The sequence below is a fragment of the Leopardus geoffroyi genome, chromosome C1 (genome assembly GCF_018350155.1).
Source record: "Leopardus geoffroyi isolate Oge1 chromosome C1, O.geoffroyi_Oge1_pat1.0, whole genome shotgun sequence".
NCBI lineage: Eukaryota > Metazoa > Chordata > Mammalia > Carnivora > Felidae > Leopardus > Leopardus geoffroyi.
Window position 1 is genome coordinate 165,370,773 of NC_059328.1, and position 144,179 is coordinate 165,514,951.

General features: G+C 40.3%; 2 long non-coding RNA genes across 3 annotated transcripts; both read right to left on the reverse strand.

Moving 5' to 3' along the window:
* Positions 1–14,604: 14,604 nt before the first annotated feature.
* LOC123599125 lies at positions 14,605–40,137 on the reverse strand. 2 transcript variants are annotated; one of them, XR_006712987.1, is made up of 4 exons: positions 36,071–40,137; positions 26,997–27,806; positions 20,514–24,032; positions 14,605–15,507 (listed from the first exon to the last, which is right to left on the reverse strand). It is a non-coding gene; the product is annotated as an uncharacterized LOC123599125 (long non-coding RNA). The 2 variants fall into 2 exon arrangements; XR_006712988.1 differs by lacking the exon at positions 36,071–40,137 and having other exon boundaries at positions 26,997–29,144.
* A 9,189-nt stretch (positions 40,138–49,326) lies between these two features.
* On the reverse strand, positions 49,327–109,474 carry LOC123599126. Its single transcript, XR_006712989.1, has 10 exons — positions 109,119–109,474; positions 106,028–106,118; positions 105,276–105,354; positions 103,840–103,973; positions 81,949–82,055; positions 79,797–79,914; positions 78,352–78,498; positions 76,919–77,030; positions 53,680–53,811; positions 49,327–50,896 (listed from the first exon to the last, which is right to left on the reverse strand). It is a non-coding gene; the product is annotated as an uncharacterized LOC123599126 (long non-coding RNA).
* Positions 109,475–144,179: the final 34,705 nt, after the last annotated feature.

Sequence of the window (144,179 nt, forward strand, 5' to 3'; positions counted from 1 at the left end):
GATTTCCATTCCACTTTCTCTGCTTAATAAAATAAGATGTCACATGTCAAGCTACATTGTAGTGAATTATTTCAACAACCCAAAGCCTTTCAAATCCACTTGAAAACCTGCCACAAAGCCAAGATCTGTCACAAAGCATTAGAATTAGTTACCCCTGGAAAACCCTCCTACCATAGGACAAGTGGGTAGGCAGCATGCAAGAAGAAAGCCTTGAAGTATTTCTAAGCTTTGCACACCAAAGAACTCTTTGGTCCAGTAGACATGAAGGTTCTATGGTCCTTTGAATTACTCCATGCCTAGATTTAAATTCTTCTGTTCTTTTGACCAGATCAAAACAATCTTATCATGGGCCAAATTCGTGCTTTTCCAAGCTGTAGACTTCTGTGTCACGTTCCACAAAATACATGGCAAAGAACCTCCATTATTTGCAGGCATTTCATATAATAGAAATCTGCATTCTATTAAAGCTCTCTGCTTGATAATTAACAAGACAAGTAATAAGCCACAAGTCTATATTTTGCAAGTCTGTCTTGCTCTAGGTTTGTCTCCTTATAGCCAGGAGCCGGGGGCACATTCAAGTGAACCACCTCCTAAGTTGGGCAAGTGGCAGCATCTCCAACTCTGATCAGTTACAGACGTAGTTCGCACATCCCAAACCAACGTGGTTAGAGAAGAAACTACCTTGGGGAGAGTCTATAGATAATACATGTAATGAATGAACCTAAGGTACCCCATCTGTAAGTGCTTAGGCATTCTCCATTTAATGGTAGAGTTTCAATGCCTTACTCTAAAACACTCTTAAAGGAGGATTTTTTTATGGCAAATATGTGTGGAATGTCTTGCAGAACCACAGGATTTCATTTCCCAGTGTTGATGTGTATGGAAATAAAAATGAACCCAGAGAAACACAGAGATACCATGTGAAGCCTTTTCCTTAAACTGTTTCTTCAATCACTGGGGAGCAGGAGCCCTAACCATCACACAAGAAGGTATTCTCTTTCATGATTCCAACAGAGAAATTCAGTCTTTAAAAGGATCACAGTTTGGATCTGATTCAAGGAAGTATCCTTAGGTCCTCAGCTCTTTTGAGGTTCACCAATCTCTGACCATGCTGGGGTCATTCAGACCATGCTTGCTCTCATAAAGCCATGTTTTGACAGCAGCACATGTCTCTGCCAGCCCCCAGCCATCCTTAGAGAAGCTACTTGGACTTTTACCTCCAAGCCCAGACCCATTAAGCTTCCAAACAGTCTCCCAAGGGTCAATAGATAGACTTCAGGATGTCTGTGAACTTGGGTGAGAAAAAAATTATCTTCACTAAATTCAGTATTTCCTTAGGTTGTGAATGTAGACAACAATCCAGAGCAGAATTAGCACGTACAGGACTTACAGAAATCAGATATATTTTCATATCTCCATTATTGTTGATGTACCTATCTCAAAATACCATCTACATTCATCACTACATCAAAATTCTGGTGGTTATCAGACACATTGCTAGATTTTATTATCTGTTAATAAAGCATATACAGATGGTCCCCAACTTAACAACGGTTCAACTCACATTTTTTCAACTCCATGACAGTGTGTAAAAGATATGCATTCATTAGAAACCAAACTTCAAACTTAGAATTTTGATCTTTTCCAGGACTACCAATATGCAATAAGATACTCTCTTGTGATTCTGGGCAGCAGCAGCCCCAGCTCCCAGTCAGCCCCACCATTGTGGGGGGATAAACAACTGACACACCCTAAAACCACTCTGTACCTGTACAACCATTCTGTTTTTCATTTTCAGTAGAGTATTAAATCAACTACATGAGATAGTCAATACTTTATTATAAAATAGGCTTTGCGTTAGAGAATTCTGCCCAACTGTAGGCTAACATAAGTGTTCTGAGCACATTTAAGGTAGGCTAGGCTAAACTATGATGTTTGGTAGGTTAGGTGTATTAAGAGCATTTTTTACATAGATATTTTCCATTTATAAAGGATTTATCTGGAGGTAACCTCATCATAAGTAGAGGAAGATTTGTTATTTCCTCTACTTAAAAATTACTATATCATAATTTTTAGAATACTTTGATAACTATGTTTCAATATAACTGGTTTTCCTTGTAATTCTAGACATTTTATTTTATGAATTAAAAGTATTTTTCTGAGAAAGGGTTTTTTGGCTTCATCAGACAAACTTCCAAAGGGGTTCATGGCACACACACACACAGAAGATGAAAAATTCCAACCCTAGCACAACCTTGGAATTCTCATCTGATCATTACACATGATCCCATTCCACAAAGTGGTTTCTATCTGGTCCTAACAAGTTCTACAGTTCTAGGAGTCCACTGATTCTATTTTTCCTGCTTGACTCTCTGCCTTAGAAACTTGGTTCATTTTCTATTCCTTCTAGGACATGGTTCTCTGATCTGCTCATTCATTAATTCAATAAATATTTATTGAGGGCCTACTATGTATCAGGTACTGTGTGATGTGGTAGAGATACAGTACAGAACATGGGAGAGAAGTTCCCTATGCCAATAGAGTTTACATTCTAGTGGGAGGATGGATAAACAAGTAAATAGATAGATACATGAATGGATGAATGGATGGATGGATGGATAGAGAGATAGAAGATAAAGGGAGGGAAGCAGTTAGGCAGGAAGATATGCAGAAAATTAAAAAAATTTGATATCATAGAAAATGACTGGTTAACGACTATAGTTGGTGGTCATGCATGACCTCTCTGAGAATAGATGGTAGAAGGGCCAGGCATTTGATGTTTAGGGAAGAAAACCATCAAAGTACTTGAGTGATCAGGGAAGGCCAGGGTAGTTAGAACAACACAGTTCTGAGGCAGAGAGTGGTCATAGAGAAGGTCAGAGTGGAAAGAAGGATTTATTTCATGAAGGGCATCCTAAATTGGGTAAGAACGTAGAACTTTACAAAAGTCCTGGTCTTCAAGTGTTTAAGTAGGGTTTTAAGCAGGAGATTGTCATGATCTGATTTCTGTTTTTAAAAAACTGTTTTGGCTGCTGTGTAGTGTGTAAGCTGTAGGAACACAAGAATGAAATCAGTGAGTAAATTAGGAGGTTGGTGTGGTAAACTTGAGGGATTAGGTGATGGTAGAGATGGAGAGGGAGAGATGAAATTGAGATATGTATCAGGCTGGGTCACAGCAAGAAGCAGTGCCAAAATCAAGATAATTTGAGGGAAGTTTAATAAGTGACAATTCACAAATGTGTGGATTGAGTATAAAGAAACCACAAGGGATAGTGTAATAGCTTGTGGCTGCTAACCCAAAGGCTCAAAAGGAGTGGGAAGGAAGGCTACTGGAACCCAGAAGGAGGAAATATGCAAAGATGGGTGCCTCAAGAGAAGCTCTGACCTTTGGGCAGGGGGCACAGTCACGTTATGCTAGTAAGACCTAAGTGGGGGCATAGCCTAGGTCTGGCTGTGGCCCCACTTTTGAAGGCCCTTGAGGAAATAAATATATTTACCTCACCCTCCAACCTCCTGTCAGGATTCATTGTTGACCAGAGGGAAATATTGGTCCATACAGAGTAAATGAGGATGCATGGTTCCTGCCTGCCCCGCTGCTCAGAATGCCAGGTCTCTTGCACCCATCAATTGTGTTTATCTCCATAATTAGCCAAATTATTTGCTAATATTCTTTTCCCCACAAGGCAGTGAGCTTCTTGAGGATGTCCATGTGTATCTGCTGGTCCCAGCAGAGTGGCTGTTTTATGAAACATTATGGTTAGTGAATGGATGAATGGCTCCTTCGGGTTCCTATGTTCCTACACCTATGGAACACTGTTACTCCATGTTGGATTTCCCTGACACCAACTGCTGTACAAGTACTAGTACCTCCATGTCACAAGTTGTGTGGACACACTGGCTCTCCTCCCAGATGGGGCCATCACAGGGTTCCCGTCCCACTTCTTGTCCATCTCAATGTCCCACTCTCTCCCCAATTACTCCCCATGTACCTACTTAAGGCTGTCAGTCTGCTCTGAGACAATTGCCTGAATCTTTATAGTTTTTGTCCAAAAAGTTCTCACTTCTCAGTAATAACAGATATATGGCTTCCCCTTTGAGTTTTTCTGTATCAAATTAGCACTCTTATTGTTGAGTGTTGGAACCTTGGTGAATATGCACATACATATGTATCATATATCTCCAAGCCAAGGAGACCTGGCCTGTTGCTGTTCAGTGTTTAAGGATGCCAGTGTTTCATGCTGATCTGTCTCACTGTATAAATGTTATGCTCAGATTTCCTTTGATGATATAAACTGAGCCTCTGCTTTAGCTGATGAAAATAAAATGCCAAATACCCAAGTATAAATGACTTATTTCTGGAAAAAAAGAAAAAACTACTTCATACTTATCAATCCCCATATCTTGCCTGTCCAGTACAGTAGCATGCACAACTTTTCAGCTCTGCCTTCAAAATGTGATAAATCTTCCCTCTGGGGCAGAGTGCATCTCTGTATTTATCCAGAGAAGACTTTAACTCTTGTCTACATGTTAAAAACAAAACAAAACAAAACAAAAAAAAAAACAACAGTAGGTTGGGAGAAGGAGGAGGGAAAAGGTAACAGATTGTGAAGGATTGATTACTAAAGCAAAAAAATCAATCTTCAGACTTTGATGATTTAACCAACCACAAAAGCATAGAAATGTATGAGAAGCCCTGATTGATTTTTAACTCCGTAATCCTTCCCACCCCATCTATTATCCTGTATGGATCATATTAGCCATCATTATGACTAAGACAAGATAGGACACTGACATCCGCCTGACATGATATAACTGTAAATGGAATCGGCTTATACACAAAGGCTTTTACCTGGTTATTAATAGTGTTCTCTGTGGGTGATGGACTGGACTGATATTAAAACCTCCATCGGCTGTGTGGAGCCGTTGCAATTTGATTTCGGTCCAAGAAGCAGCTCCTCAAGGTAGTTATAGCACAGTGCCCTGACAAACTGCTTGAGTATCATTCCTGGGTACTCACCCTTTTAAGAGGCTCATAAAATAGTGGGGGCTGATGACATCTTTTTGGCACTGAGGATTCCAAGCTAGTACTTGCTAAGCTGAAAGATACCAAGCATGTGCACAAATGCCTTGACGACATCCCTTATCTTCACCACCATCAACGCGAATGTGAAGCAGAGCAAGATTTAGGGCATAAAGCTTTTCGGGTGACATGCGTTATAGTAAAACACAGATGAACACATACCAAAACATTAAGGTCACTTGGTGACTTTTGCTTGTTTCACTTACCTTCAATGAATCAATGAAAAATATTTAGTTCTTAAGCAAACATTTACCTTCTCAGCTCCATGAGACTTCCAACCACTATTTCATTTCTCACCAAACCAAGGGGTAAATTAGAAATATTAGGGGACCTGCCCAACATTACACAGTGATTCAGAAGCAGTCTTAATTAGAAAGCCTAGATTTTTCCTTTTGTAATTCAACAAAGTATCTCCTTTTGATCAGAGAATATTTACTAAGCCCCTACCACATACCAAGCATTTTCTAGTGAGTGGAGGAAAAGCACTGAAAAGTGGATGAAATGTCTGTTCTCATGAAGCTTACAGTCCCTACAACCTCAGAACACTGTTGGAAGACATATATATTATGCAACCAAGGATCTGTGGACTGAAAGAACATAGCAGATTGCCCTCAAACTACTCTGCCCTTGAAGTCAAATATGGCAGTCAAATTCTGGATAACATTCTAAAGAGACAGGTGGACGGGTCGGGGGGTGGGGGTGGGGAGAGGACACCTTGTATTTAAAATTATTAGCTCCTTTCTTTTAGAAACTAGAAGATCTCTTCTCATTGATAATGAGGTTGGATGTGAAAACTCCAGTGTTTGGAAGTTACATTTTGGGGATCAACTGTGAGAATGAAGTGAGATCTTAGATAGATAATTGATAGAATTTAAAATAGTGCCTGACATACAAGATTTCAATAAATATAGTCATGAGGATGAGCGTGCTGATGATTCTACATTCAAGTCACATGACAACACATGATAATGACTCCCTCACTAAATGGGACAGAGGCAGAAATGGCATAGGCATATTCTTATGCTATGTTATGAGCTCTCCAGGTGCTATGACATTCCCACCAGTGAGTGGCATTTTCTTGAACATGCAAGTTGCTCCTTCTGGACCAGCATTACTGCAGCTCATTCTAAGCCAGACTGCTCCTCTCCTCTGCAACCCCTGACAACCAGTCAGATTCAGGACCTTGATGTCATTCTCAGAGTGAGTCTGGGAAGCCCTACAACACCTGAATCAAGTGAATCACCTCACAGCTACCAGAGGTGGGGGGAAATACTCTGTCTAAAGGCAAACTAGGTTCATCCCTGAAGCAATGCACATCCATAGTCAGTGGGCACCATAGGGACTGGTAGTTTTTAATCCACTTAAGGCATGGAGGTATGAGGGGAGTGCCTAAATATTATCCAACTGCTCATTGTTACCCATAGGCTGTAGCCAGAACTCTGTTATTCAATAGTTGATACAAGGAAATTTCCACAGTCCCGCTGAGATGTTATGCTGATGGAAACATAGCATTCATTTCTATCTAGACTCCCAAAGACAGCCACCATCACCCATATAATATTACAAGCTCTTCCAGCCTGAAGCCCAGGTTTTTCTAGAAAAACAGTCAATCTCTCTGTTTCCCGTTATACTCTTTCAAAGAAATCTGTACTTTTCCTTCATAGCTCTCATCCCAGTTCATCATATATGTGGGGGATGATTTCTGTCTCCCACTAAGTTCCCCAAAGACTTCTGTTCATGAATGTAAGGACCTCAGGACCTCACACAGTGCCAGGCACACAGTAGTCACTCAAAGAGTAATTGTGGAGTGAAAGAATGAATAAATGAAGTGATTTTGATTCACCAGAGTCAAAGGACAAGCTATATATTTGCTTGTTTTTACGAAGCCACCCTCACATGTTACTAAAAGCACATCCTTATTATCTCTCCCTGAGACCTTCTGCTGTGCAAACGCCATTAATGCAGACACTGACACTCAGATTAATGAAGGGAAGCAATTTATTGAACTGATATTTGGTGTAGATGTCATTAACAGCGCTCCTTTGGAGCAACTGCATCAGATTAGACACAGTCTCCCCCAAAGAGCATGAAGAAATCATTTAACTGCTTTTCTGCAGCTATTTATGAAGCCAACCTCCATGAATTGCTCAGGTGATTCTGCGACAACTGTGACCCTCCTATGATTGCTCTTCATTGATGCTGTTTTTGTCTCTTCTGAGAAATATGTCCTGTAATAAATCATGCTGTTGTGGCTTTCGTTTTTGTTGTTGTCATTCCTTCTTCCCCCTCCCCCACATTAAAGTCACTAGAAAAGTTCCAATAATGAGACAAAGTCAGTAGATCTTCAAATAACTGTATCAAGAGAGTGCATCTGAAAGGTGGTCTCGGAAACTAAGAATAGGGCCTGTTGGATTTGGGTGGTTTTACAAATCCACCAGGAATACGTATCCTTTCACAGATTCTTAGAGTTAGAAAGTCAAAATATTCGGTAGGCTACAAGGCAAGATTTGGGAAAGATCACACGTATCCAATATATTCTCAGGCCCCACACACAGGTGGTCTTTATCCCATTCCCTCCTAACACCAGCCTCGTTTTTCCAGGTTTTCTTCCTGAACTCCACTAATAAAACATCTATAGGCCCAGTTCCCTGCCCCTCCACCCATTCTAGAATTCATTTTTCCCACTCCCCCTCACAATTGTCCACTACCCTTCCATACAACAGCCCTGACTCATGAACAGCCTTCCAGACTCCAGTGACTACATTACTAGGTGGCCCATTCCTTTTTAACACTTTCAACTGTTAGAAACCTCTGCGTGTAGTGTGGAAATTCTCCTTCTAATAACTTTGGCCTGTTAGTTATAAGTTTGCCCTTTAGAGCTACACACACACACACACACACACACACACAAACTAATCATTCTTGTATCTTCATCTAGAGTTGGACAGACTTGGACATGCAAATTGCTCCTTCTGGACTAGCGTTACCTCTGCCAGTGCTACACCAGGTGCTCCTCTCCTCTGTACCCTCAACAACCAGTCAGACTCAGGACCTTTGATGTCATTCTCATGGTGAGTCCAGGAAGGTCTAGAACACCTAAATTAGGTAGGCTACCTCACAGACACCAGAGTTAGAGAAAAAAAATACTCTGTCCAGAGGCAGCCCCAGTTCATCCCTGAAGCAATGCATACCCGTGATCAATGGGTGCCATTGGGACCAATGGTTTTTAATCCACCTAATGCCTGGGGGTGGGAGGGGAGTACCTAAATATTACCCAACTGCCCAGAGACACCGAGTCTCAACCTCATTTACAGTGATCTATTGTTATTCATACAGTGGTCATCATGGTTATCCATAAGCATCTAACTGTAAGCACCTATTTTTCAGTCACCTTTCCATAAGTCAGTTTTCATAAGCTCAGTCAGTTAAGTGTCTGACTTCAGCTCAGGTCATTATCTCACAGTTCCTAAGTTCGAGCCCTGCATCGGGCTCTGTGCTGACAGCTCAGAACCTGGAGCCTGCTTCAGATTGTGTGTCTTCCTCTCTCTCTCTGTCCCTCCCCCACTCACGCTCTCTCTCTCTCCCTCAAAAATTAATAAAAAAAAGGTTTTTTAAAATGTTATAAATAAATAAAAGTGAGGATTTCAGAAATAGAGCTCCATGGTTTCAACAAGATAGTCAAAGCATATTGTAAAATTAGAAAGAAAAAATTAGGGGCACCTGGCTGGCACAGTCAGTAGAGCATGTGACTCTTGATGTCAGGATCATAAGTTGTAGACCCATGTTGGGTGTGTAACCTACTTAAAAAAAAATTTTTTTTTAAGGACAGGAAAATTAAAAAGGAACAGCAGCTATTCCAGGATTTATAGAGGAATAGGTCATTTGGCAGATCCAATCCTTTGTCCAGACTCAAGTATGCTTCACAGATGCAGGTGGATAATGTTTTCAGCCATCAGTCTTAAAAAACTGGCTGGCGGGAGAAGCCAAGATGGCAGAACAGCATGGAAGTTTTTGCGTGTCTCGCATCCATGAAATACAGCCAGACCAACACTAAACCATCCACACACCTAGAAAACTGATTGGAAGATTAACACAACAATCTGCACAACCTGAACCACAGAATTCAGCAGGTACACAGCGCGGAGAGGTGTATTTGGGGAGCAAGAAGCCACGGAAGGTAGGGAACCGCTTTGCGGGCAGAGAGAGGATGGAGACTGGGGAGGGGGAGAGAATACGAGAACAGCACCCCTCCCCAAGAGCAACTGGAGAGAAAGTGGAAAACTGGAAACAGCAGCCACAGGGACTAAACTAAAAAGGGAGAAAGGAGAAAGGAGAGGGTTTAAATTCCACTAAGACTGTAAACAAGGGGAACACAAAGGCTGCAACTCCACAGCTCATTACCTGGCGGTGCTCTGGTGGGAAGGGCAAATCCCCAGGAACAGAGTGGGGTCCGGGAGGTTCTCAAGCCACATGGGGAAAAGCGGTTCCACTGCTGGAAGGACATTTGGTAGAGACTGTTGAAGCCACCTGGTCCCAGCAGACCCCAGAAAACGGCCGCATTCACTGGTGCTGGAACAAGGTCGGTAGGGGTGAAGCCTGCTGCCAGATGTGTGTTGTGATTTTCCATAATCCCTGAAACGCTGCTGCTACACTATCTCGCGAACTTTTTCTGGGGCGGGCTGGCACCTGGCCACAGTCTCTGGGCATTGGCAGCAGCAGGGTCCAGCAAGCGTTCCTGGGTGCAGCCAACATTTGGCCATTACTCACTCGGCCATTGCTCGGTGAGACCCTCCACAGAGGGGCGGAACGGGTCAAAGCCGCAGTCCTTCAGAAGTAAGGGGCCGGGGAAAACAGCCGCATCTGAGACAAAACTCGGGACAGAGGTTCTGCCTGGGGCCTGCTCACGGAGAGTGAAAAAGCGGGGAGTGGACGAAAACTGAAGACAGAGGACAGGTGTGCGATTGCTGACAGGGAAGAGCAGAGTGGGTAGCTGGATGGCGCCATTTTCACCATTACCGCGCATGCGCATACGCACCTACGAGCTCTGCAACAATCCACCCCAGTAGGCTAGCAGCGCCATCTAGTGGAGAGCAGAGCTGTTACACTGAGCCCCACCCAACTGGGCCAACTTCGCTCTTCAAGAGCACAAGTCTCACCTCCGGCTTAGTTTATGGACTATAAAGCGCTATGGAGACTGATTTCTAGGGGAAAACAAAGTAATTTTAGTCCTACTTCAATCTGTTAGCAGGTCCATCTCTTCAATTTTCTTTCTATTTTTTTTCTTTTTTTTCTCTTTTACACTTCTTTTTTCTTAAATACAGAAAGCAAAAATTCATTTTTATTTTCAATTTTTATTAAAAATATTTAAATTTAATTTTTATTACTATATTTTTTACTTTTGTGCAAATTTTTTCAAATTTATTTTACTTCCATCATTTTATTTTAGTCCACTTCAATGTATTCACCTTTTCAAATTTTCAAACGATTTCCTTTTTTTCTTTCTTTTTCTTCTTTTCTCTTTTTTGTTTCTTTTCTTTTTCTTGAATGCAGAAAGAGAAAAACTTCATTTTTATTTTCAATTTCTATTATAAATATTTTTCTTTAATTTTTTTACTATATTTTTTGCTTTTATGTAAATTTTTTCAAATTCTATTTTACTTCCATCATTTTATTTTAGTCTACTACAGTGTATTCACTTTTTCAAATTTTCAAACGATTTCCTTTTTTTGTTTTTTTATCTTTTTTCTCTTTTTAGTTTTTCTTTTTCTTGAATACAGAAAAAGAAAAAAATCATATTTATTTTCAATTTTTATTAAAAATATTTTTCTTTAATTTTTTCTACTATTTTCTTTACTTTTGTGTATATTTTTTCAAATTCTATTTTACTCATTGATAGTAATACCATAATAGTAGGAGACTTCAACACCCCATTCACAGCATGGACAGATCATCTAATCAAAAAATCAACAAGGAAACAATGGCTTTGAATGACACACTGGACCAGATGGACTTAACAGATATATTCAGAACATTTCATCCTAAAGCAGCAGAATATACATTCTTCTCCAGTGCACATGGAACATTCTCCAGAATAGACCATATACTGGGACACAAATCAGCCCTAAGTACGTAGAAAAAGATCAAGATCATACCATGCATATTTTCAGACCACAATGCTATGAAACTTGAAATCAACCACAAGAAAAAATTTGGAAAGGTAACAAATACTTGGAGACTGAAGAACATCCTACTAAAGAATGAATGGGCTAACCAAGAAGTTAAAGAGGAAATGAAAAAGTATATGGAAGTCAATGAAAATGATAACACCACAACCCAAAACATCTGGGATGCAGCAAAGGCGGTCATAAGAGGAAAGTATATAGCAATCCAGTCCTTCCTAAAGAAGGAAGAAAGATCTCAGATACACAACCTAACCTGACGCCTTAAGGAGCTAGAAAAAGAACAGCAAATAAAACCCAAAACCAGCAGAAGACAGGAAATAATAAAGATTAGAGCAGAAATTAATGCTATCGAAACCAAAAAAAAAAAAAAAACCAGAACAGATCAATGAAACCAGAAACTGGTTCTTTGCAAGAATTAACAAAATTGATAAACCACTAGCCAGTTTGATCAAAAAGAAAAAGGAAAGGACCCAAATAAATAAAATCAAGAATGAAAGAGGAGAGATCACAACCAACACAGCAGAAATAAAAACAATAATAAGAGAATATTATGAGCAATTATATGCCAATAAAATGGGCAATCTGGAAGAAATGGACAAATTCCTAGAAACATGTACACTACCAAAACTGAAACAGGAAGAAATAGAAAATTTGAACAGACCCATAACCAGTAAGGAAATTGAATTAGTAATCAAAAATCTGCCAAAAAACAAGAGTCCAGGGCCAGATGGCTTTCCAGGGGAATTCTACAAAACTTTTAAGGAAGAGTTAACGCCTATTCTCTTGAAGCTGTTCCAAAAAATAGAAATGGAAGGAAAACTTCCAAACTGTATGAAGCCAGCATTACCTTGATTCCAAAACCAGACAGAGACCCCACTAAAAAGGAGAACTATAGACCAATTTCCCTGATGAACATGGATGCAAAAATCCTCAACAAGATATTAGCCAACTGGATCCAACAATACATTAAAGAAATTATTCACCACGACCAAGTGGTATTTATACCTGGGATGCAGGGCTGGTTCAATATCCACAAAACAATTAATATGATTCATCACATCAATAAAAGAAAGGACAAAAACCATATGATCCTCTTAATAGATGCAGAGAAAGCATTTGACAAAATACAGCATCCTTTCTTGATAAAAACCGGCAAGAAAGTAGGGATAGAAGGAGCATACCTCGAGACCATAAAAGCCATATATGTATGACCCAATGCTAATATCATCCTCAATGGGGAAAAACTGACAGCGTTCCCCCTAAGGTTAGGAACAAGACAGGGATGTCCACTCTCGCCACTGTTATTCAACATAGTATTGGAAGTCTTAGCCTCTGCAGTCAGACAACACAAAGAAATAAAAGGCATCCAAATCGGCCAGGAGGAGGTCAAACTTCCACTCTTCGCAGATGACATGATACTCTATATGGAAAACCCAAAAGATTCCACCAAAAAACTTCTTGAATTGATTCATGAATTCAGCAAAGTTGCAGGATATAAAATCAACGCACAGAAATCAGTTTCATTCCTATACACCAACAATGAAGCAATAGAAAGAGAAAGCAAGGAATCGATCCCATTTACAGTTGCACCAAAAACCATAAAATACCTAGGAATAAATCTAGCCAAAGAGGTAAAAAGTCTATATGCTGAAAACTATAGAAAGCTTATGAAAGAAATTGAAGAAGACACAAAAAAATGGAAAAAGATTCCATGCTCCTGGATAGGAAGAACAAATATTGTTAAAATGTCAATACTACCCAAAGCAATCTACATATTCAATGCAATACCTGTCAAACTAACACCAGCATTCTTCACAGAGCTAGAACAAATAATTCTAAAATTTGTATGGAACCAGAAAAGACCCTGAATAGCCAAAGCAATCTTGAAAAAGAAAACCAAAGCAGGAGGCATCACAATCCCAGACTTCAAGTTATACTACAAAGCTGTAATCATCAACACAGTATGGTACTGGCACAAGAACAGACACTCAGATCAATGGAACAGAATACAGAGCCAAGAAATGGACCCACAAACGTATGGCCAACTAATCTTTGACAAAGCAGGAAAGAGTATCCAATGGAATAAAGACAGTCTCTTCAGCAAGTGGTGCTGGGAAAACTGGACAGTGATATGCAGAAGAATGAAGCTGGACCATTTCTTACGCCATACACAAAAATAAACTCAAAATGGAAGAAAGGCCTCAATGTAAGACAGGAAGCCATCAAAATCCTCGAGGAGAAAGCAGGCAAAAACCTCTTTGATCTTGGCTGCAGCAACTTCTTATTCAACACATCTCCGGAGGCAAGGGAAACAAAAGCAAAAATGAACTACTGGGACTTAAGCAAAATAGAAAGCTTCTGCATAGCGAAGGAAACAATCAGCAAAACTAAAAGGCAACCAACAGAATGCGAGAAGATATTTGCAAATGACATATCAGATAAAGGGTTAGTATCCAAAATCTATAAAGAACTGATCAAGCTCAACACCCAAAAAACAAATCATCCAGTGAAGAAATGGGCAAAAGACATGAATAGACACTTCTCCAAAGAAGACATCCAGATGGCCAACCAACACATGAAAAACTGCTCAACATCACTCATCATTAGGGAAATACAAATCAAAACCACAATGAGATACCATCTCACACCTGTCAGAATGGCTAACATTAACAACTCAGGCAACAATAGATGTTAGCAAGGATGCGAAGAAAGAGGATCTCTTTTGCATTGTTGTAGGGAATGCAAGCTGGTGCAGCCACTCTGGAAAACAGTATGGAGGTTCCTCAAAAAGCTAAAAATAGAACTACCCTATGACCCAGCAATTGCACTACTAGGCATTTATCCACAGGATACAGGTGTGCTGTTTCGCAGGGACACATGCACCCCCATATTTATAGCAGCACTATCAACAGTAGCCAAAGTATGGAAAGAGCCCAAATGGCCATCGATGGATGAATGTATAAAGAAGATGTAGTATATATGCACAATGGAGTATTAGTCGGCAATCAAAAAGAATGAAATCTTGCCATTTGCAACTACATGAATGGAACTGGAGGTATTATGCTCAGTGAAATTAGTCAGTCAGAGAAAGACAAAATCATATGACTTCACTCATATGAGAACTTTAAGACACAGAACAGATGAACATAAGGGAAGGGAAACAAAAATAATATAAAAACAGGGAGGGGGACAAAACAGAAGAGACTCATAAATATGGAGAACAAACTGAGGCTTGCTGGAGGGGTTGTGGGAGGGGGGATGGGATAAATGGTTAAGGGGCATTAAGAAATCTACTCCTGAAATCATTGTTTCACTATATGCTAACTAATTTGGATGTAAATTTTAAAAAAGAAAAAATAAAATTAAAAAAAAAAGAAAACCTGGCTGGCTCTACCTAAGTATATGATCACATTGTATACTTTGTATGCACATATTGACACAAAAATATAAATATGCAAATAGATAAAATATACCTAAACATAATTTCTCAAATATCCCATTGGAATTGTACTCTTCTTTATTTTTCATTATTATGTAGCATATGCTAAGTATAGGGCAGAATTCTAAGATGGCGGCAATGATCCTTACCTTCTGATATTCCAGAACCCTGTGTATGTCCCTCCCCTTGAGTGTGAGCTGGATCAAGTGCCTTGCTTTCAACAAACAAAAGAAATAGGATGTCACTTCTGAGATTAGGTTTTAAAAGATTGCAGCTTCCATCTTGCTCACTCTTTCTTGCTTGCTCTCTCTTATAGAAACCAGCTGCCATGTTGTGAGCTGCCCTATGGAGAGGCCCATGGGACAAGGAACTCAGAAAGGGCCTCCGGCCAACAGCCAGCAAGGAACTGAGGCCCTCACCTGTGAGGAACTGAATCTTACCAACACCCACGTGAGCGAGCTTGGAGGCAGATCCTTTTGCACTTGAGACTTGAGGTACCTGTACCACACCTTTACTACAGCCTGGGAGAGTCCCTAAAACAGGACCCAGCTAAGGCAAGCCCGCATTCCTGACCCATTGAAACTGTGAAATAATAACTATTTTTGTTGTAAACCACCACATTTTTGGTTGACTTGTTACTCAAAGCAAAACAAAACAAAAGCAAACAAACAAATAAAACATCGGGCTGGTTGGTATTTCTCTGCCTGAAAGCACCATGACCCCACCATTCTTGCAGCCTCCCTCTTTTTGAACTTGAATATATCACTTTGGCCTTCTTGGCCTTTGCTGCTTGGCATTTGATTCTCCTGAAATACAAATAATAATAATTAAATTAGCATTTTAAACTCTGTACTCCAGTTGATCTTCAAAGACCTTGCTTTGCATCTGAGTTCAGTCTTCTGCTTTTACAGACATCTTTTCCTGAAGTTTAAGAATTAATACTGGCACAATGTGGCAAATAGGAAAGAAAGGATATCCTTAACAATTAAACTTCCAACTGGAAATCAATACAATGGCATGAAGCACACATGAATAAAAATATGATCGAAAAATATCCCTTTTCTTTCTAAAAGTCATAAAGCAAGATTAATGGTCAATTTAAAACCAAAATCAACCCCCAGATGAAATATCTTCTCCTAAAATCACCATCACATGTCAACTGAGCACGTCTCTTCACCCTGTTATTTTTCATTGTTGGCATCCTCCGGGTTTCCAGCCAGAAGCAGGAAACACTAAATGTCTTCCAGGAAGCCTGCACTGGTGAGATTTGCCCCAGGTTTGGCAGCACCAAGGAGTGAACAGAATCATCACATCACCTTGTTTATCACATGGTGGTTTATTGCTGACCAAAGCGTGACACCAGGCTCTCTTTCACCAAGGGAACCCTGAAACCACACCGGCAACCTTGGCCTCCAGGAAGAATCGCCAAGTCAGAGCACCTTGGCCACAAAGCAGATGCCTAGAAATGGGTGTTTTTCCACTCCCACATAGAAGGATCTAGCCTAAATGCCACATAGGAACTATCTGTTAACTTTATCCAGAGCAGAAAAGGCATCAAGACAGGAGCTGCATGCTATCAACAATAGCCAAATTATGGAAAGAGCCCATGTTCATCAACTGATGAATGGATAAAGAAGATGTGGTTTATATATACAATGGAATACTACTTGGCAATGAGAAAGAATGAAATCTTGCCATTTGCAACAATGTGGATGGAACTGGAGGGTATTACGCTAAGTGAAATAAGTCAGTCAGAGAAAGACAGATATCATATGTTTTCACTCATGTAGAATTTGAGAAATTTAACAGAAGACCATAGGAGAAGGGAAGGGGAAAAAATAGTTACAAACAGAGAGGGAGGCAAACCATAAGAGACTCTTAAATACAGAGAACAAACCGAGGGTTGATTGTACGGGGAGAGGGGAAAATGGGTGATGGGCATTGAGGAGAGCACGTGTTGGGATGAGCACTGGGTGTTGTATGAAAGCAATGGATCATGGGAATCTACTCCCGAAACCAAGAGCACACTGTACACACTGCATGCTAGCTAACTTCACAATAAATTATATTTTTTTTAAAAAAAGAGAGAATATTGGCAAAGAACAGATACTGTGACTTAATAGCATTTGTCCATCTCTTACTCTATGGTTATTTGAAATTTCCAACTGAAATTATAAGGGATTGGAATAAATGAATACACAAAACAGTGAGTTTGCTGCTTTACTGATTTACTTTCAGCTGTTCTTCAATTAAGACCACCTTCTTGATTGTATGTTTTCATTTGCCCAAAATAGATATTTTAATTAAAAAAGACTTGATGCAAACCTGTGAGTCACCTAGTAAAAATAAATCAGTAAAATTAACAAGGTTTTACCTAGTATAAGAAATATGAGCAGAGTAGATACAAATAGGTATTTTGTTTGTTTGATGTAATATTTTAGCCATTGCACCAGTAGAAATATTCCAGTGTATCTCTGCCCATTATTTAGTATAGGTATCATTAAATCAAAAGGAAGGTAAGAGTGAGAGAAATAAAATTAGCGATTCCAATAATAGGTCTGTTGCCAGATATGCTTTCTCAGCCCAATTAAGACAAATCAAGAGTTCAATTTTTATCTCTTCTCTTAATTAAGGAATTGGGAATACATGTAAGACAGGGTGAAGTGTTCTTTTTTTCATTTTGTCCCTTCTTTCCTGGTCTTCTTCATCCTCTCCTTGAAAGGAAGTTCCCTTTGAAAGGAGCCAAGAAAAAGAGACTTTGAGAATACGTTGGTACATCAAAGTTAGGCTCCAAGAGAAGAAGATCAGCATTAGCAGGGGGGAAAGTTTGTCTTGTAGATGTGACACCCTGGAGACTTTAAAAGATAGAAGGACAGGACCTCAAAAACACTGATAGAAACCCTCCAAGATGAACTCAGCACCCAGGCAGGAAAAGACAGAGGGTTAGAAATAGGTCAATGGGATTGTGAGGAGAAGGGAAAGAGGATCCATAAAAAGGAGACGCATCCTCTTCTAAGATGGAGCTAGATGGACTGACAGGATGAGGAGAAAAATGTTTCTTGACAATTCTTAAACTCTTTGTGTGAGAAGATCAGTGGAAAGGAGGATTCTCTTTCAGATGATATCCATGTATGGCCCACCACAGATAGGATAGATATAAAAATGGTTCTTTGATTCAACAAATATTTATTGCATATCTACTATGTGCCAGACACTGTTCAAGGTACTGGGATATAACTGCAAACAAAATGGGTTGGGGGAGGGGGAATCCTTGCCCTTGGGGAGCTTACAGTCCAATGGAAGAAACAGAGGGACAAACTAAATAAATAAAATATAGGGACGCCTGGGTGGCTCGGTCAGTTAAGTGTTTGACTTTGGTTCAGGTCATGATCTCATGGTTCATGTCAGCTGTGCTGACAGCTCAAAGCCTGGAGCCTGCTTCGGATTCTGTGTCTTCCTCTCTCCCTGCCCCTCCCCTGCTTGCACTCTGTCTCTCTCTCAAAAGTAAATAAACATTTTTTTTAATTTAAATAAATAAAATATAAAAATATATAGTACATATGAGATAAAGATAAAGACCCTGAATAACCAAAGCAGCCTTGAGAAAGAAGAAAGCTTCAGGCATCATGCTCCCTTATTTCAAATCCTATTACAGAGCTATATTAATTAAAACATTATGATATTGGCATAACAGACACTTAGATCAATGGAGCAGTATAGAGAGCCCAGAAATAAACTCATGCATACATGGTTGTCAATTAATTTATAACAAAGGAGCCAAGAATACACAATGGGGAAATACAGTCTCTTCAATAAATGGTGTTGAGAAAACTGGACGGCCATAGACAAAAGAATGAAACCAATTACTATCTTATAACATACGCACAAAAGAGTTAACTCAAAATGGATTAAAGACTTGAATGTAAGACCTGAAACCATAAACTCCCAGAAAAAAAACATAGGCAGAAGCTCCTTGACATAGGTCTTGAAGATGATTTTTTTAATCTGACACCAAAAGTAGAAGCAACAAAAGCAAGAGTAAATAGTGAGACTACATCAAACAAAAAAGCTTCTGCACAGCAAAAGAAACCACCAACAAAATAAAAAGGCAACCTATTAAATGGGAGAAATGATCTCCAAGTCATATATCTGGTAAGGGGTTAATATCCAAAATATCTAAAGAACTCACACATCTCAATAGCAAAAAACAAACAATGCAATTTAAAAATGAGCAAAAGGGGTGCCTGGGTAGTTCAGTCAGTTAAGCATCCGACTTCAGCTCAGGTCATGATCTCGTGGTTTGTGAGCTTGAGCCCTGCACCGTGCTCTGTGATGACAGCTCAGAGCCTAGAGCCTGCTTGGGATTCTTTGTTTCCCTCTCTCTCTCCTTCTCCCCTGCATGTGCTCTCTCTCTCTCTGTCTCTCAAAAATAAATATATGTTAAAAAAAATTTTTTTAAATGAGCATAAGATCTGATTACACATTTTTCCAAAGGAGACATACAGAAGGCCAACAGACACATGAAAAGATGCTCAACATCGTCAGTCATCAGGGAAATAATAATAAGATGTCACCATAATAAGATGTCACCTCACACCAGTTAGAATCAAAAAGACAAGCGATAACAAGTGTTGGCAAGAATGCGGAAAAAAGGGAACCTTTGTGTACTGTTGGTGAGAATGTAAATTGGCATAGTCACAATGGTAAACAGTATGGAAGTTCCTCAAAATATTAAAAATACAACTACCATGTGATCCAGCAATTCCACTTCTGGGCATTTATCTGGAGAAAATGAAAACACTAACTTGAAAAGATATACACAGCCCCATGTTCACTGCAGCATTATTTACAATAGCCAAGATATGTAACAACCTAAGTGGCCATCAAAGGATGAATGGATAAGGAAAATTTAATGTGTATCTATCTATAGACATATATGTCTATCTACACACATGTATGTATATATAGTATATATGTATATATGTGTGTATATATACATATGGGTATATATGTTATGTGTGTGTGTATATATATGCACACACAATGAAATATTATTCAGCCATTAAAAAAGAATGAAATCTTGCCATTTGTGACAACATGCATGGATCTTAAGGGCATTATGCTAAGTTAAATAAGTCAGACAAAGACCAATACTGTATGATCTCCACTAGATGTGGGATATAAAAAAATAAAAATAAATAAACTCATAGAAAAAACAAATTGGTGGTTGTCAGAGATGGGAGGTAAGAGAAATCAGTGAAGGAGATCAAAAGGTTAAAATATTTTTTTATTTTTAATTAAATATATGTTTATGTACAAATACACATAATGAGATATATTTATTAATATTTATATATTGATATATAAATATCTATATCATTAAATAAGGATGAAAGTGTCGAGGAGAGAAGGAAAGCCATGGGGGATACAGAAGCTAGGGAAATTACACATTGAGTGACTTCAGTAGACTACTAGCACTTAGGCAAGAGGAAGAAAGTTAATGGAGTTATGAGAGTATATTTCTCCTTGAATAAGTGGAAAGATAAATGAACAAATAAACAAACAAGTAAAGGAACACTGCCCTGGAACTTATTCCCCAAAGCTTCACATCAGGAGCTGCTAGGGCGGTTTCTTTTCTTTTGCACAAATGACCAAAGTTCAGTTGTGTTCCACGCCTTTGCCTCAGCCGATCTGTTCGGTTCATCCTTCCCCTGCTAACTCCCCACAGAAACCCACCCCTACTACTGTCCCCAGGCTAGGTGTTATTTCCTCCCTGAAGCTTTCCCCAGTAAGAATAATGCCTCACACTCACCTCTCACAAGGGCTTCCCACACATGAAGCTCCAGAATGCTTCTGAGAGGTGGGCATCATCATCACCATGCTACGTGGGAGGAAACGAAGGCACAGAGAACATGGGTGACTTGTCCAAGGCTGAACACCTAGAACTGGGACTGACACACAGGTATCTGGAACCCAAGCTGTAGGCTTGAAAGAGCGAGGAGCCGTGAGAAGAGCACAGGTTCATCAAATCTTTATGTCTCCCCCACTTGACTGGAGCAAGTTGCTCCACTAGTCCAAGCCTTAGTTTTCTCACTCACAAAATAGGATAAGGAGACAAAAAGAACAGTTTGGTCATGGGTGTGGACTGTGAGGACTAGTCCCAATGTCTGGAACCTAGGAGACACTCAACTGTTAGTTACCTCCTGCCTTCTATTCCCTCCTCCCCACCCTGCGACGACGGCTGTAACTATCTGCCAGCTCACATGGACCTTCTCTCCTCCACACTTAGACAGAAATCATGACCTCTACCATACAACCTGGTCCCTTATTCAAATTGTAATTGGGATTCTTTATGCCACAAGGCACCAAAGCCCAGGTCAAAAGCAGTTAATAATGAAAGGGCATTTATCAATGCTAATAACTGAAAAGAGCAGAGATAGGCAGCCAGATAGGATTTTGTCAGCAGGACTCTGGCTCCACCCCCCGTGATTTTCCTCTGGCTTTGCATGGGTCCGTGCACAGGCCTCCTTCTCGGGCCGGCCCCCATCACGACAGCAAAATTTACCCCAGCTGTTCCAGCTTTCATATCTTCATGCTGCCCTGGCCATGAAGAGAAGATCTGAGCTGTACCATCTTAGAAAATGTCCTGGAGTCCCAGCTCAGGTCGTAGGCCTGCCCCTGAGCCAACCACTGTGGTGGCCAGGGAGATGGACCAAGCCCACAGTTTTAGCTTGGCTGTGTGCTCGACCCCAGCCCTGATCCAGACATAGACTCACCACCCAGAAACCGGTTGGATCATCAGTGGAAACCAGGGTTGTGAGACCAAAAAGTATTTTAATAGATATAATGTTAGTCTTCTATTGGACCCAGTTCCATGTCCTGACACTGACGTGAGCAATGCTGAGAGCAAATAGCCCTGCCAGTCCATAGGACCCAGCTCTTTGGAGGGTTTCTGTGGCCCAAACCTTAGGTCCAGGTCTCACTTGGGCTATTTTCTTGAAGTATTGCACCTCTATCCCATAGCTAAAATTGCTGTGCTCACAGGAGTCCCGAATACATAAAATTGCATGGGATTGGATTCTGCCCTTAAATTGATTTTATATCCTTTGAAAGCTTTATGGTGTATCATGTGTATGCGTGTGTGTGTGTGTGTGTGCATGTGCGTAAAACTGTTGATCAGGTCACTGAGGGATAGTTTTGTAAAGAGTCACCCATCTGGCTTTTCATAGGAATAAAATTCACATTATGACAACGACTTTCAACAAAGGTTAAGCATGCAAACTTTGGTTTAAAAAAACAATTTGTCCATAACTCAACTGCTTTTATCTTTAAGCCTTTGAAGTGGAAGGTTACAAAAAAAAAAATCAAATATTTCATCCTTGACATCTTCAGGGAAGGTGTGTGTAAATAGGAAACACACATAAAACCCCTGAACATAAAGAAACAACAAATGATTTGCATAATTACAACTGCAGAAATGTATATAGGAGATAAAACAGATTAAGGATATTGCCCTTGGAAGCTACTTCCCATCAATAAGGCCTGGATAGATTTATATTTCTCGTTTTTCCCTGATCCACAGGTTAAATTTGCCATCTTCTGATTCCTTGTCACATTTCACATATCAGGCAAACACCTCTGGGGTGCCTCTGGGGAATTCACAACCTTCAGAGAGTTGTTGATAGTGATCACTTTCTTCTGAAGTCTTTGTTGATCCAAGAATACATATTTTGTTGTGTAAGTCTTCATAAATCAGTCTTTCCGCCCGTTTATCATCCTTGTGGCTTTTCTCTGAACACTCTCCAGTGTGTCTCCAACTTGCTAATAATGAGGTTCCCAGATCACAGTGCACCATTCCAAGCTCAGTCTCTCATTGTGCAGAGACTGACTTTGCCTCCTTGCTTCCTGACCCACTGTTTCCACTTACAAAGTTCTTATGCTGCCAGATCATATATGAAGCCATGATTCATGCACCCTCCATTACAATGCCTGGGGGAGCCCAAGCACTTCCCTAAATAGGTCAATGCCTGACATGTAATAAGTGCTCAGAAAGGGTCCTTGAGTAAGTGAACAAATGGACGCATGGGCTCCCCAGTTGTGTCTTCACTGTATCAAAACCTTTATTGTAAAAAGAGCAATGGAATGTGTGTGTCTGTGGCAAAAGTGGGAGACAAGAGAGCAGAAGAAATACACAAGAAATCCTTTGCTATTTGGCCTTTGTTACTCAAACATTTCTACCAATTTGATTGGATTGAGATCTAGTTCCAGTCTCATTTAGCAAAAGGCAAACTGAAGTTCAGAAAACTAAGGCATGTCATCACAATGGCTGAACAGTTGAATTGCAGTTGGGAACATACCTGGAATCAGAATTCTAGTGCCTGGTGTAGCCTCCCAGACCAAAGCAGTTTTAAACTACTATTGGTAAAATCTTTGCAGGACCGACTTCTTTAGCTAAAACAATGGAGTCATGGATTTCTAACTGGTTTTGTTGAGAGAAGTCTTGCCCTTTCTATCCCTAATAACAGGATCCAAGAGAATGGAAAAGTGGCAGACAAGAGCTAACCTGGTTTCTTGCTTTCTCCAACCTGATGGCTCTAGTGGCAGTGCGGGTGACAAGAGTAGTAGAAGTAGCTGCTACCATGACTGAGTACCTGCTGTATACCACACAGTCCTCTTGACCCTTCACAGATATGTTATTTCAAGTAAACCTTTAAACAGCCAATTAAAATAGGCATCATTAGATCAATGTTACTGTAAGGAAACTGAGTCTCACAAGGTTTAAGTGCTTCAGGATCTCACAGCAGAGCTAGTGTGCCAATTCAGCTCTGTGAGACTACTCCACATTGTTCTGCCCTAGAATACATCCTTTCCTTGGTTTCAATACAGCACCATCCCTGATAATCCCCCTACTTTCTGTTTCCTACAAACTTTTCATCCAGGACCCTCAGTCAAAACTGAGAAATGCAGGCAGGGCGGGTGGGTGGGAGTGTGATGGGGGGGGGGGGAACTGTTTCTTTTAGTTTCACTCAGAAAAGTTTAGAATTTTCAGAGACCTTTTCTCTAGGAAATTAAGGAAAACAACAAACCATCAAGCATGTCACTTACTAATAGGACTAGCCAAGTGTAAGGACAAATACAAAGGCATTAAAATGTACTGGTGTAGTGACTGCTTGGTCACAGATAGCCATGGTGGCCCAGAGGCACTTCCCCCCTTCTCCAACCCATCTCTCCACCTTGTTCAGTTTCTTCCGTTTTGTACGTATATTCGTGGCCTCTTGTTGGAACTGATCATAGCAGGTCAATACAGCAGCACATAGTACTGTGATGAACACTGCAGTGAAATGCACAGAAAAACAAATACCCCAAATCACTCTTCTTTCTAAAGCTAATCCAAAAAAAAAGCAAGACCAGATAATCTTTTCTATTGGTTAATTCATTTCCCCAAATTATCTATACCACACTCTGTCATTATGTCACAATTCCAAATCAACAAATACTTGGATTGAAAAATTTTAAAGAAGTCAGACTTCAAGCTGTATTACAAAGCTGTAATCATCAAGACAGTATGGTACTGGCACAAAAACAGACACTCAAATCAATGGAACAGAATAGAGAGCCCAGAAATGGACACACAAATGTATGGCCAACTAATCTTTGACAAAGCAGGAAAGAATATCCAATGGAATAAAGACAGTCTCTTCAGCAAGTGGTACTGGGAAAACTGGACAGCAACATGCAGAAAAATGAACCTGGACCACTTTCGTACACGATACACAAAAATAAACTCAAAATGGATGAAAGACCTAACTGTAAAACAGGAAGCCATCAAAAAAACCCTTGAGGAGAAAGCAGGAAAAAACCTCTTTGGCATTAGCCGCAGCAACTTCTTACTCAACACGTATCTGGAGGCAAGGGAAACAAAAGCAAAAATGAACTATTGCGACTTCAGCAAAATAAAAACTTCTGCACAGCAAAGGAAACAATCAGCAAAACTAAAAGGCAAACGACAGAATGAGAGAAGATATTTGCAAACAACATATCAGATAAAGAGCTAGTATCCAAAATCTATAAAGAACTTATCAAACTCAACGCCCAAAAAACAAATCATCCAGTGAAGAAATGGGCAAAAGACATGAATAGACACTTCTCCAAAGAAGACATCCAGATGGCCATCCAACACATGAAAAAATGCTCAACATCACTCATCATCAGGGAAATACAAATCAAAACCACAATGAGATACCACCTGACACCTGTCAGAATGGCTAACATTAACAACTCAGGAAGCAACAGATGTTGGCAAGGATGCAGAGAAAGGGGAACCCTTTTGCACCGCTGGTGGGAATGCAAACCAGGGCAGCCAGCTTGCATTCCCTCCAAACAGTATGGAGGGTCCTCAAAAAATTAAAATAGAACTACCTTACAACCCAGCAATTGCACTACTAGGTTTTTATCTAAAGGATACAAAAATGCTGATTCGAAGGGGCACATGCACCCCAATGTTTATAGCAGCACTATCAACAATAGCCAAAGTATGGGAAGAGCCCAAATGTCCATCGATGGATGAATGGGTAAAGAAGATGTGGTATATATACAATGGAGTATTACTCGGCAATCAAAAAGAATGAAATCTTGCCACTTGCAACTATGTGGATGGAACTAGAGGGTATTATGCTAAGCAAAATTAGTCAGAGAAAGACAAATATCATATGACTTGACTCATATGAGGAATTTGAGATACAAAACAGATGAACATAAAGGAAGGGAAGCAAAAATAATATAAAAACAAGGATGGGGACAAAACATAAGAGACTCTTAAATATGAAGAACAAACAGAGGGTTTACTGGAGGGGTTGTGGGAGAGGGGGTGGGCTAAATGGGTAGGGGCATTAAGGAATCCACTTCTGAAATCATTGTTGCACTACACGCTAACTAACTTGGATGGAAATTTTTAAAAATTTAAATTTAAAAAATAAAATAAATTTAATGTAATTATCAATATGGTATATGTGAAAATTATTAAGAAAGTAAATTCTGAGTTCTCATCACAAGGAAAAATCCATTTTTTTCTTTTTCTTTTTTTATATCTTGCTAATGTAATCATTACACAACATATGTAAGTCAAGTCATTATGCTATACATGCTAAACTTTTACAGTGCTGTATATCAATTATATCTCAGTAAAACTCAAGGAAATAAACGAAAAAATTAAAAAAATTTTTTTAAGTAAATTCTTCAGAGAAGTCTACATGCCATGCAAGAGACATTGTAATTTCATAGAAATAGCACTGGAGAAGAAGTGAGATATGGTAGATATGTGGCTTCTAGTTTGTTTGCAGGAACTATAAAATAATCATTTTTGAAAGCCCCCTGGGATATATAAAGCATTCTACAGTACTCATGAAATGCTGGTTGAATTTGTTTAACCGACCTTGGATAGACCTCTCCATATTTCCAAGCTTTAGTTTCTACATTTATAAAACAGAAACTAATAATAGCTTCCTTGTATCACATGACTATCATGGGCTCCCAACAGGATAATATATATGAAAGCATTTTTTAAACAACAAAGCATCACACAAAACTAAGCTATGAAGAAAGGGGAATGAACTATGATGGTTCTGCCAATAACGTGGGCATTGCGCCAAATAGCAAGTTGGAAAGTTAGCAGTACTTTTTGCTATTCATCCAGATGTTAGGCACATTCTAACTATAAAAAAACTGAAGCGATCACTGGCAAACATTCAGGAGGTCAGAGGACTGCTAGAAGGAGCAACGTGAGTGTTCTCTGGCCCTCCTGGGCCCCAATGTGGGCAGGAAAAATTCCGCGTAGAGCTATTTCTCCTCTAAGAGAAACCGCAACTCTCTTGCATCTCTAAAGGGAAAATGGTGCCGATTCTAAATATTTTTGCTCTGGGGCCAAGCTGAATGAATGTACACAAGAGCTAAGTCTTTGTTTTTTCACTGGGGAATAAGCCCTTTAGATCTCGCACTTTAACCCCACTTCTACAGCAATCAAACCAAGCCAGAAATTTGCACTTGCAAATAGTTTTGAAAGATCTGACTAAGCCATTTTTAGATGTTTTTCCAGTCTCCATGTGCCTTTCCCTCCCACAGAGCACAATTAAAAAGGCACCTTTAAAAGGCTATTAAAAAACATTGATTGGCTTAACTGTGCTAATGTCATGGCTTTAAAATAAAATTCTACTAAGTCCTTAAAATATTGCAGACAAGTACTTTACAGCAAAAACTCAGGACAACCATCCTGAGGCTTCTGTTACTCACAGATACTTACCTAATTACTTTGGTTCAGTTCATCTTTCTTGTCATCCTTCGTCTTTGAATTTTTTAATCTTCTGATAGTTCTCATGAAATCACTGCCTTTATGCACACTAGGAGCCGGCACTTGGCAGCCACACTTCCCCAAGACATCATAGCGAATTAGAAAGAACAAATCAGACACCTGTGTGCTTTCACTTTGTTGCCATTGATACTTAAGAAGGGGATAGTGTGGTCTCCTTACATTTGATTGCTAACACCACAGAGTACCCTTCCCGGAGTTGTCTCAAGATTTATTGTAGATCCTGATCGGCCCATGTGATCTCATCCCTGTTTATATAATGAATCACCCTCGTCCCAGGAGAAACTCAGAAACATAACACTAACGTACAGAATTCTTCTCTCTGCTTATATATTTCAATCCTTGCTGTTTTCATGCTCCAGGCCAGCAGACTTCCTCTCATAGCCATAATGTCTGAGCCCATCTCGAGAAAGGATTCCTCAGGTATAGGTCTCATTTAAGGGTATAGTGAACACAACATCACAGTTTGCATTGATCTACACCAGGTAGTGGCTCAGTGTCCTGATAACATTCTTACATACCCCACCTGGCCGTAGAAGGCAGTTGAAGAAGAGCAAATGGTTCCCCACACATGAAGGTATTTGTAAACTATTCTTTGTTTGAGAAATGTTGGGTGTCTGCTGCTGCTGCTGCTACTGATGATGATGACGACGACGATGACGATGATGATTAATCGAATTTTGTTGTTACTAAAGTAGGATTTGCTCAGGAACCAGGTGGACTCCAACCAGACCCTGCGGAAACCTGAAAGCACAAGAAGCTATCTTGTGAGCTATGTGCCTGACTTATGTGCAAACTGCTATGAGGCAGCTTTATGAGTTATGAGTACCGATTCAGCTAAGAGATGCAACAATGAATGAGTTATCATGGTTAGCAATTTCTCCACTGCTCGAAGTCTGGGATTCACAGTCTTGGGTAAGAAACCTCCAGGACATGCCTTCCCCTGAAGCAAACTTCAAGATTAACGAAGGCCCTCACCATCCCCCATCCAGATGATCTGTCCTTCCATCTCTGCCTCATTAATTTCCCCATTTCCCCCAAGTGCTGACATACCTCCACACCATCTCGGGCCCAACTCTGTCAGTCAGTTTGTGGAATATGTATAAGTATCATTCAGTTTACTCTATCCTCAATTCTCCCCCCTCCTGAGATAACTCCCTGTTGTTTATTAGGCCCACAGGTAGACTAATTAAATATTCCTTCTCTCTACAGGACGGGGGAAAACACGTTTGCTGCTATTCTACAGATAATAGTTTTTTTTCCAATTTTTCTAAATGTTGAATGGACCAATGTGGGAAGAAAAGAGTGCGGGACAGGCCGAGCACCTTGTTAAGTCAAGATGCAAGATTTAGAGAATAAGACCTTCTGCCCAGACGTCTCTTCTCTCTTCCACTCAACTCCACAGAACTGTGATGGCTAAAGGAGAAAGAGAAAGCTCCAAGCTGGCCAGCTCATTGTCAGAGCTCTCCAAGACTGCCTAGGACTCTGCAAACTCATCCCACTATGCACTGAGTACCCCTGCTTGACTACCCTTGGATCTTTCCTCCTCCAATCACTCCTGCTCATCCTTCAAGACCAAGCACTGGGGTCATCTGCAAGAATGTCAGCTGCTATAACACCATCCACACTTCCTAGGAACATTTAGGAATTCAGTTTGTAATACCTGGTTCATATCCTTACTCATATTCATTCATGGATCACTAGTTTGTTAGCAGGGACTATAAAATAACCATTTTTGAAAGCCCCACCTGGAATAAAGTACTCATGAAGTACTGGTAGAATTTATTGAATCAAACTTAGGTAGACCTCCACATGTTTCCAAGCTGAGATCTCATGTATGCCAATATTTGGTGCCTTTCAAACAAATATTCTTAAATATTTGTTTTTCATTTATTCATTGGGGTCAAGAAAAACTATCTTCATAAAAACAATAATCTTTATGTTCCAAAAAAAGGAAAGTGCTTGGAATGCAACATAATATTTAGACTTATTTGAGTCAGTCAGAGAAGGACAGATATCATGTGTTTTCACTCATATGTGGATCTTGAGAAACTTAACAGAAGACCATGGGGGAAGGGAAGAGGAAATAAATAATTACAAACAGAGAGGGAGGGAGGCAAACCACAAGAGACTCTTAAATACAGAGAACAAACTGAGGGTGGATGGGGGAGTGGGGGAGAGGGGGAGAGGGGAAATGAGTGATAGGCATTGAGGAGGGCACTTGCTGGGATGAGCACTGGGTGTTGTATGTAAGCCAATTTGACAATAAATTATATTAAAATATTTAGACTTATCTGGAATTGTCTTTCATTGTACTTTCTTATTATCATGTGTAACTGGATAGTATTGGTGTATTAGTTTTCTGTTGCTGCCATAACAACTTACCACAAAGTCAGTGGCTTAAACAACATAAATTTATTTATTATCTTATAGTTCTATAGTTCAGATATCCAACACAAATCCCACAGGATTAACATCAAGGTATTGGCAGGACTATATTCCTTTCTAGGGAGCTCTTAGGGAAAATGCATTTCCTTGCCTTTTCTGGCATCTAGAAGCTGCTTACCTTCCTTGGCTCATGGTCCCCTTCCTCCATCTTCAAAGCCAGCAATGGTGGGCCAAGACTTTCTCACATTGCTACTTCTGGTTTTCTACAGCAGGGAAAGTTTCTCTGATTTTAAGGACTCATGTGATTAGACTGGGCCTAATAATCCAAGACATTCTCCCCATCTCAAGGTACTTAACTTTAATCACATCAGTAAAGTCTCTTTTTCCATGTAAGGTAACATATTCACAGGTTTCATAGATTACAGTAAGGGCATCTTTGGAACCATTACTCTGTCTACCACAATTAGTTTCTTCCCCCCCACAGCCCCTCACTTGGGGTAGATAAAACCGACATGGATAAAAGTATCAAGAAGCCATGATAGGATTGAGAGCTATTTTAGCTGCCTCCTCACTGTCCTCCTGCCCCAGCCTTGATCCCTCCCTCATGCTGTTGCCAGATGACTCTTCCAAAGTGCAGCTCCAGTGTTGCTTATTTCCTGTTCAAAATCCTCCAGTGACCTATATTACTTTCCAAAGTAAGTATAAAATATTCTCTGAAATGTAAGGATGATGATAAGAAAGGGATCAAGGTACTTCTTATGAATTATCACACTTAATCTTTACAATATCCCATAAAGGTTGCTACTTTTAATGCCCCCAGTTTATAGAAGAGCTTCCAGAAGACAAAATAAGTGTGGAGAGGTTGACTAAGTTTCTCCACCCACAACACCTACCTTATACTTTACTCAGATGTCAACAAACTTGGCCCATAGGTCAAATCTGGCCTGCTGGCTGTTTCTGTACAACATGCAAGCTCACAATTGTTTTTACAGATGAATGTTTATAATCTATTTGATGACAGGGAACACTAACTTTGGACCCCAATTAAATGAGATGTTATCCTCCCCAAAAGAGAAATTTCATTCTTTTCATTAGTAGGCCTGTATTACAAAAAAAAAAAAAAAAAAAAAAAAAAATGTATTCAGATATTATTATCATCATTATTAGCAGCAGTAGCAACAGCATTGGTGTTTGTATTTCATCAATAAAAAAAAAAAAAAAACCTGTGGAGGGGCATGAGGGTGGCTCAGTAGGTTAAGCATCCAACTCTTGATTTCAGCTCAGGTCATGATCTCATGGTTCATGAGTTTGAGCCTCACATTGGCTCTGCACTGACAGTGTGGAGCCAGCTTAGAATTCTCTCTCCCTCTCTCTCTCTCTCTGCCCCTACCCCACTCATGTTCTCTCATTCTCTCTGTCTCCAAATAAATAAACTTAAATTTTGTTTAATTAAAAAAATTTTTTAATCTGGAAATTTGCTTTTTTATTATATAAGCACCAATATAATGCCCTCAGTTCTGCCTCTTGGTCTGCAAATCCTAAAATATTTACTATCTGACTCTTCACAGAGTTTGCCAACTCCTACTCTAGCCAATTGTTTCTCAAATATGAGTAAAATATGGACCCTTTTTTAAAATTCCAGTATACTGAACATACAGTGTTAATTAGTTTCAGGTGTACAATATCACTATATTGTACTATATTCAACAATTCCATACATCCATCACCCAGTGCTCATCATGATAAGTGCACTCTTAATGAACATGGGCCCCATTTAATATATTCTTTCAGGTGTCCAGTGTTGAATTAAATCATTTCATTACAATGTTATCAAATGTGAACAAAAACTTAGTAAGAAATAAAAATAAAAAACCTCCTTATGCTCATAGATTTTACTTTTTTAAATTAAGTTTTTTAATGTTTTGTGTGTGTGTGTGTGAGAGAGAGAGTGTATGAGTGGGAGAGGTGCAGAGAGAGAGAGAGAGAGAGAGAGAGAGAGAGAGACAGAGGATCTGAAGCAGGTTCCGCACTGACAGCTGCAAGCCCAATACAGGGCTCAAACTCACAAACCATGAGATCATGACCTGAGCTGAAGTTGGATGCTCGACCCACTGAGCAACCCAGGCACCCCATTCTCTTAGCTTTTAAACCACTACAAACCAAAAATTATTTATGAATTAAATACAAATAATCTTACAAAACCAATAAAATTCAAATAACATCAATTTTGTGTGTTCAATCATGATGTTCTAATTAAACTCACACCACCATGAATATGGTATACACTGCTCAGTGCAGATTATATATAAGGTGGCCACATTGCTGGTCAAATACATGCTTATGTTCATTATTTTAGGGCTATTACTGCAATTAAACTAAAGTTATATTAATGCATAAAGAGAACTCACAGCTGCCCTAACAACACCTTCATGGCCCCTTAGAAGTTCACAGACCCCTAACTGAGAAACACTTCACTAACCAACATGAACTGTTTGATGTCCCCCTAAACATGCTCCATGCAGCAATTTTTGCCTCTGTTCATACTATTCCCTTTTCATGGCTCCAACCACCTACAAGGCTCCCAAATCCCTATTCCCATTTCCAAAGTGATTATTCTCAAGTCAGAGAATATGGCAGACACTGGAGACACCAAACAACTCCAGACAACTTCTAGAAAACTGTGCCCTCCAGGAAAGCTGTTGTATAATGGCAAACATATCCAATCAGAGCCCACTTCTTAGGCAGGATAAATGTCAGATGATTGAGAAGGAAGCAGGTTCCCAAGACTAGGGAAAGTCCTGCTGAACTCTCGTGACATTACCACTGGGATATGAAGCAACTGTATAAGTGCCCAGAGGGTTCCTGGAGCTGCTCAGCACTCCCACATAGCCTTATGATTAATTTCTCACCCATGATGTTTGCTGATGTGCATCTCTTCTTTAGACCTTTAAGAGCCAAACTAATGTCAAGGTTCTTGGCCTGTTAGCCTAACTCTTTCTGAAAAATTCTTCAGAATATTTTCATGCCCTATTCCTTTTTTTCCTCAGCCCCCATACATCATTTAAAGAGATTGTTAATGGCAAGAGACAATGGTTACCGAGAACAACGAAGGCTAGGAAAATGGAACAGGGCTCTCACAAGAACTTACTGCATAAACTTAGTCATTCATTGGGCATATATTTTTGCCTATCTTCCCATCAAGAATATAATTGTCATAAAGAACAATTTTGCTAAAGGATGTATATATATAGCATTACTCTTTCTCTACAGATTTGGAATTGGCTTGAGCCAAAGTAACAAGGCAGTATAAACTTAAATGAGATTCATAACTGGACGAGCAACTAACCCTCCCTGTAGCAGTACCTATCAAATGTTACTTTGTGCAGAAGAGAGATATAAGTTGTAAAACAGAATTATCAAGGGAAAATAATCAACTGCCCCAGAATAAAGGTAAGTTAAAAAGGCAAGAAAGTGACATTTTTATGTCTTTGGTATTAACATAGAATAGATTCTCTCATTTAATAGTATTTTTGAGTACCCAATAAATATTCTATGATGAATTACAGGAAACACAAAACTTGGTTCTACAACTTAAGAAGCTAAGAAAAATAGATGTAAAAAAGAAACAATATCTTTTGGCCCCTGTGCCAGGTGCTTTTACAGATACTATATTATTTCTTTCTTTCAAGAGTTGGAGATACATATTATTACCCATTTTTTATCAGAAGAGACAGAGGCTTGGGGAAAGGTAAAGTGAGTTGCCCAAGGTCCTGCATCTTGTCAGAACCATAATGCAAAATTGGGTCTCTCATATAGATCTAAAGCTCTCACACGTGCATTAAGATACATTCTCCACTAGCGGCCCCTGGGCGGCTCAGTGGGGGTCATGATCTCACAGTTCTTGAGTTCAAGCCCTGCCTCGAGCTCTGTGCTAACAGCTCAGAGCCTAGAGCCTGCTTCGGATTCTGTCTCCCTCTCTCTCTGGTACTCTCCCTCTCCCTCTCGCTCTCTCTCTAACATAAATAAACATTTAAAAAAACCTTTTTAAAAGATACATTCTCCACTAAGAAATATGACAACCATGGAAATAATTACAAAATTTTAAAGTTTCATAATAGGACACATACACAATGCTATGGATATTGAAAGGAGTAGAGAATAGAATGTTTCTCCAAGTTCCATGGATATTAACAGGCAATAGCAGTATTTTTGCTATTATCAAAAAATCAGAAGATAACAAATATTGGCAAGGATGTAAAAAAATGAACCCTATGCGCTGTTGGTGGGAATGTAAATTGGGGCAGCCATTGTGGAAAACAGTATGAAGTTTCCTCAAAAAATTAAAAATAGAAATGCCATATCATCCTATAACCCTACTATGAGGTTTTTACCCAAAGAAAACAAAAACGCTAATTTGAAAAGATAAGTGTTAGCATTATTTGCTATAGCCAAGATATGAAAGCAACCTAAGCGTCCACGGATAAATGAAGGGATAAAGAAGATGTGATATACATGTATAGTGGAGTATTACTACTTAGCCATAAAAAAGAAATGAAGTCTTGTCATTTGTAACAACATGGGTGGACCTAGATGTCAATTAAAATAAGTCAGAAAGAAGAAGACAACTACCATATGATTCCACTTATATGTGGATTCTAAAAAACAACTGAACAAACAAACAAACAGGGATAGATTCATACATACAGAGAACAAACTGGTGGTTGCCAGAAGGCAGGAGGATGGTAGGATAGGCAAAATAGGTGAAGGGGATCAAGGGGTACAAACTTCCAGTTACAAATAAATACGTCACAAAAATGAAAAGTACAGCATGGAGAATATAATCAATAATATTATAATAACACTGTATGGTGACAATGGTAACTATACTTATCGTGGTGAGTATTTTGTAATTACATAATTGTGAAATCACTATATTGAACACCTGAAACCGATATAATAACATGTATCAACCACACTTCAATAAAAAATGCAAAAAAATAAAAGAAATACTTCTAATTAAGTACTTAGTAAGTAAGCTAAGTACTTAAGATCTGCAATAAAATATATATTTAAAAGAACATCACAAGATGCTATCATGAACATAAAGGTTAAAATACAAAAATACTCACGTTGTGTGTTCTCAGCTCCCTCTCAACCCACCCAGTTAAGAGTTCACTCTTTGTAAACCACTCAATGGTGAATATTTATTTGTATTTTCTTTTAACATTTACATTCAATTTAAAGGCACTTATGTTCAAAGTCACTGGATCTTTGTGGTCTCTATTTTCAGTTCTCCTTTTTATATTTTTTTAAGTTTATTTATTTATTTTGAGAGAGAGAGAGAGAGAAAATGAGCAGGGGAGGGGTAGAGAGAGAGAGGGAGAGACAGAGAATCCCAAGCAGGCCCCACTCTGTCAGCACAGAGCCCTATGTGGGGCTTGAACCCAAGAACCGTGAGATCATGACCTTAGCCGAAATCAAGAGTCGGATGGTTAACTGACTGAGCCACCCAGGCACTCTGAGTTCTCCTTTTTAAAACTAAACCTTTTTGTCCCTGAATGATCACATCCCAGCATCTCCAGAGCCCGCTCTCCAGCCGATCTTGGACATGCCAGTCTGGCATGACATACCAGCTATCCACGGCCTACTGTAGAAAAAGAGCCCTTAACAAGGTTTTCTATTTCCAACAAGAGACTTCTGGATTCTGAGCTCAATATAGAGTTTCCACTACTGAGACAGCATTAATTAGTTTATTACCTATGACCTGAGAGATGGTGACATTATATGGATATAATTTATCACAGCAGAAAGCTGAGGGCATTTCATTTGAAATCAGACCATGTTCTCCATGTGTAAGGCTGAGAACGGTTTGCCTTCCCATCCTATCCACTCTTATCACACAACCAGAAACAACATCCACCTATCAAGATGAATGCATGCCTCTCCACACCCGTCTGGTGGTTGTGCACGAACAGGAAACTGCATAGACAAATGACTCTGCCCACCCCACCTCCCGGGAAGACATCAAAACCTTTTCACTGGTCTTGATCTCAGTCATGTGAGGTATTTGATCTCATTTTCTGGAGGGGAATGATAAGCTCTAAGAATGGAATAAAATCGGCCGCAGGTCACAAATTGATGCTGAACACTAAGCAGCAATGACAACACACATCATTGGGAGGTAATGGGGTAGAAGCAAGGAAATGTTGACACTCGCCAACTAAGACCATGAACTAATGGCAGGACACTGGGTTACTGCAAATTTGGTACACATTGCTATCTAAAGATATTATATTATAGCAAGAATACCTGAGCAAGGAATAGAGCTACAGAACCACTAACCACTTTTTCATCTCAACACAGGAGATAAGGGTTACCTAATCTTTTACTTTCACATAATGAGCATACCATGAATGTTTGTTAAGTGAATGACTGATGCTACTGGGGAGCAGTTCCACTGAGGCAGGTATCCCTCATTCTCCCACGTGTGTACCACCTCCTAGGTTCCAAAAGCACTTGCAGATACATTATTCTATGTCTTCCCAATAATCTTGCAGTATGGTGTGAAATTATGATTCAGAAAGGTAAAATGACTCACCCAAGATCACACAGAGGCTTACTTGGAACATAGGTCCTCTAGTCCAGAGACCATAAATTTTCTCCTTGAAGAAGCCTGAAGATGAGAAGCCTTTTTTTTCTTCTCTTTATCCAGCCCCTCTCATTTCTGTGGGATTAATGGCCACTGGGAACAATCCAGATGGTTAGTAATAATAACTACCATTTAAAGAGTTTAGCAAGTGTTACCTTTGTGCTTCAGATTCCTCATCTTCAAGGTGGGATATTAACAGTACCTGGTTTTGAGGATTAAATGAAATAATGCATTTAGATAAGTGGCTGTCACATAGCTAGTATTAGTGATACCCCCTGCCTTCCTTCTAATTTTGCACCCAAAGCCAGCCTGCCCCCGAGAGATGTTTCCCTGGCTCCCTCTTCATGCAATACAAATGCAGTGTCTTCAGGGTTTCTCAGTTCTGTTGGGAACCAGGGTCATCATAAGCCTTAGTTTAGAGACTGAAATGCTTCCTGCCTTTTGATTACCAAGAAAAAGACTTTTATTATTTTTCCTATGTGTACTCATGTTTCAAAAGTTTTCATCTATCATCAGGGTTAATTAAATAATAGTCTATATGGCCTCCTTATTAGGAAATAGACTATTTCTTTAGGTTTTCTAAGCACTGAAAATGGTTCAGTCTCCCATTACTCTCTAAGGACCACAGATTGAGAATCTCTGTACTAATGCAACTCCTCATTTCCAGGCTAAGAAATAGAGGACCCAAGATGTTGGGGGACTTGTTCAAGGTCACTTAGCCGGTTAAATCAAATCTGAGCCAGGAACTGAATCTTTTGACTCAACTGAGAGCGTTGACAGCTTTCTACTCTAAATCCATATATCTAGTTAGGTCCTTTCTTCCCACTGAAACCATTACTCCAGGGCTTTTTGCAATCTGGATTTTGTAAAGTCAACGCCAGCCTTCATCAAAATTGCAAAGGGATCCATTTTCACCACCTCCAGTGCAGAGTAAATGTTTCATAACCAGGAAGCAGTCAAAAGACCCAGTGTTGGAATTGTAGACGCTAACTTGGTTATTTCAAGATATACATCTTGATTTTCCATTTGCTATGGTTTGGGGTCTGTTATGGCCTTCAAGTCATTGCCTACAATGCCTATGTCCCAGGAACTAGGTACCCTTTTGTGCTATGCAATTTAGTGGTTCTCCCTACTACTACCTGGTAACCACTCTCTAAACTTCTATGGTTTTTAATCATCCATTTCTTCTTTGTTTAATACAGTTCAAGACTGGCTGTCTAAAACACAAGCCACCCACCAGTTGTTTTTATTGGCAAAATTAATGAACAGATTCCTATTCCATCATTCCAGTCATTAAGGAAATGTTGACTAGAACTGGACTGAAGATGGCCATTATGGATATGGAAATCTACTTAATCTTCCCATTGGCTGACACTGAACCAATGACATAATATTAAGCTACAATGCAGGTCTCTAAAAATTGGCTTTGCAGTCATCCAGAAAAAGACAAAACTCTAAAGCCATTTTAGCTGTGCTAAGAAAAAAAGAAAACAACTTTAAATTGAGAACAAATTTTACCAAAGTGGGTATTCTAGTCCCTGATTACAAGAGCTATATATCTCTCCCCCAAAGAAGTCACACATCTGAAAGGAAATATTTAATGGAAATTTAGACCACACTTTGCTGTAATAGCACATACTTCTCAGCATCCCCAGCTGCATTCTCCAGCATCAACCATCACCAGGGAATTTTCAGGCAGCTTGTAGTTTTCCATGTTTATCAGCCAAGGCCGACTTTAAATACACAACCTCGTCTCTAGTATGGGTTGTAGTATGTGACTCTCCCCAGAGGGCCAGGCTATGACATTTAATGAATAGATTATAATGAGAAATAAATATTCTAAAGTGTTTTGCATCTGGGACAGACTCTGATTCCAGTATTGTTCTTGCTTAGTTATTTTCTCTAACAAGAAACTGAAAAGCTGTAGCTGTATCTGGTGAGCACGAAGACACAGTTGATCTTATAGTGCGGTACAATTTGGTAAAAGAGCCATTTCCTTTTCATCACGAGTTTCTGCTAACGCGAACAAGAACCCAGTGGAATCCAGACCTGAGCACATGGCATTTCTGGCCATGATACAAAGGTCTGCAACATCCTCCTAAATATTTGATGACCCCTGGGATATTGCAGCGTAGCGCTGCTGTGGGAACAGCTGAAGCTGCTAACGTGCACAGCTGTTTTTGTCTTCCCACGCTGCTTGGGAGGAAGGCTGCAGGAGGTTATAGAAACGGAGGTAGAGTGCTGTGTGATAAAATGAGGAGTGCTTGCCAAGGCCCACGCAGCAACGCCGGGCTAAGATCTAAATCTCTGAACTCCTCTCCTGGCAGACTACCTATCTGTACCTGCCACCTCCAGCCCCTTCTCTCCCCTTCCTCGCCATGCTGAAAGCTCCCATGTCACGTGCCAGGCAGGCTGCCGAAGAAATCACCAACCTCTTAGAGAAAGGCCCATTTCAGTTACTCTGGGGCTCCGTCCCTCTGGGGTGGAAGAACAGGATGGTAATGACGGTAGAAATGGTAGCACTAACTCTACCACCAGGACCAGTTACGCCATGAAAATAGCCTCAGATAAGTGTTTTCAGGTGGTTGGGAAGGGACTGGTGGCTTCCGATAAAGAACAACCTGCAGATGCTGTGGTAATAAGAAACTTGGTTCAGTTCCCAATTTCTATAAAAATAGTATCTTCCCATATCACAAGCATGGCCATTTCAAAGATGGCTCAGGGCTGAGGGGTCCTCTGTAATTTCCATAAGCCTCCTGCCACGTGACCCCAACAAATAGTATTAGTGTGTGCTTGCTTTGCAAGTGCAGCCTCAAGACACACAGGGCATCAGCTGATCCTATAGGAAGCTCTGTGACTGGGATAAACTTATAGAGTCGTCCCAGTGGAGGTGAGGGGGCCAGACCTTTGAACCCTCTCTAGCCACCCATCGTTGAATGTGAGCTTCCCTCACCCTCCCCACCTCCAGAGTTGGGGACTAACCTCAGTAAGGAAACTGCCTTCAGTCAAGGGCAATTCCTGTTGAGGGACTTGTCTGTGATGGGTCAGGGGTCAAAAGTCTGGACAGCAGGGTGAAGGGCAGTGTTTGTTCTCAGGGGTGATTTGGGCAGTGCACCCAGAGCTAAAAGAAAACAGTGTTATTTAATTCATTTTTTATTGATGATTTTAAAGCTGAGAATATGAGAACATAGAGCAATTATAGTAGACATGTAAATGGGACCACACTGGAGACCTATGTTAGGTGACATCTATGTAAGCATCCACGTTTTGCTAATGCAAAATACGCTCCTCTGGTTTCCTATGGTGAGTGATCTAGACTTTGTCTCCCCTGATATATCTCAGAGCCAGAAATTACATTAGCTAAGGCACGTTCTGAATGGTATTGAAAGGACATGATCCCCATAGAAAGGCAGATAGTGATTAGGGGTAACCAGTGATGGATTACCCCTGACACTGTTTAGGCAAAATGTCACCTGTCACCATTATGGGCCAAGAGTATATAATAAGACTGCTTATCACAGCAGACTACTGGTAGCATCTCTGGGCACGTCCTCACAGCTACAGACACCATGGATTTGGCATATTTAATGTTCAAAGGCAGCACGCTAACAACAGCTAAGCATTGCTTTGGAGCATGTAGCTGCATGTTTGGGAAGTTACACTAGTTGGAATGATGCGTTAGATTTTTGAGCTGGCCACGCATCATTCAGTAAAGCCAGGGAAGCTCTGAGGTGCAGAGTTAGCTCTTGAGATTTTTTTTAATTGCACCAGAGAAAAAAAGAAGCAGGAAGCGGAGGGGGAAGGAGAAAAGAGAAGAAAAAGAAAAAAAAGAGGAGGGAGCAGAGAACAGGGGAGGAGGTGATAAAGATGATCCCAGAGTGCCTAGTTCTAGTAAAAAGGTGCTAGGTCTCACTAAGGCTTATATATCTAGAAATCTGACACACAGGTTTTTATTATGAGCTTGTTCATATATATATGTATATATAAAAAATATATATATGTATATATAAAATATATATATATATACATACACACACAGTGGATAATATATCCTACTCATATACATACACATAAATATAATTTATTAAATATTATTTATCTATAATATTTACGAAATATATATTGTTTATGATATAATTTTATCTATCATAAAATATAAATTATACATTTAAATATATAACAAATTATTATATATTTATACATAAAATCTCATAATGGGAATTAAGACAATAATCTAAAAAAATGTGACACCTGACCTCTAGGATCTAAACTGTTATAATCGGGGCACCCGGTGGCTCAGTAGGTTGAGCATCTGACTTCGGCTTGGGTCATAATCTCACGATTCATGAGTTTGAGCCCCACATCTGGCTGGCTGCTGTCAGCCTGTCCATGTGGAGCCCACTTCAGATCCTCTATCCCCCTCTCTCTGCCCCTCCTCCAGTTGCGCTCTCTCAAAAAATAAACATTAAGATATATATATAGATATATATATATAATAAAATATTGTTATTAAACTTTGTTTTCAAGATTTCGTGAGGTTTTAGTGACATCTTTCAAGATCAGACCATGACCAGCTATACTACCTTCCATGGCTGTTAGAGAAATGTTGTTTCCTAGTTATAATGAACAACTTCTAAATGATATTAACTCATAAGTACACTACTAAGCTACTAAAAATGCTGTCTGATTGACTATGACAGATTAACTTGCTTTAGGAGGACATGTCTTGTGGCCAAACCACTTGGAAAAAAAACGTTTAAAATTTAAAAACCAGAGGCTTCTGACTCTGGCCTCTACCACTGACTCACACGATATAAATATAAAGGAGACTCTGGCCCATCTCCAATGTACACTCCAAGCAGCCCAGATAGAAAATTAGAATTTCAGACCCTGAATTAAAATAGATTCTATATTCACAAAGGCCTTGTGATTGTCCCAGGTGCTAGTGAAAAGTTGGGGGGGGGGGGCAGGAGGGGGTGTGAACTAAAAAAGAATAAAATCTTGCAAACATTGTATTTTATAGTAATAAAATTCCTATCTTTAAATATAGCCAAAAGATATTTCAAGACTCTAAAAATGCAGAACCAAGAACAGACTGATAAACTGAATATTGATTAACTGATTACTTGAAGGTAGACACCCAGGCAGGTAAAGAAAACGATGGACAGGTGTTCCCACGAGCAAACTTCTCAAAATGCACAGCTGTAGTACAAGTCCACAGAGCCTCAGTCTTCCCTGGTCTACTTGACTAACACTTTTCTGATTCTACAGCTTATCTCATTTTCCCAAGAAGAGAACTATTTATGAAGAGTCATGGCCCTTTCTTTGGCTGGATGGAAATGCTGCTCTCAAACCACCAGCATAACCTGGAACAAGACCACTCCATTGCCTCCGATGGGACCCTGGGGACTCTTGTACACACACATATTTATCTTCTCCTCTCTGTGCGTGTGAAATTCCACAGGAAGGAAAGCCCATGCTCTCCCAGTCACTGGGCTCCCTCAGCCTGCATCTTCCAGGGGTGATGACAACATCACCTCATCTAAGGCACTCCTCCCCACCAAGTGGGCGGCTGTCTCTCAAACCCTGGGGCTCTGCACCTTCTTCCTCTACTCTCTCCCCTCACCAACTCCACACTCTCTGACCCCCTTCCTTCTATTCGCTGGTCTTCAATCTCTCCATGACCCTGAACAATAATCCCATTACATCCCTGAACTCTATCCAGGACGTTCATCTCCATCCACCTTTTTAATGGCATTGTTAATGATTTGAGGGGAGTAAATCACAGTCAAGATAATGGCTGCAAAAAATTAATAGACATGATTTTTATGATATAATATACTAGTGTACTAATCGTGAGAACAGTTAATTGAAAAGCACTAAATATTTTATTATCCATTCAGCATTCTGTCTCCTTTTACCATTCAGCATTCTGTTTATTCTTTCCCCCATTCTGAACTTTTTACCTATTATTCTTTCATAATTCCCCATAAAGGAAAACTGCAGAGTAAGATAAAGAGGATTCTAATCACTGCATCTAATTACAGAGATGAGTAAATCACAGTTTAACATGTCATAGTCTTAAGAAAAAGGGAAAAGGCACGATTCAAGGAGAAGCTCATGCCTTAAAGCTTGGGGAGAAAATCTCAGACAACCTAAAAATTGCTGAACTACTTGTGAAAATGGGGTCCTTTTTCTTTCTAATTCTTGAGCAAGAAGTACCAGTAGTTCTTTTCAAATGACAATATTTTTCAATTGACTGAAGTGCTCGTTGTTGGGCTTTGGGGCTGTTGGCCACACACAGGTGGATGGGCAGTGCTGGGGCGACATTCATCTTCACAGCCCCAGCCCGGGTGGCACTGAGGAGTTCCATAGGAACCCAGGACTCCACTTCTCCCACCACACATCACGTGAGGACTCTACTCCCCGTAGGTCCGCAGAAGATGCTCAATTATTGTGTATTTACTTTCTTCGGCCTTAAGAAAAATACAGGACTAACAAACCGGAACATTCAGCTTTCCACCATCTACTTGCCGAAGTGGCCCCCTCACGGCGAAGTCAGATATTTTCACATCTAATAAATCCTAAAACTGTGTTCAGTACTCAGACCCACTGGTTAGTTTACGTAACTGCTCAATTTCGTGTGGTTTCTTGGGTTGAGAAGAGGATAAAAACCACAATACCATATAAATTCTGAAAACATAACAACCCTCTACCCCACTTACTATTATCATCTTCATCTCAAAGGAAGTAGGAGAGCAAAGGTTATGAGCTGTGTTCACTCATCCAGAGCTGGCCCTGAACACGTTTGTCCAACAGACCAAGTCTCTCTTTTATTCTCCCCCACCCACCCCCACTCCAGACCCTTTGATTCCTGAGTCTTCATTCCTCAGGCCTTACCACCACCATTGTCCTCTGCCTCCTACCCCCACTCTCTCTCAGCTGCCTCACCTCCCCAGCCCCACAGCTCACCCCTACAAGATGAAAAGCCTTCAGTATTAACTTAGCCAGGATTTTTATGTTTTTTTCAGAGGACTGTTAAAGGCTAGGGAGAAAATTATACTTAGAATTGCAAGTCTCTAGAAACATAATCTTTGATCATTAGCCCCCAAACCTAGAGGACTTGCAAAATTATCTGGAGAACTTGTTAAAAATACAGATTCTTGGATGTGTTCCACAGAACACTGGAGATTCTAGAGGGCAGAGGGCAGTCGAGTAATCTGCCCTAGCAATTTTTTTTTTTTTTCTGAGAGAGAGAAAGAAACAGAGAGAGCAAGGGAGGACCAGATAGAGAGGGAGAGAGAATCCCAAGCCGACTCTATGCTGTAAAAGCAGAGTCTAGTGTGGGGCTTGAACCCACAAACCATGAGATCATGACCTGAGCTGAAATCAAGAGTTGGATGCTCAAACAATGGAGCCATCCAGGCACCCCTGCCCAGCCCACGGATGACAGCAGCTTGTCTGCTGGGGATCATCAAATGATCTACTAACTAAGCTCCTTCTCCAAAACTGGGCCTGCTTTTGACAAGTTAAAATGGGAGCTTGAGAGGATTAATTACTAGAAAAGGCGAAAGCCATGATATTTACAAAAACGGAAGAAAAGAATCAGTTACATTCACCACAATTTTATTTTGCTAAACAGGATGCTAGCTTCAATTCAATCAGCTGAATCTGCAAGATGACATATTTGATCAGCTAATTGTATCCAGTAAGAAAATGGCATCGGCTACTTTTAACTGCTTCATTCCATTAGGCAATTGTAAAAGGCAGGATTTATAGGTGCATATAAAGGTCTTTCCTTTCCTTCCCTTGAAATGAGAATGAACCCTGGCCGTCCCTTAAACCCAGTCTGACATGTGTTGTTTTTTTCTTTCCCCCACATCAGGTCACAGATTTTACTTATTTTTTATATATAATTTATTGTCAAATTGGTTTCCATACAACACCCAGTGCTCATCCCAACAGGTGCCCTCCTCAATGCCCATCACCCACTTTCCCCACCAGACCGATGTTGAGCAATGATTGCTTCCATTTTCCCTGTATTAAGTAGAGCCCTCATGTTAACACCAAGTAGCTGAAGGACACTCTGCAAAGTACACTCCCAACCCAGCCAGGGGAAGATTCTCTCTTCACATTCTCTTCACAGTCCCTTTAGAATCCTGACTTAGAGAAGGGCACTCTGAGTTCAAGTTCCAACTCAGCAACTCTACAACCTTGAGCATCATACTCACCCTTAGGGGGCCTCTCATGGCATCTGTACAATGGGCATCCAAGTATCCAGGTCCCTGCCTATCCACAAGGAGATGTTAGGCCCCTCCCTCTCTCCAGGTCTCTTTCAGAATTTATCTTAATTTCATCTCGACCCTGTCATTTGCCCCCAGTTAGAACGATTTGATGCAGATGAGGGCTCAGTTCAAATCTGATTATTTTCAAACCACTAGTAAATTTCTGTTTCAATAATAGACAGTTATAATGCAATTAGCCACATTATTATGATAGATTAAGATTATGTTTATCTGAACCATGACAACTGTTGTTGGTTGAGGAAATAATGTCAGTGGACTTCTACATAGACCAAGGTGGTTGTAAAACCTTGTATAACCCTTTAGGAGGGTACAGAAGAGAGGATTCAGGAGTTAGCTGAGTAGATGTACCACATATCCTCAAGGACCCTTCCAACCACAGAATCGATGAAGTTATTGCTAATTCTAAATGTTACTTACTATTACAAGTATTATTATTTTTATTGTTTATTTATTTTGAAAGAGAGACAGAGACAGAGACAGAGACAGAGACAAAGCAGGGGAGGGGAAGAGAGAGAGGAAGAAAGAGAATCCCAAGCAGGCTCGATGACTTGGGGCTTGATCTCACCAACCATGAGATCCTGATCTAAGCCAAAATCAAGAGTTGTATGTTAACTGACTGAGACACCCAGGCACCTCTATTACAAGTATTATTAATATTAATTTACTTTTCTTTACTCAAGGTGCATCTTTGAAAATTACAGTCTGGTAAATCACATCATATTTCATGTTCAGTTGTTGTGACTCTGCTACTTTAAAGGAACATATACTCAATCACTTTGAGAGGTGAGAAACATTTATTGGTGTGAATAACCTCCTTTTGCCTATCTTGACATCCTAGATTTTTTTGGACCCATTTGATTCTTTTTCAAGAAGCACATCCTAGAATTTATTAATAGAGATTTTATACTTCTACAAGAGCATAAAATTATGAATTATGGAGGTTGAAGAAATGAGCTTTTTTTTTTTTTGGAGTACTGTGACTCAGCCCATGGAATTTACTTAATAATCATAAATAAAACAATAGATTCTCTTTCCATCCTCAGTGCATCATTTCTAAGGTGTCATTTCTTGTGACCCATCACAAAAAAATATAGGTTCAAACAGCATTGCTATTATCATGAAAGTCCTGGATCTATAACCTCATACAACTCTGCCTGAATTGTAGTCAGTGGTCATAGACAGTGTAAACCATAAGGTCACTGAGAAGGTGTAGAATGTCCTTAACACTACAATGACATAATTGGGCTCCATGTACACAAAGAACACAGCCATACACGGCCAGATATCATGCATAGCTTGGTGACCCCTTTTTTCTGTTTGCCTCTCCAGGTCCCACTGTCCTCACAACTCTGGGTAACCTGTGTGAACTGGATCAATGAGCTTCCTTGCTCTCAGGCTTCTAGGTGGGTTCGGCCAATGGGAATATCAGCAGGTCAGAGGGAAGGGGAGAATGATATAAAGGTATTTATTTTATTGACTGCTTCCCAGCATGGTGGCTTTGGGTGGGCTGCCTGCCTCAGTTGAAGGCCCCAGGCCCTGCCAAGTAGCCCTCTCCCCATGATGCACACTCTGTCTCCCTCCCAGTTCTGGTTACCACTTTTCCCCTTCCTCCACCAAGGCATAGTGGTGGCATAGGGTTATGCCTGGGATTAACCCAGCAGTTCTGCACTATGCTTTATTGTTTTTTACAAAACCTACCCCCACACTTAAATAGTCCATTTATTAATCTCTTCTCAGTTATCCATCTTGAATACGCCATCTGTTTCTTGCCAAAGACCTGAATAATTTGCTCCTTACATCACAATTTACATCTTGGACCAATTTCCAAGATATATCAGGGTATGCCTTTCTGTAACACCAGGGTCTATAGCCAGTAGCTCAGGTCCTAGTAACAGATCCAGGCCTCTGACCACAGTGGGATATGTCAGACCGAGAAAGGGTCAGAGTCACTGCCCGGCATGTACATTGCAAGAGACAGCAAAGTCTGGGAGCCGCAAAAATGGAGCTGAGCTAAGAGGGATGACATCTTGCAAAGTGAAGCTGAAGCCTTGTCCGGCCCAGGCCGAGAGGCACAAAGAACTACCAGCACAAGTGCCAAGTGGTGTAATCTGGGACAAGGCAGGGGAGGCAATCAGCTTCCAGCTGAATGACAGGCATTCAGTGTGGGGTCGGGAGTGGAGGTGGTTAGCAGGGGGCGAGTTTTTGATGATTCAAACTTGAGAGACAATATGGAGAGAACTTGAGTTCAGAGGCAGAAATCCACTCAGGAAATAAAATGCTGGGAAGAAAATATATATCAATGATGAAGAGGCACACATGTCAGGACTCAGCCACAGAAAAGCTGAGCCATCCGCTCAGAATGAGACCAGATGCAAAAGCCGACCACACCAGATCAATGAGCACATGTCCTCAGACTCCTTAAAACCATCTGCCTGGAGTCAGGGATGGAACTAAAATATTGGACAGACTGATCTGGGAAGGTGGGGAAGGTGGAGGATGGGAATTAAATAGACCCAGTTGCCAGGATGAAAGGGATTCTTGAGGGGGATAAATGAAGGGTACTAAACACCATCCTTACTTAATCCTGCCTCAGGGATTTCACTGGGGGGGGGGGGGAGGGAATGGCCTCTCCTACCAAAAAGTAGGGGTTTAAGAAGAACAGTGGTGGGGCGCCTGGGTGGCGCAGTCGGTTAAGCGTCCGACTTCAGCCAGGTCACGATCTCGCGGTCCGTGAGTTCGAGCCCCGCGTCGGGCTCTGGGCTGATGGCTCAGAGCCTGGAGCCTGTTTCCGATTCTGTGTCTCCCTCTCTCTCTGCCCCTCCCCCGTTCATGCTCTGTCTCTCTCTGTCCCAAAAATAAATAAACGTTGAAAAAAAAAATTAAAAAAAAAAGAACAGTGGTTTCTGTATATCCAGCACTTACTGAAGACTTACTATGGTGCTAGGAACTGGGCTTTACACACATCGTCTCATCATATCCACACAACAACCCTACAAGGTAGATACTACTATTACTTCCATTTTATGGATGGGGAAACTGAGGCTTACAGAGGATAAATCATTTTCCTAAAGTCATACAGGAAGTTAGTGGTAGAACTGGAATTCAAACCCGCGCTGCGGTCACCCGCCAACTACTAAGACAGTCTCCGTAGCAGCATAAAAGAGTCCATTAAGGCTGTGCATATCAGTCATCAGTGGAGTGTACACAAGTAGGTGGCATGTGGTGTGTGTATTTATCTAGACAAATAGCTGCATAGCTGTAAGCCCTTAGGGAGTTATGTTCTTCTGCAGAGCACTCTCATATGTTATTGTTAGGACAATAATTTCATCGTTTCCAGACTGCAGTGTTATCTTTCTCCAGGAGACAAGGTTTGTGTGCCTTCTCACCAGTGTGATCAGACCTGGCAATGTGACCCTCAAAGTCACTGATTCTGTAAGGGGGAATCTAACTACCCCCTGTTATAATACAAGTCACCTTTGGGGCTCCCAAGCAAGGTGAACAGTGGAGGAGAAGGTGGGAGGAAAGGACATCTGTCCTTTCAAAAGAGTTCAAAAGCATTCAAATTGCTTTCCAGCTGCATCATTCTTTTGTAAATGCATCTTACTCAGAACTTCAATATGTGAAGTTCATAAAAACAGTACTTCTCTGGTCTAGGTTTTAGAAGCAGGCCCAGGACACTGCCAGCTCAACCTTCCTCAATTACTCTGAAGTTCTAAATTGAAAACACTGATGGGGCACCTGGGTGGGCTCAGTTGGTTAAGTGTCTGACTTTGGCTCAGGTCACGATCTCACAGTCTGTGGGTTTAAGCCCTGCCTCAGGCTCTGTGCTGACAGCTCAGAGCCTGGAGCCTGCTTCTGATTCTGTGTCTTTCTCTCTGCCCCTTCCCAGCTCGTGCTGTCTCTCTCTGTCTCTCAAAAATAAATAAACATTAAAAATATTTGAAAGAAAGAAAGAAAGAGAAAAAGAAAGAAAGAAAGAAGGAGAAAAAGAAAGAAAGACAGACACTGATCTTTTGGCAGTTTCTTACAAGGCTCCATATAGTCTCACTATATATGATCCAGTGATTGCATTCCTAGATATTTACCCGAATGAGATAAAAACTATGTCCCCACCAAAACCTGCATGCAGATATTAATTGTAGTTTTATTGATTGCCAACAATCAAAAGCAACCAAGATGTTCTGTCAGTAGGTGAAAAGTAAATAAACTGCAGTGCATCTGTACAAGTAGATATTATTCAGTGATGAAATGAGCTGTCAAGTCACGAAAAGACATGGAGGAAACTTAGATGTATATTATGCAATGAAAGAAGCCAGTCTGAAGAGGCTACATACTATGACTCCAACTGTATGACACTCTGAAAAAGGCCCAGCTATTCTACAAAGTAAAAGGATCAGTGGCTGTCAAGAGCTGGAGGACAGGGGGACAGAAGGAACAGATGAAACAGATGAAACAATTTTTGGGGCAGTGAAACTATTCTGTATGATACTGAAATGGCTGATATAGGACATTATACATTTGGCAAAACCTCTAAACTACACAACATAAAGTGAAGCCTAATGTAAGCTATGCACTTTAGTTAATGTATCAGTTGTAAGAAATGGGCCACACTGGCACATTGGCCACACACTGGCAAATTGGCCACACATTGGCAAGATGCCAATACTAAGGGAAAATCAGAGGAGAGGGAATATATGGGAACTCTCTGTACTTTCTCTTCAATTTTTCTGTAAACCTAAAACTGGGCTAAAGAAATATACAGCTTGGGGCGCCTGGGTGGCTCAGTCGGTTAAGCGTCCGACTTCGGCTTAGGTCATGATCTTATGGTTCTTGGGTTCAAGCCCTGCGTCGGGCTCTGTGCTGACGGCTCAGAGCCTGGAGCCTGCTGCAGATTCTGTGTCTCTCTTTCTCTCTACCCCTCCCCTGCTCTCTCTCTCTGTCTCTCTCTCTCTCTCTCTCAAAAATAAATAAACATTAAAAAAAATTTTTTTAAGAAATATATAACATTAATTTAGGAAAGGAACGCTAATCTCAACAAATACTGAGTGTTCAACAGGCTTAATAAATACTTACTGAGTAAAGTCACTGATTCAGCATGACATTTGGTTCATTTGGACACAGGGGCATCTCTCTGAGAACAGATTGGTGCTTTTCGTTCATAGGGATGCTGGCACACTCAGCCAGGTTCCATGTGTGTGGTAGGCAGAATAATGGCCCATCACAGATGTCCATACCCTTATCCCCTGGGTCCATGGACATGTTATCCTACTTGGCATAAAGAACTTTGCAGATGTGATTAAAGTTAAGGGCCTTGAGATGAGATTATCCTGAATTATTCAAGTGGGCTCAATGTGATCACAAGTCCCCAAAAGCAGAAGACCTGTCCCTAGTCAGTGAGAGGGAGTATGATCACAGAAGATGAGCTGAGAGATGCAACACTGTGACTGAAAATGAAGGGGGGTGGGGGTGGGCGCACCTGGGCATCTCAGTTGGTTGAACCTTCGACTTCAGCTCAGATTGTGGACTCACGGTTCATGGGTTCCAGCCCCGTATTGGGCTCCCTGCTGTCAAAGCCCGCGTGGGATCCTCTGTCTCCTCTCTCTCTCTGCCCTTCCCCCACTTGCAAAAATAAATAAACATTAAAAATTAATTTAAAGAAAATGAAGGAGAGGGCCACAAGTCCAGGAATGTGGGCAGTCTCTAAGAGCTGGGAAAGTCAAGGAAAGAGTATTCCCCAGAGTCTCCAGAAAGGAACACATTAAGTAAGTCACAAGTACCAGAGATTGGAATGGAGAAGTGGAAAAGTCAAGAGAAGTGGGGTAAATAGGTGGGAGAGGCAGTTTATAATCTATCAACCAATGCAGTTTCCCATTTAAAAAAAAAAAAAAAGCACTAACATTAGATAATACAGTGATGTAGCCGTGGGCCCTGCCATTGCAAACTCCAAAGCCTGCCTATCCTTGATGTTTGCGAAAATACCTCTGCTCCTAGTAATTCACCGGCCTCTGCACTTCAAGATGCTTTCTGTTTAAAATTCAGTGATAAAGCAAAGAGCTTTGCAGCAGAACTAGATCAATACCCTGTATCTCTAGAAGACAGAAAAGGTAAACCTCCACCGTTCAGAGTTCTGATTGCCTTTTAACCCTTCAGTCCTGTTGTGTGCACCACCAAAACTGCCCTGGGTGATTCACCTGCAAAGGATGCCACACAGCCTAGTGAAAGGTGATTCTAATGGGAAACGCTGAGATTTCTCTTTCCTAAGAGCTTTGCAAAACACTACACCAATTTTTTTCTTTCCTAGAAAATGTGCAAATTGTTCTAAAATATAATCACTAGACAGGTTCCTGTGAACACACACAAAAATAATGCACCCTTTTAAAAGTAGCACCAACAGGCTTCCTGCTCCATGGTGGGGGATGGGAGGATGTGAGACCTCAGTGGAACAAGGCATTCACTTGTACATATCCGTTTGTGAGGATTAGCACAGAGCACTGAAAACAAGATAAAGACATTACCCAATCAAAAAGGTATTTGACAACACATAAGGTCTTATTTTAGTATACAAATAAGCACTCTGCTTGATAGCAACTTGGTGTATGTGTAGTATGGTTTTGAGCTTTGTGAGATAAAACTATAAAGTAATAAGAGATCAAGTTTTAACAAAAATGCCAGGACTTAAACATTCTTAATACACATATCTCCCTCGAAGCAGAATCGTTGAAAGCTACTTAATTTCCATGATACTGAGGATCTGCATTCTGAACTCGGGCATATCCTTTTGATATAACCTCATTGGTTGCAGATGTTGGTACCTCGAGCGATGGATTTTGATTGCACAAAGAATCCAAAGTCACTTGAAGCCTGGTTTGATTAGCAATGTAGGTTATCGATAAGGATCACACATTATGGATCAAAAACAAGGCTTCAAGGGGCACCTAGGTGGCTGAGTCGATTAAGTGTCCAACTATTGATTTCATCTCAGGCCGTGAGCTCATGGTTTGTGAAATGGAGTCCCACGTTTGGGGCTCTGTACTGACAGTGTGGAGCCTGCTTGGGATTCTCTCTCTCCCCCTTTCTCTCTGCCCCTCCTCCACTCAAGCACATGTTCTCTCTCTCTCTCAAGATAAACATTTTTAAAAAAAGACTATTAAAATTGCAGAGGACTCCAGAGAACTTTTGTTTATGTGAGTTCTAGCCATTGATGTTTACCATATTAGAAATTAAAACTGAGAAATGTCTAAAATGTTTGTTGATTCGTCTCAGAATGGTAATAAACCCACTACATGTTAATATAAATAACATGCTTTTATATAAAAATGACTACATTTTCAGAGCAAAACAAAATGTAGTAAGAATAATGGCATGGTTTTGCATCTTTGCAAATCCCTTCAATACCTGAGCTAATAGAAAACTACCAGATTTTCATACCTCCTCCCACATTTAATCTGCTGTGTGTCACATGTTGTGCGTTCTGGAAAGCACTCTGAGAAAATGAAAGTGAGAAAGACAGGTAATATCCTAATGTTACGATGAAAGTAGTTCTGATCTGACAGACTCCCTGGAAAGGTCTCAGGACCTCCAGGTTTCCCAGATCACGTGGGAAAACTACTACTTTAAAGTCACACCTGGAGTGTGACCATAAACTCAACAGTGTGTACACGCATGTGTGTGTACAAACTAAAGCGAAAGCAAATACAGAATGAGATGTCAGTAGCTTCTTCACATTGCCCTGATGTTCCTATTTCTCCCTCTTCATGTCTCTAACTTCACTTCTAACTTCACAAGGTGCCCTAACGGGGCCTTGTGCTCATTTGCTCAGCACCTCAGCTAAAACCTGTCATCTCCCATACTCCTCAGTTGTGCTCTGTGCCCTGAGTGTCCTCGTCTGTCAACTAACCGGGCACGTTAGTCGGCCACAAGGAGGCCGCCGAGACCATCAGCTGCAGGTCTGTTGCTTAAGGAAGCCACTTAGTGCCTAAATGGGGTGAGGGCAGCCCAGGCTTTTTCATTGTTATTGTCCCTGATAACCCAATACCATTTTACTCATTATTTATTCCAAACACACAGACTGTGCTCATCCCAAAGTGACCATTGATATTACTCAGTTAGCAGATCAGCCATGGCAGACTGAGCCATCCCGCAACGAAACACCAGGGAAAGGGGTTGGGTGGTGGAGGGGTGTGCATCCAGTCTCCAGAACTCCAAAAGCTGCAGACCAGCTCTCTCAGATAGCCCAGCGGGCATTTTTCAGAACTTTTGTCGACATGGTGGAAAGGTTTTGAAAATGAACATGTGTTGGACCAAACATTTCAGGAGAACATTAGAGTTTTCAAAAAACACCTTCATCTCGGCACACATAAATTTAGTTCCCTCTGTGTTCTAGGCGCTGTTCTAAGTATTTGGTGTCTTAGTAGAAAGAGCACTCAACTGAGATTCCAGATATCTGGGGTCTGGTCCCCAGGTTATATCTAACTAGCTGTGTGTCCCCAGACAAATCACCTAATCTCTCTAATATCAAGATTGCACATAGGCAAAAATGAGGGCATTAAAACAAGTGAATTTGGGATGCCTGAGTAGCTCAGTCAGTTAAGCATCCGACTTGATTTTGGCTTAAGTCATGATTTCACAGTTGGTAAGATCGAGTCATAGAGCCTGCTTCTGATTCTGTGTCTCCCTCTCTCTCTGCCCCTCCCCCACTTGCGCTCTCTCTCTCTCTCTCTCTCTCAAAATAAATAAATAAACATTAAAAAAAAGTGAACTCAGGGGCGCCTGGGTGGCGCAGTCGGTTAAGCGTCCGACTTCAGCCAGGTCGCGATCTCGCGGTCCGTGAGTTCGAGCCCCGCGTCAGGCTCTGGGCTGATGGCTCAGAGCCTGGAGCGTGTTTCCGATTCTGTGTCTCCCTCTCTCTCTGCCCCTCCCCCGTTCATGCTCTGTCTCTCTCTGTCCCAAAAATAAATAAACGTTGAAAAAAATAAAAAAATAAAAAAAAATAAAAAATAAAAAAAAGTGAACTCTAATGATCTTTCCATTCTAAATCTCTATGATCTTAAAGCGTGGTGGTAACCTTCTTAAGCAAAAGAAAAGACATTTTTTGATGTGTGCAGAAGGAAGACTGCAGGGCCCATTTCTCCTATACGGGGGACTAAGAAGGCCCAGGACTCCTTCAAGTGGTGTGTATGCCCACCCTGGGAATGGAGGTGTGGACAGACAATGCAGACATCATATAGAACTGCTTCCCAGGCCTCAGGAACTGGGGACCATGAGCATTCCCCACCTCCACCAAGTATGGCTGCTTTCCAGGGACTCTGCCCTTTGCGGTTCAGGATCTCATTATTCCCAGTGCTCCAGACGGAACACATGAAGCTCCCGTGATGCTGAGCATATGGCCTGGCTCAAGAAGTGCTCCCTGCACAGAGAAATAGGACATGTCACAGAGACAAAAACACCTGGTTGCAGCCATGATTCTCGATGGAATTATCTTTATCCTTGAAACATGTGAGCACAGCTAATGTTAAGCCTTCAGCTAAACATGAAAATGGTAGTAGCCTAGACCATGTTCCCCTGAATGACACTTCCCTCCCCCCCCCGCCGCCCTCAGCTCTGCCACATGCTCACATGAAATATCAAATTGCTTGCAGCTCATATTGAATAATGAATATGCCCGCCTCAGCCTATCACCAAGCCTTCAGCAGTCCGCCTGGGGAACTAGGGGAGATGTTAGAGGTTTGCAGGCCAAGCACAAAATTGAAGACAAGCTTGAATTAATAATTTGCTTATTTCTATATATGTGCTTCAAAATAAAGTGCAAATCGAATAAGGTAATAACAGGGCTTGGGAGGGGAAAAAAAGAAAGCTTCCTTTTGCAAACTGCTGACACTTCAATTTCATTATCTCTCACCACCCTGAATGTGATTTGCAAATGTGCTCTCCCTATGTCATCATGTGGAAATGTCTTCAGGAAGAGCCAAAAACGAATGGAAAACAATTCCATGGAGCTTTGGGGAAAAAAAGAAATTAAACCTCTCGTTTTAAGCTGATTTTCTTTAGAGCACCATTTTCTAAAATCATGTTCCGTGGACCTCTGCATCTGAATCACCTGAGCATTCTTTGGAGATCCCAGGGAAGTTTTATATATTGTGTATTCCAGGTTACTTCAGCTTTTTCCCACATTGACAATCATGTTCTTGCCAATCACAGCTGCATACATACATCAGGAGCCATGTTTCTTGAACTATCATTTTCAGGCACATTTGCCCCTGTATGTTGGTGCCTAAAATTGTAGGTCCATTTACCTTTGTGTTTTTAAGCATTGTCTCCCTCACATCATAACCAGGCACTTGTAGAAGAATGAAAATAATGTATGTTTGAATCCAGTCCCAGGACCTTACCCTATCTAGTTCATCGGGGTCTTTTTCTGCAGTCTAACGATATTAGAGGGAGTAAAAGAAGTAGGAAGATGTGTACACACAACCAGAGACAAATTTAGATTAAAAATATTGAAAGACTCACACCCCAAACAAATCCCAAAGGAGGAACAAGCTGAAGACATTCCCTATTTCCCAGTTTCCTTGAAACAGAGTCTTCCGTGAACAGCGTAGAGCAGCTCTAAGGAATCCTCTCTCTTGCATGGTGGACAGTGCCTCACAAAGATCACCAGTGTAAGATCAAGAAATTGCTCTTGTCCAACACACTTCCCCTTAGTAAAAGCGTTTCCTTCCTTCCTCCGCTCCCGTCATGGCCCCTTCTCTGCCACTCCTCTGGAAGCCTTCCTGATTCCTTAAGATTGGGTTTGGTTTCCTTCCTACACGTTTCCATAGAACTTACCACTCTGGACTAAAACTGCCTAATCATTTTTCTATAATTTCACTAAAATATAACTCCTGTAATGTAGGACCTCCGACCTGTTGGGGTTTGCATCCCCAGTACTCTGTTCATTACCTGGAACAGATTACTGGTTGAATGAATGAGTGAACAAATCAGCACACTTAGACCAGCCTAACAATTCATTGTTATCCAGAGAAAGGAAAGGAAGGCAAGCAGAGGAAATGAAGATTGTGGATCTAGAGACTAATGATGGTGTATTATGTCTCCCATATCTGGATTACTGGTTTGCACCCAAATTTGGTAGGTGACTTATAAAAACTGATATCAATAAATTCTCATTTGGCCATGGGTATTAACACCCCTCCAAGGGGCCAATATCCACAGCCAGAGGAAATGAAGAATCACTGTTGTCCATTTTAATTGTCAATATCCTCCAAGACATAAATATTGGTTGGACAGTAGAGGCTAGCAATCATCTTTCCCCTAGAAGCATCCTCAGCACCTCTTGGCAACTGCAATCCATGAAAACCCAAACAAAAAAAATGTGCCTGGGGATGTTCATTTTATATCACCTTTGTCTTTCATTAAGAGGCCCGGATGAAGACAAAAATGAGGAAAATACCTAGCAAGATCGATGATAACCACCTTCCTCTTTTGCAGGCTGACCCCTATATCTAAAAATTAGAAATTGATAGAGATAAGACTTTGTAATATAATCTTAAAGATGCTTTAAGAAGTAGAAGGAAAAAACAACACAAAATGCCATATGGATCATGAGACATTACAAGCTATTGGTCGAGCCAATATCAAGTTCACTTAGTTCACTGTATTCACCCTGCTATTCAACCTAGGAACACTGGACACATTCTTGTCTAATGATTAACGTGTCCTTCTCTAACACCACTCCATCTAATCGACCACCAGGAACTACTAATTCTACCTTCTAAATATCTCTATTTCCATTGCCAGTACCTTATTCCATGATTATCTATTGTCCACATTCTATATTACTTAGGTTAAATAATGCTTGCTACTTTAGCAAACAAGCTCAAAATCTGGGTGATTGAACACAATAAAAATGTATTTCTCCAACCAGCAAAGTTCAATGAGAGTTGGTGCTGGGCCTCCTGTTGCAAACTGTTGTCCAGGGACCCAGACTCTTGCTATCCTATGGCTCCACCATCTTCTAGGACTTTTGACTCCTCTACTGGGTCTTCTGCTTTTGGCTAGCAGATCGGGGAAGAGAGAGAGCATAAAGAGTTGCCAAGCATTGAAAGGGCAAACATCTCATCCATTTTCATTCCTTGTTCAAGACGCAGCCATGGGGCCTTACCAAATTGTGAAAGAGCTGGAGAAGTAACCTAATTCTGGGCCATGGAGAGAAAAAAACAAACTAACAAACAAACTTGTTTATTGGCTAACATTGGCATTCTCTACCCATAGATCTCCTCACATCTGTCCTTGTCCTAACCACCCCCGCTCTAAGCCAGTCTTCATGCTGCAGAAAGAATAGAAAAAATTCTGATCCAGCTTAGAACCTTTCAATAGTCACCATTGCTCTTGGGATAAACACCAAAATCCTTCTTATGATGTATCAGTCGGCATGTGATCAAACAAGAAGAATCACCATAATAAAGAAAGAGATTCATCACAGGGTGTAGACACTACACAATTGTGGGAGCTGATGGAGCGGTCTGTGTTAACCATTGCCTCTGCTTCCAGTTCTGAGCCAGCAGTTATCATAGATCAACCAGACTGGTGATCAGAAGGTCAGCCAGATGTGGACAAGAGCAAGGACACATTGGAAATGTTGAGGATGAACTGGGATCTCAGGACAACTGGAAACTGTGAGGACAAACTGGAACCCATATGTCACTCACCAACCCCAACCTCAACTTTAGCCATGGAGCTGAACACACACTTGGCCGGGGCTTGAGGAAGCTGAAGGAAGAGATCTGGCGGGGGCTGCCCCACACCAGTGGGGTGAGCTGGCAGATCTCAACGCACAACCTGCCATAGCACATGGAGGCCTGCACCAACCTTCAGAACACGAAAAGTGTGGCTTATGCTTCACTTCCGCCCTCCAAGTCTGCTACATGTCTCTTATGACCTACACTAAGCCAGAGCGATACAAGGAAAGGATTTCTGGGAAACATGATACAGCTTAGGTATGCTGACATGGTTCAAAGTCACCACACGTGACCTGTAAGTCCTGGCATGATCTAGCCCCTACCTACTTCTCCATCCTCGTCTGAGTGAATTTCTCCCTTTTTCATTCCTTAAAGGTCACTCCCCCAGAAAGATCCCTTGACCAAGATCTTCTTTAAAAACACTCAGTGCCCTCTTAATTGCTTGCTCAGACTCTAACTTTACCATTAGAGTACAAGCTCCAAGAGGACAGGGACCATGTGTACAGTATGCACTACTATATCCTGGCCCCAAGCAGATGCCTACTACACAGAAGGCACTTGATAAAGACCTCACAAAGGAAAATCACTTGGTGTATCAACGGACCTCTCATTAGATACAATGCCAAGTAGGCCACATAGTATTGATACTTAGTCACTTTATTTTCAAAGAATCTCTAACGTAGGAAAAACAGCCACTTGAATGAGAATTCATTCCAAAATCTGACATCCATTTTCATTGTACCTCACCTAAATCTTTAACGCCTTTAAAACTACCCAATGCAGTTCCTATATAAGAGATATAGGCCACTAAATTATTATATATTAGCATCAAGGAAGATAAGTAATTCTCTCTTTTGGAGATTTATTAGAAATAGTACACAGCTAACATTTCTGCATTATATTAGAACCACCTGCCCAAAAGCAGGGAGATGGCTTCTATGACCCTTTAGGGAAATTCCCGTTCAATGAGCCTATCAAAGTTATTTTACTAGCACAGCTGTGTAAGATTAATCATCTTTGTGAATTCTTAATTGCTGTGGTCAGACAACCCCCAGAGAGTAATCATACACCGTGGCAGAATTCACTCTCCTTTTTCATTCTTCCGTGATGAAGGAGAAAGAAAGAAGAAGCAGTAGCTCACTACCATTTGCTCATTAATTCATTCAAGAAATAATTATGGGTGTCTCCTGCAGGCTAAGGGCTAGGGATACGAAGATGGCTAAAGGAACTCAGAGTCTAGTGGGGAGAAAGGCAAGTAAACAGGCGAGGCTGCTCTCTCTTTAGAGGTATTCAAAGCTGACAGCTCCTATTTTAAAAGAAATAGGTGACCAACATATCATAGCAAGTACTCAGGAGATATAAGCTATGCGTCAGGCGCTGACATGCGCACTTTACTGACACAATGATTCCCAGTAACAACTCTGTAAGGTAGGTACTTTTATTATTCCCCATTTTCACAGATGAGAAGACTGAGCCACAGAGAGACTAAGTAACTTGCCTAGGGCCACACAGCCGGTCTCCAGAGCCCACTGATTTACCACAGTGCCACCCTGCCTCAACCTATCTTCCTACTCCCTTCCCTAATCCCACCATGACTATCAGACCTAACGATTACAAATTAAGTTATCAGAAGTTCAATGATTCATTTTTAAAGTATAATGAATTATTAGTGTTTCGATAAACATGGCATTTAAAATCTATAGCGGGGTCAAATTTGTAAACTCTTCCACTTGTGAATCGAAATACCAACACGGTCTCAAAAGATGAATACAGATTATTCCCTGGGAGGAATAATCTGACCACGTCCCATCCCTGTCTGCATCTCTGCTTCTCCCTTCATTTTGCAGGGGAAAAGGAACAAAGGGCTGTCCAACAACTACACGTTAAAATAGTTTCTACTCTTCTCCTTCAGTCCTGGGACTTCCTCTGGCAGAGTCTGCTGAGAAACAGACTGGCGTCAGCACCGTCCTCAGTGGAAGAGGGAACAAAGCATAGACAAAAAATGTTCTTTTCATCCTATCAGGAGATGTAAAGAGCCATGAAAAAATCATTTCTTGTTTGATTTCACATTGCAATGGATCAGAATCAGCATCTAGAATCCTCTCATGGTGGTTCCATTGCACTATCTAGTATATTCCCTCACCTGTCCAGCTCCATTGGTCCACACTGAATGCTATGGAAATGCTATGACATTTCCATGTCCCATTGGGGCAGCAGGAAAGACTTCACAGAAGATGCTGGCCTTGAAGAACATGACATGGTAAATCCACTGGAGAATCCAAGTCGTTTCCTATGACTGAAGGATAGAGTAGTGGGTAAAACAGAGGGTGAGAGTGAGGTGGGGCATTCCTAGAGATGGGCATAAAGACATAACCAGGGGCTAGAACACTGAGGGTGTATAGACTTGACTCCGGAGGCTACGGAGAACTGCTGGAGAAGACCAACCAGGGAAGACTCCTCTGTCAGTAGCAGTACAGAGGACAGATATAAAGCCCTTTTCCTAGAATTTGTGTGGTGACCTCGCATCAGGGAAATAGCCCTGCCTACTTAGTAGAGGTTCCACATTGCCCCTAATAATAATAGATCGAAATAAAAGATAAGAAGGGTCTTTTTTGTGTTTTCCTTTTCTTTAGCAATGATCATAGACTATATAGGAGCCTAAGGTTCAAATGTTAACAGCAAAACGCAGTGGAATTCACAACTTCCAAAAGAGACTGTCTGGGGAAAGATTAATGGGAATTTGAGATCTGGCCATGAGAAATTAAGATTCTTTCTCAACTTTTTTATAAAGGAATAGATGATAGTCTTGAAAAGGGGCCCGACTGATGACAAGAATGTATCAGAAATGCTCAAACGACCTATATTGGGGATTGACTTTAAGATTGGGTAGGGGGACACAGAAATTTACAGGACTGTACAGGCCTGTCCTCTCTTCACGGTGGCATGAACACAGATACCATGGGAGTACAGTGCATGGATCAACAGCAGCTTATGATCCTTTGTCTCATAACATTTGATCAGAGGAAAAGTTTTTATGATACTTTCCAGTACATAGTAGTTAAATTGAACAAATATTATGACCACAATAAAACACATTCTCATCACTGGAACATAAATCAGTAATTGCTACATTGTGAGGGAGTTTCCCCCACAAGTGCAGGGATGCTGCTAGCATCGATGAAGGGAGACGTTGAAAGGTAAAACCACAGCATCAAGTATCATCTAAAATCAAAACACCACAAAATTAAAACCTGTTTCCTCCAAGGCTTTAATGCAGCTTTCCAAGCTTTTACAAAAAGCGTTCTCCTCTCCAGCCGATCACGAAAAAGCCACCTACATAAAACCTACTAATAAGGACTCCAATGGAGAGACTTGTCATAAAATCAGGAATGCTTTGGAGCTCAGCGGAGATTCACTCCTGCCACACACAGCTTGGCAGCAACAACGCCACTCAATCCCAGCACACATGTTTTCAATTACAAACTGGAGATTTCTATCAGAGTCAAAATTAATTGTTTTATACCGCTGGTGTGGGAGAAACCCTTTGAGGAGAGAAAATGTCTACGGCTCACGTGCTTGGACTTCTCGGGAAGATGCACCCCCACACATACCATGTCCAATTCAGGGATGGGAAAGTGTTGAGACTCTGGTAAAGTGAAATCTGTTGTGCAACTTTGGTTTGAATTCCTTGAGTTATCATCATACCTTCCTGAAACAGTGAAATCAAAGTTGCATCTCATGACAATCTAACAAGTACTTCTTGTTTATAGACTCTTTGGAGCATGGCAAGTTCTGGACATTTGGGACAACATCGAATGTTCACATTCTGCCCTTTCTAGGGCTTAAGGCTGTCCAAATAAAACAGCTCTGAAGGCAGTTTGGGGAGCTTCTAAGGAAAATGGGCTTGGGGAGTGATGCTTTTTCTAGATTTGGAGCCATATAGGGTTATGAATTTATAAGGTTGTTACCTCCCTTTTAAAAAAGATCTCATTTTTGTGGAATGACCCAAGATTGAGCAGTTTTGGAGAAGAATTTTTTTTTTATTTTTTTGTAGTGTTTGTTTATTTTTGAGACAGAGAGAGACAGAGCATGCATGGGGGAGGGTCAGAGAGAGAGGGAGACACAGAATCCGAAGCAGGCTCCAGGCTCTGAGCTGTCAGCACAGAGCCCGATGCGAGGCTTGAACTCACAGACCATGAGATCATGACCTGAGCCGAAGTTGGACGCTTAACCGACTGAGCCACACAGGCGCCCCTGGAGAAGAATTTTTTTAATTCAAGGGAAACAATTCCCCCCAAAACATGAAAAGTGGTAATTCACTCTGTAAATTTCTTTTTCTTTTTTTAAGCTAGAAAATACTGAACACTTACCATGTGCTAGCCATTGTCCTAAGAGATCACTCAATCCTTATAGAGCCCAGTAAGGTGTTCTTATTTTATAAGTGAAGAGGTTAAGGCTTAAGCATTTTAATTAAGTTGCTTGATACAACACAGCTAATGAGGCATGGTGGTAGGATTTGAACTCAACACTGTCTGGAAGTTTATTGCTCTGACATGGTGCTGCCTCATCAGAGATAACAATAGAAGACACACTGGTGTGGGACCTCCATTTTCTCTCTATTGATGCATCAGGGAACAAAATTGCCTCATTACACCTAGCAATATCCATAACCATCATGCCTCTACTTTTTACTGATCACTTCAGTTATGTAAGGTACGTATTTCTAAGGGAGAAGTCACGTTATTGCTTTTGCAATAAATATGTATAAATAAATAGATGTGCAAATGAGATTGCTTTGTCTTTCATCGTACCATCTAAAACCTGACGCACAGATCACACCTGGGAACTTCAGACAACCAATGTGTTTTCTGGTGCTCCAGACAACCACCGTATTTATTACATATACCAGGAAGGGCACTGACTTTACTTTCTTACCTCAGCTTTTATAAATCTATCTTTCTTCATAAAAGCAAACAAGGCATCGTTTCTGATACACACTGCAGAAATATTAATCAATTTTCAAGTTTGAAATAAGGAGCAATGAATTCAGCCTCATCCAAGTTAAGGGAGTAGGTGCAAGGAAACAGAGTTGAGGTGTTCTCCTGAGATTGCTAACAATTCACCTTCAACACCAGTGCAAAGGAAACTGTACCTTTTCCAACACCCATTTTCTGGCTCTACCCAATTGCAATAGTTTCCCACCCAACACAGAGTTAACCATATATAATACATTTTCATTGCCCCAGTTAATGCAGAAAAAAAGCTAGAAAATTCTCAGGGCAACCTGCAAGAGGAACTCAAATCAACCTTGTAAAGAGTGCCTGTCTCTGGTTCTGTACTAATTGCCATGTAAATTAACAAAAAGCACAGCCCCAACCAGCAAGGAAAATGTTTTCTTCACAGACCATCAGCAAAGTCACCCCAGAAGCCTAAATAACATCATGCCTGTTTCTTTAGACAATAAAATGCCAAAGTTTTTCTTTTGCTGTCAGCAAATGATGAATACATGTGGTACCGATTATTTAATACCACTAGACCACCAGGGAAGAAGATTTAGGTGAACTGCGGCAGAACTATGCCATTTATTTTTATTACCATGCATTAAAAATTACGTTTACAGATAATTGTTTTTCTCCTTCCAATAAAGCAAGATAAAAAAAATCCAGAAGAATATTTAATAATACTGGACCACCAGGGAGGAATTTTAAAAGTTGATTTTTTATTGAAAAATTAGATTTGCTTTTTTAAAATTTCCAATTATTTTTAAGTGCAATTTGTGAAGAAATTATTTTAAACCAGGGCAGTATGAATTTTCTGCTGGGGGAGTGTCTCACAGATTAAGTTACTCTTTTACAAGGGTAATTTACCTAATCAAATCACCCCTCAGAACCATCCGTTTTAAAATACTTGTGTAACTGACTGAACGTTTTACAATTCTGTTCTGCCACACATTCTCATGGTTTCTATTAGAGTCAGTGTTTCCAAAATCCCCAGATAAAATAAACTCTTGATTTTTTTTCCCCAGTAGCATTGTACTAGATTGGGAAAAACTTCTATTTACCAGTTTCTTCTGAAAGGAAAATGAGAAGTAAAAGGAGAAGCAGTAGCAGCAGCAAACTGAGAGAAGAAAAGGACAAAATGGAGGGGGAAAGAAAAAATCAAAAGGAAATTAAGTCAGGCTTCACACAATAGTTGCAATGATAATCTCTCTACACTTCAACTGGCATTTTTACAGTTAGGACAGGAAGTAATTGTTTCTCTCTCCCTCTCCCTCCTCATCCTTCTCCTCCCCCCTCCCTCCCATCTCGTCTCCCTGCCCCCCTCTTTCCCCAGAGTGCAGAACCCTACAATTAGAGGGGACTTTAGCGGCCTTCTGAGCTCATCTTCCATCAATATGAGAATGTCCTCCATGCATCCCTCACAGATGCCAGCCTATCATGTCAAAGCATTAGCTGATTTGCTTAAAAGGCAGGTCATTCTGTTGCCAGTGGACACCCCCGAAAGCGAGAGAAGTTCCCAGTCTCTCTGTCACTCTCACTTTGGGTCCTAGGCTGCTCTTTAAAGCAATGAAAATTGAAAGTAATTCTTGAGACAGTACTGCACACCAATCGGCCAGCCCTGCAGACTAGGCACTGCTCTGTCTTTTTACTAACTGTGTGTAACAAAAGCAGTCCCTGTGTTCTGGGTGAAATCAGTCAGAGAGGAAAAGGGACACACACACACACACACGCATGCACGCACACCCCTACCTCACGTCTGGTTTTCCAAAAGGAAAGCTGCTTCCCAATTGTTCTCAGGATAGAAGAGACCAGGGCCAGACCCGGGCAAAATTGTAAAATCATTCAAGGACGTCTTTGGCTCCTTCCAGCCCTACCCCAATTTGTAGGTTAAGATGTTAATTCCCTCATGGTATAGTTTGCCAAAATATCCTAATTGTATTAAATAAGTTTGTCAAAGAGTAGTTCAAATCACCCCATTTCTTGTGGAGTTTGTGCCTCGAATTACACAGAGCCTGTTCACATGATAATTTTCAGGATGGGTCTCGGTGACTCAGGTTTGTTACAGAATTACCAACATGCCCGCATGTAAACCAGCAAACTCTATTCTGTGCCCAAAGCTGTGTCTGTCTTGAGAGGCCAAGAATGTTGACCTGCGAGGTAGGACAACTTCTGATCACACAGTGATTTCTCTTGGTAACCATGCCACCTTAGTATAATTTCCTTTGATTTTAGGGATAACTTTGCTCCAATGGAAGTTAGCTTGCTGTGCTCTGTTCCTTCCAAACCAGAGAAAGTACAGGCTGGCTGGAGATGGATCTGGTCAGGGCTGATCAGAGTCGAACTTGTTCTGGGGCACCTGGCTGGCTCAGTCAGTTGAACATCCAGACTCTTGATTTCGGCTCAGGTCATGATCCCAGGGTCATGGGATCCAGCCCCATGTTGGGCTGCACAGTGAGCATGGAGCCTACTAAAGATTCTCTCTCTTTCTCTCTCTCTCTCTCTCTCTCTCTCTCTCTCTCTCCCCCTCTCTCTCCCTCTGCCCTCTCTCCTGCTCTCTCTCTACCCACCCCCCTCTCTCCCTCTGCCCTCTCCCCTGCTCTCTCTCTCTCTTAAATTAAAAAAAAAAAATTTGAACTTGTTCAAACAGTGTGTAGGCCCCAGTCAGTGGGAGCAGCATGTATGTGACCATGGTAAGGTTGTGGAAGACTTTTGGTCATGGCCCCCTCACACTGGGCCCTGACAACAAGCACTTCTGACTTCAGAGTACTTAATCTTCTCTGCTGCCATAAAGCCAAAAATAATGTACCTCTTTATTATTTCTCCCTATCGAGGAAATCACTTGCCCTTCTATTCCACTAGTCTATTCTTCTGGAACATAAGCCTTCAGATATCACTTCTCTGGTTCCCACATGCAGAGACACAGGAGCTCTGTGGCCCTCCAAGCAAAGGTTCAGAGAAGGAGTAGGGGGGTCAAATGCAAACCTGATCTTGTCATGTCATTCTTTTGCTTAACACACTTCTGTGGCTCCCTACTGCCCACCGGGACACCTGCAGACTCCTGCCATTGGCTTACAAGGCCAATCTGTTTGACCCTTTGCCCTCTCCTGCCTCAGTGCCTCACAAAATGAATCCCTCAGGTACTTGGATTTCCAAGGACTTAATGACCTACAAACTTCTGCATGTGCAGTTTCCTTGCCAGGCCTCTGCTAAGATTTTCTCCCCATCTTGATCAGCAGAAGCAACATAAAAATCCTCACAAAGGTAGAGCTCTAAGAAGGAAGTGGATAACTATTGGAAGCAGCATTTTATGTCTGGGACAAAAGTTCCCAGATTTTTGTGTTTGTAGGATTTCATTATCAGAAGAAAGCAAAGAAGGAAGAAGAGGCGGAGGAGGAGGAGAAGGAGGAGGAGGAGGGAGAAGAGGTGGGAGAGGAAGAGAAGAAGAAGAAGAAGAAGAAGAAGAAGAAGAAGAAGAAGAAGGGGAGGGGGAGGAAGAGGAGGAGGAGAAAGAGGAGGAAGAGGAGGAGGGGGAGGGGGAAGAGGGGGAGGAGGAGGAGAAAAGGGGGAGGAAGAGAAGAAAAAGGAGAAGAAGAAGGCGAGAAAGGGGAAGGGGAAGTGGAAGGGGAGGATGAGAAGGAGAGGAGAGGAGGAAGAAGACAACAAGACAAAACCAAGGCAGGATGAGGGTTTCATACTGGCAATGTCATGCATGTATAGAAGACAGGGAAGTCCCTGTGACTGCTCAGAGACTTCCTGTGACTGCTCAAAGACAGTATTTGCCTTCTTGGCTACCTTACTATGGCCTTGTAGACTTCAGGAGATGAAGGCAATTTGCAGAGAACAAATACCCTAGAGACCAGAGGAGTGTGTTGCTGGTCAGATACAGCTCATCCTTGCTTACTTCCTGGGGAGATCTGAAGCTGCTGAGTGGCCTCCCCCAGCAGGTTGGGGGGTACCCAAAGAAGGTATCCCATCAATTGACAAAGATATTCTGGATCTGCTGGTGTGTTGCTGGATGTCTGGTTCTCAGGTCCCCATCTGAATGTATGGCCCAAACACTTCCTTATAATCAGCCCGACACTGTTTCCATCTAGCATGCAAAAACCTAACATACGAGAACACAGCCACTAAACTGGAAATCAACTACAAATGAACTGATACAGCAATAAAGCTACTACAACAATAACAAAAACCAATGTGCTTCACATTTGAATGGTGCCTCCCAAGTTAAAAGACTTTCACAAATATCATCTCACTTGAAGACGGAACCTTGCCTCACAGCCCTGCTATGAAGTAGATGATCTTCTCCCCACGTCGCAGATGAGAAAACTGAGGTTTGGAAGTGTAAATGACTGCCTGAGGGCCACACAACTCACAAACAGAGTCAGTGCTGGGCGTCAATGTCCTCACATCAGCTCCTATGCTCTTTCTGCTAGATTCTGCTGATTTTCACCAGGAATGAAATCAACAGCAAAGCAATCAAGTAGATTGATTTAATTCTCTGATTCAAACACAACTCAAACTCAGTTCAACGAATGTTTGCTCAGCTTTAACTCTGTGCCTACACATGGCAACACCCCAAACATCTCTTAAAAAGCATAAGACCCCTGGGCACCTGGATGGCTTAGTCAGTTAAGCGTCTGACTTCAGCTCAGGTCATGATCCCATGGTTTGTGTATTCGAGCCCCGCATCAGGCTCTGTGCTGACAGCTCAGAACCTGGAGCCGGCTTCAGGTTCTGTGCCTCCTTCTCTGTCTGCCCCTCCCCAGCTCATGCTCTGTCTCTCTCTGTCTCTCAAAAATGAACAAATGTAAAAAAAAAAAAAAAAAAAAAAAAAAAATATATATATATATATATATATATATATATATAAAATCATGAGACCCCCCCCACAGCATTCAATTGTCCAGACTCCTATTTTATTAAAACAAAATTATTATGCAAAATAGTTCCAAAAACTGAGGCTATTTTAATGCTTAGCGTTAACAAATTAATGTGCTGAACATACATACACACAATTACAACAACTGGATATAGATAAGATTTGGACAAAATCTTAGTAGGTCAAAGTGAGACCTTCCTGGCCCTTGGGACAGACTCTACCTATGCCAGGAAATGCCTAATTTGCTAGAGAATCCAAACATTGTTAGACTCTAAAATGGATTTTAAACAAAGAGATAGGACTTCAGAGAACTTTTATTAAATTCCCAAATTGCCTAAGATTCACAATTAATAAATGCCAATGGGCATCAAAGAGCACTAGGTTAGGAGTCTAGTGACATAGGTCCTGGACCCAAATGTCCCGCGGTAGCCAGGAAACCATGATGAAGCCCCTAACCTCCCACGGCTCAGTTCTCTTGTCTGTCCATCCATTGCTGGACTGTGCTATGGGAGATGTTTATAGCTTCATGTTCTATGATTTGAGTGCCCATCCCTGGAGAAGCTCCTTCCTGGTCCATGAACTAAAACTAATGATTGCTTCAAGCAAGCAAGACCATGAAACTGTGTGAGAAAAAAGAGAATGTGCAACTCCAAAACAAACAAGCCCTGACTTCAGAGACCAAGCTACACCAAATAATGGGAAGCGGCAGTAACTCGTGGGCTCACTGCACCCAAAAGGGCATTTCCTTTTACATGATACGTGGGATATGTGAAAATGGTGAATTTTCATAAACACCCACGCACAGAAATTTCCAAAGCAAACATTCTTTGGAAATAAAAACTGCAGTCCTAGATGTCATCATCTTGCCTGGGCTGTGAGTCACTCAGGTGACCAGGCCCCCACAGGGGGCTTAAGAAATCTTAATTTACCCAAAGATGCTAATCAAGCCTAGAGGCTTAAGAGTCATGAGCTTGTTGATGTGCTGTGTTTGTTTTAAATCAGACCGCCTACTTGGTGTGAGGCTGATCTCTGTTATTAAATCCCCTTTTGTTCTGCGTGTACACCCATCAATCTTATTTTACAAATCAAATAGAGAAGGGATAGCATGTTTATAATTAATCCCTGTAAGCTGTTTCCAAATATCTAGTCAGTTGCCCTATACAAGTGCACCCATAAATATCCTTTAGTTATAAAGTGAAGCTTATCTTAATGGTATTTATAATCTCTTTTGCAGTAAAACAATGGCCTGTAATCTCTTCTGGTTTTAATATAATTTAGACTATGGAATTTGCTTCGAGTTAGAGTATTATACAGATTATCTTGATTGTATCCAAGACTGGATAGTCTTATCTAAAATAAGGAAAAGAATCATTTTTTTTTAAGTTTTTTTTTTTAACATTTATTTATTTTTGAGAGACAGAGCGTGAGCAGAAGGGCAGAGAGAGATGGAGACACAGAATCTGAAGTAGGCTCCAGGCTCCGAGCTGTCAGCACAGAGCCCGACGTGGGGCTCGAACTCACGAACCACGAGATCATGACCTGAGCTGATGTCAGACACTTAACCGACTGAGCCACCCGGGCACCCTAAAAAGAATCACTTATAACCAATGCCAGCTAACTTGAAAAACTCCAAACTCATAAATATATCATCATTTGTGTTACTAGTTTGGAAATCAGTCAAAGAAATCAGTCAGACTGTCCCCCAGTATTTATCTTCTCCTTCTCCCTTTTAGAGGTAGATGCCCTATTAGGTTCTGGCCAGGCACACACCCAACCAGATAGACACTATATCTCTCAGCCTCCTTTGCAGCTATGTGTAGTCACGTGACTAAGTTCTTACAAACAGGACATGAGCAGAAGGGATGTGTGCAACTTCCAGCTCTTGGCATTTTAAGAAGTCTGAATATGCACCCTTCTCTCTCCTCTTCCCATTGCTAGGATGTGGACATGATGCCAGCTTCAACCAGGCAGACATGAGCAACACTTTGGGAACAGAAGTAACAGGAGAGTAGAGTCTCAATCCCCAGATGATACTGGACCCCTGCCTTCCCGTAGGCTATTGTATGAAATAGAGATTGGCATCTATCATCTATTTTGACTGAACATTGCATTTTGTTACAGCAGTTTAGTAAATACTCAAATGCAGAAATACTAATTTAACCTTTTACTGTATAGCCCCTTTCTACAGAAAATTGTACTCTCCCATGTATTTTTCTTACTATGTGGAAATTCAAAAAAGTAAACATTTAAATCTATATTATATGTACAGAGTGCAGCAAAGTGAGGGTTCTGAGGTCAGGGCCCAGAATTCAAATATTGACCACTTTCTAAGCTTTATGTAATTTTGGGAAAATTACTCACCCTTTCTAACATCAGATTGGTCATCTATAAACATGTCAGTGATAATGCCTACGTCATAAAGTTGTAGTAAGAATTGAGTGATAATGCACATTGAAAACATGGTAAGTTCTCAGTAGGTGTTAGTTCTTATGATAATGATAATGTTGTTGCTATGTTTAAGTAACCGATTTAAGAAGCCATATAGGAAAAAAAGTATTGTGGAATATAGCTTCAATTTGTCCAGACTCAGATAAGCCAAACCAAAACTGATGATGCAAAATAGAAAACAAACAAACAAAAACAAAAAGTTGTTTTTTTTTACTCATTGCCTTCCTCCTCTTTTCCCCCAATGAAGCACCTCTTCCCCAGAGTTATTGCTTGTTTCTAACCTGTCAGCCAAGCAAAAATGGATATGTTCCCATCAAACCACAAGTTCGCCTAGGTATTTTTATTTAGAGTCTTTGTTCAGGAAACCCCAAGCAATATATTCTAGGTAAGAGAGGTAACTGGTGGGGCCTCTTACTAAATTTATATTGAAACTTATATTGTCATTGGTGCTTCTTTCTGCCCTGCTATTCAGTTATCATGCATTGTCCTCAAACCCTCCAGCCCTCTTGGACACTTGGCTTGAGGCACAGAAACACATATTAGCTGTTCAGGAGCTCAACACGTAAGGAGTGGAAAGTGTTGAAGAGGACAGAGAGAGAAGTGGTATAATGACCAAACACGGGCTATCCCAGCCCTGGGGCATCAGGAAGTTTGGGGGTGGGAGAGGCAAGAGGAAAGAGACAATGCTGGGAACAAGGGAAAACTGGTCATTATAAGATCCATAACACTCAATTTTAGGTGGGTTGTTGATGACAGTGGTAAAAATGAGGGAAGATACATGCTGTAGAGTATCAGAGTGAATGTTAACATAGATACCAATGACAGACCCTAGAGTAATGAAAGCAGAGGAGAAAATCCAGATTGCAGAGTTTTACAAATCATAAAGTGTAAAAAATGAGGCATTAATTAATAAGAGTGATGATGATGATGATGATGAAGTAGATCACTGAGGCAGACATCTTTGACAATAAGTGCCCTGTCCCACTCCTCCCTGGGTCAGCCGGCTGGCTGGGAGCAATGGTGCTCTCTGAGTCCTACATTATCGCTCCCCTCTGACCATAGTTGATTAAATAAATGGAAACTTCTAATCCAAGATAGGCCCATCAGATCCCTTCTCTAGGATATATTATTCATTTACTCAATATTTGCTTTCCACTTCTGGCTATGATAGAACAGACTTGTATCTAACCAACCCTCTCACCAAGAACAGCCAAACAAGTTAAAATACCAAACCATGGGGCACCTGGGTGGCCCAATCAGTTGAGCCTCTGACTCTTGATTTCTTCTAGTCAGGTCCTGATCCCATGGTCCATGGGATCTAGCCCTGCATCAGGCTCCACGCTAACAGTGCAGATCCTGCTTGGGATTCTCTTTCTTCCTCTCTCTCTGCCCCTCCCCTGCTTGTATGTGCTTGCTCCCACTCTCTCTCTCTGTCTCAAAAAATTAAGACATAAAATAAAATAAAATAAAATAAAATAAAATAAAATAAAATAATTAAACCAAAAAAATTAAAGTAAAATAGCCACAAAGGTAGCAAGACCTGAGATCTAAGATCCTAGAGAGCAGGAAAAGAAAGCACGCACACATTAGCCTGACATTCAATAACACTTTTCTCCTTGAGACATTTTAAATAGTGGCCAAGAGACTGGAAAGCTGAGAAGAGCTTTCTGCTTTCAGTTTTCTGCTACACACACACACACACACCAGAGTTCCGGGCCCACCAAGAATAAGGGTCCTGGAAACACCCCTAAACTTTCCACTGGAATCACTGAAGGACGACACCCTAAGAATAAGAGCTTACTAGTACTGGGGGAGATCATCAAGAGCACATGCCCACCACATGTCCCCTGAGCTGGATCTGGGCATTCAGAGGCTCCTCACCCCCTACCCTGGTCCTTGGAATGTACCCACTGCTGCCTTCCCCATTCTCAGAAGCTTCCCCAAGGATACAGCCTTGAGACAGTGATGTGGTGTTGAGACCATCTGGATAGTCTACATGACAGAACCCAGTTAAGGCTTCGGCATAAACTTTTCAGATTGGGCAGAGAAGTGTGGAGATGCACTCCTCTTGCAGCCACCGAGATGAGCCTCATAAGTTCTCTTCTTATTTGAACCTGCCACCTACCAGTCTGGAGTGGTCTGCTTCTTTCTTCCCCCTCTCTCTGCCCTCAGCATAAGGGAGCTGGTTTCAGATTATACTCAGGAAGCTTCCGAGGAGGTTGTGAACCAATAACTAGAAACAGTCTCTGTAAAGACTGAAACACAAATTTGAATTACCTCAATCTCAAATTGGATTAAGGTAATTAGCCTCTATCCTGTTAGTTTTGTCCAAGCATCAGCATCGAAAGTATATCCTCTCTGGGGGATGATAATATCCAGGACTCCAAATGATCTCTTCAATTTTTCATATGCCATGTTCAGCACTCAATAGGAGACCATTTAGTCAACCCAAGAGATGAAAATATCGAAGACAACAGAAAATATAGGAGACAACAGATGAAAATATAGGAGACAACATCAGGAGATCCAGATATTGGAGTTAAGATTTACTCACCAGTTCACATGTCATAAACTGTGCTAGGCAATGAGAATATACTGATGAGCAAAACAGTTATGACTCCTGCCTTCATGAAGCATTAGTCTACTGGAACAGATCAATAATTATCCCTCATTTGAAGAGGAGAAATAGGGACGCCGGGGTAGCTCAGTCAGTTAAGCATCTAGACTTCGGCTCAGGTCATGATCTCACAGTTCCTGAGTTTCAGCTCCACGTTGGGCTCTGTGCCGACAGCTCAGAGCCTGGAGCCTGCTTCGGATTCTTTGTCTCCCTCTTTTTCCCTCCCCCCTCCTCCACTCACGCTCTCTCTCTCTCTCTCTCAAAAATAAATAAACATTAAAAAATTTTTTTTGAAGGGAAGAAATGAAAAGTCAGTGAGAGTCCATTTGATGGTCTTAGGCCTGAAATCATGAGATCATCACAAGTGGTGGCCAGACTCTGTGCATGCATAAATTTTGAAGGAGAAAAACCTGAGAGTCTTGCTAAGAAAGCTTGTCCACCACAGAAGAGAATAGCATAAAAGGAAAGCATAGATGCAAAAATATTTAGGCCCAAATAGAGAACCAGAAAGATCGAGAGTGGCTTCCTGATGGCTTTCTAGTTCCCAAAAAGCCCAGCTATGTTTCCCATAACTGGGTTCCATGAGATTAATGCTATACCATTTTAATCAGCACTACTTTGACTTAACTTTCCTTAAGTGGATTTCTGTTCCTTGCAAACAGGATATCTAACAAAGACAGGAGCTGTTTATGTGACCTCGGGACTATTATGCTAACTGCTATGCTGCAAAAAAGGGAAGAGAAATCAGTTAAATGTGTTGGATTAGGTTGTTACGAATTTCATCTGGTTATCCTAGAAAACTGCATAGGTATGATCGTATTTACCCAGCATAGTCATATGATGAGAATGTAAAACAATGAGAAGGAATAGCAGGTACCAAGCAGTTGTGACTGAGCCCCAACATAAAACTCCAAATAAGTCAAGTTACCTTCCGGACAATTGAAAATCTAAATGCAGTATTTAAACAAGTTTTATGATGTTGCATTCACAATATATGTGCCCAGCATTTTTAGCCGTGTAGTTGTTCTTTTTCTTTTTTTTTTTTCTTTTTTTAAATATTTATTTTTGAGAGAGAGACAGACAGAGCATGAGGAGGGGTGGGCAGAAAGAGACAGAGACACAGAATCCGAAGAAGACTCCAGGCTCTGAGCTCTCAGCACAGAGCCTGACGCAGGGCTCGAACTCATGAAGCATGAGATCATGACCTGAGCCAAAGTCGGTCACTTAACTAACTGAACCACCCAGGTGCCCAAAATTGCTCTTTTTCTAAAAGCATTTTATTTTGTCTTATCTGTGCAAATTCTTGTCTTTTGCTTCTCTTCCTTCCATTATGGATCCAGGTAGAATGCCCTTCTATCCAAATTGCACATATTCAAAGCAGTCCAGAAAGAGAGTGCAGTGCAGAGGCAGACAGAGCAAGGGTACATGAAGGAACAGAATCCATTGGTGAGATGTGCAGGAAGGTGGAATAGTACTTGGAGTTCAACAGAACAAAACCAAAAACTAATTTAAAAATAATAACTAGAGAACACTAGGCATATTTAAATTCCAAGAGCCAGAACTTCAGTACTCTTTTGAGACTTTGACCAAATATCCTCTGGCGATGGTAATTATGTTTTCTCTTCACTTTTGGCTTGTTTGCAAGTAGGTTAGATGATGTTCACTTACAGGTTCATGTTATTTACGTTTATTTATGGGTTCATCTGTACATCTGCACATATATCCACAAACACCTACAGTATATGAATTTCAATCAAGTGCTTAAAAACAGAAATGTCGTCTGTTGGTGAATTCAGCATAGCACAGCTTAGAATTTCACCCATAGAAATGTCAGGTCCTTCTTTCCTCATCCAAATCCACAAAAACGAAACAAAAGAACCAAGCCTCACTAAGTAAAATGAGCTAAAATTAGCAAGCAGCAAAGATGATGCCAGTTGCCCCGGGCAACAAATGGTTGATGGATGGAATAATTAAGATCGACAGTAAACTAATCTCTGTTCCTTTATTGAAAACGAAGTCCCCTGAATCAATTAGCCTTGTCATGGATACCTTTTATAAAACAGCTATGACATCCCAACCACTTCTCTTTGTTTACGGATTTGCCCATCCTTCAATAAGTGCAAAAACTAATTTCAAAAGCACCAAGAGATAATAATGAAAGATTCCGATACATTAGGCACTGCACAAACAAACATAGCCACAGCGCTTGAAAACTATAAATATCACAGACAAACTAGGCCCAGAAGACTTCATGGACATTCTCAAAGGCACGATACTGTCAAAGTTTTGCCGCTAAGAAGCTTAAAGCCATTCTTTTGCAGACCATGCATGTACCTGTTAGAATGCAGATCCATTGGCCAACCCACGTAATAGGTTTGGGAGGGCAAGAGGTGTCAAAAGGAGACTTCTAGCACTCATGCAATCACTTTGGGGTCAAGAAACAAGAAAGACATGAAGCTGAAAGGATGGTGTTGGGGTTGGGGGCGGGAGCTGGGTGGTGGTCGTGGTAACAGTCTACACCAAATAGATCAACATACAGCTACTACAATCATTACCCTAAAGTTAGGGGATAAATCAAAATTATCAGAGATGGCCAGAAAGAACTACACTCTGGCTTCTAGTGTTTCTGTGACCTGAATTTAAGCAATGGCTGCTACAGTCCCTTGAGAAGCTGAGGGACTCTGCAGTTAATCAAAGGGTTAGAGGCAGAGGATTATGACTTAAGCATAAAACCCTTCTTGAGTTATTTTTATAGAAAATTCTGCTCATTTTATTTGTCTTCTCTCCTGCTTCTTTTTCAGAACAGCAAAAGAAAGTCAGTTAATATTTCTTTGATGATGTGGGCTCATGTAGTGCTTTGAAAGCAGTACTTCTGAATATCCTGGTTGGATACATTTGAGAAATACTGTTTTAAACAGAGTTTAAGGGATTTCTTAGTTGCAGAACATTTCAAAAACATTTAATGTGAGTCTATGAGTTGAGAATAGAGTTGAAAGTGACATAGTACATAGTGTTTCTAAAACTTTTGAGGCACAGAATCCTTTTATCAAAAATATGTCATGGAACTATTTATTCCTCAAAATACACTTCTAGAATTTCTATTTGAGAACATAAATGTAAATATGAAAGGCTCATGAGAATAGGCAGAATAGATATAACCTAAGGTTATATCTTGTAAAACACCCATTAAAAACATATATGCCACTGTTACTTTAATAAAGAAAGGAAATAGATTGGAGCTATCCCATAAAGAAATTTTCCTTTTCTCCCTATAATAGTCAAATATCAAAAACCAAATCTTGGCAAAAAAAATAAAGAAAATGAAATGAAATGAAATAAAAGCTTGGCAACTTAGGCTATCTAATTACCTGATTACTTTTTAAAATAAGATTTTATTATAACAATAATAACAGTGGCAAATTTTTAAATTTTTTTAATGTTTATTTTTGACAGAGAAAGAGAGACAGAGCATGAATGGGGGAGGGGCAGAGAGATAGGGAGACAGAGAATCCAAAGCAGGCTCCAGGCTCCAAGCTGTCAGCACAGGGCCAGATGCAGGGCTCCCACTCACAGACTGTGAGATCATGACCTGAGCTGAAGTTGGACACCCAACTGACTAAGTCACCCAGGCGCCCCTACAATATTCATCTTTAACTTATCATAGTCTACCTTCCACCATTATGCAACTTCTTTTTTTAGGTTTATTTATTTATTTTTGAGAGAGAGAGAAAAAGAGAGCAGGGGAGGGGCAGAGAGAGAAGGAGAGGGAGAATCCGAAGCAGACCCCACACTGTCAGCACAGAGACTGATGCGGGGCTCGAACTCAGGAACGGCAAGATCATGACCTAGGCCAAAGTCGGGACACCTAACCGACTGAGCCACCCATGTGCCCCGTCGCTGGCAAATGTTTATATGTAGATATATGTGCTGTATGTGTGTGTGCTGCAATTTTTTACAGAATTTTATCACTTTGCTCTAAAATGAAAACGTGAAAGTTTTCACATCAAAGCTAAAACCAAGTGGTTCTGACTTGCCCCCCAAAAGTTAACATCTATCACAAATACACTAACCCAGGGCATATGTAAAACATCATTATTTTCGAGGTGAACATAGACACAGTAATCACAAGAGATGGATAAAGAGGGCTGGGGCCATTTTACCTTCCAACAGAGAATAATAAAAGAGAGTAATAATAGATTTTGCCTCAGTGTAAAATTAAAACCTTTAAATCCATCACTGATGGGAGTAGGGTGTTACACTTTATTTTTTAAATAAACACTTATTTTATGCAGATTTAAAAAGTGATATATGCTTACTATGGAAAGCCTGGAAATCACTGGATATTATTAATAGACACAAGACTGAAATAGATGCCCAAGCTTGCCACCAACCATGGGCATTTTGGTGTATGTCTAACACCCATTGTTTCACAGGGTTTAGATCATACTTGTATATTTGACATCATGCTTGTTTCCTTCATTTATTAATGATCTGTGGCATTTTCCCATGCCTTCAAAACATGTTTGAAATGGCTGGCTGTGGTCTCCCAAGACTTTAACATGCCCATTACAAAGAGTGTTAGGCGACAGGGGGCTCTGTTTTCCTCCTCTCCTAAGACCTTACCTTGGAGAAACCTTCCTGGCTAGACAGCCAGGATCCTGCTGTTGGTGGACAGACGAGCTTTGAAAGCCAGGCCACTGAATATTCACTACACACAACAAGCATTTTCTTTTACACAGTCAATTCCAAGGCCCAAAGCTGCATTTTCCTCTCAAATGCAAATGTAAAATGTACCCGTAGGCCTAAAACACTATTTGCTTTTGCCACCTCACCAAATGCAGGAATCATCTGTGCGACGGCCCAAGACAGACATGGCTGAAGTTCCCTTATGAGCTCTGTGCTGTTACAGACCCTCCATGTTGCAGGAAGCACAGCCCGAGAAATCTGTGAATCACGGGGAAGAGTTTTACTACCCATAAGTGATATGTGTCTCTGGTGGTTTAAAGTCCCTCTTTGTAAATAAATACATCCAGTGGTGAAAAGAAAACAAGTCTGCTTATATTTTTCCTGCGATTATGGGTCCTATCAGAAGTGATACAAAAATTCTGTTATCAGTATAGGCGGGGGTAGGGAAGCTTCCACCAACCACTCGAAATGCCACCAATTAACTAGAACGGACCGTCTCTTGCAGAGAGAGGGCGGTTCAAGCTGACTAGGCTCTCCTCCTGCCTGGTGGGCTGCGGCTGGAGAACTCCAAACACCTTTTCCTGGGGTCAGGAAGAGCCATCAGTAGGAAATAACTTTGAATCACTACTCGTGTGGGCTGGATATGAACCAGCCCCCTTCGAAAGGCCGATCTGGACAGAACAGCACTAAACTCCGGGCCCTGCCAGCCTCCCACAGCCAGGCTGCTGACACTTTTATTTGCTGGCATTTACAATGTTGCAGCAGCTCAACGCTGCTAATGTGGCTGCTTCCAACACAGCACTTAGGCAGGACTTCTGAGAGGAAAGCAAAAGGATGCTTCTCTAGAGTAAAAGGCCTCCACCAGGCCTGTTCACACAAAGGGGAACTGCATTGACTTAAAAGCAAAAGCTTGGGACTGGTTAGTGTTTTCTGCTTCACAAACAATGTGATTACTTGTCTCACACACACACACACACACACACACACCCATTAAGGTATTTATCGTTATTTTTTCCTTCTACTTGTAATGAAGAAAAGCAATCTGCCATTTAAAACCACAGCTGCCTCTGAAGGAAAATGGCCGTGTTCAAGGAAGAATGAGCATCTGCTAACGCTGGAGACGGCCCAGTCATTGGAATGAGCACACAGAGGGTGTTGATCCAGTCTGGAAGTCCGCCTGAGGCAGAGGAGAGCTTACGTTTGCTGCAAGAGACAGAGGGAAGAAGGGGGCATTTCCAGCCGCCATGGCACAGAGAAATGCAGAGGTGTGGACCGTGGAAAAGCAAAGGCACAGGGGAGGAAGGGAAGGGCTGGCAAGAGAGCCAAAGGCCAGAGCTCTCTGCTGGAGAGTGCACTGGGGAGAGATCCTGATGGCGGGAGGGAGGAGAGCACTTTTTCCAAAAGGGATGCCTCATTTCTCTGCTGTGAGGTAACCATGCGACCTGTCAAACTTCACTGCAGACTCTGCTAAATGCAACAGCCTTGTTTATGTAGTCGATCAGGAGGGCTAAGACTTACTGAGACCTACTATGTCTTAGACTCTCTGTACTTCCCAAGTACAAATGAATTGAATCCTTACCAAGGTATCGCGAGGTACATGCTGTGATTATCACGATCCTTCCCACTTAGCAGTTGAGGAAATTCAGGCGGAGAGAAGTTAACAGGCCAGTAAATGGCGGGGGTGGGATTTGCTGTTGCTCTTCTTTTATCAACGCCAAAGGTTTATCTGTAAAGAACAAAGTATGAAAAGTCATATTTAAATGTCCTCTGAAACCCAAAACACCCACATCGGTTTCTCTGCTATGTATGTTAAAGTGCTTGCCATCACAATACTTTTCATTATTTTTAATTTTTTCATAAAATATGTATTTGTTCTCACATAACAAAAAGAAGAGCTCAAAGAAGACTTTTTGTGTTGATATCATTTAGCATTCTGAATTTGCAAAGTAAAACTGTCACAGACCAAAACCTTTTCTTTTTTCTCCAGCTGAATTAGAACTGTCTAACCAGGAATGCACATGACTCTGATACCCTCAAACACAATTTTAATTTTGTGTATGCCTATGTCTGTATGTTCGTGCATGTAAGCTTGCATCACAATACTCTTTAAATTTTTATTTTATGTTCAGATGAGGGAAAAAATCCAGTTCTGATGCATTGTTAACAGTACAAAGAAACACATTATAATTTAAATGCAGATGTTGGGGCACCTGGGTGGCTCAGTCGGTTGAGTGTCCAACTCTTGACTTTGTCTCAGGTCATGATCCCAGGGTCGTGGGATCAAGCCCCACATTGGGCTCCGCACTGAATGTGGAACCTGCTTAAGAGCCTCTCTCTCTCTCCCTTTGCCCCTCTTCCTTGCTCGTGCACTCTCCCTATCTCTCACTCTCAAATAAATAAATAAATGCAGAAATGTTCATTTTTTAAAAAGATACACAGGGTTCAACTATAACACGGAGGATTTTTTTTCTGTGTTTAATACCTTCATTTGACTGATAACAGGAACCCCTTTCCATACCTCTCTACTGTCAACAATATTCGGTTTGGGATAGACTAGAGCCACACACAAATACATTCAGGAAATTGGATCAAGCATGATTTCCTCCCACATAACACAAGAATGCCTTGAATTCCTCAAACGAAGGGAAACCTTTTGATACACTTTTTTTTTTTTTAATCTGGTGTCAAATGCTGAATGTGATACATTTCTAGAGCCAATCTTTATTCTATCCTTGAAAGGACGATCAACCCAAGGAAGATCAGGGAGGATGAGTTTCTTCTTGCATTCCTCTGATCTCATCATCAGCACAGCATGGCAAAGGTAGGATTTTAGCTTAGATGATGGAGCTGCAGGACCACATGCTTAACCACTGCACCATCGTAAATTAAGGGACAAAAAGGAAATTGGGGCTGGAGGTGATAAGCCCTGAGAAACAGTCAAAATGCCTGAGACAAGGGCATTGAGCCAGTCTTCCACAGATCTTTCTGAGTAGGATGGTCGGAGCTGATGTCTGAGTTACATACCCTTCCTTTTATGTTGATTCATTGATTCCACATATATACAATGAAGCTCCTACAAGGTGCTAAGCAATGCATTTCATATGAAGAAAACTATGAACAAGGTAGGTCTGGCTCTTGCTCCCTAGAGTTGACAAGTTAAAGGAGAAAAAAGAAAGATGGTTAGTCCATGGCAATCAATATCATATAAACCTGCTATGATAAGGGCAGAATATATAGGAGGGGCTCCTAACCCAGACTTGGAAGGCCTGGCAAGACTTCTTGGGGAAAAAAAAAATCTAAACTGAGTCCCCAAAACCTGATCAGTTATTCAGGAAGAGGACAAAGAGAAATCCAAGCAAAAGAATCAGCATGTGCAAAAGCCCACAAGCAAGGTAGGCCATAGTTTGGTACAGCTGGAACCATTCAGGAGAAAAGTGAAAAGAAATATATTTGGACATTTAAACTGGATCTCGACTGTACATGCCACATAAAGAAGCTACACTTTATCACAAAGCCAATGAAAATGATTATCATGTTTTAGGCAAAAGAAGGATATGATTTAGTCATTCAAAAATATTTATTGAGCACCTACTATGTGCCTGGCATTGCTCTGGATGCTCAAAATAAATTGGTGAATAAATCAAAGATCTAGGCTTGGGAGTGCAGGGCTGGCTAAGTCAGTAGGGTGTGACTGTTGATCTTAGGGTCATGAGTTCAAACCTCACGTTGGGCATGCGGCCTACTGAAAAACAAAACAAAACAAAAGACCCAGGCTTTACATGGCAGAGTGGAGGGGGGGAAAAGGCAAACAATTAATACTGAACATAAAAAATAAATTATGCAGAATGTTAGAAGGAGATAGAACAAATAGAACAATTAAAAATTTAAAAACGAAGCCATGCAGGCTAAGGTGGATTGACCATGGGGGAGGAGGAAGAGAGCATGGCCAGATGCAATTTCATAGTCAAGGATAGGCCTAATACCAGTGATAGCTAGCAAAGACTTGAAGCATCTTATTGCTGGTCACTCTGCAACTCACAATCGACCCATGCAAACAGAGTATTACTAATTCAGAATAAAACTTAGGAGTTTTTCATGTTTGCTCGATGTCAACAGTCTTGCTTACCCAACTTAGAGTCACAGTCCCATTTTAATTTAGAAACATAAAATTACTTTAGACTCCAGAGTCTAGAAATTAACTAAAAACCAGAAGTAAACTGAAATTTAGCCCAAACCTCAAGTATTTTCATAAGCTACTAATATCCTACGTACCCCTTGGGTATCTTTACTTAAAACTTTCTATACCCTTTAAGCCTTATGTCCATCGTTTTTTAACGTAAAGCAGATTAAAAATACTTGATATACATCTATTCTTCCTGTGGCCACCCCAAAGACTTGCTTCCCACTGGAAGATAAAAGCAACCATATTTGGTCAATTTGGTTTCTGTCCTCTCTTTTTTTCTTTTCTGAGTTTATAATTGTCAGGAACAGCTGTGTGCATTGCCAATGCCTTCCCCAAAACTAACAGGGCTCTAACATACAAAACATCTATTCTGCTTCTAAATTTGTTTTTAATTATATTACAAGATGGAAAAAGAAATGCCTTAGCTGTTAACACTGGCTCAGTGGGGCCAACAGTAGACATAGAGCAGACACAAGGAAATACTTCAAAAAAATTTTTTTTTAGTTTGCCATGATTTAATAGCAGATATTCCTGGCTTTGAGTGAACTCTGCAATATCCCAGTGCGACAGGATAAATGATCGTCTACCACTATTAATTTTCGGTCATAATGTCTGAAATGCCGCTTCAAAAATAAATGCAGTATTTTCACTTTATTTGGTCAGGTAAATACTAAACTATTTTGTCATAATAACTTTACAACACTGTGTTTCACCTTGTCTTGCCTTGACTGCTGAAGGTAATAGGGACCGTTTTATTATGTCCATAAATTGAGTCAATTGACTTATCCTTATATCCTGTTTCCTGAACTTAACGAGAGATTCTGCATCATTAGGAAAACACACCATCCTGCAGCAGGATCAAAAGCAAAGGAAGCCTGATAATAAGTCATTTTGATTTCAGGGAATGTTCGCCAGGCAAACTTTCAATATTCTGGCAGAAGTAAAACAAATAACTGACTTTGCAAAGCATGGTTTGCTCAGAGCGGTACTTACGCTGGAGACATCCCAGAGGGGTCCACATAAAGGGAGAAAAAAATCACTCTCTCTGAATATGAAGTGGCACTTGTAATGAATCTGTAGATTTAGGTGGTTCAACATATCTATCAAAGAGCACAAATCAAAATACTGTTTTTACCAGGAAACTTTTTAAAAGATTTTTACAGCCCTAGTTTTTAAAATTCAGACTCACAATAACAATCATATTCTTGGATTAGATCTTACTGTGAGAAATAAATGGTGAAGCCAAGGTATTCCTTCTGGCTTGTGAACACTGAAAGCTGTAGAATTTGTTGTTGTTGTTGTTGTTGTTGCTTCACAGGGCCTAAGACATAGCTCAGTAAACCGTTGTATTGTGGCACTGTATTAACCAAGACAATGGCAGAGGTGATAAGGTCCTCCATACTGTGTTCATTGGAGGATCAGGACCCAACCCACAAATACTAATGGTAGAAATGACTAGCAATCGTGAGTTTAATAATTAATATCATAGACTGAATATCTGCACTGTGCTAAGCCCTATCATAGATTACTTGCTTTGATTTTCACAACATTTCTAGGAGCTAAGTTCTATCATCATTACCATCTTATAGATGAGTAAATATAATGTGCTCAAGTTCACACAGCTGTTAGGTGGCATCTGCTTCCAAAGCCCGAGCTTTTGGAATCCAGGGTCCAAATCTTATAGGCTAACATCCAGAGAAGGCTCCCCTGCCAGCAGATAACCAGAGGAGCCTGGTAAGAAAAAGGCAAACACCCCACAAGTGCAGAAGAGTCAAAGACAATGGGCAAGGTTGAGCTGAGCAGGCAGGTTTCTTGTCTAATAATTTAGCTTCTTAGAGCCTGTACCCTCAGTAGATATATATTTGGACCTACTACTCCTCTGAGCCTCTCCCACCTGCTGAGATCACAAGGGAACTCTTCTGCAAGAGCCAATGGACTTATTCCTCATTACTTGATAGAATTCCCAGATTCTCCCTCAGATCCCTAGACCAAAGAATTTGAATATCTCCAGCTTCATAATAACAAACACAACCAGAGTAACTACTCTCTGAAGTATTGCCCCAAATGCTTATATGTTGAAGACCCAATTCAAGGTCACTGAGACTGGGTAACCTTCAGGCAGTCCCACCAGACAACAGGTCAGGAGCTACAATATAGAAACCACTTCAAGCTATAGTTACATAAGCCAAGTAATTTAGAGAACTGAGCAATTACAAGTGAATTTCATTCATATTGTAAACCATCAAGGTATATAAGTATTCCCACTCTCCACTATACAGAAGTAAAAGTAAGATTCATTTAGCATTCTGTTGGAGTCATTAAAAAAAAGAATTATAAACCTGGATATGCCTGTAAGGAGCTCAAATATAAATTATTAGGTAATGTCCAAGAAGGACAGTGGAACGATCTGACCTCTGCCAACTCTCCAGCTTCATCTTATTCCACTCCTCCTCGCTCACTGCTCTTCAGCCACATGGAACTACTTTCCATTTTTACTTCAGGGCATACATGCTTTGTTTTTCTGTCTGGAGTGGTCTTCCCACTCACACTCATCACCTAGATAATTCTTGTTATCTTTTGAGGTGTAAATAACAGAAACTCGAACTCAGCTGGTTCACATAATGAGAAACACTTCAAAAAATCTAAAGCTAGGGGTGCTCCACAGTTGATTTATTGAGCTCAGAAAGCTAAGAACCAAGATTCTTTCCAACTTCTTGCTCTGCCTTTGGTAAGTGGGATTTGTCCTCAAGTAAGCTTCACTCAAGGTCACCAGACATGACAACATTCAGAGGAAGAAAGGGTTGCCTCTGGGCTCTAACTTAACACATACCTAAACTTAACACATACCTAACTTAACACATACCTAAACTAATCAATGGCAAAACAATCATTATTAACTCAGATCAATCAAGACCTATATTCTGGGGCCATCTTCCCTGAAGAACATGGCTGGATAGAGGAAGTTGGATACATAAAAATTAAAATGGAGGATGGTAGTCCTTTAAGGAAAGAAGAGGAAACAGAAATTGGATATTTGGTAAACAATCTATAAGGTGTGCTACAAACAACCCATTGGGTTTGTTACAGATGTCACTTTCTCAAGGAAAGACTTCCCTGAAACCCACTCCATACCCAGACACAGACCTCCCCACTATATGCTATCAAAGAACACTCTGCTTTTTATCATAGAGTTTATCACAATTATAATCAAATAATTATGTGTGTCAGTGTATACTTAATGTCTTGCTATCCCACTATACTCTCTTGTTTATTGCTCTAACTGCAGCACCTAGCATGATACCCAGCAGAGTCGTTTGGCCAAAATAGGGTTTCCTTCCACCATTAGAGCTGTACTGCTATCAAGACTCCCCTTCATCCCTTTCCTTCCAGACCTACAATTTTCAGTAGGTCAACTCCATGGACTCTAAGATGTTGACAGCAGTCAACCAGACTAGGAGTTTGTCTGCCTCCATGCCTCAGTGCCAGCAGCACTGTTGGCCGGTGACATGCCCTGCTCCATCTCCCTTATTCATAAAGGCAGCCTATGTCAGCCCCTGCCAAGAGAGCAGATGGCCAGGCTGTGTCCAGCTTAATCTCCTAAGGAGGTATATTTCCTCTTGCAGCTTACAACCTCCAAGAACAAGTACCCTATGAGACAGCAATCTGGCACTGGCTCATCAAAATTTCTCCAAACCAGTTTCTCAGGTGACATCAGAGTCAGATGCATACACTGTGTTTTATTCCCTTTCAGATAACAACTGAGATACAAACACTGAGTTCTTTACAGGTAGAAACACTTCGGAAAATTATTTAATCTTTCTGCATATCGTTTTGCTCATCTTTAAAATTGGAGTAAATCATCACTCTCCCATGATGATTATAAAATGTAACAGATAATAGATTTCATCAGTCTTATTGCAGTGACAGCTACCAGAGGGGAGGTGGGGGGGGGGGGAATGGGTGAAATAGGTGACGGAGATTAAGGAGTACACTTGTTGTGATGGGCACTGGGTGATGTATGGAATTGTTGAATCACTATATTGTACACCGGAAACTAACATAACACTGTATGTTAACTGTACTGGAATTACGATTTTTTTAATTAAAAAATTAAAAGTTAAAAAAAAACTGTATAAGGCCACCCACCAATGGAAAATAGGGACAGGTGGTGTTATGGGCCTCTGTTCACCAGAGATAAAACGACAACTTTGATTCTGCCTAGACTGGTTGGCCAGGCCTGGACAGTACTTCCTAAGAAGCTAAAGAAGCCTCCTGCATTTAGAGTGATTTGAGAAACTTCACCTTTAGAAATTAAATTAAGAGGGGCATCTGAGTGGCTCAGTCAGTTAAGCATCTGGCTTCAGCTCAAGCCATGATCTCACAGTTCATGAGTTTGAGCCCCGCATCAGGCTCTGTGCTGACACCTCAGAGCCTGGAGCCTCCTTCAGATTCTCCATCTCTCTCTGCCCCTCCCCTGTCATGTTCTGTCTCTCTCTCTCAAAAATAAATAAACAGGGGCGCCTGGGTGGCGCAGTCGGTTAAGCGTCCGACTTCAGCCAGGTCACGATCTCGCGGTCCGTGAGTTCGAGCCCCGCGTCGGGCTCTGGGCTGATGGCTCAGAGCCTGGAGCCTGTTTCCGATTCTGTGTCTCCCTCTCTCTCTGCCCCTCCCCCGTTCATGCTCTGTCTCTCTCTGTCCCAAAAATAAAAAAAATAAAAAAAAGTTGGAAAAAAAATAAATAAACATATATTTTTAAAAAAAGAAATTAAATTAAGAGTAAGTAATTTTAGAAATTAAAACTAACGGGGGCCTGGGTGTTTCAGTCTGTTGAGTCCGACTCTTGGTTTCATCTCAGGTCATGATCTCACAGTTTCGTGGGTTCAAGCCCTGCTTTGGGCTCTGTACTGGCAGCACGAAGCCTGCTTGGGATTTTCTGTCTCCTCTCTCTCTGCCCCTCCCCCACTCGCACTGTCTCTGTCTCTCTCAAAATAAATTAATTTTTTTTTAAGAAAAGAAATTAAAACTGAGAGTAAGAGTCCAAAAGTCCTTCTAGTTACAGTACTCTAAAGGAACAGTATCTATCCTAGGAACCATGACGATGAGAACTCAGCAACTTTTTTCTGAAAGCTTACACCTTCCTCTTGTTATCCCACACCTTTCTCATTAAGGGTACTGGATGCTTAAACTCAAAGTCAGCTGGGAGTCAGTAGGTTGAGAACACCATATCTCACTCTATAGCTATCTTCTGGAGAAAAGAACAGCAGGGTGAAATGTGGCTGCTGGTTGCTTTTACAGAGGAAAGCAGCCTGCATCCCAGGGCCTGCACCAAGGAGGGTGGGAAAAAAAGACATCTCAAGGCCAGAGGAGTGTGTATCCCCTCTGAGGGCTTTCAAGACCATTGCTCCCCACTGTCAATACATCCTTCCAGGCAATGTCTTCTCTTGCCCTCAATGGATGTGGTGATACCATACTGTCTCAGGTCAATCTTAAACTGTGCTGGATGAAGAACGGACATTCCTTTTGCAAATGGACTGCTCCTCTCTGCCCATGGATCCTTCATCCCTGTGCCCTACAGACATGCAGTCAACACTGTAAGAGATCACATTCTATGAATGCAGTGATTCCAACCTGAAGAGTTCAAGAAAAGGCATGGTTGGAAGATGTGTTGTTCCACATTTATGCCATAAATTTAAGAATGACAAATTTTAAACTACAAGAAAATAACTGCCTTTTCCACATACTCTGGGTAAGACTTACATTTGTAGTTATCAAGGAAGCACAGGACAATCTGAGATCATTGGAAGCCAGTATTCAAGGGTGGCAAGGTAGATGATGTCATATCATGAGTAGCGATATAACCAGCATTAAAATAAATGGTATTAGTTACTGCCGCAACAATAAGATGTATACTATTTCAATGACAAAAAGCCATGTCATTGTAATAACAGTATTTCTACTTTTTTATTGCATGGGAAATATGAAATCAGCCAGGAATAATGCAATTAACAATAAAGAACATAAAGAGATGCTTAGACATGTACACTGATTAGACAATACACAAATATGTAAGTATCTCTTCTATACTATACCCATTATCTAAATCTCCATGAACAAATCACTTAACTTCACATAGGCTGTGGATTTTGCAACACATTTTTAATCAAATTGCATAAATAGATGGAGTCCCACAAAAACATATTTGCCCAGGTCTCCACATGCCCTCAAGGAAACCAGAAGCTCTGTTTCTTGACATCAGTTCTGCCTTCTACCACAGAAATAAAATTTTAGCTGAACATATATATAATCTTATAAAGATAATGTTTCCCAACCTCCTTTGTTGTGAAGTATGGCCATTTGACACTTCTAAGTTATGCCTCTGAAAAAGAAACGTGCAAGTGTTTCTTTGACCCTTTCCCTGCCCTTGCTGGCTGGGACTGGAAGAGAACTGGAGCACTCTTAGAACCGGAAATGGAGTCTTGGGATTAGGAAGGTAGAGTCACACTACAGGCAATGGTTCCCCTATCTCTAGATTGTTCTGGGAGACAGAAATAAAATCCTCTTTAATTTAAGCCACTGTATTTTGAGGTCTCCTTAAGATAGCAATTTATCTAGGTGTTGGTGGGGAAGCCTGTGGGAGAATAAATCCAGAGTTCAGTTTTATTTTACTTTTTTTCCAAGTTCATTTATTAATTTTGGGAGAGAGAAAGAGAGAGCACACGAGCAGGGGAAGGGCAGAGAGTGAGGGAAAGAGAGAGAATCCCAAGCAGGTTCCACACTGATAGTATGACACAGGGCTCAATTTCGTGAATTGTGAGATCATGACCTGAGCTGAAATCATGAGTTGAACGCTTAACTGACTGAGCTACCCAGGCACCCTGGGGGTTCAGGTTTATACTTGAGTCTGAAATGACTATGAAATATAAAAATTATGATATCACCTGAATACTTGGATCCACAGTCTGAAGCTCATAAGAGAGATCTGTGTTTATAGACAGAAATGCAAGCCTTGTCAGCAGATAGATTTTAGCCAACCTTATTGAGGTATAACTTATAACAAATCGCACCTATTTAATGTGCTCAATTTCCTGAGTTTTGACTACTGTATACCTCTATGAAACCACTGCACAATAAAGATACAAAACACTTCCATCACCCCAAAAGGTTTCCCTATGCTCTTTTGCAGTCCATCCCTCCCTCTGCCCACAGCCTCAAGCAATGCTGATTGGCTTTCTGTCACTACAGATCAGCTTGCATTTTCTAAAATTTTAAATAAATGGAATCATCTAGTATATACTCTTTATTCAGCCTTCTTTCACTTAGCATAATGCATTTGAGACTCATCCATGGTGTGTGTGGCAGTTTCTCATTCTTTTTTGTTGCTGAGTAGTATTCCATTATATAAATAACACATTTGTTTATCCATTTACCCATTGATGGACCTTGGGGTTGTTTCCAGTTTGGGGCTACTGTGAACGAAGCTGTTATGAACATTTATGTACAAGTCTTTCTGTGGACTTGTGTTTTCCAAATAGATGGGTCTTTTGATCTTTAGGAGCTTTTGAATGAAATTTCTCAAGAATCTGAGAAAAAAAGAGAGCCCAGGACCAATTTCTGAGATATTCTACATAGAGTTCGGAGAGAAGAAGAGGAGAAGCTCCCAAGATAGAGTTGGAAAGAAAGGAGGGAGTAGAAGTTAAATGTGTTGCTGAAGCCAAGAGAAAAAGTGTTTCAAAACGGCAGTAATTGACAGTTCTGACAAATGCCGCTGTGAGGTAGGATGGTCTGTGGACTAAAAAGTGTCAATTAAATTTGATAACATGAAAGTGATTGACAACCTTAGTAAGATGAATTTTGGTGGGGAGGTGAGGGTGAAACCAAATTGGAACTGGACAGAGAGCAGATAAGAAGTGAGGAAGTGAAATAATTATGTATGTACAAGTCTTCTCGGACTCTTCACGATGAAAGAGGCCATTGATGAGAAGGTGAAGCTAAGGGAGAGCTCTTTTAAGCAGGGGATACAAACTCACATTTCAACAGTGATGGGAAAGATTTTGTTTGGGAATGGACACCGGGAAGGTGAGTGAATGACTGGGGTCATCCAATATAGTTTTATTACGGAATGAGTCAGGCAAGGGGACCAACGGCCTTTGCAAGAAAGAGGTTGAAATGACCATGAAATTTAAGCAGATTGGGAAGAAACTAAAGATAGGAGGAAGTGGAGAAATTGATGGACTAGAAGTCTTAGCCACGTACTGCTGTAGCAGAAGCAGGAAGGAGAAGAAGTAGGGGTTGAAGAGTAGCACATTTGAGTAAAGGACTTCAAAGCAGTGCAGTCTATGGCCATGGCGAGTCTAGAGTGTGACCATGGAAGTGAGTGACTTCCGAGTGGAAGAGAAAGTCATTATCGATGTGGCGGTCAAGGAACTGAGGGACAGGGTGCTCACTATACAGGTTGCGCACATGGGTGACGAATTTGCCAAAGGCAAAGGCAGGAGCTGGGCTGGGGAAGAATGCCAGTGCCAAACATGCTTGTCTCTATAAAAAGGTCTGACTCCCTCATCAGGATGCACTGATGCACTGGGCATGAGAGGGGAGAATTTCAGCGGGGGCATGAAAGAAAAGCTTAAACACACGAATACAGGCTGTAAGATGGGAGTTCCTCCTCAAATCCAAAAAGTATGACCATCCATGAGTCAGGGGGCAGGGTAGGAATCTGGCTTTTGTGGAAGCTCTTAATTAGTTCGAAAACCATTCTTGTGGCATTTATGTCTTAACGAAAGAATACTAGAGAAAATCTATGTTTCTTCAATTTCCAGTAGAAGTTGTTCATGTAGCCAAAGTACCAGTCCTATGAGATACAGCCACCATTATTTTGTATTTATTACTGTACTTAATCTTTTAAGAAAACAGGATTAGCTTTCAGATTAAACACCATGTAAATGTTGCACTGTACTCTAATTAAAATGAATAAGCTAATTAAACCAGAAAAAAAGTTCAAATAAACCCTTGGGAGTGTAGCATTAAAGAATATACCCTTTGTTAATGCTTTGTGATGTGAATAAAGATTATAGCACATTAGAGATAAATATTAGTTGCATTTTGTTATATTTAAGGTCCCTGGATCATATATCATACTATTAATGGCTGGATTATATTAATTATGTCTGCAGACCAAAGCAATATTTGACAATACATGATATATAGTATATTATAACATGACTCAATTCTGAATAACATTGTTCACATAGATTTCAACTCTCATTTTCAAGTTAGATTTCTGGGAATTCTTGTGTTTAGTTAATGCCAATAGAAATGAGCCTTTAAAGGGAAAAATAACAACTTTGTAGCAGTAAAGGCAGAAATGCATTCATTTCATCCTGCTTGTTACACTAGGATCCTAAGTACATGTAACGGTTCCACTGGCACTATTACTACCAAGCAAGGGAAAGTGCCTGGGAGCCCTCAATGAGTGTTCAGTCCACAGCTCATTGCCACTGAAGTCAGGCCATGGTCTGCTGTGTAAATGTGCACTGAGGGGCTCCTTAATGCACAGATTATGGGTACAATAGGCCATTGTTGCTCTTCTCTGCATATACACATTCTTGGGGGAATTTAAATATGTATACTATTGCTCAAACTCAGTATAATTTCTGAAATTGTTCTTATCAGCTAAGTCACATAGCTTTAATGAGGACTTTCTAAATTTGCAGATGAGGGATTTCTCCACTAAACTATTGATATTCCGGTCCACTGAGACTGTCTAAACCCATTTCACAGTTTGTCCTTAATGTGGATTAAGACACTTAGTATCCTGAGAAACTTAACAGAAGTCCATGGGGGAGGGGAAGGAAAAAAAAAAAAAAAAAGGGAGGTTAGAGAGGGAGAGAGCCAAAGCATAAGAGACTCTTAAAAACTGAGAACAAACTGAGGGTTGATGGGGGGGTAGGAGGGAGGGGAGGATGGGTGGTGGGTATTGAGGAGGGCACCTTTTGGAATGAGCACTGGGTGTTGTATGGAAACCAGTTTGACAATAAATTTCATATTAAAAGAAAAAAGACAGTATCCCCTCACTTAATGTGGATTCTTGACAATTCCTGCAACAGTGTCTTGGTTTTTTGTTTTGTTTTGTTCTGTTTTTTGAGAGAGAAAGGGCACCAGTATGCAAGGAGCAGAAAGAGAGAGAAGTGGGGCTCACAAACAGGGTTCGTGTTTTATCTGATGTGGGGTTCATGCCCACCTGAAGCAAGGCTCCAGGTCACCCAATGTGGGACTCGAACTCATGAACTGTGAGGTCATGACCTGAGCTGAAGTCAGATGCTTAATGACTGAGCCACCCAGGTGCGCTGCAACAGTGTCTTTGAATTCAATTTAATCTGAGATCATAGATGGAAAGATGAATGGAAGGGTAATAGATAGATAGATAGATAGATAGATAGATAGATACATACATACATACATACATACATACATACATACATAATTCATATGATGGATGGATGCATAAACAGTTAATAGATGGATAGATAAATGTGATAGATGATAGATAATTGATTGATATATATGGGTAGATAGATAACAGATGATTGATGGTTGTATAGATAGATAGATAAAGGATAGACAGAAATAGATGAGACAGAAATAGACAGATTGGGGTAGAGGCGGCAGTGGATATCAACCACTATCTGGTGGTCTCAGAGTCCTCTTCTCTCTGTAGAACCATTCGTTATTTATAGACAGCTAGCAGTGTCCTGCAGAGTCCCCCTCCAAGGAGCCAGCTGTGTAAATCAGACAGAAGCACATGAGGAACTTATAGGAAATCTACTCAAATGCCTCCTAGTCACCACCCAGTCGCCTCAATAACACATAACCCACATCCTTACCATTGTCCGCCTTTACAACACCCACGCTTCAGATTAGTATCCTAATAGTCTATGTGCAGAATATTTGTCCCAGACAATAGATCATTCACAGTGGAACACATTTTTAATCTATTTACCTAGTAAGCCTGTGTCATTTCAAACTTACAAATACATGGGAGAGAAACATTTGATAAAGCCCTCCCCCATCCAGTCTCAACAATTTTACTGGACTGCAGGGATGCCTTACAACCTGAATTGTGCTCTGCTTCCTACAACTCACTGAACAAACTTGCAGGCTTTCATCAGCCACACCAAAAAACAAAGCCGAGCTGAGTTTGTTTTTGCTGCTTGCAGATTTGACTACATATTATTTTTATTGTTAGCATTATTATATTGCAGTTTTATAGCCTCTTTTTTCTGAGGAGTAGAAAGAATTTCATCTTCTCCCTTCAAGATCACTTTTCATTTCCCAGAGTATGGAAGAGAAATTGAAGATAAGGAGAAGAAAAATCAGCCACAATAAAAAGGAACGAAAAGGAAAATGGAGAGAATGTGATATTTGGAACAAGTCCTTTCTACCAAGTATCGATGGATTCCCACACTCTGAGAAATGCATTTAAAGCCAACTCTTATTTGGGCACTAATAAATAATTATTTACGTTAATTTAGTTCTTTTATTCAAATCAGTTTTATATTATAACTGTAATTGGAATAGCTAACATATATTGATGCGTGCTATGTGCTAGGCATTGCTCTAAGTGTTTCACATGTAGTGACTCAATCTTCACAACAACCCTATGAGGTAGATATTATGTAATTATCCTCATTTTATAGATGAGAAAACCAAGGCACTGAGAGGTTGAGTAACTTTCCCTCCATCACTTGCCACTAAGAAATGGTGGAGCTGGGATTTCTCTTTCTCGTTACCACTATACCTTAAGGTAGATAGCAGTATCCCCTCCTTACAGGCGAGGCTCAGAGGCCAGGTGATGAGCCCAAGGTTGCAAATAATAGAAGATCTGGGGTAGAAGAACCACAATTGGGACCGGGTCTCTTCACCCAAAATCTGGTGATTTTACTCCAAGAAAGTGCATTATCTTAGAGAACAACATACGTTGCTGTGCTCTTGTCTAAGCCTTTAAAAAAATGTGCAGGGCATGCATAATTGGTGAGAACCGAGAGCAGTAGCACAGTGGCAGACACAAGGAAGAAACAGAACCATCAGTTTCCCAGAACGTCCTATTTACCGTCATCTTGTTTTACAGAACAGAAGCCAGAAACGGCTTCTGTTTCTCTGAGATGGACTCCAAGGCACCAGCCTCACATGAACAGCTACGACAGAACCTCCCCGCTGTCTCTCCAGCTCTGCCAGAGAAGGCTGAATTCAGGGAGAACTGTAGGGATGGTGGAGCCAGAGGGAAGCCGGATGAGACTATTGAGTAAATGATCTCACCACCCCAGCCTGGACCACCTGCTTTCACCAAGAAATCCCCATTCTTGTCAAAGTCAGGCCACACTGGCATAGAAAAGCACCCCCTGCACCCCTAAAGCTCCAGTGAGCTATGAGACCATAAACAAATCATTTCATCTGAGTTTCAGGAACATTATTAGTAAAAATAACACAAAATAAAAGTAAAAGCTTATTGTCAGATAAATTCACCTAATTTCTCATTATCTTACATTTGTGATTCTAAAAAATGACACCCTGCATTATAAGTGGAAAATCTGAGGTAAAGGCTAAAAGATTTATTTAGGGCCACACAAATCCCAGGACCAAGTTTGCTAAATTTCCAGATATTTTCTAGATCCAACCATGCAAGTTTGTATTAATTATCTTCTTGCTACTTATCAGATATTTTTTAAAAAAGAATTTGCATAATGATATTCATCCCAAGTTAGCTATAAATTGTTTTTCTAACAAATGTTGTGCACTGAAATATTATACTTTCCTGGATTTTTTTTTGACCATGTTAATGGTTCTACAGGTAAGGTTAATGAGATAATTAGTATTATATCGTAAATCCACCCTGCATAAAGATTGCTTCCTTTTATAGTTCTAATTCCAAAACAATTAATGTCCTAATCTTCTTATAAAGTAGTTCAAATTTGAAATGATTTGAACTAATGCAATTATTGTAATCAATATAAGTATTGAGATGACATAATAATAAAATATTTTAAAAGTGCCAGTAATTATACAAAATTCTGTGTGTGCGTGTGTGTGTGTGTGTGTGTGTGTGTGTGTGTGTGTGAAAAGACAGACAGAGATAGAGATAGAGACAGAGAGAGGACGAGAATAAATATGTCAGGGTTTCCATAAAGAGAGTCGCTTTGTAGTACATGAGACATTTACAAAATCCGTGCCGATTTATAAGTCAGCCATTTTTGTTTCTGCTGTGTTCAACATCTTGCATTTGGTCATGTTGGATTGCCTACCATTAATACACTGACTTTATCTGGTTCCATTACTACTGGGTCCTTCCTAAAGAAAGGTTTTATCAGTGTTAAGAAAGGGAATTAGGGGTGCCTGGGTGGCTCAGTCAGTTGAGCATCTGGTTCTTGGTTTTCACTCAGGTCATGATCTCACAGTTCATGAGTTCAAGCCCAGTGTCAGGCTCTGCACTGATGGTGCAAGGCCTGCTTGGGATTCTCTCTTCCTCTCTCTCTGCCCCACCCCACTTGTGCTCTCTCTTTCAAAATAAATAAGCTTAAAAATTTTTGTTTAAAGAAAGAAAAGGAATCAATTCCATAGGTTAAAAATTCTGCATCTATGGCACACAAAGCTTTTCATAAATAAGACTTTTTATTCTGTTAAATACATATTTTTTCTAATATTCTATTATTAGAGGCACCTTACAGGAGCTTAAATAGGAGAAAGAAATAGTTTGCTGAATGATAGCAAAATGAAATGAACATTTGTCCACATATACATGCAGTTGCTTTCTATTCGGCTATCCTGAAATAGAAATTTACACAAAATGTTGATCCAACAATAAGCCACTATTACTGATGATACTCACACCTAATATTCTTTTTTTAAGTTTATTTACTTATTTTGAAAGAGAGAGAGAGCCAGTGCATGTGTGCGTGCACACACACACACACACACACACACACACACACAATCAGGGAGAGGTAGAGAAAGTAAGAGAGAGAGTCTCAAGCAGGCTCCATGCAATCAGCACAGAGTCCAACTCAGGGCTCTGTCTAACTGTGAGATCATGACCTGAGCCAAAATCAAGAGTTGGACGCTTAACTGACTGAACCAATGAGGCACCCCTAACACCTAATATTCTTATTCATTACCCACAAAATACCTTGAAGCTGAGAGGTTTGATCATATCTGTGCTCCACACTAGTGGTCACCGAACTACAGCCCCCCACCAAATCTGACATGATGCTGATTTTTCCAAATAATGTTTTATTGGAACACGGTCACGTCCATTCAGTTACATATTACCTGTAGCTGTTTTCATGCTACAGTGGCAGAAATGAGTAGTTGTAACATTGATAGAGTGACCCACAAAACTGAATACTTACAGAACAAAAGATATGTTGACCCCTTTTCTACACAACAAATATGTTCAATGTTTCTTCTACCAATAATATTCAAGTAATAAATAAGCTAAATGTGTTTTGCTGTATCTGCTTTCCTCTGCACCCATTCATTCAACATTTATTTAGTTCCTACTATAAGCCGCACACAGTGACCTCTTTGTATGAGATCTCTAATGTACATACACTAAAACTCGGTGAGAGTTCTCTTAGCCACAATATTTAAAGAAGAAATGCTCTCATTCCAAAGTGAATTTTCAATGCTTTATAGCCATTAATATTTGCTTCCTGATCATCCCTTGCCTGAATTTAAAGTTTGGAACTAAATAACTAGATGAAGATTGTATCTCTTCTGGGTTTAGTAGCACATGCCTCACAGAAGAGGCATGTGCCTGTGTCTGACCAGCTCATCCCAGCCTCCACTTGACCTTCTCCCACCCAACCCTGAGAAACCTTTCACTGAGCACAAGTTGAAAAGTACTGCTCTAGGGGCACCTGGGTGGCTCAGCTGGTTAAGCATCTGACTCTTGATTCTGGCTCAGGTCATGATCTCGTGGGTTGTCGGATCGAGCTCCGTGTCCAGCTCTGCGCTGACAGTGCGGAGCCTTCTTGGGATTCTCTCTTTCCGTCTCTCTCTCTGCCCCTGCCCTGCTCACACTCTCTCTCTAAAAATAAACAAACTTTTAAAAAAAAGCACTGCTCTAGTCCATTCCTTTATGTCTATAAATCAAATAAACCACAGACCAATAGGGATCTATGCCTGTTTTTAAAGGTCTTTAAACCAAAAAAAACTCCATAGTCTTCTAAAAGTAGCTCATTTCAACGTCCACCAATTTCTCCAATGAGAAAGCCCTTTCCCTTGTCTTGTTCTGTTTAAATTCACTCACTTCTACCTATCTTCAGGGAGCTGACAAGTACTTTGTAGTATTCTCAACTCTGAATAACATGCTTCTGTGGTTAGCAAGTGTAGGGAGGTTAAATCTTTTGGTTTCTTTGAGCTAATAAAAGAAACACTTCCATAATGAACAAATGTGCTATGAGAATTCTTCTCATACTGGGGAATTCTGCTCATTCTCACAAATTAATTCCCACATTAAAGTTCCTCAGAAAAGTCCTTTGAATGTCCTTTTAAAGATACTGAATGTGTAGTGGTCTAAGGAGAAGCTGTTCCATACAGATGACCATACAGGTGACAGTTGGTTTCTTGTTGCCCACTTGTTGTTCACTACTCAGTTTGCCGGTCCCTTGGAAATACAAACACTCCTAGAGACCCAAGAAATCAAGGGAACAGAACCTGGCTCTTTGAAGCTGCTAGACTTGGTTGAGCCACTGTGTCCCAGATAAACTCACAAACCCCAGCCACTTACTACACAGCATGAAGACAGGTGAAAGAAAATAAGTAGATCAATGTAAACTCATCATTGTTTCCGGGAAAGAAACACAACTTACGCTTTGCTTGTCTTTATACATAAAACAGGGCCTTCCATTTAAATTTCAGCAATAGGGGCACCTGGGTAGCTCAGTCAGTTAAGCGTCTGACCTCGGCTCAGGTCATGGTCTCACGGTTCGTGAGTTTGAGCCCCGCGTTGGGCTCTGTGCTGGAAGCTCAGAGCCTGAAGCCTGCTTTGGATTCTGTGTCTCCTTCTCTCTCTGCCTTTCTCTCTCTCTCTCTCTCTCAAAAATAAACACTAAAATTTTTTTTTAATTTCAGCAATAATTACAATGAGAGACTCCACTGTGTCACCATGTTTACAGAGTCAAATTGCTAATTAGAGAAACAGTAAAATAATTTATAATACAATTAGACCCAGATACTATTCCTTCTGCTATAGTCACCAAAAAACTAACCTGGGGTAAGCACTGGCCTAGACATGAAATGATTTTGAGTGAATGACCGTGGCTATTTACAATGCACCAGAATTACGGAAATGTTCTGAATTTGATCTGAAGTTCTTGGAAAATAGAATACTCTTAAAATAGCACAATTCAGAAAAGTAAGCCCAGGAGCAACAGAATTGGAACCTACTCAGTAAATACTGTTGGGCTCTGAGAGAGTGGCACCAAGCCACTGGGCCTCACAGCAAGTTTTCTACTCCAAATGGCAAGCCCTTTTAAAGCTATACATCTACTTCAATCCATTCATCCATCAGCAATAAAACTGTTTTGATGGGATTGATTTAATACTTGAGAGAGTCCTGAATTTGATAAATGCATGACAGCTGCTTATTTTGGCCTCTTTTGCAAAGCTGTAGCTAGCATTGTTTGGCCTCTTTTGCATAGCTGTAGCTAGCTCTAGATAGAAAGTCCATTTTTTCCCTTTGTTTCATTTACCAGAATATATTCAGGGTAACTGTTACAAAGAGCAGAAAAGAAATGGTTCCTAGAGTCTTTTTAGCACAGAGGTTGGGTACCATGCTGGAAACGGGCAGGGCGGCTGGACCCGGTGCTTAGAGCATAGTCTCTTTATAGAATAAGGAATAACATACCAATGTCACCATCCACAGACAGACCCTCCCTTCATTCTCTTCAACCCCCTTCAAGTCATGAGAAGTCTCTTACCTTGTTTCTTCCAGCTACCATGGCTATCATTTTTGGATGACCCTCCCAGGCTACAGGAATGTTTTTGAGTTTCCTCAAGATGGCAAAGGCCTCTTACCCATCCCTAACTGACTGTTCATTCCCAACCACTTACTTGACATTTCCTCCAGTCACAAACACCCAGGATGTTGTGTTTCTTTGCAGCAAGTCCAGAACTATCCCTTGGTGGCTTTATATCATCAATTAGAGATTAAACATATTCTTTAGATTAAGTGGCACAAAGTAAACACAGGCATTGATGAATACCCTCCACTCAAGTTAGGGAGGTGGAGGGTTCGTTGCTGACCACAGATGCAGTGTGGTGAGCTAATGCTCCTTAGCTGAGGAGGTACAGTATAGTTTGCCCTGATAGCTTTCATTGGCTAAAAGCACATAATCATACAATCATACTTGGATAAGGAGAAAATATACATTAACAGTATACTCTAAAAGACTACTATATGTACACATTTATACTTTTATATTTATTATACATTTTTATTTGGTTCTATAAACTTCAGGAAAATATTTTCAGAAACACATACTATTATACCAAATCAAGGTGATGTAAAATATGATATGCGTATTCTCCCTGGAAAATGCTTCAGATTTTTGAGAAAGACAGTCTAACTCTTCAGCTCTGCCTCTTAAATCTTCATTCCAAATTCAAGGGCAGTTTCAGAGGTCACTTTTTGCATCAGCAAAGCTCTTACTCTGCCTGTGTTATTTCAGTGGGAAGCCTCTGGAAGACAGCTCTCCTTCACAGCTCAGGGGAGGAGGGTTCATGCCATTGGTGACACAGGCTCACTAAGACAAGGGAGGGCAGGGGGCAGGAGAAATAGTTGGATGGAAGAAGACAGACTGGGGGCTAGACTAGGCTGGGGGGGGGGGGCGGGGAGGCATGCAACGGAGGAGCGGGGGCAGTGGTCTCAGCCCTTATGATGAGGGCACTGAGATGGGTGTGAGGCTGTCTGCTCTGATCTGCAGGGCAGGGAACCTCTAGAGAAGCAGATGGCAATCGAGTGTTAGGGGTCTGAGGGCTTCAGCGGCAGCTGTAGGAGATCTGTCTGTACAGTTCTGCACAAGCAGCCAACACCCTGGGGGAGGGACTGCACACAGGTCAGGCAAGCAGTCTTTGGTTTACAGAAGAGCAACTAGGCAGCTAGCCCCTGGACTGACAGAGACGGTGGAGGCAGATAACCCTGTGGCTAGGGGAACCACACCTAGGGCTCCCAGGGCTCAGGTGATGGATAGTCGTGGTCCTGGAAGAAAAGAGATGCATGCAAGAAAGGGAAATGGAGAGTTTCATGAAGAGAGTATTTTCAACGAAGGGGACGGGGTTAAAGAAAACTGACCTGGGACCCACTGTGCTGCCAAGTGAGGCTGAGGGAGGAGTTAACACTGGGCCTGCTGGGTCAAGGGCAAGGGGCCTGTGGGAATTATCTCTCAGGGGGTTTTGACATAGAGAGCTGTCGGGGTGGCTATGAGAGAGGGCCACCAAACACAAGGTGCGCCCCCTGAAGGAGGAGCAGAGCCACTGCCAACGCAGGCCGGGCAGGGAGTGAGCCCAGGCGCACACAGACACATCCTTGTCTTCTGTTCCGTGGCCAGATGCAGCAGAGGGGATGGGAGGGGATACACTAGACAGCCCTCAGAGCACAGCTCAGGACGCACACGCGTGGTGAATGAATTTGCTGGGACAAACTGAGAACATACAAACACACCCTGGGAGAGAAGGACACAGAAGCCCAGAAGTCGCACTTTGTGCTCCTCAGTGTGAGTCCGTGGAGATACACCTGCTTCCGGTGGGAAGGATTTCTTAATAATCTAGATTATATTCTTTCACCTCCCCCACCCTCCAGTTGGACCCAGGTACTGGAGCTGGTCTGAACTCACAGGTGGGAATCATCACTGCATTTATAGTGAAGCAGAGGAGATGGAGGCAGGGAAAGTAGGAGAGGGGTGACCAGCCAATACAGCTCTCAGTACCCGACAAATCTCAAAAGTATGTCCATTCTAATACTTGTACTTGATTCTCAGGGCACCTTTTAGCGGGTCAGGTCAGCATTTTCACGTTTTAAGCACCATTCAGAAAGCTGAGGAAATTTAGACTGCCCCATAAGCTGCACCAACTCCCCCACTTGCAGCATATTGGCCACATGAATCACAAAGAAATTTGGTTAGAAGAAAATCTACTACCATTAGAAGAAATTTCTGTTCAAAGGAGCCTGGGGAAGTCTCCTTCACCAGCACAGAGCACACCTCGGCACCTCCCTCCCCCTGGGCTGGAGCCGTTCTCACTGGGGGGTCAGGTGCCACTGACTCCAGCAGGTGTCACTGCTCTAGACTGTTTCCTCCTGCTGCCCTTCCCTAGTCACCACTGATGCTGGAGAAGAGAACATGTAAACAGCTGGTGCTGGCCGCGGCCAAGGCTACTGCCACTTCCCTGGTCTCTTTCTTTTAAAGCTCCCCCAGCCAATGGGTTCCCTTCCAGCTCCCCCAGTTGCAAAAGTTGCTTGCCTGCTTGCTTAATTAGGCTTATTTAGCTTCTAGGCTGTAGAAGTTCAGACCACAGTAAGGGATTCAAGGCTGCCACTCCCCCAGCACAATCAGCAGGGTCCCACCATGGAGCCCCCAGCACCTCAGCTCTCTCTTGCCTTCCTTCTCTACCAGCTACACCTGGAGAGCTGCAAAGAGCCTCTGTCTTCTCTCTTGTTTGATATCGCAGTCCTGGTGCTAAATATCCATCTCTGCTTTTCCCTTCACTACCTTTACCCACTAGGGTTCTTCAGGAAACATAAGTGTCATGAATGCTTTGCAAAGGTGACATGATGTCAAAAGATATTAAATTGGTGGCAGCAATCACATCTGTGCTCATAGTCTCACTTCGTCTCATGCTACACAGCTTGATAGGCTCATAAGAGAATCTGGGACCTTCCAAAAGCAGTTTCTGGAATAGCAACACAAATTGTTACCATTATAATAAAAAGTCAGTATTTATTGAGACTAACTAGGTCCCATACATTAAACTGTGTGGTTTATACATTTATCTTTAACCTCCACAGCAGCCCAAAGTACTATGTATTGTTATCTTCATTTGAGAAATTAGGTTAGAGTGTTTAGATAAATATCCCTGAAGATTAACAGCTAGTAAATTGTAAAGACAGGATTTGAATTCGGGTGTCCTAGACAGGGTAATCTTAGTTCCTGAAATGCCTCCTGACCCATATGAGCCTCTGCTGTAAGGGAGGACCAATGTGTCTTACTATGCAGAGGAACAGGAATATATTCATTTAAAACAATAATAATGTCCTGAAACTAATGTAACATTTGTGTCAACTCTACCTCAGTAAACAGATAAAGAACAATTCCAAATAATGGAATTCATAGCATCATGAATGTGAAAATAAAATGTCTCAGTAAACAAGGCATGTGGGTCTGAGTTTTCACCTCATTCATATGTGTGTATTCTCAGACGCATTTCTCAGATGCATTATTCTCTTGGAATACTACATAATTTACATATTTGCCTTTCACAGCACTTCTGGAACTATTTAAAGTTCAGAAAAATTATTCATCTCACAGCCTCATTGGTACATTAATTATTATAAAAATTATTAATTCAGTATTTGTGTTTAAGTTGTAAAAGTCCTTTCCCTAAAGCGCCATTTCCAGTTTCTGATCTTTTTTTAAAAGTTTATTTATTTATTTTGAGGTGGGGGAAGGGGCAGAGAGACAAGGAGAGAAAGAATCTCAAGCAGGCTCAGCACTGTCAGCGTAGAGCCCAACATGGGGCTCGAATTCATGAACCTGGACCATGAGATCATGATCTGAGCAGAAATCAAGAGTTGGATGCTTAACTAACTGAGCCACCCAGATGCCCCTCCAGTTTCTGATCTTAAGCGTGTCCAACAGAGCTCATGGCTGCTGTCCACATGGGCCCTCCAAGATGTCATGACACGTCTTCCTAGCTTTCTAACACCCCACTGTGATGCACACTCTTTGCCTTCTCAGATCCATAGACATCAGCAGCAGCCCTTGACCAACTCAACTGTAGTATGACCTCTTTTTTGAAGACGTTTTTCTAAATGACTACAACTCCATCCTTTTAATGCTCAACAGAACATCTTTCCTGCCTTTCCTCTCCAGTCAATGCAGAGAGTACCCCTGACATTATACTCTATTACTATTCACTGCTTACTCTGATGTTACTTACATACCATTTGCTTATTTTTCTGTACCCATTAGCATTTTATTAGTTTGTCCCTAATTATGATAATTTAATGGACTAAACATGGAAAGAAAAGCAACACCACAGGAGTATAGAAGATGTAAAGAAGGTGGCGAGGGGTGTCGAGCAGAGGGAGGTACTTGGGGAGTTATAATAACAGCTGTTGACTCAGGCCACCCAGTGCCCTAGAGGCTGATTCCAAAATTGGTTTACATACTGTATAGCAACACAGCCCATGCCCACACCCTCCCTCATTTAAAGGCTCAGCCTTCCAGAGACTCCAGCCCAAGGTTCTGTATTACAGAGCTATGCTTGGAAAAGGTAGCCTGGCCTGGCAGGTCGTGATGAAAGCAAGGCAGAGCAGCCAGTGTCGATGTCCTTTACACTGATGACTTTGACCAGAGGAGTCAACAGGAACATCAGCAGAGACCAGCAATTCCCTCGGGAAGCCAGGCAATGCCCAGTCTCTCTTCCCCCAGCCAAGACAGTCTGAGTCCAGAGCTTACAAACTAAGTGCCACACAGGCAGAGCAGGTGATGTAAATGAGTGAGGTGATCTGGAGTGTGACAATCAGGAGTACACCTGCAAACTGTAGCGTTCCTTCCCAGCAGAAAGAGCCAGCCACTTCTCAGTTTACCCCACTTATTACCACATAGGATTGTGGTCTGTGTTGCCAGCTCCTCTGATTTTCCCAGAGAACTCAGAAACCCAGATTTTCATGTGAAGTCTGCCAGTTTTGAAATGTTATTGGCAATCTTTACCTATTTTTAAACTACATGTGCCCTTGACACGCAGGTGTGACCTAAAGACTGACAGTTTGCAACCCCTGCGTGGTGCCCAAAAATCAAGGTCAGCTTCTTCTTTCTTTACATGCTCTTACTGCTTTTTCTCTGCCTTCTCCTCTTCTGTGCTGGCTCATATCATCCTAATCCTTCCATCCAAACCCTTGCTCCCTTCGCTAATGCTTTCCTTTTAGCAAAATTCCACTTCATGATTATATAAAAAGACCCAACCCCCGGATCAAACACAGCAATTTATGGAAAATCAAAATGAGTAAAAATTTTTAAACCTGGCACTAAAAACCACCTAGTAGACTCCTCTGTCTCCTGAAGCCACTTTGGATGTATTAATATTTCAAAGGTTCATACTTGAATTTATTTTTTATTCCTATTTGATATTGCCTCATACATATGTGGTCTTTTTCTCTTTAAATTCTTGAGGTGAAAGGGTCGCTTCAGCTTCTCCTGTTCAACCACTTCCCAGAGGCCCCCCAGTTCCTCTCCACAAACGTAAACATGCTAACATTCCAGTCCTCTCTCTTTGGAGTCAGCTGACAGTGGTTCCAGAAGCCCCTTTGGACTTTCTGAGGGTTCTAACCTGTCTGAGGAACCATGACTGTGACTGGAAGCTCTCTGAGGGAATTCTGCAGATATTTACCTAGCACCTCAGCAATGCAACTCTATGCCAACACTGAGAGGTGTTTTCATCCCACATTTCCTGGATTCGTCCTGAGTTCTGGCCATTTCACAGAAAGAAGATGTCAAAAACAGGGCCAATCTTGCACCAAGAGAGAGTAGGTGATCACCTATATGCTGAAGATTTAGTAAAAAAAAAAAAAAAAAGAAAGAAAAAAAATACAATTAAAATGAAAAACTTCCCTACCTGTTCACGATGGCTAAAACCTCAGGCCAAGTTTTTCATTCCACCATGGAAGTGCGGGAGACTGTTCCCCAGGGAAAAGCATCGGCAAACATCAGTCCATCCTGAGGGGTAGATACCAGGTGTCAGGCATTTTCCTGAAAAAGCAAGAGGCAAGTGAGGAAAGATAGGGGCCATGAAGTCAGTGGGAGTCCCCACAAGGAAGGGACGAGGAACCTGAGAAGAGAGACTGGGCGGCCACTGCACAATTTTGCCTGGATTTCTTTCCTACTGTCCTCCCACTTCACTCCTCCAGCAACCCTGGAGCATACTCTAGACCTTTGCCTGCCCGTTGGGGACAATTTGGGGAAATACTTTAATACTTCCTCCAGTCCCTAAGGCAAGATCAAAACCCTAACCTACCTTTCAGCCCCACAACCCCCACACCACCCCAGCATTCAGGCCGCGGACACAGACAACACAGTAGACAGATGAAATCTGCTGGAGTGTTCTGCTGCTAATTCCTGAGGCAAGCCCTTTCTTGCGGAGGAATTTCACTTTCCTGGTCCAACAGAGATACAACCCAGAGGGCAAACTCCCATGGTGGGTATAATTCCTTGGGTGAAATGTTTAGAAGAGTCCTGCCAACACAAAGCAGCAATTTCCATGCAAATTCATGCCTATGGGGGAAAATGCAATTGGCCCAACAACCACACTGATGGGACCTCCCCTTCCCACTCCAGTGGGGTGTAGAGGCACGGCTTGAAGGAAGAGATCTGTTCAGCTTTTCTCCCTCTGAGCGTGCCAAACATAAACGACTGCTGTGTTTCGAAGGGGTGTTACTCCCCACTGCTGCTCAATGACAAGGACTGCGTGGAAATGGGAAGTCAAGTTCCCCCTCCTCAGCGGGATCACAAGAACAAAGGCAGTGTTTTGTTGCTTTTTTTAAGAAAGAAAGAAAGAAAGAAATAGTCAGGGCATTCATGTTTTGTGAAACCAAAAAGGCTGGTTTACCATGTGGAGTTTACAGAGAAAAATCATCACCATCATCATCATCATCATCATCATCATCATCATTCACTAACTTTGGTTAATTGGAGGGGACGACAGTGCTTGAACCCACCCATATCGATTCTGATAGGCAGCTGGGGCAGTGGCAGATGTAGTGGTGGAAAGAGTTCAGGATCAGTAGATTGTTCTGGTCTCCACCACTAATATCAAGACGAACTGGGGGCAAATTGCAATAAGTGTGATGGAGCTGAACTAGTTCAGGGGTGTTTAAGTTGAGGTACAGGTACACTTGCCCTGGTGCATGAAGACTTTCCAAGGGAAGCGATAACTTTGGGGAATCAACTGCTAAATCTTCAGTCCTCTTTTCTGAAATTAATTTGTCTAAGATCATGCCACAAGGACCTTTTTCCCCCCAGTAGTTCTCTTTCTACTTTGCAAGGAAAGCATACCCTTCGCCCATCACGGTCCTACTCAGGTGCGTTGTCCTGGGGTGTCAGAACATCCATGGCTTCCTTCTGAGGGAGAGTCCTTTGAGAGAAAGGCAAGAGAGATTCAGAAACATATTGAAAGCAGGAGAAAAACTCATTGTGAGCCTCTTTTGTTCCTTCTTCCTTCCCCTCACTTCCTTCTTTTCTTCCTCCACTCTTTTTTTTTTTTTTTAACTTTATATGTTCTATAGTTTATTTGGCATGTAATGAGTGTGAGATGCTCTTCCTTCACTTCTTAAGAGTCAGAATTCAGGAGCAAGAAGATTTCAAAGGGTTGCATGCTAACACCCTTCTTTGAATTAAAAAATGAAGTGAGATTTTTTTTCTGACATAAAGCAAGTCCAATTTGGCAGAACAGTTTGACAATAAGGACTAGCTTTGCCAATTAATTTATGTGATGGACACTCTCCATAAAGTTAATGAGCTAAATCTGCAGCTCCAAAGTTTTGATGAAAATATATTTTAATCACAGATATGATATTCAGGACATTATCTAATACGTACTTTCCAACTACTTAAATTTATGATAAAAAATTTTAGATGTCAACTCAAAAAGAACCTTGCAGAATTCTTTCATGGAGTATATGAGCAAAAACCAAGACTGATGCCGCTAGTCAAGCTGGTTCTTTCCAGGTCAGAGTGCTCGTGAATTTCCTTGGTATCTTCTCTTTCCCCCTCTCTCTGCACCCAGTTCCATACCTCACTCTCCCTACCTTGCTTTACTGCCTTCTCAGTCATAGCATTTGAGAGTCCTTGGTCACTAGTGTTCGGTATCCTTTTCAGCCCCCACAAATTAAAACACACCTGAAAAAAAAAAACAGAAAAGAAGAGGGAGAAACTGTGGGAGCCGGGCATAAAGTCCCCAAAATATTTCCTAAATAATTCGACCATCTTACAGATGAGGGGACCAGGAAGAACAGACTGGATATCTCAACTGTTTCATAAAAATATGATGAACTCATTCTGTTCCCCATCTCCCCATTGGACTAATTTAATATTTCCTTCCCACTCAAAAGAGATAGATATGATATTCAAGGCCAAACAAAGTAGCAACTTTTCTCTTTAGTCTCTTTTTTTTTATTTTAGTACAGTTGACATTTAATATTAGTTTTAGGCGTACAACATAGTGGTTCAACATTTACAGACATTACAAAATGATAGCCATAGTCTAGTCACCATTTGTGGCCATACAAAATTCTTACAATATCATTCACTATATTTCTTATGTTGTACTTGTCATCCCCATGACTTATTTATTTTATAACTGGAAGTTTGTACCTCTTAATCCCCTTCACCTATTTTCCCATTCCCTCATCCCCTCCCCCTCTGGAAACCACCCATTTATTCTCTGTATTTATGAGTTTGTTTCTGGTTTTTGTTATTTGTTTGCTTTGTTTTTTAGATTCCACATATAAGTGAAATCATGCAGTATTTGTCTTTGTCTGACTTATTTCACTTAACATAGCACCCTCTAGGTCCGTTCATGTTATCCTAAATTGCAAGATTTTCTTATTTTTAATGGCTGTGTAATATTCCATCAGGTAAATACACCACATCTTTATCCAGTCATTCATCAATGGACATCTAGGTTGCTTTCATATCTTGACTATCATAAATAATGCTGCAATGAACACAGGGGTGCATATGTCTTTTCAAATAGTGTTTTCAGTTTCTTCAAGGAGACACCCAGAAGTGGAATTACTGGATCATATGGTACTACTATTTTTAGGTTTTTGAGGAAGTTCCTCACTGTTTTCCAGAATGCAACCTTTCTTTTTAACTTTGTAATGCATTCCAGTGACACATTTCTCTTTTTTTTTTTTTTTTTTTTTTTTTTTTTTTTTTTGTCCACAGTGACCACTGTTGGATGTAAAGATAAGAAGAAAAAAAGTACTTAGATGTATAGATAAAGATAGATACATGTAGAGGCAGAGGTAGAGATATCTCCAATTCCTTTTGCTTTCTTTATAGAAGGCTGGAATGATGAGAATATCTATTGTTATCAACAAACCTCAGAAAAGGAGATAAACTCCTGATGGCTCTGATTAGCTACACTAGCCAGTTGGCTTTTGCTCTAGACAAAATTTAAAAAATTTTCATCCCATGCCCCTTTGGTCATCTGGTGAATCCTTCTTTTTTTTTTTTTTTTCCCCAGTGTGGCTGTATACTTTTTTGTTCATTGTGGTAACACTTAACATGAGATGTACCTTTTAACAAAATTGTTTACGTGTACAATACACTTAAAAAGAACATTTGTATTGCATTATACACTTAAAAAGAACATGTAACATAAGGTCTACCCTCTTAGTGAATTTTGATGTATGATGTATGTACAGGACTGTTAGCTATAAGCACTATGCTGTGCAGTAGATCTCAAGGACTTCTTCATCTTGCATAACCAAAACTTTGTGCCTTTTGACCACCATCTCCCATTTCCATCTCCTCCACTGCCAGCCTCTGTTACCCAACATTCTACCCTCTGCTTCTGTAACCCTATTTCAGATTCCTCATGTAAGTGAGATCATACAGTATTTGTCTTTCTGTTTCTGGCTTATTTCACTTAGCATAATGCCCTCCCAATCCACCCATCCATTCAATTCAAATGGCAGGGTTTTCTTCTTTTTTAAGGCTGAATAATATTCTGTTGCATAAATATACCACATTTTATTTATCCATTCATCCACCAATAGACATTTTGGTTATTTCCATATCTTGGCTATTGTGTGTAGTACTGCAATTAACATGGGAGTGCAAATATCTCTTTAGGATCCCCATTTCAATTCTTTGGGAGGTGATTACATAGACCTCTTCTCAGAATACATAAAACAAATGAGTAACATTGCAAAAGCAGATAAATATCTTAAAAGACTGTTATCAAAATATTTTTAAAAGCAATTTTGTGACATAGTAATATATGTGCTTTTTAATAAATGTATGGAATAATATCTATCATAATTTTAAAGTAGTCATGGGGTGCATGGATGGATCAGTCAGCCAAGCATCAGGCTTTTGATTTCGGCTCAGGTCATGATCTTGCAGTTCATGGGATTGAGCCCTGTGTCGAGCTCTGCACTGATAGAGTAGAGCCTGCTTGGGATTCTTTCTCCCCGTCTCTCTCTGCCCCTCCCCTGCTCACTCTCTCTCCCTCTCTTTCTAAAAATAAATAAACACTTAAAAATATATAAAGTAGTAATTAGTGTAAATGATATTTTGAAATACCTGCAACAACTGTAATATGTTATAAAATATATATAATTTGGTGATGATTCACAGATACTGCCAATATTGCTGGCATTTGTTGGCTATATAGATAATAAAAGAAAATGTTACATTTCAATTAGAGCTTAGTGTAAATAAAGACTTCTGTTTTTTTTTCCCCATCCAAATTCATGGATATCCTGCTCTAAATAAACTGTGATTCAGGAAATATTTTGAAGGCCTTCCTACCTTCCTTTTTCTCCCTCTTTACTATTCTGGTTGACTCTTCCGTCCCAGAGCACCTACCCTAGGGTAGTTTCGATTAGCTGATGTAATGGCTCATGAACAACAACCACCATTCATTGACTGTCTACCATTTTGCATACATTACTTGTATGCCTTATAACAACCATCCAAGATATTTTATCAATGAAACAAGTGAAGCTCAGAGAGGTTCAATAACTTTCCCAAGGCAGCAAAGCAGAAGATGTGGTATTTAAACTCAGGTCTATATGGCTTAAAGCTTCTTCTCATTTCCACTACTTACACTGCCTCCTTTGGACTTAGAAATTTTGCATCTTAATAGGGAGTATAAAAACCAAATACCTTCAAGAAATAGATTTGTAATGGAATTTCAGGCATGATCAGAGGTAGAGCTATTCAGAAATGAGAAGTCTTTAGATACTCTCTACATCTTGCAATACCAGTGACTCTTCTCACTCACGGCCCCATTTCTGCAGAGTGGTAAGGAACAGGGTCAAACCATAGAAATCTATCCCTAATCCCTGTAAGGGCTGCACAAGTTACAGAATGTGTGGGCAGACAGAATGCTTTAATACCTTTGAAAGAAAAAGAGAGATTATGAAAAAGATATTTTTAACCTGGCTGACATTGTCAGCAGAGTTCTAGATGCATATTGGGTGTTTTGTTTTAATTACTCCAGACATAGTAAAGAAACTATGATCTCTACCTTATAAAGGAAGAACTGCGTGCCAAAAAATGATTAAGAAAATGACATGGGGGGCACCTGGGTGGCTCAGTCAGTTAAGTGCCAGACTTCGGCTCAGGTCATGATCTCACAGTTTGTGGGTTCAAGCCCCACATTGGGCTCTGTGCTGAAAACTCAGAGCCTGGAGCCTGCTTTGGTTTCTGTGTCTCCCTCTCTCTCTGCCCCTCTCCCACTTTCTCTCTCTCTCTCAAAAATAAATAAACATTAAAAAATAAAAAAATAAAAAAAAAAAGAAAATGACATGGAGGGTTTTCCACATCTGTGCAACTTCACCGTGGCTTTCTGTTGTTACAAGTAGATTTCCCAAATCCTAAAAGGAAGAAAGTGTTGGGCAGAGGAAGGAGGGCGTCTGAAACACTTTCACAGACTAAGTTCGCAAACAACTTGAAGGCAGCGTCCTCGCATCAGACTATAAGCCTCCCACGGGAAGGGATTGCATCTTTGGCATGCCTATACTCCTGAGCAGCCAGAGCAGGGTCTGGAACAGAAGAGGCTCACAGTGATTGTTTAACTGAACTAGGGCAGTACCAGCCTGGGAACTTCCTGTGTAACCCTTCAGGGCATGCAGGCATTTCCCTGTCAGTAAAGGACACTCAGTGCTTCTAGCAGGTTGGTTTCCAGGCCATAAACATCTGGACAATGCTGTCTTATTAACCATTGAGATGATGCACCTCTTTATGTCTTCCTTTTATCCTTCCCTCCTACCTTGCTTCTTTCTACTTTAAGGCAGAACTGGTAAGTATTATACCTACTACAACCTCTGGATGACAGATCTCATCTGACTTTTTACTAATATTTGTCAAGCTCAAACATATGGTATTCTATTGAGTGCATTAGAAAATTAAGATGGATGGGAATGGTTTATCTCTAATGTTTTTTATACCACAAACATTACCAAAAAAAATCTGCACTAGTGTCCAACTAAATTTTCTCCAGTCTGCCTTATCTAGCATTAAGTCTAAGAAGCCTTACAACAAATATTCATTAAGCACTTATTCTGAGCTTTGTACTATTCTAGGTACAAGGAGTAGGGAATACAGTGTGATCAGTGCTGAGCAGCAGTATCAGTGAAGATCTACAAATGAACAAAGACGTAATACATTTTTGTAGCGCTTCCTATTTTTTAAATTACTTTCACACATACTAGCTCATGTTTTTCTCAAGGCCACGTTTCGTTCCCTAGGTGGTAAGTACAGCAGGTATTATTAGCAAGTATTAACAAGGCCATAGAACTTGCCCAAGTTCTGGCAGTGTGTCAGTAGGAGACCTAAAACTAGAATCCAAACCACAAAGATCTAGCCCAGTACTTGAGACACAATCTTCACAATCCATTCCTTCTCCAGGCAGATTGCTTTCCCATATAACCAGTGTCACTCCATAAAACTGTGCATATATTCTGAGATCTCATAATCCCACTCACAATGGAGACCTCTGTCGTTCGACATCTGCCCCAAAGTTCCACATGCAATTATTCTGCCAGGTCAATGAATAGAAATGGTTAACAAACTATGAATTCATACTTAGGGATTCCACTTATCTGTTGTTGATGATTTTGTCTATCAGAAATTTGGGCTGGGCTCAGCTGGGTGATTCACCTATTCCACTTAATGTTGATGGTGATCATGCTGCTGCATTCAGCTGACAGATGGCCTCAATCACATGTCTGGCACCTTATAGGGGAAGGCAAGTGGCTGTAACAGTGGGACTATCAGCCAGAGCACCTGAACATGACCCTGCCAGTATGGCAGCTTCAGGGTAATAGGACTTCTTGCCTAGAGTCTCAGGGCTCAAGAGTGAGAGGTAGAAGTTCCATGTCTTTTGTGACCTAGCCTCAGAAGTGACATAGCATCACTTCCATAATATTCTTTTGGCCAAAGCAGTCACAAGCCTGTCCCAATTCAACAGAAGAGGCATAGACCCCTATGTCTTCATAAGAAGGGCATCAAAGGACTCATGGCCATGTTTTAAAATACATACGGGTTTCTTATAATTCCTTTTCTTGGCCAAGAGTTATTTCCATTTCCATCCCACCCATTTCTTCTTCTCAGTCACCCAAGTTTTCTAGCCTTCCTCTACCTGTTCTGCACACTCTGAATGTTCCTGTCCCTTGTAGTGTTGCATTGGATGGTCACCTCCTGAATTATACCCTCATTACACAAGATTCTCAGTCACTGGCTATGGCTACATGAGGTATACACAAGGGACTGAGTCCCCATTACGTTTCCTTTTTTTTTTCCTTTTTAAAAATTTTTTTTATTGTCTAATTTACATCCAAGTTAGTTAGCATATGGTGTCCATTACGTTTATTTAAAGGTGCTGTTGCTGGCTGTTTAGTGCCAGGAATGGCTTTTCTCTCCATTGGTGCTGCTTTTGCATTACTCAGTCCCTGAGGCATCCTGCTACTTCCTTGTACACATGTCAGCTCTGAACTGATCTCTGCCAATTGAAAGTGGACTGTCAGAGTTGAGCCTTTACCAATAAGAGGTTTTGTACTTAACAGTACACTTGAGATTGAAGTGCAAAGTGGATAAGAATACAAGCTTTGGGATCAGAAAGATCTGGATCTCTAATCCCTGCATCATCACTCACCGTGTGACCTTGTCCAAGCTACTTAATATTGCTAAGACTTGGTTTCCTAGTCTGTAAAATGGAGACAAAGAGATATACTTCATAGGGTTGTCAAAGGAATTAAAAGGGACTATGTAGAAAGAGCAATTATCACATTGTTACTCAGTAAATACCCACTAAATGCTAATGTTAGGAGTAGGAGCAGTGGTAATTAACAGTATCTAACTGGTAAAGGACCATGACGATATAAAGTAAAGTACTCATGAATATGCAAATGAGTTTTTAAAGCTCCAGTCCTTTCTCTATAGGTGCATAAACTGGACTCAAAGAAAATCTGTGTACGAATATGGGTATGGACATAATTATACACGTGTTAAGTCAAAATAATTTTTTCTTTCCACCAGGTATATTTTATTTGTATTTCTTAAATGTCCAGATAGGTATTTTTCTATCAGTCATTCACACCAGCTTTTTAAGTAATTTTTACTGAGAGAATCTACCTGTCTTGGAAAAGCATTCAAATTCAGTGGTTGGTCTCAGCAGATCACAAAGAATATGGCATGATGAAAATGTCTCCAGGGCATCATAAAGTAACACTTCAATATTTAAGATGTCTGGATTTACTCCAAGGACTGAGACAGACTGCCTATCACCAGCTCAGCTTCAAAATATAGTTCTTGGCTCCAGTCTGCAGTTCAATGAATGTGATCAGTGCAAATACAAGGTGAATAAATCTTAAAGATACTGAACTAAGTTCTTTCCCAAGACAAGAACACAAGGGACAAGACCATCTTGATTAATCAATGCCCAAGGTAGTATTTCATCTTGGACTAGCCGATGTGAAAGTTCATGTTATTGACTCCCTACTTGAATCTTCCTTGGAAAAAAGCAATATTCTGCGTTGAATTGGTTATTATCACAACACCGTCTCCATAGTTAAGATCTGTCAATATTCCTTTATCTGGGAGATGCTCAAGGTTCAAGGTTTTACTGGTCCTGACATGAAGTAATCTGCATTACAATTCATGTCACTTACACAGTTCAACCTTTCTGGACAAGTAAGAATCCTCCCAACGAGGACTATATTTACCTGCCATTCATCTACAGCTGTGCAGAGGAAACTGGGTGGAGGATAGAGTTAAGGACATTTTAGGGAGTCTGAAATTTTACTTCTCAATAGACAGCAAAGGACTGGAGGAAACATGAAAAGTTCCTAGGTTTGGTGTAAGTAGAGTGTATTAATTACCTAGGGCTGCCATAACAAGGTACCATAAACTGAGTGGCCTATCGTCTCATAGTTCTGAAGGCTGCAAGTCCAAAATCAAAGTGTCAACAGGATTGGTTCCTCCTAAGAGCTATGAGGAAGAATCTGTTCCATGGCTCTCCTAGTTTCTGGTGGCCCCAGGCATTCCTTGGCTTATGGCTTCCTAACTCCAATTTCTGCCCCCATCTTCACATAGCCGTTTTCTCCTGTGTGGATTTACATCATCTTCCCTCCATGCATGCCTATCTCTGTGTCCAAATTTCTTTTACATAGGGACATTTGTCATATTGGATTAGGGCCCAGTCTAATGACCTCATTTTAACTCAGTTACCTCTACAAAGAACCTATTTCCAAATATTCTGAGGACCTGGGGGTTAGGACTTCAACAAATCCTTTTTGGGAGACACTATTTAATCCATAATATATAGTAGGCAAAACTTTGAGCAAAACAGAATAAGGAAATGGTGCAGTCATATTACAGCAATGGGGGGCCCAGGAAAAATGCCAAAGTAATATAAAATATTCCCATTCTACTGTTCTAAAACCATCTCTCCATTGGTTAGTCTCCTTTCCTGCAAGCCACCATGTACATCATTCCACTTTCAATCTCTGTAATTCAAAGCAAAGAAAACAGTTCTCCCAGTTCTGTTCTGGGAAATCTAGCTGAACCAAATAGGTTCATCTGTTAGGTACAAGGTTCCCCTGAGTTTTCTGTATTTGTTATTTCTTTAGCAAGAGAATTTGGAATAACTCGTAGCCCCTTGCTTTGTATCTTATTTTGCTAAGAGTAATACATGTGCATGGTAATTATCATTAGACATGCGTTAGTTGTAAATTGATAAAAACCCTTCCAAATGCTGGAACAGTGACCTCATCCTTCTCAGAAGAATGTTTTTCCTCTCTTCACCTCTAGCCTCTACTTCTTAGAACCAACACCACTCAGGAAAGGTTCATATAAAGAACCTACAGTATTTATAATGTTCTTAGGCCATAAATAATGCCTCTGCCACAGACTAGGCTCCTGGAAATGGACTTCCAGTTTCTCTCAAGTACACTTCAAGGAAGAACACTATGAATCTGGGAATATCTCCTTCTTTTACCAAAAGAACATATTTTAAGCTTTTGAATGTCCTAAAGGACTAGCTGCAAATACTGTGTTAGAAATGAGGGGCAAGAGACCACTTAATAGAAACCATACCTGAATCCAACTTTGGATATACGTGAGACTTTGAGATTGTGCTCCACAGCAGAAACAATAATGTAGAAAGTAAAGCCAATGTAAGAACTGTATAGACTCATCTTTTTAACTGCAATCTTCCTCCTAGATTGGGTGCTGAGTTTTGAATAGTCCAAAGTCAAAAGAGGAGCCATGGTTCAAGAGATACATAGGGGCACCTGGCTGGCTCAGTTGGTAGAGCATGCAACTCTTGATCTGGAGGTCGTGAGTTCAAGCCCCATATTGGGCATAGAGCTTACTTTTAAAAAAGAGAGAGAGAGATGTAAAGAAACATTATGGAAAACTGCCTACTCACTAGAATTTATAGAGTTATAGAATTATAACTAATTGTGATAAATTTGAAAATGAAGTATCAGCATCAAAGCAGCATTTAGTTGCAACATAGTTTTACCTGAGTAATGGATATTACAGAAAATCAAGTTGTGGAAGGTGCATTAACAGCAACAGAAGCCCAAGATTCATGTCCAACATGTAGATTTCTGGATCTTTCAAAAAGTGCCAGCAGGTGCTTGATGAAAGAAAAAGAAATATTAGAATCGTCTTCCTCAAACTTGACCTATTAGTTTCAGAGATAGAAGTCATTTAGCTTAATTGTTGTTTGGCTACTTGTGCTAGAGTACTAGTTTTAGATATTTTTCTTTCAAGTTCAACTGTAGCTTTATCATACATACATATTTTGTCACATATCATAACATCAATATGTTGTAATAACAAACTGGAATAGTTATGTTGCATGATCTCAAAACTAGGACAGTCCTTTGAGATCATCTAACCTTTCAAAGTGACTTTTACAAACCTATCACTGTATCTCATATAAGCTTCCAACAACTCTGAATGAGAGGTAGAAAAGATGTTATTAACTCAAAAGAATACAGAGGTCCAGAATGGATGTGGGACATGCCCAAACTCACCCGTAAGACAGAGCCAGGCCCTCACACTTCATGCTCTCTGCCATTTCTCATGCCCTTTGCCATTTCTATTTCATGTCTGTATCATCTCCAAACACTTTGCTCACATCTGAGTGACAGTTACTCTCCCCAATCTTTGGCCATAATTCTCAGTAACAGAATCACCCATGATGACAACCACAACCTTTCTCAACTGCTGTCACTGTCAACTCCATCACACTTTAGCCCCAACTTGGGTTTTCCCACCGCTAAGAACTTTTCACCTCTAAGATTTCTAGTCAATTATTTTCTGATACAGTCTCCTCACTTTCTTCTTCCATCCTCACCTCTCTACTCTATCTGCCTTTTGCCATCGTCAGTCAGTCAATAAACACCTATTGAGAACCTACTGCATCCAGGCCTGGGAAATCAGTGGCAGGCTAGTTAACTACCAGCCCAGCCTATACTGAATCTCCCCCATCAGCCGAGTCTACCCTTTGACCTCTTAGTCCTTTGGCAGCTCCCCATACCCAGTCCACACTTGCTCTGAAGGCCTCAACAGTCCCCCGGTAATGTATGATCATTTCAACTTTACCCTCTCCAGCATCCTAAAATTCTTCAGTTCGCTGATCTTCCAATCCCCATATCTGAGTCGATTCATCATTCATATTCTTTGTTCCAAAATTACCTTCCTGCTGGTTAAGATGATAAATCTACGATGACGAGGTCCATCACAAATTCAAGTTCTCCAACTTGACCCAAGACTTTTAAATTACTCCAAGAATTCCAGGAAGAATTAAAAAAAAAAATGGGTGGAAATTTTGAAGATGCAGATTTGGGTTTGAAATAAGATAACAACTTATAATCACATTGGTCAACCAGGAACGAAATAGTAATGAGCTCAGCGTTACTGTTGGTGCTTAAATAAAGTTCAGGAATTCCCAAACATGACTAGCTAGAAGGATCCCTTGGAGAGATTTTTTTGAAATACAGAATCCCAAATCCTACTTCAGATTAGTGAATCAGAATGTCTGGGCAGTGTATTTCTAAAGCTCCCTAGAAAATTCTGATGCAGCCAATCCCCAGACTGACATTAGGGTCCCCCTGCGCTATACTATTGACTGTGGTTTTTTTCAGGACACAATGAAAGGGATTTCTTCACTGAAGAGGAGTCTGGGTTGGATGATCAGCCTTTACATTTTATTTCCTCTACTTTTTTTCTCCTCTATCTGAACCCAAAACCTGTTAGTGTTACCTATTGCTTACACTCCTTCTCTGCCCCACATATGGCATTTAGAAGCACCCCCCCCCCACATTGATGGAGCCCGGAAGCACAATCCCCACGCCCACCCCAGGTCAGCCGTGCCAGTCCAGGATTCCTGCCAGTCTACAAATGGCGGCGATGAATGCACATGTGAATCCTGTTCCTTCCACATTCACAAACATGAAGCACCACAACTTCTCTTAATTTTCCCACTTAATAGGGACTGACAGCTTGCTTTACACTCCACTGCTCTCTTGCCTCATTTGTAATGACTTTATGTTAGCCAAAATGAATGTTTCTTCATGTCTGCCCCTACAGCAGAAGTAAAGACAAGATGAACATCATGTCTTTGCTGGACTACACACTTAAATACACTGCTGCTGCAGTGGCCTTGGTGGGTTCTACTGAGTGCAGCTTATGTCACTGCTTTTGAAACATCTTTATGGTCAGTGACAAGATCAAGCATTACCTCCAGTGATGGTAAGATCCAAATAGCCACTTCCAGTAACATCCCTGAAGATGAGTCATGGTCTGATCAATTGATTTATAATAAACCTCCCCAACATGTATCTTGATAAAAGCAGACCTTTCAGGAGTTTTTTAAAGTTCCCAACACAGCTTTCCTTTTCATACTTTTCAGTTGCCAAATTATACAAAATTAGAATTTTCCTCATTTACTATGGATTTGATCGATTACATAGTCCTTAAAGATGTTACCTGCAGATATAGTTGCTTGACCCCAATTTCATATACACACACAAAAATAGATAATACTCTAAATGTTATCTCTTCTTGTCTTTTTTCATTAAATTGCAAAAGGTTTCACACAGGTCAGCATAGCTGGTGCCTCCTTACTTTCATTTCTGTAACAATCCTCTTTATTATTAATAACAGTTATGGCAATAAAAGTAATAATAATGTCTACATTTCTTCCCAAGAGCACAAAGGTCTTGGCCCTGGGTACCTACATGCACTAAAATATACAACAGAGGCTGTGTATCTTTTTTTTTTTTTAACATCTTGAATATCTGAAACAATTTTCCCTTAGTTACTATGAAATTTCTAACAATTCCCAGTTACTAAAGGCAAGAGAGTGGTAAATAACAATAATAATAATTTCCTTTTGACCTTTTAACAGAAGCTTCACATTTTCAGTCTTTCAAGTCTCATATACACATCAATCATAAATTCAATGAAATTGAAAAGACACTGGAGAAACACTTCCGTTTTCTTCTTAAGGAAGAATGAAGGCCAGAAATGACATAGGGGTTTTTCTAACAGGGAAAGTACTTAGAGAAGGCAACCATGACTTATCTAGAAGTACACTGTGTTTCTGAGGAAAGATGGGCTTCAGGCCCCCAGTCTGGACTATTCTCACTCTGAATCATTTGCCCTTCCTCTTCCCTTATTAAAACAGGCTTTTGGAAATGCAACTTCTCTTCAGTTCATCTGGTAGACCCCTTACTATCAGTGAAATAGACTTTAATATGTTGGTTGTTTTTTTTCCAGGCACCACCCCTACTAACCCACAAGGTGACTGGGTCAAGAGGTGCAGACCAAGCGCTTCTGAAGCACAGAAAGATGAAAATGATTAAACAAAAGCCCCCATTTAGCCCAGACTCTATTTTTTCTTCATTTCAATTTACTAAACACTTACAGAACTTTTACAGTCCTGGAATAAATGCCCTGGAAAATTGAGCCTGGTTGAGGCTTAAATTCTAAGCTTCATAAGGAGATGGAATCCCAGGTGAGGGTGATAATGGAAAAGAGAGCCGAGGCAGGTAAGACTGGGAAGCAAATGCAAGATATTGTCTTTCAAAATTAGCCCCTTCACAAAGAGACAGTCTCCCAGGATAAGCTATAGAGAAAGCTTTCCTCAGAACAGTCCATCAAGGGGTAGAAAGATAAATTACCCATCAGCACCCTCCCACCTATTAGATCCTGGAGCCATACCAAGTCAGTCACCACCCAGTAACTGCAGTGGGAGACGTCCAGAGCTCCAGCAAGACAGGCAAAGCATCTGAGGTGGCACAAAAGAGATTTCTGATACACTTACCATATGCAATGAAATGTCTTGTATACTATTTCCTACTCAAATGTGGCTACCAAAATTATAGTTAAATATGTCTGAACTGTCTTCAAGTCACAACCAAAGAAAAAATACCTCCTGATCACTGGTTTCCTTTGAAAAAAAAACATTATCTAATAATAGTATATAATTTTTTAAGGATTTGTTTTCACCTATGAATTTCATTTACAAACAATAAGCATTCATCAAAGAAAGAAACAGCTGATTTTCCGGATAACTTTTGCTTGCTGAAGCGCCTCTAGATTAGCAGAATTAAATAATATCAAATAAGGGCTTCTAAGGAAACACTAAGAAACCAAGCGAGCTCTCTAGGCAGTCACTGTGCCAGGAAGGCAGTTACACAAACGACTGACTTTCTCAACAGAGTAGTGCGAGCACGACATCCAGTGCTACGAGAGAAGGAGGAGAAATTTAGGAAAAATAAATCACTCTCTTTGTTAGTATGCAAATAAATTATTTATACACAAAGAATATGAGCAAATGAGTTATCATGCAGAAAGTCTCTTACAAAGAAATTTTTTAAATTCATCTGCCTGGAAAAATTAAAAAAACTTTTTCTTCTTATCCTACCATATTTTCCACTAAATTGTTTATGCCAAAATAACTGTGCATCTGATGAAATCTGAACCAAGTGTCATTGGATACATCTTTAATTGTGATTAAAACACTTCAGCTCAGTCTAATTTCTTTCGGTCCCAAGGGTGTCCAAATGTCCTTAAGCACAAATGACTCTACCATTGTTACCACCATCATTAAGTATTTGGATTGAGTTGAAAATTCATTTTGGATAATAATGTCTTATGTTAAAGAAGTCATTTATTTGAAAGCACAGAAGACAACTTAATTCTACTGTGTACCAAGTCTTAACTTGCCGTGAATTAGCCATTCAGGGGTCTTACACCATTAACCCCAAATCCTTGGACTACATTTATTTTCAGTTTGTTCAAAATTCTTGAAAAAAATATCTGTTACTTATATTTGATTATTCTCTACCTACAAGGAAAATAAGAAGTCTGCTCAGGCCCTCCAAAATAGCATTGGGACCTTATCTTCTTGTAGGACTGGCCCATACAAAAGATGTCTTAGCCCCTGTACCAGCCTTCCAGGGTTGCCATAGTAACGCACCACACAAAGACTGAGTGGATTAAACAACAGAAATTTATTGCATCCTTTTCTGGAAACTAGAAGACCAAAATCAAGGTGTTAGCAGGTTGTTTCCTTCTAAGGGCTGTGAGAGAAGGATCTGTTCCTGGCATCTTTTCCTTGGGAGGCAGATGGCTGTTTTCTCCCTGTCTCTTCACATCATCTTATGTCTATGGAAGTCTCTGTGTCCAAATTTCCTTTTTTGATAAAGACAACAGTCATACTGGATTAGAGTCCATTATAATGATCTCATTTTCATTTGATTACCTCTAAAAGATGCTATTTCCAAATAAAGTCACATTCTTAGGTGCTAGGCATGTGAAGAAATCTTTACATCTTGAACATGTGAATTTGGAAAGGAGCACAATTCAGCCCGTAACTCTAACTCTCTTGCATCTTGATTATATAGTCTGCAAAGATGGGTTCCGTGCTGGTAATGGCAGAGGTTAGAATGCAGTTTCCAGTTGTCCAGTCAGAGCCCTTGGCTGGCTGTGACAACTCCAATAAGTCATTCAACCTCCTTAGGCTCCTTTTCTTCATCTGTAAAATGGGAATGGTAATAGTTTCTACCCGATAGGATTGCAGTGAGGATTAAACAGTCAATCCATGTGAAGTGCTCAGCTCGGTGTCTGGCACATAGTAAGTGCTCCTGATATGTTGCTTATTATTAGCATGAATTATTATTAACCAAAATGATCAATCTAAACTGAAAAGCGAAGGTCATAAACCCAGTGGTGAGAGAAAACAGTTTCTCCTTTTCCTCTCCAACCACCTTAAAGTCCCCTTTACATAAGGCTGCCTTTCAAATTAAGACAGACTCGCAGATCCACACTGTCAGGAACAGTTGGCTTAGAATTACAATGACAGTGGATGCCTGGATGGCTTAGTAGGTTGAGTGTCTGACTCTTGATCTTGGCTTAGGTCATGATCTCATGGTTTGTGGGATTGAACCCCACGTCAAGCTCTGTGATGACAGTGTGGAGCTTGCATAAGATTCTCTCTCTACTCCTCCTCCCTTTGCACTCTCTCTCTCTCAAAATAAGTAAATAGCCTTAAAAAAAAAAAACAAACAAACAGAATTACAGTGACTGGTCTCCACTTTGCCCCACCCTTTAATAACACAAGATTTCTTTTCTTTTCCTTTCTTTTCTTTCCTTTTCTTTTCTTTCCTTTTCCTTTTCTTTTCCTTCTCCTTTTCTTTCTCTTTTTTTACATCTGGTTTCTTTTATTCAGCATAATGATTTTTTTCAGTTGAAGTACCATTGATACACAACATTATAACGTTAGTTTCAGTGGTACAACATAGTGATTCAACAACTCTATACATTATGCTATGCTAACCACAAGTGAAGCTACCCTCTATCAACATACAACACTATTACAACACCACTGACTACTGCCAAAAGATCTCTTAAGAGGCAGAGTTGAGGCCAGCTCATTTACTGACCCAACGTCCTACATTACATGAGTCCTCTGCAGGAGATATTATGCCACACAGCTTCCTTCTCACAGTATCTGCTTTTCCATATCTCAGAAGGTCAGTCCTACTCTATGTATCTTATTTGTAAGCAGTTCATATGTTCTTTTATTCAGCCAAAATTAGATTATCAATCTTGGTGTATATGTGTGTGTTTGTTGTTGAATTTTTTTCCCAAAAACTTCCTTTACAAATTTACTAATATTCATGGACTTTATATATTAAATTTATGTAAACCTGGGATAAGAAGGAAGATTCTGTTCTTAAGATTCTAACCTCATATTAGGAGAATCTGAGGCTTGGGATTAATACCTGTTTTTATTGTTTTGTTTTTCTGTTTGGTTTATCTCCTACCTTCATATGGGGCAGGAATAAAAACGGAAAGACCCATGCAGTAGAACGGGTCTCTGAGCACCCCAATGAGACTCCTCTCCTGGTGCGGCTCAGGAAAGGATGAAAATGGCATAGACAAACACTACTCAGCCTGTTCAGAAGATGTGTTTCCTGGGAGAAAATCTAAAACTTCATTACAGCATCCAGGACTATGTTATGACTTTTGTGGTCTCCTTCCTTCATTATACACACATACATACATACTTATTACATTTTTCAATTGATTGGTATAAAGATGTATATATTAATGTTATATATTAAAATAGTTTTTGACCTAAAAGCTCATTTTGTTCTTCTGATTTTATTTTTTTAATGTTTATTTTTATTTTTGAGAGAGCAGAGCACGAGAAAGGAAGGGGCAGAGAGACAGGAAGACACAGAATCCGAAGCAGGCTCCAGGCTCCGAGCTGTCAGCACAGAACCGAAAGTGGGGCTCAAACTCACAGACCACGAGATCATGACCTGTGCCAGTCGGACGCTTAACCGACTCAGCCACCCAGGCACCTCTGTTCTTCTGATTTTAAAAGAAATTAAAAGAAATATCATGGGTCCCTAAACTATCGTGGGCCACAGGCATTGTGTCTACTGTGTCCAGCAGATGTCAGTCCTGAAAGTATTTGAGGTACTATCATATTTGATATGACTTACTTAAGCAACTCATTTAATGACATCAAAGAGGCATTCAACTTTTCTAACCCTCCTGTGACTAAAGTCCTATAAGAGAGAAAATAATATGCAGGCCTGTTGCAGCTCTGCAATTCCAGCACACAGTTGGAGGAGGGTTACACAAACTTTGTGCACATATTCATACTTACCACATCTCAGGGTTTTTAAGTTTATTTATTTATTTTTTTAGTAATCTCTACACCCAAAATGGGGCTCAAACTCACAACTCTAAGATCAAGAGACGCCTGCTCTTCTGACTGAGCCAGCCAGGCACCTCTCCACACCTCAGTTTTAAAGCACCTACTTCATTCTCTTTGAATTTCCTTTGTAGATACATAAATATATAAAGTAGCATTTGCTGCTTTTTTTTTTAAATGTTTGTTTATTTTTGAGAGAAAGCCAGATGGAGTGTGAGCAGGAAGGGGCAGACAGAGGGAGACACAGAATCTGAAGCAGGCTCCAGCTCTGAGCTGTCAGCACAGAGCCCGATGCACCTTTCACACATCAAAGTTACTAATGAAAAAAGAAAGGAAACTAATGTTTCCTGAGAGCATACTGTGTATCAGGAATTGTCTTGGGTACATTCACATGGATAGTTAAGGGAGATAAAGATTATTATCCTCATTTTTATAAATAAGGAAACTGAGATTAAAGAAGTCAAGTGATTTGTCTAAAATAACAGAATTTTGGGGCACCTGGGTGGCTCAGTCGGTTAAGTGTCCAACTTTGGCTCAAGTCATGATGTCACAGTTCATGGCTTCAAGCCCCGTATCGGGCTCTGTGCTGACAGTTTAGAGCCTGAAGCTTGCTTCAGATTCTGTGTCTCCCTCTCCCTCTGCTCCTCCCCCACTGTGCTCTGTCTGTCTCTCAAAGGTGAATAAATGTTAAAAATAATAAATAAATAAATAAATAAATAAATAAATAAATAAATAACAGAAGTTAGTAATGGTGGAGTTAGGATTCAAATGCAGGTGTTTTGCATTTCAATGTCCTTCCCACCCTATCAAATAGATTACTACTTTGAATTGTCCTATTTAATCTCTTCATATAAAAAGATTTGAAATGACATTTTTTAAGAGAAAGTAACCATTTTCAAATTAAGCCAGTCATCAGGTAACATCATATCATCTAACAGAATCTTTTTGAACCAGAGATACATTGGAAGATCCCTAATATTCAATCCCTTCATATTCTGGATGAAGAAATCCCGGAAGCACTTGTGACATTTACAACATCACATAGAAGTCAGTGCACTTGCAATCACTGCCCCTCACTAAACACAAAAAGCAAAAATAAATAACCTTTATATATGAAGCACAAAAAAAAAAAAATTGTAGAAAAGAGTAACATGAAGAGAGAGCTATCCTGAACCATTTTTTCATGGTTTAGATTGCTGCTAAACATATCTTTCTTTATCCATCATCATATGCCCCAGACTGAAGATCAAGGAAGTCGATGTCATAGGAATTTAAGTTTGTAGAAACAACTGTGGGTTTCAGCAGGCTTTGCTGAAGACTGAACTGGGCTTTGAAAGATAGGTAGGAGTTGAAGTGCGCACAGAGTGCTTCCTAGGTGATCAGAACAAAGCTAGGGATGGAACCACATTAGCACTTGCCCTGAGCTTTAAAACTTTAGAAAGCAATTTCATAAACCCTACCTCCATTATAGCTTATAACCCTGCAAGGTTTTTTTTTTAAACAAATATATACAATTTTATTGCTTTTAAGTTAAAAATAAATGAACACTTGTAAAAATTTTCAAAACCATACAGAAGTATACAGAGTAAAAAGTGAAAGTTTCCCTTAATCCTGTCAATAAATTCTATCCCAGAGCCTTTTCTCATAGGTAAAGTTTGGCATATGTGCCCTTTCAGACCTTACACAATGCATTTATACATGGACATGCACACAACACACGAGTACTAGCAAAACCAGAAAAGCTGGGGATGGGGGCATGAGATTTATTGGAAGAAGAGAACCTTTGGGGAGAGCACTGAGAGATTTGAGGATAAATATTTTGTGACAGGCAATGTAACCCATACATTATTGGAGCTGTCGGAGTTATAATTTATGTTTGGTTGAGACAGGGAGGGAGGGAGGGAGAGAGTTAAACATAATTAATGAGGGGCACCTGGGTGGCTCAGTTGGTTAAGCATCCGACTTCAGCTCAGGTCATGATCTAACGGCTAGTGGCTTTAAGACCCTCGTCGGGCTCTGTGCTGACAGCTTGGAGCCTGGAGCCCACCTCGGATTTTGTGTCTCCCTCTCTCTCTCTCTGCCCCTCCCCACTTGCACTCTGTCTCTCTGTCTCAAAAATAAATGAACATTAAGAATAAAAAAAATAAAATAATTAGTGAAAGTCCTCATGGTGGGTGCTGCGGAAGAGCAGAATCATCCCACAGAGCCTAGTTACTTAGGGTACATGGGTTATAGAAATTGGAAGGAACAAGACTGTCAAGTACTCCAATCTCCAAGCTGAAGAATCCACAGAATTTTTCCTGGAGGCAACAAGAAGTCATTGAGGGCTGAGCATGGGATGGGTGACGTGACTGATGTCTGAGGAAAATTCGTCTTGCAGCAGTAGGCAGGAGAATAGACTCTGAAGTTATGGAGACCAATTAAGAAGTTATTAGATCCTTAAAACACATATTCTCAAGGAAATAGTCTTAAATAAGGTCAAAGGTTTATACACAAGTATTTTCCTCACAGTGTTATAAAAGCAAAAAAGTTTCTAAACATGGAAACAACCAAAATATCCAAAAATAGAGAAATAGTTAAGTAAATGATGGTATCCCCAATCCAATGAAATTTCATGAAGCCATTAAAAATAATGTTTTTGTAAAACACTTAGTGACATGAAAAATGCTGGTAATGCAACGTTGAGTGAAAACACAGACACAAAACTATATATGAGCTTGACCCCAATTATATAGAGAATTTCCTTAAGAATACTGTTGTGATTATCTTGCCTTAGGAAAAGACCATTAGTCATAATGAACATGTTTTAGTTTATAATGCTCTGCTTTCAGTAAATAAATTACAGAAAACTTTTATGTATCAGCATGACTTGGCTAAAGGACTGTTTTGATTCCTATTATTAGTTCAGGTTTATCTTCCTAAGCATAAGAAAGCAGACGAGCCTATAATAATTAGACTCCACTTCTCTGAGTAGGTCTTAGAAGTAAATAAACCAATGAAATGTAAGACCCATTTCTTTTTTTTTTTTTTTTTTACAGATTTATTTTTCTTAAATATGAAATTTATTGTCAAATCGGTTTCCATACAACACCCAGGGCTCATCCCAACAGGCGCCTTCCCAACACCCAACACCCACCCCCATCAACCCTCAGTTTGTTTTCAGTTTTTAAGAGGTAAGACCCATTTCTAATAAAACAACACTGAACCGGTAAGGAGCTAGTACCTGCTCATAGATCCCTTACAATACCAATATTTAGAAACAAAACCAAAAGTTGTACATCCACATCAGTCTAGAAAGAAAGAAATCAAAGTCATTGCTCTTATCGCTGGGAAATGGCACTACGGGTGATGCGTTTCACCGTTATGTTAATAAGCATGTATTACTTTGAAAATTAGGGGAAAATTTTTTTGTTTAACTGAGTTTTTTTGTTTGTTTAAATAAAGGAGCAAGTGCTTAAGACTATAAAATGCAGGAACAGAGAAAAAGAAGATCGAGAAGTGCCTTCTAATTCAGGACATAAAGGCTTGATAAATAACAGTTTACAGTTGTATAGATATTTCATAGACTTTTCAAATAAAGAGGATTATAGACATTAAAGAAACCCAAATAGGGGGACGGCTGGATGGCTTAGTCGGTTAAGTCTCCAACTTCAGCTCAGGTCATGATCTCAGGGTTCATGGGTTCGAGCCCCACATCAGGCTCTGTGCTGACAGCTTGGAGCCTGGAGCCTGCTTCAGATTCTGTGTCTCCCTCTCTCTTTCTGCCCTTCCTCTGCTCTCATTCTGTCTCTGTCTTTCAAAAATGAATAAACGTTAAAAAACATTTTTAAGAAAAAAAAAGAAACCCAAGTAGGTAATTCTCTTGAGCTTTTCCCAAAAAATCTGTGTGGAATAAAGTAGAAAAGTGAAAAGGTACATTCCCTCTACCAAACCTTTCCCAAAACTCCCAACATAGCTTTCAATCAGCACTGTCAGTATGGTAATGCAATACAAGAACATTTCAAAATTGCAATTACTAGTACAAAACAAGCAAAACAATAAAGAGAGGAAAACTACACAATATTGCTGTGACATTTTTTGAAGGGCACGGAGTTCAGACCCATCCTTGACTTACACCAAGTTCTCAAATCATCATGCTATAGATCCTAGCATTGTAACTACTTCATAAATGCTAATAGGACTATAAAGTTACTGTAATGATTTATAATAATGAAGACAGAGTCTCCTAAATTAGCAGTCTATTCTCCATTTTCCACCAAAATAGTCAACAGGTAAATTTCATTTTGTCATAAAATTTCTATTTCTATTATTTCAGTCGTTACGCCAAATGGTAATGAAATAAAAATTTACAGTGTCTGATGGGGCTAGGATTAACCCAATCCTGCCCACAGTCTTCATTAAAATTGACTGTGGCCTTTCTCCCTGCCCCCTGCTTCCCCCAGAAGAAATGGTCACCTCTGGACCACCCAGAGCTTCCTGTCCACTCTCACAAGAATTTCTCTGGGTAATTATGTAAAGCTCAAATAAAATCAAGTAAAATTAAATAGAAATCAGACATGTTCTAATTTCACTAACAAAAACTAATAACTAAGAAAAGTTTATACCACACCTATAGAGCTTTTGTTTCTGCAGTAGCAATGGACGTACAATAAGAATATGGAGGGGGCACCTGGGTGGCTCAGTCAAGTAAGCTCCCACTTCGGTTCAGGTCACGATCTTGGGGTTCTCGAGTTTGAGACCTGTGTCGGGCTCTGTGCTGACAGCTCAGAGCCTGGAGCCTGCTTCGGATTCTGTGTCTCCCACTCTCTCTGCCCCTCCCCCCGCTCTCTCTTGTGCTATCTCTCTCTCTCTCTCTGTCTCAAAGGTAAATAAAAAAATTTTTTTAAAAAGAATATGGAGAGAGATTAACAAAAAAATGTCACATGGTATGTTTTTGCAGTCAAGCACATTCATGGTTTTTTCTGATCTCACACTTAGTCTTCTTAACTTGTTTTTATTTTTTTTATTATTTTTTTAATGTTGATTTGTTTTTGAGAGAGAGACAGAGAGTGCAAGTGGGGGAGGAGCCAAGAGAGGGGGAGACACAGAATCCAAAGCAGACTCCAGGCTCTGAGCTGTCAGCACAGAGCCCGATGCAGGGCTTGAACTTACAAAGTGTGATATCATGAGCTGAGCTGAGGTCAATGCTTAACCTACTGAGTCACCCAGTCACCCCTCTTAATTTGTTTTTAAACTTCAGCATTGTTAGGTGACCTGAAAGTTGTAAATTAATGGTTCAGTCAGCAAGCATCCAACTTCGGCTCAGGTCATGATCTCGCAGTCTGTGAGTTCAAGCCCCAGGTCAGGCTCTGTGCTGACAGCTCAGAGCCTGGAGCCTGCTTAGGATTCTGTGTCTCCCTCTCTCGCTGCCCCTCCCCTGCTCACTCTCTGTCTCTCTCTCTCTGTCTCAAAAATAAATAAAACATAAAAAAAAATTTTTTTAATTTTTTTTTAACGTTTATTTATTTTTGAGACAGAGAGAGACAGAGCATGAACGGGGGAGGGGCAGAGAGAGAGGGAGACACAGAATCAGAAGCAGGCTCCAGGCTCCGAGCCATCAGCCCAGAGCCCGACGCGGGGCTCGAACTCACAGACCGTGAGATCGTGACCTGAGCTGAAGTCGGACGCTTAACCGACTGAGCCACCCAGGCGCCCCATAAAAAAAGTTTTTTAAAGGAAAGAACTATCTATTTCATCAATGGAAATTTTAAAACTACTAATTCTTTTTCTTTTTCTTTTTCTTTTTATTTAGAGAGAGAGAGAGAGAGAGCACAAATTGAAGAGAGTGGCAAAGAGAAAGAGAGAGAAAGAGAGAGAATATTAAGCAGGCTCCACACTCAGCACAGAGGCCCATGCAGGGCTCAATTCCACCACTCTGGGATCATGACCTGAGCCCAAATCGAGAGTTGGACTCTCAACCCACTGAGCCACCCAGGCATCCCATTAATTCTTTTTCTGACTGTTGACGATTAGCCCTTCTTCCTCAAAGCCTTCTCTACCCAATATGAGATGAAAAATAATAAAATCCAAATATTACAGGATCATTAACATAAATTCTTTAACTTACTCTTATATTCTGATTCTATTCTCACAAAGCCTAAGAATATATATAACAATGCCACACTTCAAATCAGTGATGTGTCAATTAATGCATGCTTAGAAAGCCCTTTTTTTCTAGTTCTATTGAGATGTAGCTGACATATGCCACTGTATTAGTTTTAGGTGTGCAACATAATGATTTGATACATGTATATATTGCAAAATAATTACCACCATAGTTTAGTTAACATCTATCACCTTACATAGTTACAAATATTTTTTCATAAGGAGAATTTTTAAGGTCTACTCTCTTCACAACTTCTTTTTTTTTTTTTTTTTAAGAAATCTCTATGTCCGACATGGGGCTCAAGCTTACAACCCCAAGATCAAGAGCTGGATGTTCTACCAACTGAGCCAGCGAGGAGCCCCCTTTTTCTTTTTAAGTAAACATCAGCTTTCTACTATACAATACTGTATTGTGGACTATAGTCACCATGCTGTACATGACATCCCGAACTTGCTTATCTTATAACTGGAAGTTTGTAGCTTTTGATCACCTTTGCCTATTTTAGAAAGCTCTTTAAGGATAACAAATCCTATGGCACCCATATGCTCAGCAGCATGACTGTATCTGTTTGGTGGCCTCTAGTTGTGCTGAAAAATTTTCTTGTGAAATAAGACTGCAACCTGAGCTCCCCCAGGCCTCATCAACCTGTGAATATAAACGGAATCACACTAATGATTAGAACTCAAATTCTATGGTCCTTGAGTCCACCCGGCAGGACCTCAACAACCTATACAATTTCTCAAGTGCTTCTGGAAGTACAAGTGTTCCCCAAAGTCAGGGGCTTCTGGAACTCAGGCATGCTCATGAATAATCTGAGAATCTGCTGTGGCCCTCTCTGGGTACTTTCAGGTCACCAGGCACGACTGCCACGTCATCAGGTAAGACTACTATGTCACCAGGCACGACTGCCATGTCACCAGGCTTGCACTCTCTGCCAGACCACACTGCTGCTCTTCTGCCACCAGAGGAACCAGAGATGTGCAGTGGGATCTGGATGATGCCCAACACCTGCGTGATGTTGATGAACGCTGACATTACAACCTGTTCAAAAGTTCCAACATAGTGATGTTTGTGTGACTGAGCCATACAGAATTTTAGGTTTTTCACTATATTGTACACCTGAAACTAATATAATGCTGTATGTTAACAATACTGAAATTAAAATAAAAATGTAATAGAGAAATAAATAGAAATGGGGAAAAAAAAGAATTTTAGGTTTTGTTTGTGTTTTGACTTTTATAGGCAACATGTTCCCCCACAGGAAGCAGATTAACTCTATCACTGGGCCAGGTGTGCCTGGCTCCTCCTTTCTTTAAAATGAGTTCTCCCCCTGGGTAGCTCCCCACCCCCCTTTCATATAGCCTTAAGGTGTTGTCCCATGCATCTACCAGACATATCCACACATAGTCAAACCCCAGCTCAGGCTCAAGTTGAGATCCCCCTATATATTAATCACATCTACTGGAAGGCTAAATGAAAGTGCCAACTATGGAAGAAAAAATACTCTTTCAGTTTCCTCTAGAAAAGGCTTCTATGGTTCAAGTTTTGGGTTTATTATTTGGGGAGAAATAAATTTTTTATTTAGAGCAAGTCATTATATTTCTTCCTTTGGTATAAAATTTCACCAAAATAATTGAAAGCATGAATGCTAAAATTCCCAGTTGCTCACTCTCACAAAGTAAATGAGTATTTAAGCCAGGCAAACAGAACCACTTATATTTAACGGTGTCATAAACAGATTGCAAAATATTTTAACCCATTGGTAATTCTTTGGGCCCTCAGTCTCAGTGGATGAAAGAGTAGCTTATGAATGCTACTTCTAAGATTGGTAACATACCCCAGAGTTCCAGTAACTCTTTCCTGTTTCACTGGATAATTTTCAATTGGCTAAATGCAAGTACAAGAAGAAATTGACAGTGGGTCTCAGGAGAGCTGTTTTTCTCCAATGATCTCTTCATTTCTGTGCACTTGTTCTCCCCAACACAACAGTTTTCTCACTAGTTATCAATCTTGGCAGTGGCAGATGGCCTTCCCATTCCATAATTCACTCTCAGATCAAGAGTTCTAAAACATGATACCAGTCTTTTCCTTATCCTCTCACTTATTTAATCACCCCCTGATTCCACTGAATACGTTTGGGCTACTTGTTAGCAAGAAATACTGATGTTCTTGGAAAGTAAAATCTCCTTTCCATTCTCAAAGTCTTGGGTCACATTTTGAGAGGCAGTCTAGCACGGTACTCAAGAGCACAGACAATGGGCACAGATCACCTGAGCTCAAATATCCACTTCCTCATTTATTAGTTGTATGACCTTGAGCAAGTTACTTAAACTCTCTAAACTCCAATTTCCTTATTTTTAGAATGAAGATGATAATGAGACCCACTCTACAGATTTGTTATTAGGAATAAATGAGTAATACACATAAAGCCATTAGAAGAGTATCTGGTGCATAATAGGTATTAGTTGTTGTTAATACTTTAGTGCTATTCTGTTGAAGACATGAGGAGGCAAAGCAGGTGAGATTCCGAATAGTACAAATACCATTATCTAAACGGACTTTCCGGGTATTTGGTTCATGGCTGAGTAACACTGAGCAAGTAATTCTCTAAACCTCTGTCTCCTCATCTATAAAATGGTGCTAATTGAAAAAAAATGCATGTAAGTTACTTGGCAATGACCTAACACATAGTAAACACTAATATTAGCTGCCATGTCATCTGTAAAATGATCCATAATTATGTCTGCCTTATAAGAGTATCATAGTGAGATAACAAGGGTGAAGGACTAGCATAAATGATTTAATATTTACTAAACAGAGGGTTGATAGTTTCCTCTCCACACTTTCCTCTCAAACTGTATGGAATTATATATCATGTCTTTTTAAATTGCCCTTGCCTTTCCTTCCCTTGCCAGCTATACCTGGAAGTTCAAGGAATGAAGGAAGTCAATGATTATGTAAACTCTACCTACCAAGATGACCCTCCACAAATCCATAATTGATAAGCAAACCTTTATCAAAAGTGAGTATTTATCTGCATAATTCCAACTCAAAAAAGATAATTGAATTTCTGGCAACATATCAGACTAAGTTATCAGTACCAACCCTTCCTGGAAGTGACTAAAAATGCTGGATATAATATAAGAACATCTTGAATGCATCCATATGAAAGCAAAAGAGTAAGGAATACCTAGAAAGGCATTACTCAATCAACTCTACCCTCACAGCATTTGCTGAACCCAATGAACTTGAGCACAGATTTTTGTGCTCTGGAAACAGAAAACAAAACCCTGGGACCACCCACGTCGGAGTGTGTTATATTAGAACCCTCATAAAACTGGGGCCCAAACACAGAAACTCAGTGAAAGAGGGAACTAAAATAAACTACCCATTTCCACCACCCCTCCGAAAAGATTGCATGGAAAACTAGCAGTCTCAAAACTTGGCAGTGAGTAGAGTGGGGGAAATTATATCCTGAGAATTTATAACCACAAACTACCTTCCCACAAGTTTGCATAACAAATTTTCACTTTTGAAGCAACCTAAATAAAACCTGTCAATTTTATTCAAAGTGGTCCTGGACTAGTAATGCCCCAGGGTGTCTAACAAAGGCAAATGAAAATCCTTTGTAGGAAATTGTCTCTTTCACTCTAGGATACAAATAATCTCAGTGGATAATTTTCCAAGGAAAACTCAAGAATGTAAGGGTCAAAATTACTAAACAAAGAGTCAAAGCAATGAGTAAGAGCCAACAGAAACAAAAGTTAGCACAATCAAACCCAAAACACTTCAAATTCTTAAATTATCAGATACAGAACATTAGTATAGAAAAGGTAGGACAAATGGAAATGTAGAAGACAATAAAAATAAATCTAAATATTCTGAAATTACATCAAATATAAGCAGATTAATTGCTTCAGTTAAAAGACAAAGATGCTAAACTTTTTTAGATCTTTCTTTATGCTATTTATAAGGGAAATGGTTAAAGCTGAAAAACACAGACTGAGAATATAAAAGTAAAAAGATACAGAAGGATATACAAGGTAAATACCAAACAAAAGAAATCTGATGTAGCCAGTTCCATGGATGAATACATTTATAGACAAACTTTTTAGACACAAAAACAAAAATTATATAACGGTTGGAAATTTGATTCACTTGGAAGATATCAATTCTGAGTTGCCTACGACTAGTTAAAGCCCTGAAATACACAAAGCAAGGAAAATTGACAAATCCTCCACCATACTGAAAGATTTCAACACACTTTCTCAACAACTGACTGTTGAGATATCAACATAAAAATCAGTAGTTTTATAGAAAACTTAAGCAACACAATGAATAAATTTAAACTAATGAATACATATGAAAACTACACTTAAGGGCTCATAATGTACATTTTTTCCAAACTTTCTTGAAACATTTTAGTCAAATGCTGTTTTCAAAAAAGTTTCAACAAATCTACCCCCCCCCCAAAATAGTATCATACAGATGACATTCCCCAACCACAATGGCTTTGCAACCAAAAACACATAATTATAAAAATTCCTATATGTTTGGAAATTAAGAAACAACCTTTTAAATTACTCAAGGATCAAAGAAGAAATTACAATGGCATCAGAAAACCTTTAGAACTGAATAACAAACAAAATATTACATATCAAAATATTGGTAACATACAAATTATTATATTATGGAGCTAAAGAAACTTAGAGGAAAATATGCAGCTTTAAACTTAAAATAGAAAATAAGAAAAGCTAAAAAATAATGAAAACTGGAGCACCTGTCTGGCTCAGTCCATAGAGAATGCGACTCTTGATCTCGGGGTTGTAAGTTTGAACCCCAAGTTGGGTATAAAGATTACTTAAAAAATTTTTTTGTGTGTGGGGGCATCTGGGTGGCTCAGTCAGTTGAGCATCTGACTTCAGCTCAGGTCATGATCTCACAGTTCGTGAGTTTGAGCCCCATGTTGGGCTCTGTGCTGACAGCTTGGAGCCTGGAGCCTGAAGCCTGCTTCAGATTCTGTGTCTCCCTCTCTCTGCCCCTCTCCTGCTCATGCTCTGTCTCTCTGTCTCTGTCTCTGTCTCTGTCTCTCTCTCTCAAAAACCGAATAAAACATTTAAAGTTTTTTTTAAGTAAAAAAAATTTTTAATGTTTATTTATTTTTGAGGGAGAGAGAAACAGAGCACAAGCAGGTGAAGGGCAGAGGGAGAGGGAGATAAAGAATCTGAAGGAGGCTCCAGGCTCTGAGCTGTCAGCACAGGGCCCGACGTGGGGCTCAAACTCACGAACCGTGAGATCATGACCTGAGTTGACGTTAGACCCTTAACTGACTGAGCCGCTGCAGGAGCCCCTACTTTAAAACTTTTTTTAATCCAAAAAAAAATGAAAACTATGCCTATCTTAAAAAGTTTGTAAAAGGACAGAAAAAAAAAAAAAACAAAGAAAAGATAAGAAAGGAAATAATAAAGCTAGGAGAAAATTAAGTACATAGAAAATGAAAGATTTATCAAAAGTTGGTTCTTGAGGTGCCTGGGTGGCTCAGTCAGTTAAGCGTTCGACTTCAGCTCAGCTCATGATCTCACGGTTCATGAGTTGGAGCCCTGCGCCGGGCTCTGTGCTGACAGCTCAGAGCCTGGAGCCTGCTTGGGACTCTGTGTCTCCCTCTCTCTCTGCCCATCCCATGCTCATTCTCTGTCTCTGTCTCTCAATAATAAATGTTTTAAAAAATTTTTTAATAATAAAAAAAAATACACACACACACAAATGAGCAAGTGGTTTTATTCAGGAATAAAAGTGAATTAAAGACGGAAAAATAAGTAATGTTATTGGCTACATTAATCCATGGAAGGAGAAAACTACGACTATCTCAACAAATGCATAAAATGCACATGATAAATTCAATATTCCTAAATAGTAAAATTCTTTAGTAAATCATGAATTAAAATGAATTCCCTTAATCTGATACAGAATATCTACCTTCAAAATTATAGCAAACAACATATTCAATTTTAAATTTTTTTCAAAGCATTCCACTTAAGACCACGAATAAGGTAAGTTTACCTACTTTCCCCACTTCTGTGCAAAATTAAATTGGAGGTCCAGACCAGACCAATAAAGCAAGAAAAAGAAATAAGGTATAAGGATTCAGAAAGAAAAAACAAATCTCTCACTATTTGAAAATGATGTGACTGTCTACAAATACAAGCTATAAAAATAAAAAATTCAGTGTATATGCTAAGTGTAAAACCATTATGCAAATTATATTGTATTTCTATATACCAGTAATAGGCAGAAAAAAATTTTTAAATGTGTCATTTTTCACAGTATCAAAACTACAACATGCTTAGAAATAAATCTAACAATGGATGTGCAAGATCTTTAAGGGAAAAAGTGCAAATTTTTATTGACAGATACTAAAGAAGACTTTAATGAATGAAGAGCTATACAATGTGGCATATAATTTTTAAGAATCCAGGGGGGTTAGAATCTTAGACCAACGCAACAGCATAAAGAGTCCAGAAACAAACCGCACATAAACTGCCATTTAATATATGACAGAGGTGCCAGTGCAGATCAGTGCAAAATGATGGATTTTTTTCAGTAAATAGTGGTGGAGCAGTTTGTTATCAGTATGAAACAATTAAACTCCTACTTCATACATAAATAAAAATCAGTTCCAGGTAAGTTAAAAACTTAAATGTGAAAGGTAACTCGGTAACTCTATAAACCTTTTAGAAGACAATGTAGTCAAACATCTTTATGGTCTCAAGTAGGGAGAAGTCTTAAACTAGACATAAAAAATTCAAAATCTAAAGGAAAATACTCACTGCATGGAAATTAATGTCTTCTGTTGATTGAAAAGCATTATAAAAGGTGAAAAGACAAGCCCAACTGAGAGAAGAAAACTGTAACACATTAAGCATCATAATGCAAAATATATATTAAAATTTCTACAAATCAGCAAGAACGACAAACAACCAAATAGAATAATGGAGCACAAATAGCCCATAAACACAAGAAAAGGTGTTCCTTCCTTGCAAATCATGGAATTTCAAACCAGGAAAAGACTGTTCCAAAACTGTTCCAGCCCTTTACAAGAATGAGAATAAGAATGTTCATACTCTGCTGGCAAGAAAGGAAATTGGTATGCTTTTGGAAAATAGCTAGGCATTTCCTAGTAAAATTAAGCATGCCTATGTACTCTATGATCTCATGTTCATACTCGGAAGTGTGTATCCTAGAGAAATCTGTAGGTGTGTAGGAGACATGTAGAAGCATATGTATAACAGCATTGTTTATTGCAGTGAAAACTGGAAAACAACTTCAATATATTCAGCAGACGAGATCAGTAAGTTGTGGTACACTTTTATAATCAAATGCCATACAGCAATAAAAATTAGTTTACTACAGCTACAAACCCACACGAATGGATCTCAAAAATAAATAAAACGTTTAAAGAAGCAAGACACAGAAGAATCTGTATGGTATGTTTTTACTTATGTAAAATTTTTAAATGGTATGAACTCAACAATATAATGTTCAGGAAACATATAAATAGTCAGTGGTGACCACAAAGAAAAGCAAGGAAAGGATTAACAAAGTCAGAATTGCAGATACTGCCAGAGGAGAAGCAGGACACCATGGGTATTTCTAGGTTACGGTAATGTTCTATTTCTCAGACTGGGTGCTAGATACAGAGGAATCTGTTCTAGTTTTCTTCAAACTGTACACAGATAAGGGTGGGCACCAGGTTGGCTTAGTCGGTTAAGTGTCTGACTCTTGACTTCAGCTCAGGGCCATGATCTCACGGTTCATGAGTTTGAGCCCCATGTCGGGCTCTGCACTGACAGCACAGAGCCTGCTTGGGATTCTGTCTCTCACTCTCTTGGCCCTCCCCCACTTGCTTTCTATCTCTCTCTCAAAATAAAATAAAATATAAAAAAAAGAATTTAAACTGTACACATATATTTTCATACATTCTTTTGTATGCCACTATATCTTATAGTAAAAAATGAGATTAAAAACATTTGACATTTGCCTTGATTATCTGAATTTTTCAGACAAAACTATTTTTTTCCTGAATTAGAAGAATAATTATTTCAGTTTTTTCTTTCACACCTGTAAAAGGGAGTCCCGGAACCTGAGCTTTCTATCTTATGCACAACCCCTCTATATTTAGTAACAGGTTTCAGTTAAACAGTGTAGGTTTTCAGTCACTCAAAGCATGGTAGAAAATTATGGCATATCCCTTAAATTCTTAACAGCACTCATAATACTCAAGAAATATCACTCTATGGCAGTGCTGTCCAATAGAAATATAGCATAGGCCAAAGATGTAATTTTAAACTTGCAGTAGCTTCATTTCAACATCTGATCAATATTTTTAAAGTTATTAATGAGATACTTTACATTCTTTTTCATACTAAATTTTCAAAATTCAGTGTGTATTTTACACTTAAAACACATCTCCATCAGGACTAGCCTCATTTCTTTTTTTTTTTTTTAATTTATTTTTATTTTTTTCAATATATGAAGTTTATTGTCAAATTGGTTTCCATACAACACCCAGTGCTCATCCCAAAAGGTGCCCTCCTCAATACCCATCACCCACCCTCCCCTCCCTCCCACCCCCCATCAACCCTCAGTTTGTTCTCAGTTTTTTTTTTTTCAACGTTTATTTATTTTTTTTGGGACAGAGAGAGACAGAGCATGAACGGGGGAGGGGCAGAGAGAGAGGGAGACACAGAATCGGAAACAGGCTCCAGGCTCTGAGCCATCAGCCCAGAGCCTGACGCGGGGCTCGAACTCACGGACCGCGAGATCATGACCTGGCTGAAGTCGGACGCTTAACCGACTGCGCCACCCAGGCGCCCCTGTTCTCAGTTTTTAAGAGTCTCTTATGCTTTAGGACTAGCCTCATTTCAAGTGCTCAACGGCTCCATGTGGCTTGTGACTACACACTGGACAGCACAGCTTTATGGTCTCCAAAGGAATAAAGATCCACTTGGCTTCAGCTTTAAAGTCTAAAAACAGACCCACGCACCAAACCCAGAGGCCTATTAGACCTCCAAACTACAAAGGAGATTTCTAATTTTAGCATTAAGTAGAGGTAGGTACCTTATTCATAGAGAACAATAGAACCGGTCATTTTTATCTCATCTTTTCTCTTTATATCCCTGAATTTCCTCTGGATTAGGCCTAACAGGAACTTCTTGTAAAAGGGAAATAATAATGCTTTGGACTTCTTAAGCCCATTTTCCCATTTTCCTCAGGGATCTAAAAAATTTTAAGAACATTGGGTTACAAAAAAAAAACAAAACAAAAAAAAAAAAACACATTGGTTCACTAATCAACAATCTTGATATAATATGCCATTGCAATTCATGTATATTTAAGAAAATTGAGCCTTAGAATAGAATGATTAACATCAAATATAGAGACAGAAACTGAACCCAGGTTTGAGATTCTGAGTCTCCTGAGCATATGTCCATGTTTCTGAAGGTTATTAGATTTTCTTTTGGTTCTACTTGTCTAATTATTCATGCTTAATTCCTTCCATTATTTTTCATATTTCACCTACTCTATTTCATTTCAATATTCTCCCAGCCCTCAGTTGGCTGCAGGAACCAAATATAATACGCTAACACTATGCTTTATTTAGTAAGGTTTCTAAAAGGAAATACACAATTGGTAAATGTTTTGTGTCTTGATTTTTTAAGGATCAGATATTATAATTTTTGTAGAACAATTTTTGTTGCAATAAAAGCCAAATACTGACTAATTACCAGAGAAGGAGAGAATGAGATCATCAATATTTATGGGATTTTTCTTCTAATTTCACTATTTTGCATAGGAAATGTGTATTTTCTTAGTAAGTGTTGTTTAGTGAGTGTATTTATTTTCCAGCAGTAATTGCATGAAGGTGTTACTAATGAGAATCAAGCATTGACTTTCTGGGACTCATTTGTATGCTTATATACACAATCATTTTCCTGGCCTTTTCCTAATTTTGAACTATTTATTATCCACAGCAGCACAAAATATTATTTAACTGACCTCCAGTACATTGGTTTCTGACTTTCAGATTCCGTGAACTAACAAAAAATACATGTTTTAATTGAGGGACTATCATAAAGTTGCCAATTTCTTGTTTTGCCAATTACAGTTATAAAAAATAATTAAAACCTACCCCTTATTTTGTCATCATTCCATTAAAGCAATGATTTTCAAACTTTAGCATGCATCAAAACACCTCGAGGGTTATTAAGACGCAGATCCGGTGGGCCCCCCTAGCAGAGTTGCTAATTCAGTAGGACTGAAGAGAGGCCATTTCAACGGCAAATAGGAGGAAAGGAAACCTCGGAATAAAGGAGCATCATTTAAATGGACTAAACTCAATTTACATTTCTCAACTCTCCCGAGGTCTGTGCAAGTTTCACAGTGACAGTCCTTGAAGTAACACTGGAAAGCCAATGTCTTAGTACTGGTAAGGTCCTGGTAATGCTGTCTGGTAAGGTAACCCTAAGTAGCCACAGGCGGCTATTGAACGTTTGAAATATGGCTACTCTGAATTGAGATGTACACACTGGATTTTTTTAAAGATTTAATACCAAAAAAGAATGTAAAATATTTCATTAATAATTTTTACATTGATCAGATGTTGAAATGACAACATTTTGGATATATTACCTTAAATAAAAGATATTTTTGCTTTTATTTCCCTTGCCTCCAGAAACATGTCAAGTAAGAAGTTGCTGCAGGACCTCATCAAGATAAAAAGCTTCTGCACAACAAAGGAAACAATCACCAAAACTAAAAGGCAACTGACAGAATGGGAGAAAATATTTGCAAATGACATGTTGGACAAAGGGTTAGTACTGAAAATCTATAAAGAACTTGCCAAACTCAACACCCAAAAAACAAATAATCCAGTGAAGACATGGGCGGAAGATATGAATAGACACTTTTCCAAGGAAGACATCCAGACGGCCAACAGACACATGAAAAGATGCTCAACGTCACTCATCATCAGGGAAACACAAACCAAAACCACAATGAGATGCCACCTCACACCAGTCAGAGTGACTGAAATTAACAAACTCAGGAAGCAACAGATGTTGGCAAGGATGCAGAGAAAGGGGAACTCTTTTGCACTGTTGGTGGGAATACAAACTGGTTCAGCCACTCTGGAAAACAGTACAGAGGCTACTCAAAAAATTAAAAACAGAACTACCCTACAACCCAGCAATTGCACTACTATGTGCTTATCTAAAGGATACAAAAATGCTGATTCTAAGGGGCACGTGCACCCCAATGTTTATAGCAGTGTTATCAACAATAGCCCAAGTATGGAAAGAGCCCAAATGTCCATTGACTGATGAATGGATAAAGAATATGTGGTGTGGAGAGAGAGATTAGATAGATATAAATAGGTATCATATATATCTATATATATGACATATATACAATGGAATACTACTCAGCAATGAAAAAGAATGAAATCTTGCCATTTGCAACAACATGGATAGAACTAGAGTGTATTGTGCTCAGCGAAATAAATCACTCAAAGACAGACAGATATTCACTTATATGTGGAATCTGAAAAACACAACAGATGAACATAGGGAAGGGAAGGAAAAATAAGATAAAAACAGGGAGGCAAGCCATAAGAGACTCTTTTTTTTTTTTTTTTTTTTTTTGAAACTATTAAATACAGAGAACAAACTGAGGGTTGCTGGAGGAGAGGTGGGTGGGGGGATGGGTTAAATGGGTGATGGGCATTAAGGATGGCACTTTTCAGGATGAGCATTGGGTGTCATATGTAAGAGATTAATCACTAGGTTCTACTTCTGAAGCCAAAACTACACTGTTTGTTAACTAACCTGAATTTAAATTTTTAAAAAAAGATATTAAAAATAATTTCATTTTTTTACTCTTAAAATGTGGCTACTAGAAAATTTCTAATTACATATGTGGCTCACATCGTAATTCTATCAGACAGCACTGCCTGGAGTAGAGGTTCTCAGTGTGGTCTCTGGACCAGTAGCATTGGCATCACCTGGGAACATGTGAGAAACAGAAGTTCTCAGAGAGCACCCAGACTTACTGAATCAGAATCTCTAGGGATAGAACCCTGCAGTTTTTTTTAGTAAACCCTCCAAAAGAGTCTGATCCAGGTTAAAGTTTGAGAACCATTGCTAGAACACTTCTTAACAAATTCTAATATGTATACAAATCCCCAAGCGACCTTTTAAAATTCAGATTCTAGTTCAGAAGGTGAGAGGTGGAACTCAAGATTCTGCAATTTTAACAAGCTCCCACATGACCTTAGAAGCTGCAGGTCTTGGGCCATTCTTCGGGTTTTGAAAACCTAGAATATTTTCCCCTCATGGAGCACTCTAATCAATATCCATTACAAACAAATCACACAATCTCCAAACTCCAAAGATCACATCTCAAGATTCTAGTTGGGCAGCTGTAAGGGAAGCAAATTGTATTTCTCTGACAGAAGGATTTTTGTCAAGACCCTTGGAGAGCTATAAATAAATTCTTCCATTTAATTGTTTGCATTATCAGACAACCTGCCATGTTCATCGAATAAGAAAAGTGTGTATTTGTGTTCCCATTTTTCCAGTAGGTTAATGGTGATTCAATATATTTAGAGCTGGAAGCTACTTTTACTAGGCTGGAACATTTGAATGAAAAATGGACACTCCAGCTGAATCTCCCTTGGCAAAGTGATCCATTTAATCAGCACTGCTGTTTATATCGAGATAGTGCGTTTTAATCTGAGTTACTATCTGCTGGTTTTAACTAAGAGAAAGCAAAACAAATAAGGAAAGGAGAGGGAACTCTTCTCTTAAACTGTACTGAGTCAATTTGTAGTTTATCCATCATGACAAGGGCCTCTAGAGACAGGGGCAGACCTTCTCAAATTCTGCTTGGTTCCCAGGAGACTCCATCATACATCCAAGAAACAGCTGCTCCAATATTTGAAAGAGGTGTTATTTTTCTTGATTTTCTCCTCCTCTAAGCCTCTTATTATATTTTCCCCACAATTGGCTATAGCAGAAGAATACAGGGAAAAAAAAAAAAAAACACATTTACAATTGTCTGGGGAGGGGAAAAAAGCTTACAATCCAACTGAAATGATAGAAAGTAACATTAAGTGCTTAGCTTTATCATGCCGTATTTTTTTAATAAGCCAGAACACAGACATGAGAAGTTAGGAAACATTTCTTGTATAAAATTTTGCCAATAGTCTTTGAAATAAAACTCTAGAAAGCTTTAGTTTCTAACAAAAATCATGTAAGTATAGGAAGAACGAAACACAGAATTAGATGGGTGAGACTTTTTAAATAATTATTTATTACCCTTTCCTTTTAATTTTGACAAAAACCTACAATATATGGTACATTATCCATGCTAGGTAGAAGAATATGCTCTAAGGTAGATTTCTGGTATCCACACATATACATATATGTACATACATGTATGTAAATACTTCTTGTTTTTTCAACATTTATGCAATGACTTAAAGCCAACCATTAAATTTAATTTATAAAAATCTTAGTCATGAGAAGTCAGTCCACTTTCTGCCTAGTCCACATGCCATTTGAAGAGACAAAGAGTCATATAATGCTGGGGCAATAAAATGAAAAATTTGGCAATTCAGATCTGTGAAGATTGTTCCTTATGTTGTTATAAATATAAAACAGTGTTTATTATTTGGACAGAAACCATACAAACAAGTCCTATAAATCATTAGCTACAATATAGTTAAAGATTAAAGTCAAATGTTCGATATACTTGAAAACACACAAGTTGTATCTTTTGCATGTTTAGATATACCAGTGGTCATAGTGAGGCAAACACATGTTTGTGGATATTGAATTTGCCAAGAAAGGAAAGTGACTTGTGGAGCCAGTAAAGAATGAACAAGGCATCCTGGAGGGCCTGGACACTTAACAGGCCATCTCCTGGGGTAGGACACTCAGTCCCCCTCTGGTCACACAAAGCAGTGTGACAAATTCTCCTTCCACAAGCCTGGTTTAGGATCCCAGCTATTCCAATTTCCAGCATGTTGACTTTGAACAAGTCACTTACCCTTCTTCCACCTCAGTGTCCTCAACTCAGGTTGATCCTGAGTGAAGAGCAACGTTTTCCCCAGTGATTTCTGGATAAATCATTTTCTTCCTTGGACTCCAGCACCCTGTGATCTTTAGTTCCTTTCAAACTGCAGGACAACAGCATCTACTTTTCAGCACTGTTGAATATATTAAAAGTAATGTATGTATGTGTACATTTCCTGGAACAAGTTGGTGCTTAGTTACTATACTGTGCAAACATGCACAGGGGAAGTGGAGATGTGACAGGCAGAGAGGCAGAGAGACCCGCTACTCTCTCCATTCCCCTCCTACATGGTGATTCTGGTCCCTCTGAGGAACAGAAGAGACGCTTAGCTTCTTTGAGTCAGCTAGTAAAGGTCTGTGTAATCTTTTAAGACCGTGGGACTTTCAGTTAATTCAGAAACCAATGATCACTCTATGTTCATGTTACACAGTTCCCTTACAAGTCTGAGCTCAAGCCTAGCACCACTCAGCTGAAAGACTGCCCAAAAGATGATACTGAGTGCAAATGACCTGGATATAAGGTCAGGAAGGTTCCATGCTGCAGAGTAAAATACCAACTTCCTTGTGTGGTCCCTGCTGACATCTCCTCACTCTGCCCCAAGTATTCTGAGAGTCCAAACACTGTCTTCTCCTAGAAGCAGTCCCAAAGCTTCCAGCCCCCTCTCCATCCCCAGTGTGCTTACCACAGTCTGCTAAACTGATGCTCTTCCTAGAGACCAGCGGTTATCAAACTTTCTCCGAATCACCATTGGACTTGTTAAAACACAGTGCCGGGTCTCACCCCCAGACTTTCTGATTTAGCAGGTCTGGGGTGGAGCGTGAGAATTTGCTTTTCCAACAAGTTCCCAGAAATGCCCCTGTTGCTGGTCCAAGATCACACTTGGAGAACCACTGCTCCAGTCTACCAGTTCCTTGAGAAGAACCTCAATTTCTTTTATTCAGTCCCAAACACCTAACACAGCCTGATGTATGGTAGACATTCAAACAGTGTTGAATGGAAGCTGTGGGTGAACCAATGAATCTCTTTCCATTTCAGTTGGAGATAGAATGACAAATTAGTCTCACAGTACAAGAACCCAAGACACCCCTCCATTAATATTAAGCTCCCTATTAAAACAAGCAGAGGGGGACAGCCATTGTGCTGGGCTCTGAGCTACAGCACACTGACCATCCGGTGCTGCTGAAAGCTGGCATAT